General features: G+C 41.9%; 3 protein-coding genes and 1 long non-coding RNA gene across 6 annotated transcripts; all 4 read right to left on the reverse strand.

Annotated features, from left to right (window-relative positions):
- Positions 1 to 14,375: 14,375 nt before the first annotated feature.
- Positions 14,376 to 29,653, reverse strand: LOC129821762 (uncharacterized). The gene is made up of 4 exons (XR_008754404.1): positions 29,326 to 29,653; positions 28,843 to 28,888; positions 19,614 to 28,439; positions 14,376 to 19,421 (listed from the first exon to the last, which is right to left on the reverse strand). It is a non-coding gene; the product is annotated as an uncharacterized LOC129821762 (long non-coding RNA).
- Positions 29,654 to 31,464: 1,811 nt separating this feature from the next.
- On the reverse strand, positions 31,465 to 91,875 carry LOC129821763 (ATP-binding cassette sub-family G member 1-like). Its single transcript, XM_055879388.1, has 15 exons — positions 91,645 to 91,875; positions 88,938 to 89,181; positions 59,920 to 60,037; positions 59,362 to 59,494; positions 56,624 to 56,674; positions 55,892 to 56,037; positions 51,358 to 51,481; positions 50,790 to 50,904; positions 50,347 to 50,492; positions 50,064 to 50,165; positions 45,113 to 45,281; positions 44,831 to 44,931; positions 43,902 to 44,060; positions 43,190 to 43,308; positions 31,465 to 37,420 (listed from the first exon to the last, which is right to left on the reverse strand). The coding sequence occupies exons 1-15, from the start codon at positions 91,705 to 91,707 to the stop codon at positions 37,192 to 37,194; spliced, it is 2,019 nt and encodes a 672-aa protein (XP_055735363.1). The 5' UTR covers positions 91,708 to 91,875; the 3' UTR covers positions 31,465 to 37,191.
- A 21,049-nt stretch (positions 91,876 to 112,924) lies between these two features.
- LOC129821765 (signal peptidase complex subunit 2) lies at positions 112,925 to 120,086 on the reverse strand. 2 transcript variants are annotated; one of them, XM_055879392.1, is made up of 5 exons: positions 119,979 to 120,086; positions 115,138 to 115,221; positions 114,862 to 115,022; positions 114,368 to 114,502; positions 112,925 to 114,227 (listed from the first exon to the last, which is right to left on the reverse strand). In XM_055879392.1, the coding sequence occupies exons 1-5, from the start codon at positions 120,015 to 120,017 to the stop codon at positions 114,041 to 114,043; spliced, it is 606 nt and encodes a 201-aa protein (XP_055735367.1). In that variant the 5' UTR covers positions 120,018 to 120,086; the 3' UTR covers positions 112,925 to 114,040. The 2 variants fall into 2 exon arrangements, with proteins under 2 accessions (XP_055735367.1, XP_055735366.1); XM_055879391.1 differs by lacking the exon at positions 119,979 to 120,086 and adding an exon at positions 118,960 to 119,955.
- Positions 120,087 to 127,087: 7,001 nt separating this feature from the next.
- Positions 127,088 to 142,327, reverse strand: LOC129821764 (E3 ubiquitin-protein ligase RNF169-like). 2 transcript variants are annotated; one of them, XM_055879390.1, is made up of 6 exons: positions 141,907 to 142,327; positions 141,106 to 141,173; positions 140,710 to 140,796; positions 140,479 to 140,573; positions 140,161 to 140,263; positions 127,088 to 130,706 (listed from the first exon to the last, which is right to left on the reverse strand). In XM_055879390.1, exons 1-6 carry the CDS (start codon positions 142,286 to 142,288, stop codon positions 129,471 to 129,473), a joined length of 1,971 nt encoding a protein of 656 aa, XP_055735365.1. In that variant the 5' UTR covers positions 142,289 to 142,327; the 3' UTR covers positions 127,088 to 129,470. The 2 variants fall into 2 exon arrangements, with proteins under 2 accessions (XP_055735365.1, XP_055735364.1); XM_055879389.1 differs by having other exon boundaries at positions 141,100 to 141,173; positions 141,907 to 142,326.
- Positions 142,328 to 144,179: the final 1,852 nt, after the last annotated feature.

Raw genomic sequence — 144,179 nt, forward strand, 5'->3', positions numbered from 1 at the left:
AACACTGGATTTTCGTCATTAATAAACCCCATAAACACATCTTTATTGATTATGAAAAATATGAATAACGTTCCATCTATGAGACCAAAGGGGCGCTTTTGGTCATTGACTGCAGGAAGGGCTACTACATTCTGGAGGGAAAAAAGTGATTTAAAGCCTACATTTTTGTTTTTTATCAGTGCTAACTCTGTGCAGTGGATATTTTATATTGTCTAAATAGAGGAAATCCAAGACAGACCTTCACTATCTCAATGGTAATTATTCCAGTTGTTATTTATAGACACCACCATCCCCCCTCCCTTCAGCAGTCTTACTGGCCCTGTGCAAGCAAGATTATATTTTAATTATGGTCGATGGAAAATGGAGAATGTGCTCCTCTGTGGTTGGAATGACTATTGACTTGAATTAAAAAGTGTGGAGAAGAGAAAATGGAACTCTCGAAAAAATAGCAGTTTGTTGTTTTTCATTATTGACTCATTTCTCCTTCCAGACAAACTGAATCATGTTGATTTAGGTCGGAATAATGACTTTGACAGGGGCATACTTAGTTTCAGACTGCTTTTTTTAGATCTCACAATCTAATGAATCATAGAATTGTCCCTAGGAACTAAGACTGTGCAATTGGAAAGTGCTGTGTAATCTGAGTTTCAGTTTATTTATTGTTCTACTCCCCTTACAGGGGAAGTTCAGGAACCATCTAACAAGTTGTAACATCCATAACTTTCCCTTTAATGATAGATACACTCTGTTAAAGATAACAACTGGCACCTATTAACATCAACAAAACGCTAAAAGCAAAGGCCATTGACTGCTGACAGTTTTTCAAGACATACTTCTCTGCCTGGGTCCTTGAGTAGAGTAGGGGGAAAGGTCTGCCATGTGAAGTGCTGGTCTTTATTGTGGCAGCAGGTCAAAAGCTGAGAAGTCCTGAATGGACTATCAAGTCATGAAAAGACTATATACTATATACTCCTGAGAAATTGTGACTTAGACCACTTGAATTGTAGCTGTTCACTTACTCTTTTTCACGTACAGATCTTCTGTCTTTGCCAAGATATCCTAATGAAGATCCTAACAAGACATTTGTTGAGTTCCCTGAAGAATGGAGTGGTTGCTCAGCCACTATCACTCCTTGTGTTCTTATCTTGTGTCAGGCGATATGTGTAGTATATTTCATTTCCTTAACCTTAGTCTGGCACTGTTTCCGTAGCAGATGGGGATCTTTGAAACTCACTCCTCAACCTGAAAAACTAGCAAAATGGTGACACCTCGTTGCTCATTGACAAAAGGCACAACGAAAAACAAGAAACTGAGTAAGACGTGAGAAACCATGAGAAACCCATGCAAAATCATGAGAAACCCATGAGAAACAATGAAAAAACATGAGAAACCCCTTGCACAATTGAAGAAGGCCTTTTTATTAATAGCATGATGAGCAGAAACGCTTCTGGAGAGTGGTCAAGTGTGTTTGCGAGGCAGAGGTCCTGGGTTCGAGCCTTAGTATGAGCTGAATCAGGGGGAAGTGGTACTCTCTACGTAAGCAGCGTGATGCCTTTTACAGTTCCATGAACGTTGATAGCCAAGTTCCATCAACTCCGAAAAAATTTCACTGAATATTTTTTGGGGTAACTTGGCTCCATCATCAATAGAATTTGTTCATTTGGCCACAAGGTGATCTGTACCTTTGTCTCCTCCACGGACCAGACTCATCCTCTCTCTTCTGCCATTGTATATATCAATGATAAGACAATGATCTTGTGCAAAAAGCAAGTGTCATGTAGGTGAATGCAAAGATTTTGGTATTCCTCTCTGTTTGTTTGTAAAAGGTGCTGGAAGCGTCCTTTGACCTCTAAACCTAGACATCGGCAGACAAATGGTAGACACATTGGCCCGACACATTTCTCTTTACACTGCACCGCTCGGAGGTGGCTATGTGGAGTAGAAGCAAGCTATGGTGGCAAGCTAGGCAAGCTATGGTGGCATTAACACCTGATTCCAAAGTGAGATTTGAAACCAGATTTGCGTCTTTACACAACAAAAATGTGTATACGAGGGTATTCTCGTCAAAACACTTCGTCAGTGTAAAGAAGGACTAATGTTCCTGATTCAACTATTGGTTTTCCAAATTTAAGGTAATTCATTATTTTACTGAAGGCTGTTAGAACTGGGTTGGAATAAACTCCTGCAACACCATGTTGCTCACTATTGCCTGGTCTGGACAGTGTTACCCAGTCCAGCTCTACCCTGACTGGAATGAGCCACATCCACGCATGGCACCAGCCTCTGTCTCCAACCGGAACAGAGAAGAGGACAGACATACAGCATTCCCACAAGGGGATCTCTGACCAACTCATCACAACAACCATGACAACAGCTAGCGCTCCCAATTCAGTTTTCATGACAGGAAGAAAATGAACTGACTTGTCCCTCTGTGTATCTGCACCTCGGCTCTGCGTCTTCAATGGCAGCATTATAGATGCCTTCTACAAAGCGGTTACCTGAATCAACGTAGCGTTGGCTTACCTGTATACGGAGATGGGCACATTTAATATTAATTACAATAGAATTAGTGTATCTTCTTCTTGCGGGTGGGCAGGCATGTGATACACTGATATGACAGTAAGATGTCAGAGTCGACCTGTAAGTTGAATTATATAGTAGCAAATGCATACTTCCCCTGAGGGGGAACACAGTGAGTGTGTGCCTGTGTTGATGTGTAATACAGTAGGTGACAGAGGAACTTAGTTACTCTGTTACCTGCACAAATCTATAGGGCTGATGGACATTCCCACATCTGTCTCTACCCACCCCACCTGTCTCTCTCTCTTTCTCTCTGCCTGTCTCTCTTTCGCTGAGAGTATTGCGCTTGTTGGATTTTTGTGACGTCTTAAAAAAAAAAGAGAGTCAAGACACAGCCATGAGGACTATGACCAAGCTTACAGAAATCATGTCAAATTTGCAGTTTCATTTGTAAAATACCTGTGTTCACATATTAAGCTTAAACATCACGTGAAACCTTATTTTCACATGTATTAAGTGTGGAGTTAACATGTTAACAACATCATTTTATATGTGAGAAGACAACATGTTTTCACCTCGTGAAATACAGATGCACATGTGAAATTTGCGCTTTCGCATGTTAAATCGGATATGCCGTTTCACATGTGAACAATGTTCTCCTGTGAATATCTCAAGTTCGCATGGGGAATTGCAAGTTCCCATGTGAAAATCAACCACGTGAAAATCTAATTTGCAGTTTCACATGTAAGAAAACTCCACATGTGAATATCTCACTTTCACACGTGGAATTGCAAGTGCACATGTGGTGGTGAAATAGTGTAGTTCTCGTCACATGTGAAACGGTGTGATGTTGCAGTAGAAATGTTTCCACATATGGAATAGCAAATTCTGTAATGGCATTCTGTAAAAAATGTCCCTACCTGAGTATAACAATTCAAGTGAGTTTAAAAATGATGACTTCTTATTTCTGAGTCATCCATTCAGAGTGTGACTGCTGCATGCCTCTCTTCTTCAGACATAGGTCAGTGACTGTTGGAAGAAGTTCAGTGAAGAGAACAGAGTAGCTAGCGCTCTACGTCTCCTTATGTATCCTGTTTAACATGGAAAAATGTACACTGTCAAAGTTAATCAGTTCACTTTTTGTCATTTTAGTGCACAATTTGCTTTCATCTCATTGTCTGAACGCTTCCAAAATACACTGAAAACATGCAAAATACGTAATATGTACAGCTAAAAACAACAGAGATGTGGACTGAGTCACAGGACATGGACACACAAGTCACAAATTTGATGACTTGATAGAAAATAAAATAACTTGAGACTTGACTTGGCCCTGTAGACTCGAGACTCGGGTATTGAATTGGACTTGAGACGGATGACTTGAAATTGTCTGGTCAGGTTTTGTAACTCATTTTGTGGCACAGAATCTCAGTGGATTACTCTCCACTCAGCCAGAGACGGTACTGCACTTAGAAAAAAACAGATTGGCTAGTAAAACCCTCTGATTGGACCAGTAAACTGTCAATCAACATAGATTGGGTGAGCTATCGCAGTGAGGAAGTTTTGGGGGGTTGTGAGTGTGATACATATTTTAATAGGCTACATATAGCCTACCAATTGTATTTTATATTTACACCTTTGCTTATTCGATCAGGTCACAAATATAGGCCTATGGCATTGCACCAAATTCTTGTTTAAAAAACATCTAATCTCAACTTCAGAACCAAAAAGTTGCGTGTCTTGACTGTTGACCAATCACCAGTCATCATCAAAGGCAGGCGCACAAATCCAGATTAGTGACCAGAAGGGCAATTGTTGAATTTAGTAGCCTACCTATGTTAATATTATTCATATATAGTGCATTCAGAAAGTATTCAGACCCCTGGACTTTTCCCCTCATAAATCTACACACAATACCTCATAATGACAAAGCTAAAACAGGTTTTTATACATTTTTGCAAATTTATAAAAGAAAAAAAAATGAAATATCACATTTACATAAGTATTCAGACCCTTTACTCAGTACTTTGTTGAAGCACCTTTGTCAGCAATTACAGCTTTGAGTCTTCTTGGGTATGACGGTACAAGCTTGGCACACTTGTATTTGGAGAGTTTCCCCCATTCTTCTCTACAGGTTGGATGGGGAGCTCTGTCAGCTTGGATGGGGAGCGTTGCTGCACAGCTATTTTCAGGTCTCTCCAGAGATGTTCGATCAGGTTCAAGTCTGGGCTCTGGCTGGGCCACTCAAGGACTTTCAGAGACTTGTCCCAAAGCCACTCCTGTGTTGTCTTCACTGTGTGCTTAGGGTTGTTGTCCTGTTGGAAGGTGAACCCCAGTCTGAGGTCCTGAGCGCTCTGGAGCAGGTTTTCATCAAGGATTTCTCTGTACTTTGCGCAGTTCATCTTTGCTTCGATCCTGACTAGTCTCCCAGTCCCTGCCACTGAAAACATCACCACATCATGATGCTGCCACCACCATGCATCACCGTAGGGATGGTGCCAGGTTTCATCCAGACGTGAAGCTTGGCATTCAGGCCAAAGAGTTCAATCTTGGTTTCATCAGACCAGAGAATCTTGTTTCTCATGGTCTGAGAGTCTTTAGGTGGAATTTGTTGTTAAAATGTATTATTACCTGAAAAGGGTTGTCTGGTAGGCTCAATAAATAGACCAAGATTTATTTTTATTTTTACTTGATATAAGATCTGTCTTGAAAAATCTTGTTCTTAAAATGCACGACTTGGGCATGACTCGAGACTCGACCCGTTCTATTTGGGACTCGACTTGGACCTTGTGACTTGAGACTTGCTTGTGACTCTGAAAAACAACTATGCAATGTCAAAACAAGTTTTCTTTGAGGTTAAAGAAAGTGTCTTTATAAATTTATCTGATTTAGCCAACTGTTGCTTTGTACAAAATCAAGACGTCAAAATTGTAATGCTTTTTGTATAAAAAAAATCTCAAATTACAGCTCAATTTGAGCAAGTTGTGAATTTGCGATTAATCGTAATTTATCACTGCAAATCCTTTGATCCAAATCCTTTTTTTATCGTTTCACAGCTCTAGTTGACCTTAAAATGTGAAAAAGCACATGTGAAAGTGTAGCAGACATGAGTTGGTCATGGTTGCACATGGTCAAATAACCAACTTTTTGATTTATTTTATTTCACCTTTATTTAACCAGATAGGCCAGTTGAGAACAAGTTCTCATTTACAACTGCAACCTGGCCAAGATAAAGCACAGCATTGAGACAAAAACAACAACACAGAGTTACACATATACAAACGTGCAGTCAATAACACAATATAAAAATGTATGTACAGTGTGTGCAAATGTAGAAGAGTAGGGAGGTAAGGCAATAAATATGCCATAGAGGTGAAATAATTACAATTTAGCATAGATGTGAGTGATAGATGTGCAGATGATGATGTGCAAGTAGAGATACAGGGGTGCAAAAGAGCAAGAGCATAAATAACAATGTGGGGATGAGGTAGTTGGGTGTGATGTTTACAGATTGGCTGTGTACAGGTACAGTGATCGATAAGCTGCTCTGACAGCTGATGCTTAAAGTTAGAGAGGGAGATATAAGACTCCAGCTTCAGTGATTTTTGCAATTCGTTCCAGTCATTGGCAGCAGAGAACTGGAAGGAACGGCGGCCAAAGGAAGTGTTGGCTTTGGGGATGACCAGTGAAATATACCTGCTGGAGCACGGGCTACGGGTGGGTGTTGCTATGGTGACCAGTGGGCTGAGATTAGGTGGGGCTTTACCTAGCAAAGACTTATAGATGACCTGGAGCCAGTGGGTTTGGCGACAAATATGTAGTGAGGGCCAGCCAACAGCATACAGGTCGCAATGGTGGGTAGTATATGGGGCTTTGGAGACCAAAAGGATGGCACTGTGATAGACAACATCCAGTTTGCTGAGTAGAGTGTTGGAGGCTATTTTGTTACTGACATCGCCGAAGTCAAGGATCGATAGGATAGTCAGTTTTACGAGGGTAAGTTTGGCAGCATGAGTGAAGGAGGCTTTGTTGCGAAATAGGAAGCCGATTCTAGATTTAATTTTGGATTGGAGATGCTTAATGTGAGTCTGGAAGGGGAGTTTACAGTCTAACCAGACACCTAGGTATTTGTAGTTGTCCACATATTCTAAGTCACAACCGTCCAGAGTAGTGATGCTAGTCCGGCGGCCGGGTGCGAGCAGCAATTGGTTTAAGAGCATGCATTTAGTTTTTCTAGCATTTAAAAGCAGTTGGAGGCCATGGAAGGAGTGCTGTATGGCATTGAAGCTCGTTTGGAGGTTTGTTAACACAGTGTGCAAAGAAGGGCCAGATGTATACAGAATGGTGTCGTCTGTGTAGAGGTGGATCAGAGTCACCAGCAGCAAGAGCAACATCATTGATATATACAGAGAAAAGAGTCGGCCCGAGAATCGAACCCTGTGGCACCCCCATAGAGACTGCCAGAGGTCCGGACAACAGGCCCTCTGATTTGACACTCTGAACTCTATCTGAGAAGTAGTTGGTGAACCAGGCGAGGCAGTCATTTAAGAAACCAAGGCTATTGAGTCTGCCGATAAGAATGCGGTGATTGACAGAGTCGAAAGCCTTGGCCAGGTCTATGAAGATGGCTGCACAGTACTGTATTTTATTGATGGCAGTAATGATATTGTTTAGGACCTTGAGCGTGGCTGAGATGAACTCATGACCAGCTCGGAAACCAGATTGCATAGTGGAGAAGGTACGGTGGGATTCGAAATGGTCAGTGATCTGTTTGTTAACTTGGCTTTCAAAGATTTTAGAAAGGCAGGGCAGGATGGATATAGGTCTATGACAGTTTGGGTCTAGAGTGTCTCCATCTTTGAAGAGGGGGATGACCGCGGCAGCTTTCCAATCTTTGGGGATTGGACATTATGAAAGAGAGGTTGAACAGGCTAGTAATAGGGGTTGAAACAATTTCGGCAGATAATTTTAGAAACAGGGTCCAGATTGTCTAGCCCAGCTGATTTGTAGGGATCCAGATTTTGCCGCTCTTTCAGAACATCAGCTGTCTGGATTTGGGTGAAGGAGAAGCGGTGAGGGGGACTGTTGGCATGAGCTGTTGGCCGGGGTAGGGGTAGCCAGGTGGAAAGCATGGCCATCCGTAGAAAAATGCTTATTGAAATGATCGATTATCATAGATTTGTTGGTAGTGACAGAGTTTCCTAGCCTCAGTGCAGTGGTTAGCTGGGAGAAGGTGCTCTTATTCTCCATGGACTTTACAGTGTCCCAAAACTTTTTGGAATTAGTGCTACTGGATGCAAATCTCTGTTTGAAAAAGTTAGCCCTAGCGTTCCTAAAAGTTGCATATCGCGGGGGCTAGTCGATGCTAATGCAGAACGCCACGGGATGTTTTTGTGCTGATCAAGGGCAGTCAAGTCTGAGGTGAACCAAAGGCTATATCTGTTCTTAGTTCTACATTTTTTGAATGGGGCATGCTTATTTAAGATGGCGAGGAAAGCACTTTTAAAGAGCAACCAGGCATCCTCTACTGATGGGATGAGGTCAATATCCTTCCAGGATAACATGGGCCAGGTTGATTAGAAAGGTCTGCTCGCTGAAGTGTTTTAGGGAGCGTTTGACAGTGATGAGGGGTGGTCGTTTGACCGCGGACCCATCACTGATAATGGAATTTATATGTTTAAATTAATGATTAGAATATTCCACCCTGAAACCATATAATTGTATGAAATTGATTAGAATCATAAAATTATATTCTGATGATGTGTGTAGTTTTAGTCAGAATTATTTAAAACAATGTATCTGCATAGTGGAAAAACCCAGACTGTCTGAGCAAGGCGTAGCTCAGGATTTGAACTTGTGTGGAGTGGGGAGGGGGGGGGGGGGGGGGGGCGAAGAAAGATACCAAGAACAGTTAGACTGTGTTTGAACCTACCTGGCAGGAACTGAGAGAACTTAGGAGGACAGGGAGGATTTCTCAAGGTTTCCCTAATCTCAGGGGAATGGAACTGCTGGCTTGGTAGTGATAAACAGTGGATACAACTCACCTACCGTTCGTGTGTATGTATGTGCGTAGGATATCTACTGTTTGTGTGGAAGTACAGTATATCACAAAAGTGAGTACACCCCTCACATTTAAAAAAAATATTTTAGTATATCTTTTCATGTGACAACACTGAAGAAACTTTGCTACAATGTAAAGTAGTGAGTGTACAGCTTGTATAACAGTGTAAATTTGCTGTCCCCTCAAAATAACTCAACACACAGCCATTAATGTCTAAACCGCTGGCAACAAAAGTGAGTACACCCCTAAGTGAAAATGTCCAAATTGGGCCCAATTAGCCATTTTCGCTCCCTGGTATCATGTGACTAGTAAGTGTTACAAAGTCTCAGGTGTGAATGGGGAGCAGGTGTGTTAAATTTGGTGTTATCACTCTCACTGACTGGTCACTGGAAGTTCAACATGGCACCTCATGGCAAAGAACTCTCTGAGGATCTGAAAAAAAAGAAATGTTGCTCTACATAAAGATGGCCTGGGCTATCAGTAGAACACGCCTGACTCTCCTCCACCAGTCATATAAGGAGAATGGTCTAATGACTCCCATCAAAAAGAGAGCTGGCACAAGCAAGTACAGGTTACACCTGAAGCATGAGGACTTGCAGCAAGTTTTACCAGGACGCCACCCAGGACACAAACACTTTGGTGGAAAGCTGCTGCCATCCCATGTGATAAAAGCATCTTCAAGAAATCAATGACAACACATGTTTTTTAATTGAATCCAACATTTAATTAATATATATATATATTTTTTAATTTAACCTTTATTTAACCAGGTAAAACCCATTGAGGTTAAAAACCTATTTTGCGTGGGTGACCTGGCAAGAAGGCAAAACAGGGAAATACCAGCGTGTCCATAAAACATTACAGAAAAATACAGAATACACACAAAAGACAAAGTGTCACAAGTTAAAGATACAATTGAAGATTAGAAACAACTGTAGTTATCACAAACAGTGTTGTCGATCAGAGTCTTAAAAACAGGCAAAGACACTAACTCCCCTAACATTAAAATTTTCTGAAGCATGTTCCAGGATGGGGCATTATGTGAAAAAGGATTATATATATTATTTATTTTTTCTCCCTCACATGCACCACTAATCATAGCATGGATTTTGGCTGTTGGTTTTATCACCTAGCCATCATCACTTAATCAGTTCAACTCATTGGCACTACTTTTGTTGATCTCACATTATTTCTGTATTTTCCAGAGGCTCCACCACAGTCTAGACCTTCACTTCCTGATCACAGGCCACACCAAGTTTGCCCCCAACTAGTGCTTCGGCCTCATCAATCAGCTCTTCAGAAAGACCAGAGTGAACACTTTGTCTGAGATTGCTAGTGTTGTGAAGGACAGCACTGTGACGGGTCAACATTCCACAGCTGGTTGGACTGGAGGATGGTACGGTGCTGGTGGAAAGATATGGCTGGCAACAGCATCTGACTCCATACTTCAGGCCGCTACCACAGATCAAGCAGTACCAGCACTACAAGTCATTTTGTTCACCCGACCTAGAATACCACACAATTAAATGCCGATGGTATTACCTCCCAAGAGAATTCTCTTCGGTTATAGTCACAGCTGTGTATATTCCCCCTCAAGCCGATACCACGAAGGCCCTCAAGGAACTACACTGGACTTTATGCAGACCGGTGCGCCTTGGTGAAGGGTGCGTATTATTGCAATAATGAAGCTAGTCAATGCACACTCGGAAGTGTGTTGCCGAGAGCTCCACGAGCAGAATTAAGCTACAGCATTTTATATTTAAGACACATCCTCCTGAAAACGTGACAAAGAACAGATGTCTGGAATGGGTCAAAAGGTTAGGATTGTTATGAAATTAATGAATAATTCACAGCAGACAGTATCTGCTGTGAAGACTGTTCTCAATGTATGGAAACCAGGGTTTAGCCCCCAAAATGAGGTTCTTCTTAACAGCTGTTCACAACAGATCTCATCCCTGGTACCTTACACCCAACGACACCAATTCAGTCTATGAAATGCAGACTCAGTCAGACCGAAGAAATCTCCCTCACATGCACCACTAATCATAGAATGGAATGTGGCTGTTAGTTTTATCACCTAGCCATCATCCCTTAATCAATTGCCAGCCCAAGCAGAGGCTCAACTAGTCCCACAGACACAGATGAGAGAGTACTCACCAAACTTTAGTTGATGCATAAATAGTATTATAACATAATCTTGTAATTTCTCTACCATGACTTGAAAAAACTTTAAAAGTTCATGAAATGTTCTGGATGGATTGACCTTCATGTCTTAAAGTAATGACGGACTGTCGTTTATCTTTGCTTATTTGAGCTGTTCTTGCCATAATATGGACCTGATCTTTTACCAAATAGGGATATATTCTGAATACAACCCCCACCTTGTCACAACACAACTGATTGGCTCAAATGCATTAAGAAGGAAAGAAATTCCACAAATTAACAAGACACACCTGTTAATTGAAATGCATTCCAGGTGACTTCCTCATTTTTTTATTTAAAAAAAGAACCTTTTATTTAACTTTGCAAGTCAGTTAAGAACAAATTCTTACTTTACATTGACAGCTTACCCCGGCTAAACCCTAACGACGCTGTGTGTCGCCCTATTGGACTCCCAGTCACGGCCGTTTACGATACAGTGTGGAATCTAACCAGGGTGTGATAAAAGAGTTTATTAGGTTTAAATATAAATGATTAAATAATTCTACCCGGAAACTTAACCATTAGGGATTAGAGGTTATGTAGCATGGATAAGGAGTAATTAAAAGTATTAAACATAAGTCCAACTAGGTTAGACTGGGAGAGAGAGAAATGTGTGTATGCTTAAGAAAACACCTAGAAACAATTAAACTATGGTTGAACCGACCCGGCTATAACTCTGGGAAGATAAGGTAGGACAGGGAACACCCCTCCAGGTTTCCATTATCTGGGGGGGGGGACTGGAACTGTCAGCTGGGTAGTGAGAAACTGTGGTGAGAATTGTAGAGAAGAAGATAGCTCTCCTAATGTTCGTGTGTATGTATGTGCGTAGGATATCTACTGTTTGTGTGGAAGTATGTGCGCAGCTATAAAATGGATGTCTTTGTATTCTTGACTTTTGAGTGCTCTCGTGAATAAACATTTGACTACTGTAGGCTGGGCCTCTGTCTGTTTTCATTTCAACCAGTATCTTACAAATTCTGGGTTGCAGACTGAGTAGTTAATTGATGTTCAGTTTATGAACATTGAGAACATACTTCTCTTAACAGGGTGTGTAGTGATGCCTCTAGCACTGAGACGCAGTGCCTTAGACCACTGCGCCTGTCACGTTCCTGACCGGTTTTCTGTTATTTTGTATGTGTTTGACGGTCAGGGCGTGAGTTTGGGTGGGTAGTCTATGTTATGTGTTTCTATGTTTGTTTAAGGGTGACCTGATATGGCTCTCAATTAGAGGCAGGTGGTTTTCATTTCCTCTGATTGAGAGCCATATTAAGGTAGGTGTTTTCACACTGTTTGTTTGTGGGTGGTTCTGTAACGGCTTTCCTCCTCCTCTTCATCCGAAGAGGAGGAGCAGGGATTTGACCAAAACGCAGCGTTGTGAAATGACATGATTTATTTAAACAAGACGAAAAAACAAACTACACTTGAATAATTAACAAAACAAATAAACGATGTAGACAGACCTGGACACGAACTTACATATAACACGAAGAACGCATGAACAGGAAACAGACTACATACAAACCGAGAACGAACGATACCGAAACAGTCCCGTGGCGTAACATACAGACACTGACACAGGAGACAACCACCCACAAACAAACAGTGTGAAAACACCTACCTTAATATGGCTCTCAGAGGAAATGAAAATCACCTGCCTCTAATTGAGAGCCATATCTGGTCACCCTTAAACAAACATAGAAACACATAACATAGACTACCGACCCAAACTCACGCCCTGACCGTCAAACACATACAAAATAACAGAAAACCGGTCAGGAACGTGACATTATTGTCCTGTTGGAACGCACATATTCGCCCCCAGTCTAAGGTCGTTTGCACTCTGAAGCGGGTTCTCAACAAGGATTTGTCTGTATTTGGCTCCATTCATTGTTCTCTCTATCCTTAAGTCTCACTTTTTTTTTCACTGAAAAGTATCCCCATAGCATGAAGCTGCTTCACGGTAGGGATGGTATTAGACGGGTGATAGGCTGTGCCTGGTTTTCTTCAGATATGCTTTGTATTCAGGCCAAAAGCAAAGCATGTCTTGTGATCTGTCTTTCATGTGCCTTTTTGCAAACTTCAGGCTTGCTGTCTGGTGCCTTTTTCTCAGGTATGGCTTCCGTCTGGCCACTCTCCAATAATGTCCAGATTGATGAAGTGCTGTAGAGACTGCTGTCCTTATGGCAGGTTCTCCCATCTCAACCAAGGAACTCTGTAGTTCTGTCAGAGTGGTCATTGGGTTCTTGGTCACCTCCCTGACCAAGGGCCTTCTTGCCCGGTTGCTCAGTTTGGTCGGATGGCCAGCTCTAGGCAGAGTGGGTAGTTCCATATTTTTTTCAATTTTCCAATGATGGAGACCACTGTGCTCTTGGAAACTTTCAACACTCTAGAAATAGTTTTTTACCCTTCCCCAGATATATGCCTCATCACAATTATATCTCGAAGATCTACGGACAGTTTCTTGGACTTCATGGTATAGTTTCTGCTCTGACATGCACTGTCAACTATGGAACTTTATATAGACAGGTACGTTTCTTTCTAAAGCATGTCCAAACAATTGAATTGGCCACAAGTGGACTCAAGGATTATCAAAGGAAATTGGATACACCTGAGCTCAATTTGGAGTGTCATAGCAAAGGTGTCTAAACACTTATGTAAATTAAATATTTCTTTATTTCTTTTTCAATACATTTGCAAATATTTCTAAAACCATGTTTTCACTTTGTCGTTATGCGGTATCGTGTGTAGATGGGTGAGAAAAATAATCTATTTAATCTATTTTGAATTCAGGCTGTAACACAACCAAATGTGGAATAAGTCAAGGGATATGAATCTTTACTGATGGCACTGTAGATAAAGAGATAGGGGAGGTGGTGATGTGATTTATTTTCTACAGGGGTTGAGTAACGTACATATCCAAAAGCATTTTGATGTCCATTACTTTTGAGGGAGTGTTTTTCTTATGTTTTCCAAGTTCATGATGTATTACTAAAGCATGGAGTTGCAGCTCCATAAATCACTTTGCATTCCCCACTGAGACGCGACTCAAAACATACCTTTGAAAAGTTACTCAACAAATCTCCAAGGTACTGCTTTACACACAGAGACTTCCATGTGACGCCTTGGAATAGAAAAATACATGATTTCCCCCCCAAAAATAGAAAAAATGAGTCTGCGTCATCTCCGTGCTGATATCACCGGAAAATAATTTGGTTTCTCCAGGGAGACAGGCTACAGCTCGTTAGCTAGCTTTTTTGTTTGTAGTGATATCCAACTCAGCAGCGTCTGTTGAGTGAGTAAAACATCACTGCATAATCAGGCCAAGCCATGCTGCTGAAATTGGTACTTTTTTCTTTTTTACACATCACTGCCACATTACCTGTAATTACATGCAACACTGAGAAGCACTACAGTAGCCTAAAATCCCTCCTCCCAAAAAACGAATTCTGCCAAGCATACACACAGCTCTATAATACCTAAACATGCACAGGGAGGAGAAATTACCCTGAAGGGATGAATTAAATAAATTAACATATATATTACACAGTGACTCAATAAACGGGACAGAAAAGGAAAGTCTGTGGAGGCAAAGGAAATACATCTTAGTTTAATTTCCGTTTCTGTGAGCAACGCTCCGGTGTCGCCAACAGATGCCCTCCATTTAACAAGACAACGGGCAATATTTCTCCAAAAGCAACACGACTGCCAGATGTACGTTCATGGTCTGGGTAATGACAGCACCGCTGCTGGTTCCTCCTTGACATACTTTTGCCACCCTGTCTAATGAAAAGCTGTGCGACGGTGGGCCGGAGCGACAGATTGCGAGCTGACAGACTGAGTTTATAAACTAGTGGGTAACACAGATGATTTATGAAACATCAATTCTGGAACATGACAAACATGTGCCTGGGGTACCGGAGCAACAATTACATTGCACCTTATTACTTCTATTGCGCTTTACGGAATGCGCTTATCTTCTAGGAGGGTAAAAAGGATCATAGGCGCAACAGTTTACATACATATTTACATCTGTGTCATAACAAATAGTCTATTTCCTATTGTATAGGAAGATCTGTGAAAATGTCACACTTAACTAGAGGTGGGCAATCTTACCTGGAGAGGGCCAGTGTGAGTGAAAGCTTTTGTCGTAACACATCTAATTTTACGCCTAATCAATCGTTTTCAGAAAATGTATCAAATGAAAGCCGGCATCTCTTTTCGGGTAGAAATGCCTACCCCTGTAAGTGTATTTACAACTCAGGAAAGCAAAGTGCTTCCTTCAAGACTGTTACCTTGCTATTAGAGAAGATACAAATCATTTTACTGCAATATGTGACATCATCAGAATGTTATAGCCTTACTGGAGGGCACAGACTTTAATTCAACACCTATTTCACATGAGTTCAACAGAATTTAGTTGAAATGATATGGAAACAACATTGATTCAACCAGTGTGTGCCCAGTGTGTTTAGCCTCTGAGGCATTTCAGCTTGTTGGTACCTTATCAAGACAGAGGCTTGTCTTTTAAGTATAGTTTGGAAAAAGTCCACCACATAGGCATCCCAAGCTTTCATAGGTTCTGTTACATTAAGGAAATCAGTCTCTATCAAGTTTTGAAATGGAAAACGAACACAAAGTTTGGCCCACAAACCTCTTCGTGTAATGTATCTAAGAGCGTACAGCTAAAAATCTGGGTTTTCATACACCTGGTATGGATGTTTCATTAGGACTGTTTCTCAAATGGCCGCTTTATGTTTACACATGTTTTGAAGCTATTTTCCAACTGTGTGCCTTCTGTAGCCAAAATGTTGGAATATCCTCAGACGAAAGAATGTGTTGGTGTTGAACTCAAACATATTCATAACAGACAATACATTTCATCCCATTATGTACGTGTTGTGGGGCGCAGAGCAGAAGAAGAATGTCCATCTCATAAGAGCTGGACTAATAAAGTACTATTTATTCGATCTTAAAAATCACTTATTTATGTATACTGTATCTATGGCTTGTCTCCATTCACGCATCAGTCAGGTAAGATTAAAGATAGTATCTGCCTCTTCCAAGAGAGCCGTTGGTCGTTTAAAGGTCTCCTTCGTCTCCAGAGGACGAGGCAGGAGTGTAGAGCTGTGAAGGCAGCATTAGATATGCTCCATGCTATCTCCTTATTAATTGAAGCTAACCAGAGTTCACATCAGTAGGAGGATACACCCTGTTATACAGGAGACAACATGTCTGCAGCCTCACTTAAGTGGCCTTAGAGCTTCGCTGAGGTCAAGAGCCCTGGGGAGTAGAGAACAGAACACGTAAATACATGGAAACAACATTCTTTCTCTGTACCAACACCGATACAGGAATTTACCGCACTTGTGACGAGGACTTCTTATAGAACAACAGGGGACAAGGTCCATGTCATGATATCACAAGCTAATGACAAGTGGACAAAAATAAACATGTTCTGAAGAACCATTTATTATAACCATTGGTCCAGACTAAACTAAACTGGACCGAACAGAATAGAGCTTTGGTATTGTTCATAGGATAATGGTACTTTTTTTGCTTCCCAGTACCTAACCTGGGATTTCTCAAATCAGCACCCACACCTCAACCTTCACATATTCATTGGAGCAAAAGGGCTGGAGGAGAGGTGTAGAGGGAGATTGAGAGGGTTAAGGGGAGTGTGAGTGAAAAGATTAACGAAGACACTGTGGAGGCTCTCCGTGAACTGCTGGAGAAGATCCACACTATTTCTAGTATTTCAAACCTTTTCTGTCAACTGAATTAGTCGTCTTGGTGGATTTCTTCACTTAGATTGGTTTACCCCGGCCTCAGACCATTTCAAGAATATTTGTCTTGACTTTAACCTGACTCAACTGATTTCAAAACCCACATGGGTTAACGTTCAAAAAAAATCCAGCAAACTGCTCACTTATTGACCTATTTCTGACAAACAGCTCCCACAAGGACTTGTCCAGTGGTGTCTTTTCTAATGATCTCATTGATCACTGTCCTATTACATGTATTAGGGATTCCAAACAGATGAATCAACATTTTATCTCTGCAGGCCTTTTATTTGCAAGAAGTGAGTTAGTGAATCTGTAATTGATGGGGGAAAAAAATCCACTGGGGTTGACTTGCGTGATCCTTTCTTGCTGCACCTTTATTTTCTTGTAATTGTGGAATTATTGACACATTTTTAACCAGACATTTATCTCGGGTGCTAGCCCTAGGATATGGAAGCCTGCCCATGTGCTCCCTCTCCACAAATGTGGTGACCCCTCTGATATGAATAATTATCGTCCGTTCTCTAAACTGTCTTGCCTAGCGAACATCTTTGACTCTTTAAACAACACTCAGCTTAGATCTTGTCAGCTTCAAAGTGTCTATCAGTCTGGTTTCAGGCCAGGTCAAAGCACCAAATCTGCTGCTTCTTTGGTGTTAAATGACATTGTAAATTGCATTGAAAAAAAGGCAGCATTATAGACCTGTCGAAGGCTTTTGACACCTTTGAGCATTCATTATTCATGTGTATACTGTCTGAAATTGGCCGGGGTCAGGCAGCCTGCATTTGGTTTGAACACTACTTGAAAGACCGGACACAATATGTTTCTTCTGATGGCGTTAAGGTTCAAGGTTCAATATCAAGGTTTCCTTGATATTACTAAAGGTGTCCTCCAAGAGTAAATCTTGGGCCCTGTACTTTTTACTATCTATATAAACAATATTGCTTTGTCTATAAGAAATTCTAACAGCCAATTGTATGTGGACGATACTTGTGTATTTTGTTGCCACTTCCGTTGACCAGGCACTTTTTTTGCTTTACAGAAAGCCTTTGTTGAACTTAAATTGCTACTTACTGGCCCAACAGGCTAACCGCTAGGCTACCTGCCACCCTATTACAGATACTAGGAGCTCATGAGCATCACTTTCCTGCTGATAAATGGGCATTTAAAGTACACTGAACAAAAATATAAAACGCAACATTTAATGTTTCATGAGCTGAAACAAAAAATCCCAGAAGTGTTCCACATGTATATGGGGCGGCAGGTGGCCTAGTGGTTAGAGCGTTGGACTTGTAACTGAAAGGTTGCAAGATCGAATCCCTGAGCTGACAATGTAAAAATCTGTTGTTCTGCCCCTGAATAAGGCAGTTAACCCACTGTTCCTAGGCCATCATTGAAAATAAAAATTTGTTCTTAACTGTATTGCCTAGATAAATAAAGCTCCCCAAAAAATATGCACAAAAAGCTTATTTCTCAAATGTTGTGCACAAATTTGTTGACATCCTTGTTAGTGAGCATTTCTCATTTGCCAAGATAATCCATCCACCTGACAGATGTGCTATATCAAGAAGCTGATTAAACAGCTTAATCATTACACAGGTGCACCTTGTGCTGGGGGCAATAAATACCACAGATGTCTCAAGTTGAGGGAGTGGCAAATTGGCATGCTGACTGCAGGAATGTCAACTATAGCTGTTGCCAGACAATTCAATGATAATTTCTCTCCATAAGCTGCCTCCAATGTTGTTTTACAGAAGGAACTTCAATCTTTTATCTTGCCCATTCAACCTCCGAATTGCACATATACACAAACCATTTCTCAATTGTCTCAAGGCTTAAACATCCTTCTTAACCTCACCTTCATCTACACTGATTGATGCAGATTTAACAGGTGACATCAATAAGGAATCATAGCTTTCACCTGGATTCACCTGGTCAGTCTGTCAAACAGTTGAAGTCAGAAGTTTACATACACCTTAGCCAAATACATTTAAACTCAGTTTTTCACAATTCATGACATTTAATCCGAGTAACAATTCCCTGTTTTAGGTCAGTTAGGATCACCACTTTATTTTAAGACTGTGAAATGTCAGAATAATAGTAGAGAGAATGATTTATTTATTTCATCACATTCCCAGTGGGTCAGAAGTTTACAGTGGGCTCCAAAATTACTGGCACCTCTGACTGGCAATGCACAAACAATGCTTAAACAAATATAAACAATATAATTATATAGATAAACTCAAAATACCAACATGTGAGAAATACTGTACTTTATTAATGTTTCAATGGAAACAACCAAAATAATATATTGATTTAATTAAAAATCAATGTCCTCCAAATCAAGGTTTCACAATTAATGGCACCCTTGAAGATTATTGTAAATAACATCTACCAAAATTAAACCACAAATTAAATTCCACTTATTTAAGTGTATCTAAGTCTTAAGGAACTATAGTGAGCCATTACATCACTTCCTGTTTCACTAGGGTATAAAAATGAGGTAACACACATGCAATATCCCTTTGTCATCCAACACCATGAAGAAAACAAAAGAACTAGCAGTTCAAAAGAGACAGATGGTCATAGACCTTCATAAATCTGGTAATGGCTACAAGAAGGTCCACAAACGATTGAATATACCACTGAGCACTGTCAGGGCAATTATTAGAAAATTCAAAAGATATGGAACAGTTGAAAACCTCAAGGGTAGAGGACGCAAATTAATTTTGCCCCCCAGGATAGGGAGGAGGATGGTGAGAGAAGCAACAAAATCCCAAAGAATCACTGTGAAAGAATTGCAGGCCTTGGTGGTGTCTTGGGGACACCAAGTTTCAAAAAGCACCATCAGACGCCACCTCATACATTTACATTTACATTTTAGTCATTTAGCAGACGCTCTTATCCAGAGCGACTTACAGTAGAGTGCATACATTTTTATTACATTTTTTTTTACATTTCATTTTACATACTGAGACAAGGATATCCCTACCGGCCAAACCCTCCCTAACCCGGACGACGCTATGCCAATTGTGTGTCGCCCCACGGACCTCCACATCCACAGGCTCTTTTGAAGGGTTGCCAGAAGAAAGCCCTTTCTGACCCCAAGACACAGACGCAGGCGCTTGGAGTTTGCCAAACGTCATTTAAATTATGACTGGAAGAAGGTGCTCTGGTCAGATGAGACCAAAATTGAACGTTTTGGTCAGATACAGCATCAGCATGTTTGGCGTCGAAACTGAGATGCATACAAGGAGAGGCACCTCATACCCACGGTGAAATATGGAGTGGGGTCAGTGATGTCTGGGGCTGTTTTAATTCCAGAGGTCCAGGGGCACTGGTTAAGATTGATGGCATAATGAATTCTACCAAGTATCAGGCAATTTTGGCTGACAATCTGGTTGCCTCTGCCAGAAGGCTGGGACTTGGCCGTAGGTGGACTTTCCAACAAGACAATGCCCCGAAACATACCTCAAGATCCACACAGAAATTGTTCTGTGACAACAAAATCAATGTTCTGCCATGGCCATCTCAGTCGCCGGACCTCAATCCAATCGAAAACCTGTGGGCTGAGTGGAAGAGGGCTGTTGATAAGCGCGAACCCAAGAATGTGAAGGATCTTGAAAGGATCTGCATAGAGGAATGGTCCAAAATCCCTACAAAAGTATTCCTTAAAACCTCTCTGGGATAGGTGGGACGATTGCATCCTACTTGGCCAAAAGCCAGGGAAAATGCGGAGCGCCAAATTCAAATAAAATGATATAAAAATCAAACTTTCATTAAATCACACATGTAAGATACCAAATTAAAGCTACACTCGTTGTGAATCCAGCCAACATGTCAGATTTCAAAAAGGCTTTTTGGCGAAAGCATAAGATGCTATTATCTGATGATAGCACAACAGTAAACAAAGAGAGCGTAGCATATTTCAACCCTGCAGGCGCAACACAAAACGCAGAAGTAAAATATAAATCATGCCTTACCTTTGACGAGCTTCTTTTGTTGGCACTCCAATATGTCCCATAAACATTACAAATGGTCCTTCTGTTCAATTAATTCTGTCCGTATATATCCAAAATGTCCATTTATTTGGAGCGTTTGATCCAGAAAAAAACTGCTTCCAATTTGCGCAACGTCACTACAAAATATATCAAAAGTTACGTGTAAACTTTGCCAAAACATTTCAAACTACTTTTGCAATACAACTTTAGGTATTTTTAACTTCTTATGGCTGCAAGGGGCAGTATTGAGTAGCCAGATAAAAGATGCCCATTTCAAACGGCCTCGTCCTCAATTCTTGCTCGTACAATATGCATATTATTATTACTATTGGATAGAAAACACTCTCTAGTTTCTAAAACCGTTTGAATTATTTCTCTGGGTGAAACAGAACTCCTTCTGCAGCACATTTCCTGACCAGGAAGTGGAATGTCTGAAATCGATGCTCTGTTCAACTTCCTGCCTATACATGGGCATAAAACGTAAGAGTCTACGTACACTTCATAGACCTTCCCCTGGTTGTCAAGAGGCTGTGAGAGAAGAAATTTTGTGTTCATCTTGTTCTGAATTGGAATACAAGCTCTTTGTATGACGTGTCCCTCATTTCCGTTACTCTTGGCAGCGCCAGTTGGACAGTGGGATTGCCTTCTGTTTAGCTGCCGTTATTGACGACTACTATCTCTGGTTCTGATTTTATTTGATACATGTGACCATATCATTGTAAAGTATGTTTTTTCAATATAGTTTAATCAGATTATTGAAAATTTTTCGGGAGTTTTGCCGTGTTCCGTTCTCTGACTTTGTTGACTTGGAGAGATCCGTGCCACTTGGCAAGTGCCCATGCTAAATGAAGAGGGAAATTTGCCGTTCCAGATCCAAACAACGACTGTTCTGGACAAAGGACACCTTGTCCAACATTCTGACGGAAGATCACCAAAAGTAAGAAACATTTTATGATGCTATTTCTAATATCTGTCGTGCATGTGAACTGGTCGTCGGCGCCCAAGTGTTTCTGGCTATTGTGGCTACGCTAATATAACGCTACATTTTGTTTTCGCTGTAAAACATTTAATAAATCGGAAATATTGTCTGAAATCACAAGATGCCTGTCTTTCAATTGCTGTACACTATGTATTTTTCAGAAATGTTTTATGATGAGTAATTAGGTATTTAACGTTGGTGTCTGTAAATATTATGGCTGCTTTCGGTGCAATTTCTGATTGTAGCTGAAATGTAAACTATGATTTATACCTGAAATATGCAAATTTTTCGAACAAAACATATGCTATACAATAAATATGTTATCAGACTGTCATCTGATGAAGTTGTTTCTTGGTTAGTGGCTATTTATATCTTTATTTGGTCGAATTTGTGATAGCTACTGATGGAGTAATAAACTGTTATAGTAAAAAAAGTGGTGTCTTTTGCTAACGTGGTTAGCTAATAGATTTACATATTTTGTCTTCCCTGTAAAACATTTTAAAAATCGGACATGTTGGCTGGATTCACAAGATGTGTACCTTTCATATGCTGTATTGGACTTGTTAATGTGTGAAAGTTAAATATTTAAAAAAATATCTTTTGAATTTCGCGCCCTGCACTTTGAGCTGGCTGTTGTCATAAATGTACCGACGTCGGGCTTGCACGCCAAACAGGTTAAACGTTAATAATCGATCAAATTGAAGACGGGTCTATCTGTTTTCAATACAGGAGGACAACAAACTAACGCTACTTTTCTAGTCTTGCGCAACTCTCAAACAGTACACATAACGTTACACTAATTCAAGATGGCCGTACTTCTTCATTGCACAAAGGAATAACCTCAACCAATTTCCAAAGACTGGTGACATCCAGTGGAAGCGGTAGGAACTGCAAACAAGTCCCTTAGAAATCTAGTATCCCAATGAAAGCTCATTGAACAGACAGTGACCTCAAAGAAAAAAGATCTGAATGGTTAGTCCTCGTGGTTTTGCCTGCTACATATGTTCTGTTATACTCACAGGCATGATTCAAACAGTTTTACAAACTTCAGAGTGTTTTCTATCCAAATCTACAAATAATATGCATATCTTATATTCTGGGGATGAGTAGAAGGAAGTTGAAATTGGGCATGCTATTTATCCAAAAGTGAAAATGCTGCCCCCTATCCTAGAGAAGTTATCCTTGTCAAACATTACAGGAATAGACTCCATGCTGTTAGCCATGCCAGAGGTGGTTGCACTAAGTACTAAATGAGGAGTGCCAATAATTATGAAACCTTGATTTTGGTTACATTTATTTTGTATTAAATAATTGAATGATTTTGGTTGGTTCCATTGAAACATGAATAAAGTACAGTATTTCTCACATGTTGGTATTTTGAGTTTCTCTATAATTATATTGTTTATATATTTTTAAGTATTGTTTGTGCATTGCCAGTCAGGGGTGCCAGTAATTTTGGAGCCCACTGTACATACACTCAATTAGATTTTGGTAGCATTGCCTTTAAATTGTTTTACTTGGGTCAAACGTTTTGGGTAGTCATCCATAAGATTCCCACAATAGGTTGGGTGAATTTTGGCCCATTCCTCCTGACAGAGCTGGTGCAACTGAGTCAGGTTAGTTGGCCTCCTTGCACACACACGCTTTTTCAGTTCTGCCCACAAATTTTCTATAGGATTGAGGTCAGGGCTTTGTGGCCACTCCAAAACCTAGACTTTGTGGTCCTTAAGCCATTTTGCCACAACTTTGGAAGTATGCTTGGGGTCATGTCCATTTGGAAGACCCATTTGCGACCACGCTTTAACTTCCTGACTAATGTCTTGAGATGTTGCTTCAATATATCCATATAATTTTCCTGCCCATCTATTTTGTGAAGTGCACCAGTCCCTCCTGCAGCGAAGCACACCCACAACATGATGCTGCCACCCCCGTGCTTCACGGTTGGGATGGTGTTCTTCAGCTTGCAAGCATCCCCCTTTTTCCTCCTTTCGCACCAAAGCACGTTCATCTCTAGGAGACAGAACGCGTCTCCTTCCTGAGCGGTATGATGGCTGTGTGGTCCCATGGTGTTTATACTTGTGTACTATTGTTTGTACAGATGAACGTGGTACCTTCAGGCGTTTGGAAATTGCCCCCAAGGATGAACCAGACTTGTGGAGGTCTACAATTTTTTTTCTGAGGTCTTGGCTGATTTCTTTTGTTTTTCCCATGATGTCAGGCAAAGAGACACTGAGTTTGAAGGTGGCCTTGAAATACATCCACAGGTACACCTCCGATTGACTCAAATGATGTCAATTAGCTTATCAGAAGGTTCTAAAGCCATGACATCATTTTCTGGAATTTTCCAAGCTGTTTAAAGGCACAGTCAACTTAGTGTATGTAAACTTCTGACCCACTGGAATTGTGATACAGTGAATTATAAGTGAAATAATCTGTCTGTAAACAATTGTTGGAAAAATAGCTTGTGTCATGCACAAAGTAGACTAGTTTTTAACCAAATTGCCAAAACTATAGTTTGTTAACAAGAAGTTTGTGGAGTGGTTGAAAAACTAGTTTTAATGACTCCAACCTAAGTGTAAGCAAACCTCCGACTTCAACTGCAAATAATGGCAAAATGTGTAGGATGAGACCGAGTCAGCATCTCTCACATGGATCGGTAAACCTTTCCAGAAAAATCTGCTCTATAGGAGAAAGCCCTGCCTCCAGCTGTTTACTTAGAAATTCTAGGAACAACAAGGAGGCCCGCATCTTGTGACCGTAGAGTACGTGTAGGTAAATACGGCAGGACCAAATCAGAGTGATAAGTAGAAGCAAGTTCATGCAATGCTTTGTAGGTTAACAATAAAACCTTGATTTCAGCCCTAGCCTTAAAGGGTGACTGCGCTTCTTGATTGGTCATCGTTTTTCCATCAATGCTCATTAAGTAATGCTAGTGGCCATGACTGGCAAATGAGAGTTGTCTTGGAGTTGTGGTTTGATGTGGGTGTCTTTGCACTTCAATCATTACAAAAAATATGCCGTTTTGAAACTGTAGTAAAAGTGCAATAACTGCAGTTTTTTTTGGATGCAGTATTTGCAGCATACTGCACTCTAAAAAGAAAAGGTTCCTGGAGTAGCCTTTAGAGGTTCTTCAAATTGAAACAGAACCCCTATAAATTCTTAGGAACCGTTTGAATAACCTTTTGAGGTAAACATTTTAACTACCTATTATTTATAATAACAATAACACAATATTTTAGTTGTCAGTGTTTATTATGATTTCAGTGGCAAAACAGAATAAAAAAATCTAGAGCTCCAAGTCCAATGGGTATATCCTCTGGCATGTTGATGCTAATGTGTTGATGTACTCCGTATCCGTAGCCAGAATGATTTTGCAGTGCACCGTGATCAAAAAGGCTTCCTTTTATATTCAGCGGTGTAGGGAGGGTGAAGTCTGTGAAACCAAAATATTTTAATTATACAGGTATTTAACAAAAAACATGCACACGACTGTAACGGTGCTCTAGCTCTTCCTCCTCCTCGGACGAGGAGAGAGGGATCGGAAGACCAATGTGCAGCGAGGTATGAAGACATAATATTTATTAAAGTAAAGACGAAAAAACACGAAAACACTTTAACAAACTACAAAACAACAAACGACGTAGACGCACCTGAACATAAGAACTTACATATAACGAAGAACGCATGAAACAGGAACAGACTACATAAACCGAAAAAACCAAACAAACCGAAAACAGTCCCGTGTGGCGCAACATACATAGACACAGACACAGGAGACAACCACCCACAACAAATAGTGTGAAAACACCTACCTTAATATGACTCTCAATTAGAGGAAACGCCAAACACCTGCCTCTAATTGAGAGCCATACCAGGCAACCCTTAAACAAACATAGAAACAGAAAACATAGACTGCCCACCCAAACTCACGTCCTGACCAACTAACACATACAAAACTAACAGAAACAGGTCAGGAACGTGACAACGACAGTATTCCTACCTTTGTTTTTATGGTAAACGTGAATGAAAAAAACTGTTTTGATAATGGTTTTCATACACATACCTTGTTCATAATGTAGAGGCCTATGGGATTATCTTTGAAGAGGTACGGGAGGAGGATGGTACATGTGATCTGCATAGCATACCTTTGTATGCCTCCTCGTCAGTATACCTGCAGACACGGTCCCGTGTAGCTCAGTTGGTAGAGCATGGCGCTTGCAACGCCAGGGTTGTGGGTTCGATTCCCACGGGGGGCCAGTACAAAAAAGTATGAATGTATGTACTTGTAAGTCGCTCTGGATAAGAGCGTCTGCTAAATGACTTAAATGTAATGTAAATGACACAGACACAAAAGTGAGCAGTTCAGTCATCTGCACCCAATACAAGTAGCCTTTAACATATTCTTATAGCATACATATTCTTACCTCTTTGTTGATTCAAATCTATCAGAAATCAAGGTAAGACCCAGATGCAGACACGTCGAATAGACAATGGTTTAATATTCCAACAGGGCCAGGCAATAGACAGGTCAAGGCAGGCAGGGGTCATTAAACCAGAGGTGGGGCCAAGGGAATGGACGGCAGGCAGGGTCAGGGGCAGGCAGAGTGAGCAGACAGGCGGGCTCAGAGTCAGGACAGGCAAGGGTCAAAACTAGGAGGGCGCGAAAAAGGAAAGACTGGAAAAAGCAGGAGCTGAGAACAAAAACGCTTGTTCACAAACAAGACAAAAACAGAGAACACAGGTATAAATACACAGGGGATAATGGATGGGGAAGATGGGCAACATCTGGAGGGGGATAGAGACAATCACAAAGACAGGTGAAACAGATCAGGGTGTGACAGAGATTGAATGGTGTCCATTTTCTCTTTTAGAAAGATTTGCACAAATATGAAAAGATAGATGTATCATCATAAAACAATATCAATTTAGATCATATAAGGGCAAAACCTTACCTTAAATTGAGGAGATCTTTACATTGTTCAGTTAAGTGCCTGTGTAACAATTGCTTAAAATTAATAAGATGGGTCTAGAAGCATCTTATATGGTGACCTAAAGAGTGCCTAGGACAGGCAAGCCCCATACTATTGTGGAGGACTTAACTCATCCTGCTGCCGCGGATGTGGCTGAGACAATGCTGGGGGAAAAGGCCAAAACAAACTATACAGACAATGCCATCCAACAACACTGCATCAGTGACATGGCAGATGTTTTGAAACAATTACTGCTTCGCATACAAGCCAGTGAATTCTATGCGTTACAGCTGGATGAGTCAACAGACGTGGCGGGCCTGGCACAGCACCTGGTATATGTCCATTACGTTTATGGTGGGTTAATTATTAAGGAAGACATCCTCTTCTGGAAACCACTGGAAACCAGGACAACATGAGAGGATATTTTTAAAGTACTGGACAGCTTGTGACATCAAATGGACTTTGGTGGTCCAGATGTGTTGGTATCTGTACTGATGGTACAAAAGCCATGACAGGGAGACATAGTGGAGTGGCAACGTGTGGGCATCCACCGAGAGGCTCTTGCTTTCAAAGGAATGCCTGACAGCTTTAAAGACGTTTTGGACACTACAGTGAAAGTTGTTAACTTTGTTAAAGCAAGGCCCATGAACTCTCGGGTATTTTCTGCATGGTGCAATGATATGGTCAGCGACCATACAGAAGTGCACTGGTTATCAAGGGGCAAAGTATAAACATGTTTTTTTGAATTGAGAGAGAAGCTTAAAGTTTTCTTTACTGACCATCATTTTCACTTGTCTGACCGCTTGCATGATGACGAGTTTCTCACACGACTGGCCTATCTGGGTGATGCTTTTTCTCGCCTGAATGATCTGAATCTAGGATTACAGGGACTCTCCACAACTATATTCAATGATGCGGGACACAATTGAGGCTATGATTAAGAAGTTGGAGCTCTTTTCTGACAACACACAGGTCTTTCCATCATTGTATGATTTTTTTGTGTGCAAATGAACTCAAGCTTACGGACAATGTCAAATGTGATATAGCGAAGCACCTGAGTGAGCTGGGTGCGCAATTACGCAGGTACTTTCCCGAGACGGATGACACAAACAACTGGATGCGTTATCCCTTTCATGCCCTGCCTCCAGTCCACTTACCGATATCTGAACAAGAGAGCCTCATCGAAATTGCAACAAGCGGTTCTGTGAAAATTTTATTTAATCAGAAGCCACTGCCAGATTTCTGGATAGGGCTGCGCTGAGTTTCTTGCCTTGGCAAATCGCGTTGTTATGACACTGATGCCCTTTGCAACCACGTACCTATGTGAGAGTGGATTCTCGGCCCTCACTAGCATGAAAACTGAATACAGGCACAGACTGTGTGTGGAAAATGATTTAAGACAGAGACTCTCTCCAATACAACCCAACATTGCAGAGTTATGTGCAGCCATTCAAGCACACCCTTGTCATTAACCCGTGGTGAGTTATTCACAATTTTTGATGAACAAATAAGGTTTTATATGTAAGATGGCTAAATAAAGAGCAAAATTATTGATTATTATTATATTATTATTTGTGCCCTGGTCCTATAAGAGCACTTTGTCACTTCCCACGAGGCGCGTTGTGACACAAATTCACACTCATTCTTATGTTTAATAAGTGTATCGTATAGTGTGTGTGTGGCAGGCTTACAATGATGGCAAAAAAGCAACATTTGAGAGTGTACTGACGCTGGTGCTAGAGGGGGTATGCAGCTGGAGGTTGAATGTTTGAAGGGGTACGGGACTATAAAAAGTTTGGGAACCACTGATATAGTGCATCAAGTATACTATTATGGGTGTACCTTACTTCTCTGTTCTCTAGAGAGATCGCAGGTAGTTGGTCAGACTGCTCTGGAGGTCCTTGGAACATTCGGTGTCTGTAGCACCTGGAGAGAGACGAATAGAGGTAGCGAGTGTGCTAGAAAGAGAGAGAGCCCTCACCCCTGACCTGCCACTGGCCCAGAGCCTCCTGCCTACACCCTCTAATCACAGTCTCTCTGACAGAGAGTTACTAAGGAGTAGACCGGTGGTACATAGGGGTTATGAGTGGAGTATTAGCTCTTCATATAGTATCATGCAATGTAAAGGAAAACAATAATATCATGACTTAGTGACACAGAGCGCTCCATGTTCCTGTCGGAAGCAGGCCTCAACCTGGATGCAGAGAAATGTCTAGCCTTGTAGCATGGTTGCGTCTATCTCCACCAGGCTCCAAGAAATAAGATGACAAACCTGCAGAGGTTAACCAAATTAAAAGGTGCCTGTATTTATAACAAAATAAAATAGTACCTGTATTTAGGATTCTTGTATCAGTTTGCCTACTTCACATTCATGTCTGTGAATGACAAAAAGTGTTGATTAAAAGTTTGCATGCCATTTTGTGATATCGGCTACAACAAATTACATGGCATGAATGTGAATTTATAGCTAAGCTATTATTTATATTATTGCACCACGTCTTATCTCACTAACAACTGCTAAAGCGAACAGCACATTACACTATTTGGCTAATCCATATTTGGCTAGCTTTACATATGTGATTTATTCCATCATGACAACAAAATGATTAGCTAGCTGATGTGCTCTAACTGACTTAGCTAGTTAACATGCATTGCTTCTGACACACATCACGATCCTACTTGCTTTAAATCTGACAGATTCTGTGTAAAACAGAATCTGTCTGTAAAATGCAGCCAGCTAGCTCGCCAACTCAACTTCATCAGATGTAGCCAAGCTAGCTAGTGTGACACTCACTCAGTAACGTTAGCTTACCATGCTTTTCTGGCCAACTCGACATTCTTCTCACCAATCCCGGTCGACTCCTTCTTTAAGGTTCAAAACTATACAGCTGTAGTCCGGTGCCTTATTGTAATGTTCTATTTTATATTTTTGTGTTTTTGTGATGCGTGTGCCGCACAGCAGCATGTAATCTATTTTATCTCCAATTTCCAATGTTGAATAAAAAAGGGACATATATGATATTGATACGTTATTGTTTGGGAGGTGCTAATGTGAAACACTTGAACACTTATGTCGCACTGAACGCACCATCGGCACATGCAATCGAGCAACGCACTGCTGCATTGATCAACCACTTTTGTGTTAGACACCACCTACATACGTTTGCTTGACACGCCCTCGTTTATCATATTGGAGGAAGAATACAGAAATAAATAAATGAAGAAAAGATTATTATAAAATGAAATAAAGTTATTTGTGTGCATTTTTTTATGTACATATTTACATGTGCATTTATTTATTCATGTATCTATCTATTTATGTGCGCATTTATTTATGTTTTTATTTCTAATTACGGCAGGTTTTGTACTCCATATATCTTGGACCCCAAGAGAGATTTTAATCTCACTCTTGGATATAGTAACTTGAAATTAAATGTACACTACACTTCATATTCTGACTAGGAGGGTTCCATGTAATAAAATGCTGCATGTATGGTTGACAGTTTCTACATTGACAAAAATAACGAGGAATTAATACAACAGGCTAAGGAGCTCTGATAAGGGAGCATGGGCACACATAGTCCAACTGTACTTCACCTGGAAGAGCAACTATAAGAGCATACAGAAATCATAGTTTACATGCCTTTTGGTTTACATGATATCCTACACGGACCCCAAACCGGCAACGTTGGTTGTGATAGCATTGCAAAATAATTTAACCAGTATATATTAATAAGTCAATTTAACCACACTGCTCGCGAGCATCTGCGTTGCTGAGCGGATGCTTAATGCTTTGGTTTAAATTGCAAACTCCACGAAGCCAAACTACATAGAAAAATGGTTGCGTCTGGTGGCCAGTTTGGGGTCCGTATTGTGGGCAAACTGATTAGTTTGATAATTCTGCCATCTGGTGATATGTTGTGGTACATGCATGGACGTCCTACACATCACTGAGCGATCCTTGAGTTTGATGATTGTACAAAGTGGGACCAAGTGCAGATCCTATCCTAATTTGATCACTCTTTTGTCGCCGAAAGAATATTCCTGTGCTGCAGGAAATTCAAATGAGCCTCGTGATTTACATAAATTCACTGAAAACCCAGAGTTCTCCTTCCCTCTCTCTCTCTCTCTCTCTCTTGCTCAAACTCTAAAGCACCAGACAGAAAACATTTCCTTCCACTGTAAGTCCTACTACTGCAACATTAAAATGTTAAAAATGTATCTGAAATGCAGCTATACACATCAACAACCTTTGTTTTCTATTCCCTGCCATATAGACTTTATCATGTGTACTATTATCTATACAGGGCTACTTTGAAACCATATAACCACCTATCAAAAGATCCCAAACAAAATGTACTCAATCTACAAGCAATCATATGTTTGAAATGTACTTTTCTGTTATAGTTCTCTTAGCCTATCCAAATTAAGCCAAATAAGGAAGTGCCCTGTTCAGACAGTGGTTGGATTATATTTACTGATGAATAACAAAGATCCCATGGGGCATAAAAAACTGAGATATTGTTCAGAAATGTAAAAATACTGTCTTTGGATTGTTTACCCTTTGAAATACTACTAATGAGCGAGGTAGGTAGACATCATCTTCCTGTTGGAGAAACCGCCTGCTCACATCAATGAGAATTTGAAGTGCTGAGAGAAAGATAAGTGCAAGCATGCTTAAAGGGTGCTGGGGAAAGAAATGTCATGAATTGAAATGGTTGGCATTCAATGAACTTCAAAATAGTAAAACCATGAGGATGGTTACTTTATCATTGTTTAGATGTCATCAACAGAGAAATGTGTGCCCATCAGGTTGAGTTTGTCCTGGATGTTTTTTGTCTGGCATGTTAATCTGTCATGTTTGTGTTTGAGTGTGTGAAACCTATAACCCACCCCTAGTACCCAATAAAATTATGTGGGGATAAAAATAGACTAATCAAGACAGGCCATGTGAAAAATATTGCAACTTTATTAATTTCATTCATCTACAATGTCAGTACGTAACAGTTTTCACGTTGCAGAAAATATGAGCTATAAACTGAGTATCTCAACACTTGAAAATAAAACATTATTCAAATACAGCTTTAGTTTGATGCAAGAATTGGCCGACAAAACATTATGGAGTGGGGTGTAGATTATTTTGGTAGATAAAAGGGTCTGCAGTTTACCATGAGGTAATCTACACTGAGTATACAAAACATTAAGGACACCTGCTCTTTCCATGACATAGCTTGTAGATTATTTTGGTAGATAAAAGGGTCTGCAGTTTACCATGAGGTAATCTACACTGAGTATACAAAACATTAAGGACACCTGCTCTTTCCATGACATAGCTTGTAGATTATTTTGGTAGATAAAAGGGTCTGCAGTTTACCATGAGGTAATCTACACTGAGTATACAAAACATTAAGGACACCTGCTCTTTCAATGACATAGCTTTCACCTTGTCAGTCTATGATCCCTTATTGATGTCACTTGTTCAATCCACTTCAATCAATGTAGATGATAGGGGAGGAGACAGGTTAAAGAAGGAGCTTTAAGCTTTGATACATTTGAGACTTGGATTGTGTATATGTGTAACGGATGTGAAATGGCTAGCTAGTTAGCGGTGGTGCGCGCTAATAGCGTTTCAATCGGTTACATCACTCCCTTTGAGACCTTGAAGTAGTGGTTCCCCTTGCTCTGCAAGAGCCGTGGCTTTTGTGGAGCGAAGGGTAACGATGCTTCGTGGGTGATTGTTGTTGATGTGTGCAGAGGGTCCCTGGTTCGAGCCCGGGTATGGGCGAGGGACGGACGTAAAGTTATACTGTTACATATGTGCCATTCAGAGGGTGAATGGGCAAGACAAAATACTTAAGTGCCTTTGAACTGGTTATGGTAGAAGGTGCCAGGCACACTGGTTTGTGTCAAGAACTGTAACGCTACTGTTTTTAACGCTGAACAATTTCCTGAGTGTGTCAAGAATGCTCCACCACCCAAAGGACATCCAGACAACTTGATAATTGTGGGAAGCATTAGAGTCAACATGGGTCAGCCTCCCTGTGGAACGCTTTCGACACCTTGTAGAGTCCATGGCCCGACAAATCGAGGCTGTTCTGAGGAAGAAAGGGAGGAGGTGTAACTCAATATTAGGTAGGTGTTCTTAATGTTTTGTATAATCAGTGTATTGTGTAGATATAAATAGGATTCAAAAGGAGGAAAAGCTAAACAATCGGGGGGAAAAAACAATGTACAAAAAAATAATTTGGTAATGCCCCACATTCTTGATAAAAAAAAGCTGTTCCAATGAGTTCAGAACTTCAGAGTGAGGTTTGTCTAAACATGACACACTTTTAAAGCCTCCTCATCCCCAGCAAGCAGAATTAACATATTTAATAATACTATCCTTTGTACTGAAAACATGTTCATAACACTGCCAATAAAACATAGCTTTGAAATAATGTAAAATGCAACATTTCCTCTGCAGTGTTTTATTAGTTTCAACCTCTGTGTGTGAAATATTGCAACACAAAATAAAGTAATGACAAAAACATACCAATCTACAAGAGCATATTATCCTGTTTTACAAAGGTTTTGCATTGATATTTGCAGTATCACATTATGTAAAGTGTGTAAAATTGTTTTAAAGTTTTAAAAAATTCATCATACTTTCTAGACCAACACTTTTCAGAAAATGTACATGATTCTTGATTTGAAGTAATTATGGAATTGAATAATGGCTTGATAATCAATATTGAAGTGCAATTGAATCAACATCCTTAGTACCAATGTGCAGCTGGTTCCATATGCTTTAATGCATATGGATGGTGTGTTGTAACCATGACTATGTCCAGCGGAGTGTTTGTCTGTCAGGGTTGAGGTCAATTCGAATTGAAGTCGGTCAATTCGAATATAAGTCGGTCAATTTGAATATAAGTCGGTCAATTCGAATATAAGTCGGTCAATTTGAATATAAGTCGGTTAATTCGGGAAGTTAACTCAAATTACAATTCAATAATAAATTGACCCCAACCCTGTTGTCTGTAGAACCTTGGTGATGAGAATATAATCTTAGGTTGTCAAAGGCAGTATGAAATAGTCTGATATTTAAATAAAAAAAATATAAAAGTATATTTTTCAGGCCATATAAGTAAACCACTAAAGAGATTAAGCAGTTTAATTTGTTTCATGCAGTTCTGCTGTCATGTTATGCAACCTGTACATCGTTTAAATGCCTATTTCACAACTTAAAGGGATAGTTCACCCCAACGACATATTGTAATTAATGACATGAATGCTAAAAAGTTAGCATTTGGAGACAGTGGTCAAATAAACAAAACCAAAGCATGGATTGCTGTCTTAACTTGTCCCCAGACTACTTACAGGGTTAGAAAACCAATGTCATTTAGTAATTTGGTTGAACTATCCCTTTAATGCATTCACTTTGCTATTCATTCCAATATTCTTGAGGTTTACACATGTGGCCAGTGCATGTTCCTCTCACTATGGTAAACAAATGAAAGCCATGTATATTGACAAGATGCCATGAGGTCATATAATTTCCTTTTCACATGGAGCAAACCTATCAAAAGAGAATAAGCTCTATTTTCGGCTAGAGCTACGCGGCACAAGTGCCAAACGCACAAATTCAGCATGTGAAAACTGTTGCTTTGGCGTTTTCCACCCCATGTGCCAGGTTCAGCAACGCATCAGTCTAATATCAGCTCGCTTGCGCTGTGTTAATATTTTAGGCGTGCCCTTGAAAACAAGCGCAAACGTGACAATTTCGTGCAACGCATATCGGGAGACTTAAGACCAATGAAAAGCCAGTCTTTGCGGTAACGCGGTTGGTAATGGCAAGGATTTTGTGAGCGGAAGCGCAACCTATCCAGCTGTGACCCTTATACTCATGGAAGAAGAGGGGATATGTTTTCTCATTTGGTTTCATTTGATTAAAAACGGTGCATAATCCTCCCTTCCTCTCAATGAAGGCAGTTGTTTTGTCCTGCCCAATGCGTTCGCCAAGTAGCCAAGCCTAACAATAAAGGGTTTGGCTAGTGAGACCGCTTTGAAATAAATCTTAACAAAGCTTAATTAAAAATGAAAGTTTGGGAGCAGAAAAACAGTGTGGACATCCCCTTTATATCTATGTGTGTGTATTGTGTAGGCCTAAGTTATTTTAGCCAGCTCCCGTTTTGGACGTGCGTAAAAACCCCTCCACGCAGGCTACATGTGTCCATGTGCCCATCATGAAAGGAGAGATGAGATAATGCTGGTGGCCCTTTAGAACTTATTTTCCTGTAACAATTGCTTGTTTTCCGTTTCATATGATTACAAACCAAGCCATCCTATAGTCTACCCTTAAAGGGAAACACCACATTTTTTTCCAACTTCATATTCATCATCACCCCCAACATCAACATGTGGAAATGGTGAGTTTCTATGTTTTGTTGTAAAAAAAGATAGCGGAAGATAAGTGTTTCCAATGACATCAACGGTGTGCATAATGTGATTTCGACCAATTGTGAGTAAACATTGCCTACTAATTGGTTGATGATGTCATTGGAAACACTTGTTTACTGCAAAACATAGAAACAAGCCATTTTCACATACGTTGATGTTGTGGTGGTGCTAGAGATGATGAATGTGAAAAATGTTCCTTTAACCTAGGCCTATGTACTGTCGCTGTAACGAAGGCTGCTTCCTGTCCGTTTTTTAATGATATCATGCTTCTGACCCCAAGCTATTTAGAACTATAGTTGTTGGGGGGAAAACGGATTGTTTTTTTAATTAAATGAAACGTCAAAACAAGCAAACGTTTTAAAATGTTTCACCGGCATGGCTTTACGATGAGCACGTTCATCACACATGCAATGTAATGTAGGAGCCGTCTGCTATTTCTGGAGACTTGTGAATGCGATCTGTAAAATGGTTCCGTTATGTTTATAAAAAAAATATTTGGGAGCAGTAGAACGGTGAGTGGACATTCTCTTTATGTTGGATCTTTGTCCAGCTTCTATGCTGTAATATTATATGCCCACAGGGAGTAATTATGGTGCCTAACTGTATTTAGACATAGCCTACTTAAAACAACTTTTTCTTTTGATTAGAATTTGATTAGAATGATTCACTCTTTTTAGGCCTCATCAATAGTGAATTATATCTTGCTTATTGACAACGTTTGGCATGTCCATGGCTCAGCCATAATGACATTTACAGTAGGCCTAGCCCCTATGTCAGTGTGAATGCTATGTTTAATCTTATATTTCCATATTGACGCAATGTGGACTGCCAACATGTTAAATATATTTAGCAAAGATGCGTAGGCCGATATTTAGTTATTTTGTTTCTGTAGGCTATTTACCAAACTAGGCTATAGCGGACTAACATTCAAATTGGCGTTGATGACAACGCAAAACATAAAAGACTGTAAAGCAACCACATATTTAGCCGTGGAGCATGTTCTGATTGGCCAGTCAGGTGTCAAAATCCATCCCTTTCGTGCCACGGCCAGCTACTGTACCCATAATTCCTGCAGTGAAAATGTTTCGTTATGATTTTATTTTGTGACAGAGGATTAACTAGTGAAATTCTCTTCACTCTCAATTTTCTTTTACGTGACTGACTGTGTGACTATCCTCCATGCCATTCAAAGCTGTGTTGGTAATGATTGAGATAATGTAATGCTTAACTTGGCGTTCGCGTTACATGCTCAGATCTCAGGTTAGGATTCTGGCGTGTAATGTTAAACCTGCCGCAGTCCCATCCGAATTAAAATCCCCCATATCTTCCTGCAACTACTCAAGCCCTACAATCACAACCACAGACCTCTGACCAGGGGTGCTAACGTGGTACTTGATTTCTCTCAAAAACTCAGAAGCACGCCCACGCAACTCATAGAATGTGCTTCATTTGATTAATTAGTTTGTTCAAGCACAGATGTTACTCACTTGCGCCTGAGAGGCTGGGTTGTCGAGCGCTACATGACAAGTTTGCTTCCAGGATACTCACCCCAGATAAACTATATACCGGTACTGTACAGTCTCTCACATGCTCAGAATGTATATGATTGCTTTATCCCATATTAGCAACAAGCAATATTGTACATTTCCCTTTATTTACTGAGGGTCCTGGATTAGAGCCCCATTTGACTGGCTGGCAGTCCTATATAATAAACACACTTTGGAGGAAACCAGCTCCTGTTTAAGTGTGGCCTTGTCTTCTCATTGTCCTTCCACCAAGCTATTTCATTTAATTGGTTTCACACAGTGGTCATACAAACCAGTCTGGAAACTATAGACTAGACAAGAGCCTATCAACAACAAATTCCTACATTACTTAGTTGGTTCTCTTGGACAAAGAAATACTGCACAAGGAGATTACATCTAGATTCCTACTGTGCCAGGAGCCTTGCCTTCAAAAAGCCAATGGTTTTGGTTTTTAAACAAGAATGGTCTTGTAATATTGGGAATCAGCCACGGCCTGAGGCACTGAGCTCCTCTCTGCCATCTTTGTCTAAGCAAAGTAGATTCATACAGCATGCACACTCCCACACAACTGGTGTCTATATTCTGTAGTCTTTGGCCAAGAGTTTGGTGTGCATGGTGTGTTTCTGGCCACAGCCTGGAGGTCTCCAGAAGCTGTATTCCAGCATGCAAGCGATCTGGGCCTTCTTCCTCCTACCCCCCCACTCTCCAGTCTACCTCTCTGCACTGATCTTATAGCGCAGCACAAAGTATGCGAGGAAGCGGAGGCTCACAAAGAACATGCCGAGCACTATGAAGTCAAGGTACAGTTTGGCATCTTCCACGTCAAGCTCTTTCAAGATGGCCTCCGACTTCTGGAAGTGGCATGTTTCACCCTTGTCGCAGTGGAGGTCCTCCCTGTCCAGGCCATAGATGGAGAGGATGACACCTTCAAAGCCATACCTACAAAATAATAGGAACTGCTTTATGGTGCTGCTAAAGAGGATGAACAGTAGTGGGGTAAGTTGAGCCATTTTTTACATTCAGCATCCCTACGTCAATGGAAATACACTGAACAAAAATATAAATGCAACATTTAAAGTGTTGGTTTCGTGAGCTGAAATAAAAGATCCCAGAAATGTTCCATATGCACAAAAAGCTTATTTCTGTAAAATGTTGTGCACAAATGTATTAAGATAATCCATCAACCCTGAATGGTGTGGCATATCAAGAAGCTGATTTAAACAGCATGCTCATTACACAGGTGCACTTTGTGCCGGGGAAATTAAAAGGCCACTAAAATGTGCAGTTTTGTCATACAACAATGCCACAAATGTCTCAAGTTTTGAGGGAGAGTGCAATTGGCATGCTGTCTGTGTGAATGTCTACCAGAGCTGTTGCCAGAGAATTTAAAATTAATTTCTCTACCATAAGCTGCCTCCAATTTAATTTTTGAGAATTTGACAGTATGTCCAACTGGCCTCACAACAGCAGAACATGTGTATGGCGTTGTGTGGGCCTAGCGGTTTGCTGATGTCAACGTTGTGAACAGAGTGCCCCATGGTAGCAGTGGGGTTATGGTAGTGTTTTGGCAGACATAAGCTACGGACAACAAACACAATGGCAATTTGAATGCACAGAAATACCGTGATGTGATTCTGAGGCCCATTGTGAGGCCCATTTTTTTTTAAATGTATCTGTGACCAACAGTCGTGTGAAATCCATAGATTAGGACCTAATGAATACATTTTAATTGACTGATTTCCTCATATGAACTGTAACTCAGTAAAATCTTTGAAATTGTTGCATGTTGCGTTTGTTTTTTGTTCAGTATATATAACTCTTTCTAAGAAAGATCTACATTTATTTCAGGATGTTGTGTATCCCTAGAAATGATCAGAATTCATGTAAACATAACAGTTTTGAAAACATAGCTTGTCCAAAAAAGGTGGTCACTTGGCACAACTTACCCCTGGTATGGGGTAAGTTAAGCATAGGGTGGGCCTCCCGAGTGTCGCAGCGGTCTAAGGCACTGCATCGCATGCAAGCTACCATCGAATTGAGGCATGAGGCAGTGCACAATTGGCCCAGTGCCGTCCGCGTTAGGGGAGGGTTTGGCCGGCTGGGATGTCCTTGTCCCATTGCGCTCTAGCGACTCCTTGTGGCAGCCGGGCGCATGCAAGCTGATTTGGGTCGCCAGCTGTACGGTGTTTCCTCTGACACATTGGGGCGGCTGGCTTTCGGGTTAAGCGAGCAGTATGTCAAGAAGCAGTGACTGTTGGCGGGGTCGTGTTTCGGAGGACGCATGGCTCTCGACCTTGCCTCTCCCGAGTCCGTATGGGAGTTGCAGCGATGGGACAAGAATATAACTACCAATTTGGATATCACAAAATTGGGGAGAAAAGGGGGTAAAACGTTTTTAAATTGTGCATAGGGTCAGGGTAAGTTGAGCCGCCTTGTGGTAAGTGGTCGAGGGTGCTGTTAGGTCAAAGTTGAATTCATGGAATGGGGGTGTGGTATACTGTATATCTTAAATGTATGCCTACATTGATATACAGTAGATCTCTCTGTTCCCTTGCATTTCTTGACCAGTTGTCTGAGAAAGGGATGTTGCTTCTATGAGCCAATTTGTAGGCAAGTTGTCTGAGGCTACTAAGCCCATGAAACTGGTTCACGAGATTCTTGATATGTTTAGCAAGCTGTCACGTTCCTGACCTATTTATGTTAGTTGTTATGTGTGTTAGTTGGTCAGGACGTGAGGTTGGGTGGGCATTCTATGTTTTCTGTTTCTGTGTTGGTTTTGGGTTACCTGGTATGGCTCTTAATTAGAGGCAGGTGTTTGGCGTTCCTCTAATTAAGAGTCATATTTAGGTAGGCGTTGTCACAGTGTTCGTTGTGGGTGATTGTCTCCTGTGTTAGTATGTATGTTCGTGCCTCACGGGACTGTAGCGTTTGTTTGTTTCGTTTCGTTTCGATGTCGTCTGTTTCCTGTACGTGAGTTTATGTTTAGTTATGTAAGTTTATGTTCAGGTTTCGTCAACGTCGTTTTCTTATTTTGTAAGTTTGTTAAAGTGTTTGTTTTCGTGTTGCCATCATCATCGTTGTTATAAATAAAAAGATGGCTTATTTCCCGCAAGCTGCGTTTTGGTCTGAAGATCCTTCTCTCCTCACCTCATCCGAGGATGAGGAGAGCACCAGCCGTTACAGAATCACCCACCACGCTAAGACCAAGCGGCAAGGGAAAAATAAACGGAGTAAGGGACAGGAGAAAAACAAGGATTTCTGGACATGGGAGCAGATAATGAATGGAGAAGGTCCCTGGGCTAAGGCAGGAGAAAATCGCCGTTCTCAGGAAGAGAGGGAGGCAGCTAAAGCCCAGGAGCGGTGGTTTGAGGAGGCAGCAAGGAGACGTGGCTGGAAGCCCGAAAAGCCATGGGAGCAGCTGGAGGCACTGGGGAGTGCAGAGGCTACCGGAGAGAGGAACCGGAGCTATGAGGGAACGCGTCTGGCACGGAAGCCCGAAAAGCCCGTAAGTAATTCCCAAAAATTTCTTGGGGGGGGGGCTAGGAGGTAGTGGGCCAAGGGCAGGTAGGAGACCTGCGCCCACTTCCCAGGCTTACCGTGGAGAGCGGGAGTACGGGCAGGCGCCGTGTTACGCAGTAGAGCGCACGGTGTCTCCTGTACGAGTGCATAGCCCAGTGCGGGTTATTCCACCTCCCCGCACTGGTAGGGCTAGATTGGGTATTGAGCCAGGTGTCATGAGGCCGGCTCAACGCGTCTGGTCTCCAGTGCGTCTCCTCGGGCCGGCATACATGGCACCGGCCTTACGCATGGTTTCCCCGGTTCGCCTACATAGGCCGGTGCGGGTTATTCCACCTCCCCGCACTGGTCGGGCGACCGGGAGCATTCAACCAGGTAAGGTTGGGCGGGTTCAATGCTCAAGAGTGCCAGTACGCCTCCACGGTCCGGTATTTCCGGCACCACCTCCCCGCCCCAGCCTAGTACCTACAGTGTCTACACTACGCACTAGGCTACCAGTGCGTATCCTGAGCCCTGTTCCTCCTCCACGCACTCTCCCTGTAGTGCGTGTATCTAGCCCGGTGCCTCCAGTTCCGGCCCCACGCACTAAGCTACCAGTGCGTCTCCAGAGCCCTGTACAAACTGTATCTTCTCCCCCTACTAATCCTGATGTGCTTGTCCTCAGCCCGGCGTCACCAGTGCCGGTACCACGCATCGGTTATAGAGTGGGCTTTGAGAATAGTGTGCCCTGTTCCTGCTCCCCGCACTAGTAGGAAGGTGCTTATCATTAGCACGGTGCCTCCAGTTCCGGCACCACGCACCAGGTCTACAGTGCACCATATCCGGCCAGAGCCATCCGTCTCCCCAGCGCCATCTGAGCCATCCGTCTCCCCAGCGCCATCTGAGCCATCCGTCTCCCCAGCGCCATCTGAGCCATCCGTCTCCCCAGCGCCATCTGAGCCATCCGTCTCCCCAGCGCCGTCTGAGCCATCCGTCTGCCAGGAGCCTGCAAAGCCGCCCGTCTGCCATGAGCCTGCAAAGCCGCCCGTCTGCCATGAGCCTACAGAGCCGTCAGCCAGACAGGAGCCGCTAGAGCCGTCAGCTAGACAGGAGCCGCTAGAGCCGTCAGCCAGACAGGATCTGCCAGAGCCGTCAGCCAGACAGGATCTGCCAGAGCCGCCAACCAGACAGGATCTGCCAGAGCCGCCAACCAGACAGGATCTGCCAGAGCCGCCAACCAGACAGGATCTGCCAGAGCCGCCAACCAGACAGGAGCAGCCAGAGCCGTCAGAGCGCCATGAGCAGCCAGAGCCGTCAGCCTGCCATGAGCGTCGAGAGCCGTCAGCCTGCCATGAGCGTCGAGAGCCGTCAGCCTGCCATGAGCGTCGAGAGCCGTCAGCCTGCCATGAGCGTCGAGAGCCGTCAGCCTGCCATGAGCGTCGAGAGCCGTCAGCCTGCCATGAGCGTCGAGAGCCGTCAGCCTGCCATGAGCGTCGAGAGCCGTCAGCCAGCCATGAGCGTCGAGATTCGTCAGTCAGCCATGAGCTGCCCTTCAGCCTGAAAAGGCTAGATACCCAGAACTGCCCATCAGTCCAGAGCTGTCTCTCTGTCCGGAGCTGCCTTTCAGTCCGGAGTTGCCCCTCTATCCTGATCTCCCTCTCTATCTTGATCTACCTCTATATTCTTATCTATCCCTCTGTCTTGATTTATCTCTCTGTCCCGGTGTTGTCCTTATTAGGTATGTTATTAAGAGGATTTTGTGGGGGAAAAAAGAGGGTGGACATTCTTGGAGGGAGGAAGCTAGGATGGATTATGGTGGGGTGGGAACCGCGCCCGGAGCCTGAGCCACCACCGTGGTTAGATGCCCACCCAGACCCTCCCCTAGACTTTGTGCTGGTGCGTCCGGAGTTCGCACCTTGTGGGGGGGGTAATGTCACGTTCCTGACCTATTTATGTTAGTTGTTATGTGTGTTAGTTGGTCAGGACGTGAGGTTGGGTGGGCATTCTATGTTTTCTGTTTCTGTGTTGGTTTTGGGTTACCTGGTATGGCTCTTAATTAGAGGCAGGTGTTTGGCGTTCCTCTAATTAAGAGTCATATTTAGGTAGGCGTTGTCACAGTGTTCGTTGTGGGTGATTGTCTCCTGTGTTAGTATGTATGTTCGTGCCTCACGGGACTGTAGCGTTTGTTTGTTTCGTTTCGTTTCGATGTCGTCTGTTTCCTGTACGTGAGTTTAAGTTTAGTTATGTAAGTTTATGTTCAGGTTTCGTCAACGTCGTTTTCTTATTTTGTAAGTTTGTTAAAGTGTTTGTTTTCGTGTTGCCATCATCATCGTTGTTATAAATAAAAAGATGGCTTATTTCCCGCAAGCTGCGTTTTGGTCTGAAGATCCTTCTCTCCTCACCTCATCCGAGGATGAGGAGAGCACCAGCCGTTACACAAGCTCAGACTCCATGTCATCCAATAAGACCTTGTGTGCCTCTGCTCCTCTATCATAGCCTCTCTTTCACACAGATGCATGTCTGTTTTTTTTCAATGTACCTCTTCAGTGTCATTAAGTCTATTTTCTTTTTCATCCCTTGCTGCTGCTCGAATGGACTTCACTTTCCTCACTTCCTTGGCTGCTCTGTCAAGAACCTCAATGGGGACTAGACCCCGGCTTGTTTTACATTTGTATACACCGTGCATGATGATGTCTGCTCTGTAACAATAAAAATGCACTCTTGAATTCATATGCATGACACATTGCAAAAATACTATGCATATTATGTGTTAAACTGACATTTTGACTATATTAGCCCACACAGTTACAAGGATGCACTTTCTTGCTAGGTTGAGGACCTCATATTGTAGCTTATAGAGACCTCAACTGATGTATAAAACTATGTACTTTGGTTTAGATACAAGCATCATGAAATCTATATCACAAATAAATTTGACTTTGTGAAAATCTGTTTTTTGGACATAAATTGCTTATCACTTTCTCCATATGGTTTCTTCTGTCACAGACTTCATGAAATGATTACCACTTCTTAAATATTTGTTTACATGATTCATTTTGTGTATGGTTTCCTAGAAACAAGGGGTGGCTCAATTAACCCTTTGGCTCAACATACCCCACTTTCCCCTACTGTTCAAGTGCTGAAGACATGCCATTTTCTTAATATTAGGGGCAGGTCACATGCTCAGGAAAAAATATCTGAAAAACGATTTACCTGACATATGAAATGTATGACATCCACTGAAGATACCACGGAATTGTGTCGAAACTGACGAAGAAGCCAGAGAAAAGCAGTACGGGTATGGCAGTCACCGGACCTACAAACGTGGCAACCTGAGATATGGACAAGTGCAACATCAGAGGCAGGACGTGACTCACTGTAGCCATGTTACATGTACATACTGCGGTTTATAGTGTCTGCTTAGAATAAAATTGGGTACCACTCTGTGAAACATATAATTAGATTAATATACTGCAGGTGGGTACCGTGTAAATACAATGTGGTTGGTGTGATTGTGCCAGGAAATACATTTAAAAATATATGTATAAATATTTCTTTCATTTTAAAAAGTTGTATCTACAGATACAAGTTATGAATGTAGATGGGGGACAGAAGAGAGGAATACAGCAGAGAGAGTGAAAGGTGGAACAGGGGATTGAAACACTGCCTCTAGGGGCATACGTGGTACGGGGCGGCACTACCCTTGGACCAGCCCCAAGCACAATTTTTTTATTTTTTTATGAGCAAATGATATCAATACTCAGCCGTAATTAGCTAATAATATCACTACTCAGTCGTAATTAGCTAATAATATCAATACTCAGCCAGAATGGTCACAATAGTGTTTATTTGCAAATCTTAAGCTGCAAACAATAGGTGTAGCAGTTATTATTGCTTGTTAGTATTGAGTGAATGGAGGACGTACCTGCAGCGAGGTGGATGCCGCTCCTATCAGCAGGCCCAGAGACTGAGCCACAAGAGAGGTGAGGACTCCCAGGGCCAAGAAAAGTATGAAGCGCACAGCGTCAGGCGGCTGGGACGTCATCCAGTAGACGATGCTGCAGTAGGCGACTGGGAACACTATCTGTGAAGCAAAATAAGACAAATCCTTGATTGTCCATTTGTGGACACGTACATCTGTCAGCTTTTCTTGCATGCACACGCACATACGTTTCCACACAAGCCCACATTGACAGATTGTAAGGATAGTGTCAGTGCAGCACCTCAGGGTCGTGTCGGTAGTTAAGGGCCTTGCTGAAGGGCACAACAGCAGGAGAAGCTGTTGTTATCTAAGATTGTGATACGGCCACCTCACGTTCCACATGTTCAGCCAACAATATCTCACCATGGAAAACACATTGAGTATCATTAAAACATCAAACTAAAACACTTTTCTTCATGTGGAGAATGAAGGCCAAGCTATTTGTGCGTTGAAATAATCATTTTGAATTGTTGAAAAAGCCAAATTAGATGCAATACAATACAACGTCAATAAAATAAACATGCAGTAAACCTTTGTCACTTTTAATTTAGAGCTCAGGGCGATGTCTGGTGACGCGTAAAGCCTCCTTATGTAATGTTATTGTGGGATTTGTCCAAATCTGACGGACAGAATTGCTTTGATGCTAAAGCCACTTTGATGCTAAAGCCACTTTGAGCTCCCATAACAGGTTTCTTCAGTTACAATCGATACCTTTGACCTTTGCTCTTTTCAGTGACTGATAGAATCATAATGTTTTTGTTGTTTTTTTCTCTTGTTTTTTACGTTTTGATGAAATACCAACTTAGACCTTTTTTGGGACATTAAACTACTAGAAAGGACCCTCCGGAGTTCTTTGTGACATTTGTAATTACCTGGAAGGGGAGGTCCGCCATAGTCTTGGCCAGATAGTAAGCCTTCAGACTGTACCAGTAGTTCAAGTGCTCTCTTAGGAACACTCCCATCTCCAAAGGGACTGCATTAGAGACGGAGGACACAGCGTCATAGTAATCTCATTTAGGTAATCAGAGCCAAGGTAAATCTCAGCACAGTCTACTCCTAACATACTGTATGCAATGGCTTACGACTGTTGTAAATTCATGCACTAAATCAATGCACGCAGATGCCTGTCAGTAAGAAGAGCAGAGAATACTCACAGGTCAGAACAGTAGGCATTAGAGCAGCAAACATGAGGAAGAGCATGGAGAAGAAGAGGAAGCCAGAGTTGCTGAGCACTTTCTTGGCGTCGTTGCCGATGCCCAGGTAGAGCAGGCCAATCAGAATCCCAATTCCAATGTGAGAGGAGATTCTTAGGTGAGTCAGCACCTATAGGACCAGAACAGGAGAAGAAGAGAGAACATTTTTTTGTTTATATATTTTCCTATCCATTGTGCTTCTGCATCTGCATTGCTTGCTCTTTGGGGTTTTATGCTGGGTATATGTAAAGCACATTGTGACAACTGCTGATGTAAAAATACATTTGGCTTTATAAAATACATTTGATTGAGAGGAAGAGGGAAAATGGAATGGTTATGCAAAGTATTGTATGAATAGATCTATTTTTTGATGATAGATGTATTTTTTGATTTTTTGATGAATAGATCTATGTTATGACATTCTCATACCAATTTTTTGAACTTAGTTTTTTCCTTTTTCCTCTTATCCTTTTCATATGCTTTTGAATCGTATTAACTTCTTATGGCTGGGGGCAGTATTGAGTAGCTTGGATGAATAAGGTGCCCAGAGTAAACTGCCTGCTACTCAGGCCCAGAAGCTAAGATATGCATATTATTCGTTTGGATAGAAAACACTCTGAAGTTTCTAAAACTGTTAGAATGATGTCTGTGAGTATAACAGAACTCATATGGCAGGCAAACACCTGAGAAAACATCCAACCAGGAAGTGTGAAATCTGAGGTTTGTAGGTTTGCCTATACAATATACAGTGTCTATGGGGTCATATTGCACTTCATAAGGCTTCCTTCCTAGATATCAACAGTCTTTAGAACCTTGTTTGATACTTCTACTGTGAAGGAGGGGGGAATGAGAGCTGTTTGAGTCAGGGGTCTGGCAGAGTGCCAGTTAGAGGTTTTCGTTTCTAAAGACAAAGGAATTCTCCGGTTGAAACATTATTGAAGATTTATGTTAAAAACATCTTAAAGATTGATTCTATACATTGTTTGACATGTTTCTACGTACTGTAATGGAATTTTTTGACTTTTCGTCTGGCCTGCGCGTCATGAATTTGGATTTTTGAACTAAACGAGCAAACAAAAAGGAGGTATTTGGACATAAATGAGGGACTTTATCGAACAAAACAAACATTTATTGTGAAACTGGGATTCCTGGGAGTGCATTCTGATGAAGATCATCAAAGGTAAGTGAATATTTATAATGCTATTTCTGACTTCTGTTGACTCCACAACATGGTGGGTACCTGTATGGCTTGTTTTTGTGTCTGAGCGCCGTACTCAGATTATTGCATGGTGTGCTTTTTCCGTAAAATGTTTTTGAAATCTGACACAGCGGTTGCATTAAGAAGTTTATCTAAAGTTCCATGTGTAATACTTGTATCTTTTACCAATGTTTATTATGATTATTTCTGTAAATTGATGTGGTTCTCTGCAAAACCACCGGATGCTTTGGAGGCAAAACATTACTGAACATAACGCGCCAATGTAAACTAAGATTTTTGGATATAAATACGAACTTTATCGAACAAAACATACATGTATTGTGTAACATTGTCACGTTCCTGACCTATTTCTGTTAGTTTGTTGTATGTGTTAGTTGGTCAGGACGTGAGTTTGGGTGGGCATTCTATGTTTTCTGTTTCTATGTTGGTTTATGGGTTGCCTGGTATGGCTCTTAATTAGAGGCAGGTGTTTGGCGTTCCTCTAATTAAGAGTCATATTTAGGTAGGTGTTTTCACAGTGTTAGTTGTGGGTGGTTGTCTCCTGTGTCAGTGTTTGTCGCACCATACGGGACTGTTTCGGTTTGTTTGTTCATCGTCATTTTATGTGTAGGCTATTTTCCCTGTTCGTGCGTTATTCGTGTTATGTGAGTCCGTCGTCCAGGTCTGTCTACACCGTTTGTTGTTTTGTTAGTTTATTAGTCAAGTTCGTGTTTTTTCCGTATTGTTTAATAAATCATGTCTTCAAACTCCGCTGCATTTTGGTTCCATCACTACTCCTCCTTTTCGGTTGAAGAGGAGGAGGACAACCGTTACAGAACCACCCACCAATCCAGAACCAAGCGGCGTGAAGTCGAGCAGTGGCCTGCTACACAGGAATCATGGACTTGGGAGGATGTATTGGAGGGTAAAGGACACTGGGCTCACATTGGGGAATATCGCCGCGCTCGTGAGGAGATGGAGGCAGCGAGAGCCCAAGAGCGGTGGTATGAGGAGGCAGCAAGGAGACGTGGCTGGAAGTCCGAGAGGAGACCACAAAAATTTCTTGGGGGAGGCTAAGAGGTAGTGGGCCGAGGGCAGGTAGGAGACCTGCGCCCACTTCCCAGGCTTACCGTGGAGAGCGGGAGTACGGGCAGGCGCCGTGTTACGCAGTAGAGCGCACGGTGTCTCCTGTACGAGTGCATAGCCCAGTGCGGATTATTCCACCTCCCCGCACTGGTAGGGCTAGATTGGGCATTGAGCCAGGTGTCATGAGGCCGGCTCAACGCGTCTGGTCTCCAGTGCGTCTCCTCGGGCCGGCTTACATGGCACCAGCCTTACGCATGGTGTCCCCAGTTCGCCTACATAGCCCGGTGCGGGTTATTCTACCTCCCCGTACTGGTCGGGCGACGGGGAGCGTTCAGCCAGGTAAGGTTGGGCAGGCTCGGTGCTCAAGGGAGCCAATACGCCTGCACGGTCCGGTATTTCCGGCACTACCTCCCCGCCCCAGCCCAGTACCACCAGTGCCTACACTACGCACCAGGCTTCCAGTGCGTTTTCAGAGCCCTGTTCCTCCTCCACGCACTCTCCCTATGGTGCGTGTCTCCAGCCCAGTGCCTCCAGTTCCGGCACCGCGCACTAAGCCACCTGTGCGTCTCCTAAGTCCTGTGCACACTGTTGTTTCTCTCCGCACTCGTCCTGAGGTGCGTGCCCTCAGTCCGGTACCACGCACCAGGCATATAGTGCGCTTCGAGAGGTCAGTGTGCCCTGTCCCTGCTCCCCCCACTAGGCTTGAAGTGCGTGTCCTCAGTCAGGTGCCTCCAGTTCCGGCACCACGCACCAAGCCTACAGTGCGTCTCAGCCGGCCAGAGTCTGCCGTCTGCCCAACGGCGCATGAACTGCCTGTCTGCCATGAGCCTGCAAAGCTGCCCGTCTGCCATGAGCCTACAGAGCCTTCCGCCAGACAGGAGCAGCCAGAGCCTTCCGCCAGACAGGAGCAGTCTGAGCCATCCATCTCCGCAGCGCCATCTGAGCCATCCGTCTCCCCAGCGCCGTCTGAGCCATCCGTCTCCCCAGCGCCGTCTGAGCCATCCATCTCCCCAGCGCCGTCTGAGCCATCCGTCTCCCCAGCGCCGTCTGAGCCATCCGTCTGTCCCGAGCCATTAGAGCCGCCCGTCTGTCCCGAGCCGTCAGAGCTGATAGTCAGTCAGGAGCCGCTAGAGCCAGTCGTCAGTCAGGATCTGCCAGAGCCGCCAACCAGACAGGATCTGCCAGAGCCGCCAACCAGACAGGATCTGCCAGAGCCGCCAACCAGACAGGATCTGCCAGAGCCGTCAGCCAGCCATGAGCGTCCAGAGCCGTCAGCCAGCCATGAGCGTCCAGAGCCGTCAGCCAGTTATGAGCTGTCCCTCAGCCCGGAGCGGCTATTTATTCAGAACTGCCCCTCAGTCCAGAGCTGTCTCTCTGTCCGGAGCTGCCTTTCAGTCCGGAGTTGCCCCTCTATCCTGAGCTACCTCTCTATCCTGAGTTACCTCACTAGCCTGAGCTATCCCTCTGTCCTGAGCTATCCCTCTGTCCTGAGCTATCCCTCTGTCCCGGTGCTGCCCCTGGTGTCGATGTTACCAAAAGGATTTAGTGGGGGTAAGATGAGGGTGGTCATTCATAGGGGGAAATGGAAGCTGGGATTGACTATGGTGGGGTGGGGACCTCGCCCGGAACCTGAGCCACCACCATGGTCAGATGCCCACCCAGACCCTCCCCTAGACTTTGTGCTGGTGCGCCCGGAGTTCGCACCTTATGGGGGGGGCTATGTCACGTTCCTGACCTATTTCTGTTAGTTTGTTGTATGTGTTAGTTGGTCAGGACGTGAGTTTGGGTGGGCATTCTATGTTTTCTGTTTCTATGTTGGTTTATGGGTTGCCTGGTATGGCTCTTAATTAGAGGCAGGTGTTTGGCGTTCCTCTAATTAAGAGTCATATTTAGGTAGGTGTTTTCACAGTGTTCGTTGTGGGTGGTTGTCTCCTGTGTCAGTGTTTGTCGCACCATACGGGACTGTTTCGGTTTGTTTGTTCATCGTCATTTTATGTGTAGGCTATTTTCCCTGTTCGTGCGTTATTCGTGTTATGTGAGTCCGTCGTCCAGGTCTGTCTACACCGTTTGTTGTTTTGTTAGTTTATTAGTCAAGTTCGTGTTTTTTCCGTATTGTTTAATAAATCATGTCTTCAAACTCCGCTGCATTTTGGTTCCATCACTACTCCTCCTTTTCGGTTGAAGAGGAGGAGGACAACCGTTACAAACATGAAGTCCTATGAGTGTCATCTGATGAAGATCATCAAAGGTTAGTGATACATTTTATCTCTATTTCTGCTTTTTGTGACTCCTCTCTTTGGCTAGAAAAATGGCTGTGTTTTTCTGTGACTAGGTACTGACCTAACATAATCATGTGGTGTTCTTTCGTCGTAAAGCCTTTTTGAAATCGGACACTGGTGGGATTAACAACAAGTTTATCTTTAAAATGGTGTAAAATACTTGTATGTTTGAAGAATTTTAATTATGAGATTTCTGTTGTTTGAATTTGGCTCCCTGCACTTTCACTGGCTGTTGTCAAGTCGTCTCAGCCATAAGATGTTTTTTGGGTTCATTACATAACATTTGGCTATTTTAAAAAGGCAGCTGTTGCAGTATAAAAACGAAACAGTAGGTGGCAGTCTGTCTTACCGTATCTCTAAGAATGCTTTGAAACGTCCTTTTGAACAGGATGCAGAACTGAGTCAGACAACTGGCCGAGAAACTGTGGCAGCCCTCACTGGAAGATGAGTCCTGAAAGGATTGGAGAGCGACATAGAGAGAGAAGAAAACAGAGACTGAACAACCTAAGACTTCTCAACATAAATTTCCTGAAACATTGAAATGAAATGCTTTGACTCTGAAAATAAAACTTCGGTGAGATTCTTAATTTCAAACCATTGAGAGCTGTAGTAATACACTAATCCCCGATTACCTCATCAGAAGATTTGTGCCACAAGAAGGGGTTGAGGGGTCCATTGTTCATGTCTGTCTTGTAGACCTGCTCACATTTCCTCTCCTGCACGGCCTTCACCAGACGAGCCGTCTGATCTCCGTACTCCCCAGACGCCACCTCCATCACTGGGATCAAATGGAGAGAGAGGTATGCATGTCACAGAAAGCCCAGTGATTATTGCACGAGGAACCATCTGTAAAAAAGCTATTTTGAGAAAATGTATTTTCAGTTGAAATAATAGAAAGAATAGTTTCTAGAACGCTTTATACCAAAGTATACTAAAATAACTTCCTGGGACAGTCATTCTAAGAAAATAAGGCAGATTCCTGAATACACTGATATGCATGTGTAAATAAGATTATTATAACAATGATGACGACACATGTGACTTGTTCCTCATTAAACTGGTAAGAGTTTCTCACCAAAGTCTGCAGGGTTGTGGTACGTTGGGCAGTTGAGCCCCAGCTCTCTGAGATAGGGGACCAGGTTAGGTACATTCCCTCTGTAGATACACTGGCCCTGACTAAGGACATACAGCTAGGGAGGGAAACACAGGGGCACGAAGCAATCAGGATACAGTACATTCATTTAGCAGACCATTCATTTAGTTATCAAAATAGCATTGGAATCATTGACATAAGGGGCAAAGCAACAAGACGACCCTGTAGTTCTTCTCTTTTAGTTTAGTCACACTAGGTACTGTATATACCAAGCACACATCGTTTGTTTTTACTTTGTTAAACAACTACATTAGCCTGTTGATTTGTTGGGGACCGTGCATAAGTATTGTGCCACATGTCTAGCTAGCGACGTATCTCATTTCCAACTGTGATCCTTTGGTATAATTGTGCCTTTCATAGAATCGCATGCATTAGGCTAGCCTGAGTCCCAGATCTGTTTATGTTGCCACGCCAATGACGTCGGAGTTGGTAAGACAACTCAAACAGATCTGGGACTCTAACAGAACAGAAGGCCAGGTTGGAGGCTGACCTTGTTGAAGAGCTCAAAGAGCTTGGCGCTGGGCTGGTGGATGGTGCAGATGACGGTGCGGCCACCATGGGCCAGGGCCTTCAGCAGAGACAACACCTGGAAGCAGGAGGAACTGTCCAGGCCACTGCAAAACAGGGTATTGCGGCCAGGGTTCGCATATAGGGGACAATGTCAAAGTAAAGAATAGATTTGCTTTTGCACACCTAAAGTAACATCTTAGATCATCAATACGGAGAAGAAGCAAACTAGTGAAGTGAACTGGTAGAAGGACTCCAGCACATTGCATAAACTTGCACTATACGACAAAGCAACAAACACTAACGTTAGCTACTGAAGTTAGCATGATGTGTTTTTTCTGCACACATGTTCTTGTATCTGATCTAATGGCCTGTCACTGGACACTGATATGATGTCAGTGATTTTGACCAGGTGGGAAGACTCTTTGGATTGAGTGTGCAGCACAGTGCAGTTAAGCAGTCAGAGGTGACTGAGAGACAGGATCGGGCATCAGGAGTAAATCCCCTTAACCCTTAAGATAAGACGCTCTCAAAAACTATGACATCATTCCAGTTTCAGACCAGGGTCAATTCAAAGTGAAGTCAGTCAATTCAGGAAGGAATTTGATTTTTTTTTAAATAAATAGTTTCTCCTTTTTGATTTATTGAGAAGTCATTGAAAATAAAATATTTTCTCAAACATTTAATTGGAATTTCAGTTTATTACATGACTTGGCTGACAATTCAAATTGACCCAAATCCTGTTCCAGACACGTCTCTATCTCTAATAACAGTGGACAGTGGAGCCTAAAAACGACCTTAAATAACAAGAGCACTTGAGAACGTTTACGGTAAGGTTAGCAAATGTGGTAGCTCTACAGTACTCCGCTGTTCATCGATCGTATTCGTCAGGGACTTTCCATCTGCCCTATCTCAGTCCCATATGTTGTCCGATTGACTTTAGAAGATAACATTTCAGACGCTTGGAATATTTACAGTGCCTATAGAAAATCTACAACCGCCTTGGATTTCTTTACATGTGTTACAAAGTGGGATTCAAATGGATTCAACCCCCTAGAGTCGATTAAAATCCATGACTTTAAGATAGAATTATCAGGTTTTTTTGCATTCGATGTGTCCCAATCCACCGTAATGTCGCACTTGCGGTTAAAGGTGACAGAGCTAGAGCAGTGTTTGTCAGAGCATGAGACATCCCGGAAATCGGTCTTCTCACAAAATCTTATGTATTATGACGCCTCTGTGGAAAGGTGAGACTCTCACGAACACGCACATGATGGTTGTTGCTCTAGGACGTTGAAAAAATGTATTGGAAGTACAATGCATTCGGAAAGTATTCAGACCCCTTGACTTTTTCCACATTTTGTTACATTACAGCCTCATTCTAAAACGGATTAAATAGAAAATTGAAATACCTTATTTACATAAGTATTCAGACCCTTTGTTATGAGACTCGAAATTGAGCTCAGGTGCATCCTGTTTCCATTGATCATCCTTGAGATGTTTCTACAACTTGATTCAATTGATTGGGCATGATTTGGAAAGGCACACACCTGTCTATATAAGATCCCACAGTTGACAGTGCATGTCAGAGTGAAAACCAAGCCATGAGGTTGAAGTAATTGTCCATAGAGTTCCGAGACAGGATTGTGTCGAAGCACAGATCTGGGGAAGGGTACCAAATCAATTCTGCAGCATTGTAGGTCCCCAAGAACACAGTGGCCTCCATCATACCTCAAGGGGCCTTAAAATTCCAAATCAAATAGCGAAAGTATCCTTGGTATGACCTTCTTAAAACAATTCCATATAGCTTAGTAGAACCCTTCCCCCATCCCCCGGCTTAGACGAGGCTTAGATTGTATGGGTGAATTGTCTTCTTTTTTTTTTTCAACGATCTACACAAAATACTCTGTAATGTCAAAGTGGATGAGATGTATACATTTTTTAAGATTTATTAAAAATAAAACTAATATACCTTGATTAGATTCAGCCCCCTGAGTCAATACATGATTCTTCTTGGGTAAGTCTCATAAGAGCTTTTACACACCTGTATTGTGCAATATTTGCCCATTATTCTTTTCAAAATTCTTCAAGCTTTGTCAAGGTGTTGGGGATCATGGCTAGACAGCAATTTTCAAGTCTTGCCATAGATTTGTAAGCATATTTAAGTAAAAACTGTAACTTGGCCGCTCAGGAACATTCATCATCTTCCTGGTAAGCAACTCCAGTGTAGATGTTGCTTTGTGTTGTAGGTTATTGTCCTGCTGAAAGGTGAAATCCTCTCTCAGTGTCTGGTTTAAAGCAGACTGAAGCAGGTTTTCCTCTAGGATTTTGCCTGTGCTTAGCTCCATCCAGGTTATTTTCCTCCTGAGAAACTCCCCCAGTCTTTGCCAATGTCAAGCATACCCATACCATGTTGCAGCCACCACCATGCTTGAAAATAAAGAGGCAGCTACTCAGTGATGTGTTGTGTTGCCCCCAAACATAAGGCTTTGCATTTAGGCCAAAAAATGTATTCCTGGGGAAATATTACTTTAGTGCCTTTTTGCGTACAAATGCATGTCCTGGAATATTTTTATTCTGTATATTTGTATTCTTCTTTTCACTCTGTCATTTATGTCCTTATTGTGGAGTACTATGTTTTTTTTGTTTTTTTTGAGAAATAAGATTTTTGTGCATATTTTAATTTCTTTACCTTTATTTCACTAGGCAAGTCAGTTAAGAACACATTCCTATTTACAATGATGGCCTAGGAATAGTGGGTTATAAGTGCCTTGTCAGGGGCAGAACAACAGATTTTTACCTTGTCAGCTCGGGGATTCGAGCTAGCAACGTTTCGGTTACTGGCCCAACACTCTAACCACTAGACTACCTGCCGATCCATCCTCAGTTTTCTCCCATCACAGCCATTGAACTCTGTAGCTGTTTTAAAATCACCAATGGCCTCATGGTGACATCCCTAAGCAGTTTCCTTCCTGTCCTGCAGCTCAGTTCAGAAGGATAACTGCATCTATGATGTGTCTGGGTGGTTTAACACCAACCACAACATAATTATTAACTTGACCATGCATAAAAATACAGTATATTCAATGTCTGATTTGTTATTGTTACCCATCTACCAATCACTGCCCTTCTTTATGAGGCTTTCGAAAAGCTCCCTGGTCTTTGTAGATGAATCTGTGCTTGAAATGCAATACTTGACTGAGGGACCTCAAATCAAATCAAAATGTATTGGTCACATACACATGGTTAGCAGATGTTAATGCGAGTGTAGTGAAATGCTTGTGCTTCTAGTTCCGACCATGCAGTAATATCTGTCACGACTTCTGCCGAAGTCGGCTCCTCTCCTTGTTCGGGCAGCGTTCGGCGGTCGACGTCACTGGCTTTCTACCCATCGCCGCTCCATTTTTCATGTATCCATTTGTTTTGTCTTGTTCCCTGCACACCTGTTTTTCATTCCCCAATCAATCTACGTGTATTTATTCCTCTGTTCCCCATCATGTCTTTGTGAAAGATTGTTTGTGTGTTACGTGTTGTACGCACTAGGCTATGCGTTTATTATTTTCCGGGTGTTTTCACAAAGCTTGTTTGTATTGCTATACATTCATGTTGTGCGCACATTTGTGCGCGCTATACACTTTGCATTGTTGGCTGGAGGAGGTTTTTGACGCAGCTGCGTTCATCTGTATATCTCTCCTGACGTAATAAAGTGTGCGCCTGTTCACAAGTCTCTGCTCTCCTGCACCTGACTTCACCACCAGTACGCACAAGCCTGACAATATCTAACAATTTCACAACAACTACCTTATACACACAAGTGTAAAGGAATGAATAAGAATATGAGAACGCGAAGCGAGGCGGCCATCTCTGTCGGCGCCGGACCTTACAGATGTATGGGGGACAGACGAAGGGGTAGTCAGAATAATTTTTTACTTCTAAACTAATTTAGGCAATTTTTTTGTTATTGAATTTTTAACAATTTAAAAAAGTGTAGAATTTTCTTTTTACTTTGACATTATGGAGTATTTTGTGTAGAGCAATGACAAAATGTTGTGGGTGAGCTTCAGGAGTAGGCTAATCCCTACAGATGGTACAAATGTCAACCAAAGGGAGACAAATAGCTGCTTTTTGGTCATTAAGGACTTTGGGACTCATTTGTGTCCCCTGGTGAGACTCTAGTCTTTCCTAACCAGAAGCCAACTGGGAGAGATTATATTCAATTGCATCCTCTGTTCCAAAAGAGGACAGGTTAACCTTGGAACTTTTCTTTCAGATTACTTTCGGGGGGAAATACAAACAAGACTGAAAAAAACACACAAAATGGAACAACTAACACCTGCGCTCAAAAACAACGTCATATTGCCTAGTACACCTCATGAAAGAATAGCATTGCCTCTAAGATATGGACTGTAAAGTGCGCTTAGACAGTGGCACGTTACAATCCATAGTCATGTCAGGACTTTCCTTGCCATGGACACACATGCATGTGTTCTATACGATCTGCAATGGGAGCTTCTGACCTGGTGGGTTCGTCAAAAAACATGACGGGGGGGTTGTTGACAAGCTCCAGGGCGATGGCCAGCCTTTTCCTCTGCCCCCCTGATAGATGTGACGTTCGGGTTTTCGCACACTCAAGCAGGCCCAGGGCCGTCAGGATCTCCCTCACCTAAAAACAACACAGGAGGATTACAAACACCTATAACCACGTCCCTCCCTCTCGGGAACGTGACGTATAAGTCTACATTAATCACAGATCTAGGGTCAATGCTAACTAAAGTTAGCGCAGTGACTGGAAGTCTATGGGTAACTACTAGCATGCTAGCAGATACCCATAGACTGCTAGTCATTGTGCTAACGCTAGTTAGCATTGGCTAGTGAGACTACCTCTAACTTCCTTCATACTGGACACAGAGACATAGTATCCACTAGTTCATCTACATCTGGGGAAGCAGATAAAGGGCTTCATTGGCAAATTCCCGAAGTATCCTTCTAAGCATAATGGGGAGGAAATCATATCTGACCCTGCATCAGTGGTTAGTAACAACATCTACACACATACTCCTTCCCAGCCACCCTCATCATATCACTTTACATCCATTCCAGCCTGTTTAAAGCCAGTACTGACTGCACTAGTGGCAACACTCCAGTGCTGAAATAGTAACTAGTCCTAATTTCCAGTTCGAGGGTCAGGGAACATGTAGGAGATTAAGGTGAGGGAAGATTCTGAAGCCGTTCCAATGCAACTCTCTCACCATGTCTCTCTTGCCCTCATCCTTTTCCTGGAGCTTCAGATTAGCAGACACCTAGCAGAGAGAGAGTAAGATTTAGTTCACACTCCGGCCGCGTCCCAAAGAAGAGAAACGACACCTACGTGCATAGAATCTTTCATGTCTCAGAAGCAACCATGTAGAGAGAAAAATATGTATCTTACCAATGTGAAGAAAGCCCCAGTTTAGAAGGGCACCATGTCACAGATAAATGCATTATGTAGAACATACATCATGTGGAATATTGAATTCTGACTGCTCTAATACATTGTATTTGCTGCTTTATAAACATTTCACCGGTTTATCTACACTCCAGACTTGACTGCCCTTGACCAGCACAAAAGCATTCTGTGGCGTACTGCACTAGCTTCGAATAGTCCCTGCGATATGCAACTTTTCAGGGAAGTCAGGAACCAACACACAGTCAGTTAGGAAAGCAAAGCCTAGCTTTTTCAAACAGAAATTTGCATCCTGCAGCACTAATTCCAAAATGTTTTGGGACACTGTAAAGTCCATGAGACTAGGAAACACTATCACCACTGATAAATCCACGATAATTGAGAATTTCAATAAGCATTTCTCTACGGCTGGCCATGTTTTCCGCCTGGCTACACCAACCCCGGCCAACAGCTCTGCACCCCCCACAGCAACTGGACCAAGCCCCCCCCCCCCCCCCCCCCCCCCCCCGCCGCCGCATCTCCTTCCCCCAAATCCAGACAGCTGATGTTCTGAAAGAGCTGCAAAATCTGGATCCCTACAAATCAGCTGGGCTAGACAATCTAGACCCTCTCTTCCTAAAATTATCCGCCACCATTGTTGCAACCCCTATTACTAGTCTGTTCAACATCTCTTTCCTATCGTCTGAGATTCCCAAAGATTGGAAAGCGGCCGCGGTCATCCCCCTCTTCAAAAGGGGGAGACAGTCTAGACCCAAACTGTCACAGACCTATATCCATCCTGTCCTGCCTTTCTAAATTCTTCAAAAGCCAAATGAAGAAACAAATCACCAACCATTGCAATCTGGTTTCCAAGCTGGTCACGGGTGCACCTCAGGCACACTCAAGGTCCTAAACGATATCATAACCGCCATTGATAAAAGACAGTACTGTGCAGCCGTCTTCATCGACCTGGCAAAGGCTTTCGACTCTGTCAATCCCCGTATTCTCATCGGCAGACTCAACAGCCTTGGTTTCTCTAATGACTGACTCGCCTGGTTCACTAACTACTTCTCAGATAGAGTTCAGTGTGTCAAATCGGAGGGCCTGTTGTCCGGACCTCTGGCAGTCTCTATGGGGGTGCCACAGGGTTCAATTCTCGGGCCGACTCTTTTCTCTGTATAAATCAATGATGTCGCTCTTGCTGCGGGTGATTCTTTGATCCACCTCTATGCAAACGACACCATTCTGTATACATCTGGCCCTTCTTTGGAAACTGTGTTAACAAACTTCCAAACGAGCTTTAACGCCATTACAACACTCCTTCCGTGGCCTCCAACTGTTCTTAAATGCTAAACGAAATGCATGCGCTGCCCGCACCCGCCCGCCCGACTAGCATCACTACTCTGGACGGTTCTGACTTAGAATATGTGGACAACTATAAACACCTAGGTGTCTGGCTAGACTGTAAACTCTCCTTCCAGACCTACATTAAGCATCTCCAATCCAAAGTTAAATCTAGAATCGGCTTCCTATTTTGCAAACAAAGCATCCTTCACTCATGCTGCCAAACATACCCTCGTAAAACTGACTATCCTACCGATCCTCGACTTTGGCGACGTCATTTACAAAATAGCCTCCAACACTCTACTCAGCAAATTGAATGCAGTCTATCACAGTGCCATCCATTTTGTCACCAAAGCCCCATATACTACTACCCACTGTGACCTGTATGCTCTCGTTGGCTGGTCCCCGATACATTTTCGTCGCCAAACCCACTGGCTCCAGGTCATCTATAAGTCTTTTCTTGGTAAAGCTCCGGCTTATCTCAGCTCACTGGTCACCATAGCAATAACCACCCGTAGCCTGCGCTCCAGCAGGTATATTTCACTGGTCATCCCCAAAGCCAACACTTCCTTTGACCGCCTTTCCTTCCAGTTCTCTGCTGCCAATGACTGGAACGAATTGCAAAAATCACTGAAGTTGGAGACTTATATCTCCCTCACTAAATTTAAGCGTCAGATGTCAGAGCAGCTTACCGATCGCTGCAGTTGTACACAGCCCATCTGTAAATAGCCCATCCAACCAACTACCTACCTCATCCCCATATGTTTTTCTGCTCTTTTGCACACCAGTATTTCTACTTGCACATATATCACTCCAGTGTTAATCTGCTAAATTGTAATTACTTCGCCACTATTGGTCTATTTATTGCCTTACCTCCTTACTTCATTTGCACACACTGTACACAGATTTTTCTATTGTGTTATTGACTGTACGTTTGTTTATCCCACGTGTAACTCTGTGTTGTTTCTGTCGCACTGCTTTGCTTTATCTTGGCCAGGTAGCAGTTGTAAATGAGAACTTGTTCTCAACTTGCCTACCTGGTTAAATAAAGGTGAAATATATCATTTTTAATTAACCTATTGTCTACTTCCAGAAGCATTCCTTTCCATTGTGTATGCACTGCAGTGTGTTTGATCTATTGACCTGCACTCTGGCCGGGTCTCCTTTGTAAAAGAGGTCTTCTTGATAAGTAAAGGTTAAATATATAATTATTTTAATTACCATCATGGCTTCCTGTACTGTGAGGTGAGGCAGAAGCATGTCGTCCTGCATGATGTAGCACGAGACCTTCCTGAAAGAGCGCAGGTCACGAGGCTGCCCATTGATCAAGATCTCCCCCTTCATCCCTGTCTCTCTACAGAGTGCAAAGCCATACCTGGGTTACGCATTTGATCCATATGATACAATTGATTTATTTCTGTGTTTAAAAGAGAAATGAACAGACATTCATGTAAACATGAACAACACATATTTCTAAAGTTTAAAACATGAAAACACACACATACAATACACATGGAATATATACAAAAATACATACAGTAATCATTCTCAAAAATGTATTTCATGACTTGGGTCATTGTTAAATGATTGAGAATTAACTTGGCGCTTGGCGTCACCCTGCGAGAGTCACAGCAAGGTAACAGCAAGCTGCAGCAAGGCTTTTTGTAATGACAACTTTTTAATGCCCAGAACTGTAGGTGTGGCGTGATTCTTGTTAGTAGAAGTCTATCAGTGTCTTTGTACACCTCTTGGTTGTTAAGTGTCGGGCCTGTGGCTCACCTGTAGCCGGCCAGAATATTCATCAGGGTGGATTTCCCAGCTCCTGAGGGACCCATGATGGCCACCAGGCCGCCGCTGGTGAATTTCCCAGAGATCCCTTTCAGCAGGGTCTTGTAACCTAAGAGCCGGGTACAAAAGAAAGCAGAACCATATAAAATCCTCCATCAGCCTCACAATGGCACTTCAGGCTTTAAGCGTCACACAGTATCTGCTTAAACCTGCTTAAATGTCCAAACCATGCATTCTCTCCTCCTCGGATAAAACCCTCTTTGTGTTTCGCGTTAAAAGGGGGTATTTGGATTTTATTGTGTTTTCTGAGTGAATGCACCCATCTGGTTGGGTGTCGATTTACATTTTATATCTCCTCATGCTCACCTTTCAGATCCCAGAACAAGCTTGGATTAGCCGCGTTCCCACCCAAACATGCCCATGGTGTGATTCAAATCAACACACACTGTTTGTTGGTGTGCTCACTGTGAAGCACTTTGAGCTGCATTCGTAAAATACGTTTTATAAATAAAGTTATTGTTCTACATTTTTAGAGTGAATTCACATTTTAAAATGAGCCGTTTATCTATTCTGTTTGAACAGCACATTCGTGTAAACGCTGAAACACACTGTTGTTCTAGCCCAGAACTAGCACACCCGATTCATGACCTTGATGATTTGGATCCGGTGTGTTAGAGCTGGGCTAGAACAGAAATGTGCAACCCAGGGTCCCAAGGTCTCAGTACTAGAGTGTCTCACTGTCTCACTCTTAATCTATCGTATGTGACAACACTGTAAATCAAATGGAAATGAAATAATTGCCTAGCCATAAGCATGCAGAAAGCCAGTGGAATGGCCTACAGTAACCTGCTATTTATCTAATGGACACAGCCATCTGAACGCTAATCCAGTTGATTGCAGTGGCTGCCAGTTTAATTGGATTTTCTGGTATAATCCTTCAGAGCGATACACAAATACCTCCAACCTTTTCTGTCCTCTTTTAATGGAACGTAGTTCCCTGCTGGGAGAGGATGCACTTTAGTAACCTCTCCCTTGTGAGGACACAGTGTGTAAGCCATGCAGTGGTTGCACAGACAGTAATTGGCTGGTTCAGGAAGGGCATGTTCACAACTTGTTCATTTCATGGCTTAATTCCCATACGGGTATGTTTTTTTTGGGGGGGGGGGGTGAAGCATTGAGTGATGATATAAATGCACTAGGATGTGGATCGGGAAGAAGGAAAAAAATGGCTAAACAAAAAACAAATCTTTGAGCTTGCAGTATGTTATACTGTATGTCTAGTTGGTGTTGAATCCCACTATAAATGGTAGCTACATCCTTCAACAGACAAGGGAAAAGTTATGCAAACCTTGTGACACTATACTCATGTGATGAGTAACCTTTTGTCTGAGACTAAAGCTAATGCCTAGTCTTTAGCTCAGCAGGCTAACATTGAGTGAGTCGTGACAATTGTCAGCATGTTACAGCAAGAAAACTGAACAAACGTGAGAAACAAATTCAAGTTCCAACAAATCATCATGTATTTACTAAATCAATTCCGTTCAATTATTTGAGTCCAAAGCATGACAACATGGAACGTCATAGTTGTCGGTGTCCATGTGCATGGTATTGGACAGAAATGGTCAAAAATGCTTATGTAAGCCCCTCAGAATCAAACGAACCTGGTAAAAATAAGGCAGGTAACCAAATTCGGCAAAGACTTGTATTACACCCAATCAGCACATGTAAACAATAGGATTAATCACAGTTCATTGGATTGGGTGCATTCACTGAAAAACAAATGTTCTTGCCCTTTGGCAAAATAATGACAAAGTAGGCTACACAGAAAAGTCAAAATCACACACTGCATAAAATCAGAGCTTTGGAAGAGGATAACAAGTATTTATTATCCATTTAATACGAGTTGAACAATTTGGGTCAATGGATTTTAGGGTGGGAATGAGTTGGCAGCTAAATACGTGGATTGCATTTACCTTAAAACATACTCCCTTTATGTTCAGATAAGTAAATGATCATACAAATGCAATAAAGTTGCATTAACTGCTTTCCAACTGACCTGTATGGACTGACCTGTATGGTCCAAAAATATATTTCAGATGTGTGTGGGGGAAATGAAAGATGGTCTAAAAAGAGGTGAAACGGTTCATATTTTTAATGCATTTAATGCATCCATCTGTATCAATGAGCAGCTGCAAGAAGAGAGGGGAGATCGTGAGTGAGCAAGAGAGGTGAGCGAGACGGAGGGAGGGAGGATAGAGAGAGCTGTGAAGGGGCTTAAAAGAGAAACCATGTGGTGGGCATAGTGACACCTGCTGTGGCTGTACTACCTGTGTTTGTGTTTGGGATGCTGAAGGATGACAGAGGAGGGCCTCCCCTCCCCTTCTCTTCCTGCGAAAGACACTAATGCCTGGGCGGAGATGTAGAGCAGCCACGGAGGATGAGCACCCGAGTGTCTCCCTTCGCTGCTCAACTTACAAGGCACAAACACCCAGTGTTCACTCTGTGATTGTCGAAATTGGACTAGCCCGAGACTTAATGCCAAAAGAGTCATTCCACTAACTTAGAGCCATGATATTTCAAGAGCAAGAAATGGTCAGCCAGGAGTTGATTAAAAAAGTCTATTAAACTTTTGAATTTCTTTTAATTGACCGTACAGCAATTGCTAAGTTAGGCCTACTCAATAAAAAACAATCTACAGTTCCTTTTTAGTTTTTTTGCTTTTCCACAGCACTCCGAAGTGGTCTTTACCTTCGATAATGTAGAAAATGTTGTTTGTTACCAAAGGTATGTGTTACTCATAACAAAACATTAAATGCATTCATGGAGTAGCAGATCAAGATAGTTAGGACAAAAGTCAAATGGACGGTAGGATGTAGAAGTGGGTCAAAAAGTGTTCCGAAACAATTTGGCAAATTAATCAAACCGATTCTAGTTTAGAGTGGATGTTCCTGTGTAGTGGGGTAATATTTATTATATGCATATTATATGTCCTTCATATGCGACCCGTAATAAGACTATGCAATAAAAATGAATTGTCAATGAAGATAATTGAGCAATATTACAGCAAGGCTATTGTTGCATTAAAGTAATAGAAAATCAAGAAAGGTCTGAGAATGGAATTTGAAATTCAAGTGTATTTAATTACTTTGTCAAATCAATTAAATCACATATGAGGCATAAAGCTTAAGTTGCAAGGCAATACTGACATTAACGAGGCATTTAATATCTAGGCGTGATCAGACAGGGAGAGAGAGAGCGAAATCATAGGCCATGTCCCAAGAGTCCCTGGTGGGGAGACAGAAAGTAAGAGAGAGTGTATCTCACCACACTCGGTCAGGAACAAAGAAAGAGAAAGAGTGAATCTAAGACACTTCTATAAGCATCTGACTTGTTTGGATTCCAAAAAAAAAAATGTATCATATTACTCCAGTGCTAGCCTCTCTACACTAGCTTCTTGTTAAGGCAAGGGCTGATTTCAAAGTTTTACTGCTAACCTACAAAGCATTACATGGGCTTGCTCCTACCTATCTTTCCGATTTGGTCCTGCCGTACATACCTACACGTATGCTACGGTCACAAGACGCAGGCCTCCTAACTGACCCTAGAATTTCTAAGCAAACAGCTGGAGACAGGGCTTTCTCCTATAGAGCTACATTTTTATGGAATGGTCTGTCTACCCATGTGAGAGACGCAGACTCGGTCTCAACCTTTAAGTCTTTATTGAAGACTCATCTCTTCAGTAGATCCTATGCTTGAGTGTAGTCTGGCCCAGGAGGGTGAAGGTGAACGGAAAGGCACTGGAGCAACGAACCGCCATTGCTGTCTCTGCCTGGCCGGTTACCCTCTCTCCACTGGGATTCTCTGCCGCTAACCCTATTACAGGGGCTGAGTCACTGGCTTACTGGTGCTCTTCCATGCCGTCCCTAAGGAGGGTGGGTTGAGTCACGGACGTGATCTTCCTGTCTGGGTTGGAGCCCCCCCCTTGGGTTGCGCCGTGGCGAAGATCTTTGTGGCCTATACTCGGCCTTGTCTCAGGATGGTAAGTTGGTGGTTGAAGATATCCCTCTAGTGGTGTGGGGGCTGTGCTTTGGCAAAGTGGGTGGGGTTATATCTTGCCTGTTTGGCCATCGAGGGTATCGTCGGACAGTGTCTCCCGACCCCTCTTGTCTCAGCCTCCAGTATTTATGCTGCAGTAGTTTGTGTCGGGGGGCTAGGGTCAGTCTGTTATATCTGGAGTATTTCTCCTGACTTATCCGGTGTCCTGTGTGAATGTAAGTATGCTCTCTCTAATTCTGTCTTTCTCTCTTTATTTATTTCTCTCTCTCGGAGGACCTGAACCCTAGGACCATGCCTCAGGACTACCTGGCCTGATGACTCCCTGCTGTCCCCAGTCCACCTGGCCGTGCTGCTGCTCCAGTTTCAACTGTTCTGCCTGCGGCTATGGAACCCTGACCTGTTCACCGGGCGTGCTACCTGTCCCAGACCTGCTGTTTTCAACTCTCTAGAGACAGCAGGAGCGGTAGAGATACTCTGAATGATCGGCTATGAAAAGCCAACTGACATTTACTCCTGAGGTGCTGACCTGTTGCACCCTCTACAACCACTGTGATTATTATTATTTGACCCTTCTGGTCATCTATGAACATTTGAACATCTTGGCCATGTTCTGTTATAATCTCCACCCGGCACAGCCAGAAGAGGACTGGCCACCCCTCATAGCCTAGTTCCTCTCTAGGTTTCTTCCTAGGTTCTGTCCTTTCTAGGGAGTTTTTCCTAGCCACCGTGCTTCTACACCAGAATTGCTTGCTGTTTGGAGTTTTGAGCTGGGTTTCTGTACAGCACTTTGTGACATCAGCTGATGTAAGAAGGGCTTTATAAATACATGTGATTGATTGATTGAAAATCTGAGTTGTTGACCAATCGTATTACAGTAAAGTTAACCGCCAATCAGATATCAGACCTACAGGATGTTATCACAATAGAACCTCTGCTACCCAAAGGTGTGAGACAATGGAAGTTGGAGAGATAATGCAGCATGCCTAAGACAACACAAAGGAAATCTCTGCATACAGTGTTAATAGTGACTTCAGGGGCTGGACCAATCTACAGCTGCAAATGCAGGCCCACAGTACATGTTGGTGCTGAGTGAGTTATTTTGATGCCAGACCAGTCATGGTTCTCTCCATCTTTTACATTAATCTGATCCGTTCCATGTTTCGTCTGATGAAGGATTATACCTTCGGGTGTATTCATTAGTGCACACTGTAGCAAAAGGTTTTTAAATCCGTGTGGTTCCTAATGAATAAACGCTTCAAAAACGGCACTGCCGTTTTCCATCAATAGATGCGTGTTTCTTTTTCTGTTCTGCCAATTCTACCCAATTGAAAATATAAATGAAAACATTCCACGATTAAATATGATATATTTCAGGATTTAAAATAGAAATGCCACTATAGTGGCATGCATTTTCTCCAATGCATTGCCTGACAGCAACAAAGCAGCTCCAATACAGCAAAAAAGTAAACAGAGTTTTCCCATATATCATCCGGCCAGACTGTTACATACTGTCAGTTAGACTCCAGCTGTGGCTGTTGAAATAGTATTTTTGCATGTGTTTTGGTTTTATGTAGCCCTCTAGTAGACCACCTCAGCTATATCTAGCACACGCCTCAGCTATGTGAAACAGCGTCTGATACCTCTCGTACAGGCTCCCACCCAAGAACATGCCTATCGCAGGGTAACAGTCTGTCAAAACTATAGACTGTAATTAAGTGTTTTAGATCTGCTGCAAAGCACCACTGCTCCAAGCCAAACATAAATGAATAATGCATTTAAAGCCGCACTCCTTCATTTTAGTATACTCTTAAAAGAGCGAGCCACAAAAAAATACAAAAAATAAAAATGCATTTTCACCAGATATTGCTTAATTTCTAATATACAGTGCCTTCGGAAAGTATTCAGACCCCTCGACTTTTCCCACATTTTGTTACGTTACAGCCTTATTCTAAAATGGGTTAAAAAAATAAAATACTCAGCAATCTAAACAAAATACCCCATAATGACAAAGCAAAAACAGGTTCAGACATTTTTGCAAATGCATTGAAAATAAAAAACAGAAATAGCTCATCTACATAAGTATTCAGACCCTTTGCTATGAGACTCGAAATTGAGCTCAGATGCATCCTGTTTCCATTGATCATCCTTGAGATGATTCTACAACTTTATAGGAGTCCACTTGTGCTAAATTCAATTGATTGGACATGATTTGGAAAGGCACACACCTGTCTATATAAGGTCCCACAGTTGACAGTGCATGTCAAAGCAAAAACCAAGCCATGAGGTCAAAGGAATTGTCCGTAGAGCTCCGAGACAGGATTGTGTCAAGGCACAGATCTGGGGAAGGGTACCAAAACATTTCTGCAGCATTGAAGGTCCCCTAGAACACAGTGGCCTCCATCATTCTTAAATGGAAGAACTTTGGAACCTCCAAGACTCTTTCTAGTGCTGGCCGCTCGGCCAAACTGAGCAATCGGGGGAGAGGGCCTTGGTCAGGGAGGTGACCAAGAACCCGAAGGTCACTCTGACAGAGCTCCTCTTTGGAGATGAGAAAACCTTCCAGAAGCCCAACACTCTCTGTAGCACTCCACCAATCAGGCCTTTATGGTAGAGTGGCCAGACGGAAGCCACTAATCAGTAAAAAGGACATGACAGCCTGCTTGGAGTTTGCCAAAAGGCACCTAAAGGACTCTCAGACCATGACAAACTAGATTCTCTAGTCTGATGAAACCAAGATGGAACTGTTTGGCCTAAATGCCAAACGTCATGTCGGAAGGAAACTTGGCATCATGCCTACAGTGAAGCATGGTGGTGGCAGCATCATGCTGTGGAGATGTTTTTTAGCAACAGGGACTGGGAGACTTGTCAGGATCGAGGGAATGATGAATGGAGAAAAGTACAGAGAGATCCTTGATGAAAACCTGCTCCGAAGAGCTCAGGACCTCAGACTGGAGCGAAGGTTCACCTTCCAACAGGACAATGACCCAAAGTATTTAGCCAAGACAGAGCAGGAGTGGCTTTGGGACAAATCTCTGAATGCCCTTCAGTGGCCCAGCCAGAGCCCGGACTTGAACCCAATGGGGTCCGAATACTTATGTACATGTGATTTCAGCTTTTATTCTTTATAAATTTGCAAAAAATCTAAAAAACAGTTTTTGCTTTGTCATTATAGGGTATTGTGTGTAGGTTGATGGGGGGGGGGGGGGGGGGGGTATTTAAACCATTTTAGGCCGTAACATAACATAATGTGGAAAAGGTCAAGGGGTCTGAATACTTTCCGGATGCACCGTTGGATCATGACCCCCTGTCCTATTCATTATGATCTGAAAGGCAAAACTGATTCTAGATCGGTAGGCTACTCCTACTCTGAGAGACTTTGAGAATATGGGCCATCAAGGGGAGACTGCTGCACTGCTTAACAGGACATCATTGTTAGGGTGGTGTGTCTACTCAACTGGGTCTCCAGTCATGGATGATAGAATACACTGGAAGAAGAGCAGCTCAGTACAGCAGCCAAAAACCTTCTTCAGAAAATCTACAAAATCAATGCTAGTTAGAAAAGACAAGTGCGAGTTTAGAGACACCATCTCTCTTTCTCTCACTGCCTGAGTGCTATAAGAAGGTATTCATTTTACATTCATCTTTAAGGTTGCTGCCCGTATCATCGCCAAGCCTATCTCCAACATTTTTAACCTCTCTCTCCTTTCCAGGGAGGTTCCCATTGCTTGGAAGGCAGCCAAGCGGTCCGTCCATTATTTGCTTGGAAGGCGGTCCGTCCATTATTTAAAGGGGGAGATCAAGCTGATCCTAAATGTTATAGGCCAATTTCTATTTGGCCCTGTTTATCTAAAGTGTTGGAAAAATGTGTCAATAATCAACTGACTGGCTTTCTTGATATAGTATTCTCTCGAGTATGCAATCTGGTTTCCGCTCAGGTTATGTATGTGTCACTGCAACCTTAAGGGTCCTCAATGATGTCACCATTGCCCTTGATTCTAAGCAATATTGTGCTGCTATTTTTATTGACTTGGCCAAAGCTTTTGATACGGTAGACCATTCCATTCTTGTGGGCCAGCTAAGGAGTATTGGTGTCTCTGAGGGGTCTTTGGCCTGGTTTGATAACTACCTCTCTCAAAGATTTCAGTGTATAAAGTCAGAAAATCTGCTGTCTCAGCCACTGACTGTCACCAAGGGAGTACCCCAAGGCTCGATCCTAGGCCCCAAGCTCTTCTCAATTTACATCAACAACATAGCTCAGGCAGTAGGGAACAATAAAGCTTTCTTAGTGTCCAACAAGCTTTCTCTACCCTTAACCTTGTTCTGAACACCTCCAAAACAAAGGTTGTTTGGTAAGAAGAATGCCCCTCCTCCCACAGGTGTTATTACTACCTCTGGGGGTTTAGAGCTTGAGGTAGTCACCTCATACAAGTACTTGGGAGTATGGCTAGATGGTGCACTGTCATTCTCTCAGCACGTCAAAGCTGCAGGCTAAAGTTAAATCTAGACTTGGTTTCTTCTATCGTAATCGCTCCTCTTTCACCCCAGCTGCCAAACTAACCCTGATTCAGATGACCATCCTACCCATGCTAGATTATGGAGACATAATTTGTAGATCGGCAGGTAAGGGTGCTCTCGAGCAGCTAGATGTTCTTTACCATTCGATCATCAGATTTGCCACCAATGCTCCTTATAGGACACATCACTACACTCTATACGTCGCAAGACCCACTGGTTGATGCTTATTTATAAAACCCTCTTGGGCCTCACTCCCCCCTATCTGAGATGTCTACTGCAGCCCTCATCCTCCACATACAACACCCATTCTGCCAGTCACATTCTGTTAAAGGTCCCCAAAGCACACACATCCCTGGGTCGCTCCTCTTTTCAGTTCGCTGCAGCTCGCGACTGGAATGAGCCACAACAAACACTCAAACTGGACAGTTTTATCTCAATCTCTTCATTCAAAGACTCAATCATGGACACTCTTACTGACAGTGGTGGCTGCTTTGTGTGATGTATTGTTGTCTCTACATTCTTGCCCTTTGTGCTGTTGTCTGTGCCCAATAGTGTTTGTACCATGTTTTGTGCTGCTACTGTACAGTACCATGTTGTGTTGCTACCATGTTGTTGTTTTGTTGTGTTGCTGCCTTGCTATGTTGTTGTCTTAGGTCTCTTTTTATGTAGTGTTGTCTCTCTTGTCGTGATGTGTGCTTTGTCCTATATTTATATTGTTATTTATTATTTATTTTTAATCGCAGGCCCCCGTGCCCGCAGGAGTCCTTTTGCCTTTAGGTAGGCCGTCATTGTAAATAAGAATGTGTTCTTAACTGACTTGCCTAGTTAAATAAATGTTAAATAAAATAAAATAAATACATCTAAATGTAGATCTGTCCACCTTGCTAAAGTCGCCAGGATATCACAGGGATCCTCAGTGGCACAAATCTGAGAGTATTCCAACCCCCAGGGTCCCCAGCGCAGGTGCCCGTGCTCTGACAGACATATTGTAGATGCTGACATCCCTTCGTGATAGTGACTGAGTTGTACTACCCTGTTATAAATCTTTCCCATGATCCTGACGGATCTTGAAAGATCGTCCTGAAAGATCGAGATTATAACCAGGGCAGAGCTGCTTTTCTTTTCAACCAAAGCTGACATTAAAAGAGTATGTGACTCAGTCGTGTGAAGTCTATTAAAAACCCCTTACACAAACATTTCTAAAAAAGCTATATAGAGCCATGCCAACAAACAAAAGCTTACAGTGGCCTAATCCATTGAATATTAGTCCTCTGATGCGCTTTAAAAACAGGGGAGCAAAACATTTAGTCATGCTCGCACGCGCGCGCACGCACATGCACGCAAGCAAGCACACACACTTTCGTCACCACCAATACTATTTGGTGTAAACGGCAAAGTAACAGAATGTCCGTATGTCTGGAGGGTTCAGCCTAGGTGAAATGCATCAGGTCTTTAAAGCGCTAACTGACACGTCATCTAATGGATTTCCAGGGTGATAGCCATGCCTCGTCATCCTCTCAGTCAGACAGATGGTCAGTCAGAAAAGACACGGTCAGGTCACATCAATGCACTAAACTGTAGGTCTGAGTCTAGTTAAAGGGATATTTAAATGTCATTGTTTTGTAGTAAAAAAAGATAGAGCAAGATTTGTTTTTCCAATGGCATCATCTGGTGTGAATCATGTGATTTTAACCAATTGTGAGTAGTCATTGCCTACTAATTGGTTAAAATCACATGATTCACATACTGTACATTGTTGTTGTTGGAGTAGTGCTGGAGATCATGAATATTAAGGTTGAAAATGTGTGTAATGTGTCGTGGAAAATCATCTCAGAAATATAACGCTTTATCAGAACTTGTAAATTCAATGATGCTCTTTATTACAATTGTACAGCCATCTGGAATGTCCGCGGAACCCCCACCGCGGAACCCCCCCCTCAGAAGTCCAGTCCTTTATATTTATACCCACATAGTATTGTCCGTCCCCTATGACGTCATTCCCCACCATCTGCCTTCAATCAGTTTATAATGGTGGCCGGACCCTCCCTTTACCACTAAATCAATGCACTCTTTGTGCCCCCCCCCCCTCTCTAGGGCATCCAATTGCTTATAGGCGTCTATGTGTCTGGTCAGTTTCACTCAAATGGAATCAGCAGACTATGTGTTTCTTGTTCATTAGTGTCCAGCCATCTCAGGCATATTTCTCTGGTATGTATGCTTTTCTAGTGGAATGAGTAGACTATATTTCTAGTGGGTCTAAGTGCCCTAAACACATATTTCTCTGACATGTGTATCTCTTTAAAGAATCAGCAGACTGTGTGTCTAGTGTCCAATTTCTTTAAGCGCCTATCTGTCTGACAGCATAATGGAGAATCTACAAGGGTCAGAGGGTCAGAACGTCCCCCAGTAGTTTTCCATTACCACGGTCTCATGATCTATGTTACCATGTGGTTTGTTACTTTAATGTTCAGCTATCTTTAATATTTATATGTTATCCATGTATTTTATGTTACTACTACATCATCTGCTAATCTTTGGTTTCCTGTATTTACCAGAATGGCAAACACACTCACATCTGCCTTCTTATACTATTTACCTATCTATTGTTTAATAGTGTGATATCTACCTACATATGTCACTTACTCCTACATAATCCCTCCTCTTGAGGGTAAATAACCTCAAAAACCATATTAAAAATGACATATAGAGAGTAGATATCAATACCAACAATTGACTAAAACATTATCAAAATAAAGCTTACAAATCACTTGTACCAAACATCTCCAATACATAAACACAGACAGGAAGAAAAGATCCAATTGAAACATAATATTCTTACAAAACCCAACTAGACCAAACATCTCCAATTAATAACATAAAATAGGAATGAAAGATCTAGTTAAAATAAAAAATACTAATAATCAACCATTATATTTTGATGAAGCAATGAGCATGTAGTATGAATCCCTGCCTAAGGTTACAAAGAACACAAAGCATTAGGCAAAATAGATATGCTAAAACCCCTTTACATAAGACCACAGTCCTCATCCTTACATATAAGACAATCTCTTCTTTGACACTTTGACAGAAAAAAGGTTCTAGGTGATGATAATGACCATCCTCATGAATTTTTGTACACCACTTGAAATTGTGACACAAATTACACTTTTTGTGGACATGTATGAGTAAACATTAATCTGAACTGGGTAATTTAACATATACATGGAAACCATCCTTACGAAAATCGTGACACGCATGACCACCCCCCCAATCACTTCATAGAGACAGTTAGGTTTACCAAAGGGGCAGTCAAGAGGTCCTCCAACTGCATTGCAAGGCTTTCCATACTTATTGGTATAATTGCCTGGGCTTCCCGGTACAGGATCAATCACCACAGGAGGGTCATCTCTCCTTACAGACATCTATTTAACTGTTGTCTAAACCACAATTGACTTTACCAGGGGTATAACACAACAAAATGCAATACCCAAAGCCAACAACCCTCCTCCCAACATGATGGTCATCCTAGCAAACATGAATCCCCACTTTAAGTTCTTATTTGGTATTATCCACAGAAATATAGATTCAAATCCTGATTTAACCTCATCTCTGGCCTTGAAATCCCTAGGTAGACCTCTAAGCAGTCCAATTGCATTAAGGTATACCTCAGGATCCTTATCATAAACCCTTTTAACTCTAGGTTTAACATAGTCATCATGGAGTGATTCAATAATAGTAACCTATTTAATTGCTCTAACTAAGGCACAAGGACCAATCCATCCATCAGACAATACATTCAACAGTTAGTTTTTCCCACACATCCAGAAACTATCAGCAATACCTCTGTCTTGAATTTTCAACATAGTAAGAGATGGCGTAACCTGAGTTATGTAACTACACAACCCTTTTCTATTCATAATCAACCCTTTATCATTACTTTTACGAACTCCCACGTTCTCTAATACCAAAATAGTATCACATTGTACAGTGGTGTTTCCTACATCAATTCCTTCAGTGTGGTGTCTGTAACAACATTCATATTTTCCTTTAACCACGGTACCTCTATCTAATTAAGGTACATTTAATTCAGTTCTAATGTTATAGGCAGCACAATCATTGTCTCCCAGCATGGTCTCATTCAACATAATTTTTCCCCTAGTCCTTAACCAGAACAATCCTACATTTTATGTCACACAAGGGAAAGAATACTTTCTATTGGTACAATAGTCATTTTTCCCAACTTACACAGTTTTTACATGATGCTGGTTCAGAGACTATTAAAAGATCAGACAAAGGTGATTTTCTTCACAAAATACAATTGTCCATTCTGTGTCTGTTTGCCATATACTTAGCCCATTCGTATCACTCCTTCTTCACTACTTCTTCTCATGTGGTGTCCTTGAGTGGTTCTGATTCTGATATATCTAATTCTGTTGCTTTTTCAATGTTCTTATCTTGAGGTAGATCATTAGAGTTTATCAGAAAGTTTCAAATATCAGTAAAAACTCTCCTGACTGATGTCTCAGGTTGCTTTGTGGCACGGTGGTCTGCTTGGTAAGGGCAGTCGATGTCATCTAGTGATAGCTACTGTGGTCGTCACAGCAGCCGCCACCCTTGTTGTTGTCACAGGTTCTTCCTGTTCATGTGCAGGGGTAGAATCAACCTTAATGACAGTGATGCTACTCCCTTCGGTCACTGTTGTTCTTGTTATTTCAACTATTAATTCTTCACCTTCAACTGGTTCAATCTGATTCATGATGAGCACCCTCTCGTCTTTTTCTTTGATTAATGTCAGGTCACATCCTTTCGGATCCCAAATGACTTGTCCCTTTGTTTGGTGATATGTCCATCCACAGAGTGCAATCTCCGATAAGGGTTTGATCCTTATGATTGAGATAGACTTCAGTTCTCCTACTTCTGTTATAAATTGAGGTGGAACATAGATTCTAACCTTGTCAGTCTTTTTGGATTGTTTGGCTGATTCCATTCTTCTCTTCCTGCTCCCACCATACATCTTGATTGTGCATTAGTCTGTTGTTTCTATTCTAGCATTCACTGTTACTTCTGTTATGTCAATGTCATTATTCTTTTGTTGTTCTAACATCAATTGTCTGTAAAGGAGGCCATTCAACAGTTTAAAAGTCAATTGTAGGGTAATCCCCATTTTCTTCAGCTTGCGGGACTTTTCCTCCTCTTTCTTCACCTGAGGCTCCCTCCTCAGGCCGGACTTAACTTCCATCTGGAAGAGTTTCAATTTTAGGGAAGAAACGTTCTTATTCTGTTCCTTGTGAGGCCTCTCCTCCTCTTCTGGGTGCATTAGTCGGTGCACGTGTCATATTTTGGCTTTCACTTGATTTGCTGTTTTCTTGGCTCCTCCCTGGCGTCTCAATCGTTTCCGCTGCTCCTGCTCCCTCCAGGCTCCCTCCTGGTGAATCAGCATCCTCTGTGTCCTCATCTCTATGTGGTTGTATCCTTCTCTCTGTTGGGACTCATGTGCAGTGGTTCAGATGGTACCACGTCTGGCTTCTTTTCACTTGGACGGCCGTTCTTGTTGCTTTGGCCACCTCATAGGGTCCATCTCTCCTCGGTTGATCCCACTTCCTCCGGATCCCTCCAACGTGGACTAGATCTCCTGGTATCACTGGGAGAGGTCCTTCTGGTCCCCTTGGATCATCAGACGCAGAATCTCTCATCCTGGTTCAGGTTTCTGCCTACTTTCTGTGAAGCATTCATACTTAGAGACTTATGGCCTCTGTTCTATGATTGCACCATACATCCTCTTACTTCCATCACTCATCACACAACAAACAGACATTCCAGCTGAAGCTGGCGAACCCCTCTCCTTCTGGTTTCCTAAACATAAGACTTGGAAAACAACAGACAAAACATAACAGCATTGACAATGTTATGTGTTATGCATAAATATATTCATGCAAACTGAAATCTGAGACCATGACAATTCCCACTCTCTCTTTACCTGACTCTATGCCTCCAGGATACTTTTCTGCTGGACTCCACAAAAATAAAAGCCCTAAAAAGCTTCCTCATGCTTCCACCCAGTCTTCCCCTTTCGGCCCCAGGTTCTGAGAGGTGTTCCCAAATCATGTCATTTTTACTTAGTTTCCCATCTACTCCATTTCAACTGATAATCATGTGCATAACCTACAATTAACATTCTCTCTTCTTGAATTAATTCAACACTGTATATGCTTTCATATCAATCCCTTTAACATGTTTGTTTAGAGTATAATATCCTATCATCCATTCTCTTTCCCATGATGTATTATAAATAAAACAAGTAGCCTCCAAACTCAACCCAGTATGTCTATAGTGGAATCTAATCTCTCTCTCTTTCTCTCTCTGATTCCACATCCTCTGTCATGGTGTTTTCAAGCTCACCCATTATTCAGCTGGACCTTATTTCTCGTGAGACTTATGCACCCACCAAAGAGAGACAAGAAGAACTTTACCACTGCAGTGTTGTAAGAAGTATACCACCAGCCTGGTGTATCTTGATGTACACTCAGTCTCCAGAATGCAGCCCAAGCCCTTCCATTTCTGGCTGTTTTTTCCTGAGGACATACACACTTACACATGGGTTATTTCCTGACAACATTAGCAAGATCACTAAATCTTAATTTTTAATAACAGCCCTATGTAACCATTCTGCCTCAAATACCTGGCCTCCTGCCACAGAAATATTCATAATGATAGTTAAATGATGGTCCCTACGGCAACTGCTGTAAAATAACATGTACTCAGTCAAGTGTCTTCCAGTTGGAAGAATATCCAATCCTCACAAAACTAAGTCATAAGTTTCTTAAACTTTTGCTCTAGTGTTCAAAATGCCACCACTTATTCTTTTTACCATATCTTTAGATATGTGAATTGTTCTATTTACTTTAGAATTTTCCCTATATTTTACACAGTCAGCTGTCTTTCCTTTTCTGTGAATTATCTCTATTATTATACATAGTTTCTACAAATAACACCCCTTCACTACCATTACCTTCATTTATGAGTCCCCTAACCCATAGCAGCCATTGTTTAATACATCCTTAAGTCAATTTATATATCATTTATATCAATCAGTCCCTCCTCAGGAACATATACACAACCTTATGTTCCTCAAAACAAAAATAAATTGACCAAACGAGAAAAAGAGAAAAAAAAAAAATAATAATAATAATTTTTTTATAATAATTACACATTTGCAATAAATTTCCACTATTCGTAATGTAATTAAACCTGGAGAAAAACGTCCATCTGTTTCATTCTATGCCCCTGTTATTATTGGTCTCTTTCTTCTTCATTCTTGGGTATCATCGCACAACATACTATCTTTTTATTCAATTAAACATTAGATTTTATCATTCCAATTCCAATGACATTATAAAACAAAAAATAAAAAACCTTTAATCTAATATTCTGTAAGTTGTCAACCTCCTTGTCTCAGGATTAGTTTCCAGAGCTTCCCTAAGCCTATTAACGTTAAACAGTTCTATATCCAAAGAACTAAACAGTTATATTTTTTATTTTATACATTTTCCAACCCAATATTCAGGATAACAGTCCTTAGTGTTTACTTTAACTCAAATTTGACCTTATCTATTCAATACACAACATCCCTTTAATAATGAACATTTATACTAAACACTTTAAATACCAGTATTACCTATTTTCCAATAGCCCTTTTGTCTCAGTTTCTCTCATGAATGGCCTGACAATAAAAAATCAGTACCCCAATAACTTTAAGTCATTATTCTCCCAACAAATATAATGTCATTTCAGCATGTCTTTTTTAGATACAGTTCACAGGTCATCAGACACAGTTGTCCCTCACTGTTCAGTCGGTTAGGGTGGGTTTGATCTCCACACCCACTTGTGGTAATATTCTCTCCCATGCCTTACAGCATTCTGACGTCACCTTCTTATGATAACTCCCTTATTTCACCAGTGTTCTCTCAGATGAATTACAGATGATGTTTTTATCAACAAAAACCCTCACAAACCCACACTCCAATAAACCCGTTGGAATAACTTTCAACACTTTTTATATGCATAATGAACAAAACACATTTGTGTATTTCCCCAAAGACCATAACCCCAAGGAACTGATAGTTTTACCTATGAACCCATGTTATATCAAAAATAAAAATTAAAATAAACCTATTCGAATAACTTATTCAATTTAAGGGTACAACTCTTCATAATTTTCCCAGAGACATAATAGATTTTCAAAGTAATTATACAGTTTGAATAGAGTCTGGTGTCTTAAACATTTTATAAGTAAATCCCACCTGTTCCAACAATTTCTAGTAAAAGGTGATCAGTCTTTCACAGGAAATTCCTAGGATTCAGGGCATTTTGACACCATTAATATGTTTCCACTCCCCCTTTCTTTAGGAGCAACTTAAATACATTTTTCAAAAACATGTTCATCCTTTTGCATACCCAATTTGAAACTGAATTGGAAAAAACCCTTCCAATATATCTACTAATGCATATTCATTCCCAGTACATGGTGTACTCACTAGTGAACCATAAGCTAATAATAGCAAACGAACTGGACTCACTCATCCAGAACTCCATGTTTTAGCCTTATCCAGATATTTTTATTTTTAAAGCGGCTGACTTTAATTACTGTGGAAAGCAGTTAATTAGTCTCCAATGACATTGTTGACCAGAGAAGATTGAAAACCCTTTTTTTTCCCTTATTCTTTCTGGAAAAGAAAGTGTACATATCGTTAATATTCACAATGTTACCTTTTAGTCAGCAAACCAATAATTTTACTTATCCATAGATTTTATTCTAAAGCGTCTTTAACAGTTCCAGAGAATTGTGGTATATAATGTCTAACAATTAATATTCCATCGTTACTTTACTAGATGTCAAGTCAAACGTGATCTAATACTTCTTCTTGACCACATATAAACTGCAATCTCTATGAAACACTCATTGTTCCCTCAGAGACTACACACCGCCAAGTAAAAATTCCATTCTCACTAACCTCAAACCGATTAGTTGTTTGTTATTTTGACAAGGATATATACTCTTGTATAGCGACATTTCCTTCTACCGCACTAAGTTCTAATGTCACATTACACTAATTTTTCTCATACCCGATATACCTATATCCAGAACAGAGAGCTATTTTCTTATTGGTTCTTAGATCTTGTCAATAGTTCTGCCAATCACCCGCACGTCTGCGAGGATTAGAGGAACCACACACACACCCCCATCGCAATGTATTTTCTGATGATAGAATGTTGACATCAGAACGCCTGCAAATCGAGCTTCACATTTTGGTCCCATGTGACTGTTTAATTCCCTTGTCCTATTTATCCTGTTCATCAGGTAATAGTGTCCTTCTCTCCCTATTCTATGGAAACAGTCATTTTGTTGTCATGCCACTAATTATTTATTTATTTTTTCTAAATACTCCCATGTATTATACACCTTTTATTTACTATTTTTCCAAGGTAGAGCGAATCCCCTTTCCAATTAAAAATGCATTTGTCCCATCACTTAATTTCTCTTCTCAAACCAAGCTCTATATAGTACAGACATTATTTCTGAATACTACAGATGACTTAATGTCTTATTCTAATACAATACTTCAAATATCACTGTGTTTTTCCCATTACAGATATTATTATTTATTCATTTTATAATTCTAATCAATTTTATGATTACATTTACATTACATTTAAGTCATTTAGCAAATGCTCTTATCCAGAGCGACTTACAAATTGGAAAGTTCATACATATTCATCCTGGTCCCCCATGGGAATTTAACCCTCAACCCTGGTGTTGCAAGCACCATGCTCTACCAACTGAGTCACACCAGTCCACTGCCCGCTCCTTTACGATCTCTATCTAACGTCTTACGTTTACCTTTATTAATTTATTTTGTCTATACTTTCTTACCTCTTATCTATATTCTTATTATTTCATTGTCTTTTATCCCATTTTACTGTTTAATTCCCGATTCACGGTTTTAGTGAAACAAACCTCTCATATTTTGGTCTCTGTCCTTCAGGCTATTTTTAGACCGCAGTCTCTGTGGGTACAGAGTGATCGACGGCCTGTTTTTTCCTCTTCCTTTGTTACACCGTTCGTGAATCCTTAATCTGTCCTGAATTTCACTATTTATCACTATTTATCTTAACTAACCTAGATTCGTTTTTAACTTTATAGTACAATTTCAATTTATCGACGATTCTACTTTCTGTCTTGTTACACACTATTTGGTTTAATCCTCTTTTATTATCTTTATGGTTATTTATTTTAACACCTTTTTTAGTATTCTACTATGGTCGCTTATTACTTTATCACATCAGTGTTTTTATCCTTGATTATAACTTATTTTACTTCGATGTTCCTTAATTTCATTCCATCTGCCTAATAGCAGTTAACTGCACTCTCCTTCTCAAATTACACTCAGTTAACTATCAGAGAGGCTTGCGCATGCCTCTTCCTACCACAGACACACACACACAACCCAACCTGTCCTTTCTTTCTTCCTAATGTTCTATCTCTACACAGATCTACTCATTTCTTACAACATTATCATTCATCCTTTTGTTTTTACCTCAAAACAACTCAGTTCTTTCTTTATTGACTTAATCCCTTTGTTCAACATAAGCCTAGGCTAATAGGATTTCTACGATATGACGAGAGACTACTGTCTAATCGGATCAGCTTGTCTTCATATCCTACCCAACCCCCAATACTGATATTTTCTTCTTTTATTTGATTAGTATTGTGGCGTGACCTACTGAATTAAAAAACCCTGTTAGCTAGACAGAGCGGTTTTTTATTCGCAGGATTTCTTTTGCATTTGAACGCCGCACAATCGGGCAAATGTCCTAAATATTCATCCGTACAGTCCTCCTTTCAGAGCGTTAACCATGAAATATTTATTTAACTACTGATTTATGTTTCGACCGTATTAACTACTTTTGCAGTTGAACGCCGCACAATCGGGCAAACGTTTTTCCTACAACCTAATATTTATAAGCTACTTTTGCAGTTGAACGCCGCACAATCGGGCTAACGTTTTCCTACAACCTAATATTTATAAGCTACTTTTGCAGTTGAACGCCGCACAATCGGGCTAACGTTTTCCTACAACCTAATATTTATAAGCTACTTTTGCAGTTGAACGCCGCACAATCGGGCTAACGTTTTTCCTGCCTTCTAAATATTCATCCGTACAGTCCCCCGTTCTGAGGCGGTATCCATGAAGTATTTATTTACTAAATATCCACCCAATCAGACCTCTTTAAAAATGTTCCTTTTTTAACGAGCGGTATCGTGGCTTTCTAACTACTTATTCATGCAGTTCTCTGTTATCTTTAGAGCCGTTATTCATAAGTAACCTGTCCAAGCATTCCTTCTACTAATTTTATTGAAGAAGTATCACAGGATTTTCTACCTACATTATCTGTTTTTACCGTATGGGCTGTCCCACATTATAGCCAGCCATCTCAGCCAGATGGCACAAACAAGCACATCATTTAAGCTACACATTCGAACGGTCTAATCAGAACGAGCGCATGCTCCACTAAACACCCAACACAAGCAAAGTTCACATCGCCTATTCACTCATTCTCTATACATGCACATGCATTTATATTTAATACAATTCCCCAAATTACACATACATGCAAATTCATTGAATTTAAAAGTTCTTTTGTATTTACTGGTTTCATTTTAGGAAATTTGAAAGAGAGACTTACGTGGCGCTCCTCTCGCTGAGACAGTATCTCTGAAGCAATCTTACACAAACATTTCAACCATTGTAAGAACTTGCTTACCGTCTAGTTGGGCGGCCACCCTTGTTTGTTAGATTGTCCAAAGAACCCATCATCAGCCAAGAACGTCCCAGTCCCTATCAGCTCCTGGCAAGCTCGCCAAAATATGTCGTGGAAAATCATCTCAGAAATATAACGCTTTATCAGAACTTGTAAATTCAATGATGCTCTTTATTACAATTGTACAGCCATCTGGAATGTCCGCGGAACCCCCACCGCGGAACCCCCCCCTCAGAAGTCCAGTCCTTTATATTTATACCCACATAGTATTGTCCGTCCCCTATGACGTCATTCCCCACCATCTGCCTTCAATCAGTTTATAATGGTGGCCGGACCCTCCCTTTACCACTAAATCAATGCACTCTTTGTGCCCCCCCCCCCTCTCTAGGGCATCCAATTGCTTATAGGCGTCTATGTGTCTGGTCAGTTTCACTCAAATGGAATCAGCAGACTATGTGTTTCTTGTTCATTAGTGTCCAGCCATCTCAGGCATATTTCTCTGGTATGTATGCTTTTCTAGTGGAATGAGTAGACTATATTTCTAGTGGGTCTAAGTGCCCTAAACACATATTTCTCTGACATGTGTATCTCTTTAAAGAATCAGCAGACTGTGTGTCTAGTGTCCAATTTCTTTAAGCGCCTATCTGTCTGACAGCATAATGGAGAATCTACAAGGGTCAGAGGGTCAGAACGTCCCCCAGTAGTTTTCCATTACCACGGTCTCATGATCTATGTTACCATGTGGTTTGTTACTTTAATGTTCAGCTATCTTTAATATTTATATGTTATCCATGTATTTTATGTTACTACTACATCATCTGCTAATCTTTGGTTTCCTGTATTTACCAGAATGGCAAACACACTCACATCTGCCTTCTTATACTATTTACCTATCTATTGTTTAATAGTGTGATATCTACCTACATATGTCACTTACTCCTACAAATGTCCCTTTAAGCCATCATCACAACTAGCTATGCGTTGTAAATGTGTGTTGTAAATGTGTGTTCTATAAATGTGTGTTCTATAAATGTGTGTTCTACAGTAAATAAAGTGGCGTAATGAATTGAAATGTGGTTGAGGTCAATTTGTCATCTAAAATTAACGTTATAGGCTTATTATTATTAGTGAATTTTATGACGCAACCAGCTCCATCGGTCAATTAAGAATTTAAGCTTAAGACATATGTGTTAATGCAAAAAAAACACTAGTCATTGCTCTTTTAAGAGATGAAAGGCAGCTCAAGAGGCATCCTTTTTAGTTTGTATCTTTGTGAGTGCAAAGCCCATGGCATCCTGTTGTGTTATCATCAGCCCCACCCCCACTGCATCTGGGTTACTGCAGTTTGCTGACCGATAGTAACAGGCTGAGATCAGCTCAGACTCTCTTAGTTGCGGCTGCAGACGACTTGCTACAGAGTTTTTCCTCAGTTTCCTTTATCGTATGTATTACCAAGATTTGCAGGACAGCTCGACGGCCCGGTTTCCATTTCAGTCAACCAGGAACAATACAGGCTGTAACGCTGCCCAGACCTGGCAGGGACAACGACGTCCGGTCAAGTCCACAAGGTCCATTCAATGTAGATGACCTACATTTCCTCCATGCTCATTGTTGATGTGTTAAAAAATAAAAAATAAATGAATACATGTGCGTCACTGCATCTAACTGTAGGCAGCCTTTTAATGATTAGATGACATGTTTGTATTCTCTGCACTTCTATATCTTAATGTTGTCTGTACGGTTCTCTGATCTAGTCTACGCTTCGAGAAGGAGACAGACGGACAGACGGACAGAAGGCGCAGGTCTGCATGCCAATGAACATCCAGATGGGAGAGTGCTAATGAAGACAACAGTGCTTTGCTGTGATGGGAGGAGGGCCCCTCCAGTGAAGACATGCCAGAGTAACTCGCCAGCTGTGCAGTTCCGTCAACTCAGATTCACAGCATCACTACCACCAGCACCCAATCCCAAACGTAAAGCAACCTCGCTAGCAACTCTCTCGCTCTGGTCTTGTGGGAGAGCAATCACTTACCCAGAGGGAGTAATGATGCGCCTATTCAAAAGGCTAACAAGTAATATCTTACTTTGTTTACAGTCATTTGTATGATGGCACATCTTTGAAGCAATAGCCTTCCATCCCTCTCAACGTCAAATCAGACTTTTATAATGGTTGGTGATTCTTAAAATACTCAGTGGGATCGGAGTGTTGTCAGGCAGCTGATTTCTCTGAAAGGTGATTTGAGATCCCTAACTGGAGCATACAGTATGTGATATCTGAACACTAGTACAAACTTCACTGAACCGCAAAATAAGATCCATGCTAAATCAACCCTAACTAGCAGCTACTTCTGCCTACAAATATGCAAATCTGCATTTATTTATGATAATCCACCAGACAAAGCAATCATTATGTCTAATTTAATAAACATTTTTGCCAGCCAAATTTGAAGAGCAAGTGGTATGTAGAATTTCACTAGGCTGCAGTTTTCTGTAGTACACTACGTACAGAGGGGGACACCTAGTCAGTTGTCCAACTGAATGTACTGTATTCAACTGAAATGTGTCTTCTGCATTTAACCCAACCCATGACACCGTGGGTTAACTACATTGGAGAATGACAGATTTTTACCTTGTCAGCTCGGGGATTCGATCCAGCAACCTTTCGGTTACTGGCCCAACGCTCTAAGCACTAGGCTACCTGCCTCCCCAAATGTAAGTACATAATTGTTACAATTTACCTACTATTGATTGACTTAATATTCAAAAACGTTCTACTTTTAAACTCGGACAAAACAGAGATGCTTGTTCTAGGTCCCAAGAAACAAAGAGATCTTCTGTTAAATCTGACAATTCATCTTGATGGTTGTAAAGTCGTCTCAAATAAAACTGTGAAGGACCTCGGCGTTACTCTTGACCCTGATCTCTCTTTTGACGAACATATCAAGACTGTTTCAAGGACAGCTTTTTTCCATCTACGTAACATTGCAAAAATCTGAAATTTTCTGTCCAAAAATGATGCAGAAAAATTAATCCATGCATTTGTTACTTCTAGGTTAGACTACTGCAATGCTCTACTTTCCGGCTACCCGGATAAAGCACTAAATAAACTTCAGTTAGTGCTAAATACGGCTGCTAGAATCCTGACTAGAACCAAGAAATTTGATCATATTACTCCAGTGCTAGCTTCCCTACACTGGCTTCCTGTTAAGGCAAGGGCTGATTTCAAGGTTTTACTGTTAACCTATAAAGCGTTACATGGGCTTGCTCCTACCTATCTTTCCGAGTTGGTCCTGCCGTACATACCAATACGTACGCTACGGTCACAAGACGCAGGCCTCCTAATTGTCCCTAGAATTTCTAAGCAAACAGCGGGAGGCAAGGCTTTCTCCTATAGATCTCCATTTTTATGGAACAGTCTGCCTACCCATGTGAGAGACACAGACTCGGTCTCAACCTTTAAGTCTTTACTGAAGACTTATCTCTTCAGTAGGTCATATGATTGAGTGTAGTCTGGCCCAGGAGTGTGAAGGTGAACGGAAAGGCTCTGGAGCAACGAACCGCCCTTGCTGTCTCTGCCTGGCCGGTTCCCCTCTCTCCACTGGGATTCTCTGCCTCTAACCCTGTTACAGGGGCTGAGTCACTGGCTTACTGGTGCTCTTTCATGCCGTCCCTGGGAGGGGTGCGTCACTTGAGTGGGTTGAGTTACTGACGTGATCTTCCTGTCTGGGTTGGCGCCCCCCCTTGGTTTGTGCTGTGGTGGAGATCTTTGTTGGCTATACTCGGCCTTGTCTCAGGATTATAAGTTGGTGGTTGAAGATATCCCTCCAGTGGTGCGGGGGCTGTGCTTTGGCAAAGTGGGTGGGGTTATATCCTTCCTATTTGGCCCTGTCCGGGGGTATCTTCGGATGGGGCCACAGTGTCTCCTGACCGCTCCTGTCTCAGCCTCCAGTATTTATGCTGCAGTAGTTTGTGTCGGGGGGCTGGGGTCAGTTGGTTATACCTGGAGTACTTCTCCTGTCTTATCCAGTGTCCTGTGTGAATTTAAGTATGCTTTCTCTAATTCTCTCGTTCTCTCTTTCTTTCTCTCTCTGAGAACCTGAGCCCTAGGACCATACGTCAGGACTACCGGGCATGACGACTCCCTGCTGCCCCCAGTCCGCCTGGCCTTGCTGCTATTCCAGTTTCAACGGTTCTGCCTGCGGTTATGGAACCGCCACCTGTCCCAGACCTGTTGTTTTTCAACTCTTAATGATCGGCTATGAAAAGCCAACTGAATATTATTCATGATTATTATTTGACCATGCTTGTCATTTATGAACATTTTTGAACATCTTGGCATAGTTCTGTTATAATCTCCACCCGGCACAGCCAGAAGAGGACTGGCCACCCCTCATAGCCTGGTTCCTCTCTAGGTTTCTTCCTAGGTTTTGGCCTTTCTAGGGAGTTTTTCCTAGCCACCGTGCTTCTACACCTGCATTCTAGCTGTTTGGGGTTTTAGGCTGGGTCTCTGTACAGCACTTCGAGACATTAGCTGATGTACGAAGGGCTATATAAAATAAACTTGATTGATTGATTGATTGAAATAAACTGGTGCAGGGAATGTAGGGAAACTGAAATCCATTTGACCAAATTTTTACCAGCATGTCAACTTTGAAACTAGAAGTGACAAACTCTTGAACACCTTTACTCCACACACAGAAACGCATTCAAGGCTCTCCCTCGCCCTCCCTTTGGCAAATCTGACCATAACATTATCCTCCTTCTTCCTGCTTACAAAAACTCAAACAGGAAGTACCAGTGATCCATATTGAGCGCAAGTGGTCAGATGAAGCGGCTGCTAAGCTACAGGACTGTGTCGCTAGCACAGACTGGAATTTATTCTGGGAATCATCCGATAACATTACAACATCAGTCACAAGCTTTAATTAATAAGTGCATTGATGTCATCATCCCCAAAGTGACCGTACGTACATAACCCAAACAGAAGCCATGGATTACAAGCAACATCCGCACTGAGCTAAAAGCTAGAGCTGCCACTTTCAAGGAGCAGGACACTAATACGGACGCTTATAAAAGAAAATACTGCCACAATCTCGGACGAGCCATCAAATAGGCAAGACATCAATACAGGACTAAGATCGAATCATACTACGCTGGCTCTGATGTTCGTCGAATGTGGCGGGGTTTGCAAACTATCACGGATTACAAAGGGAAACCCGGCTGCGAGCTGCCCATTGACGCCAGCCTACCTGACATGCTAAATTCCTTCTATGCTCGCTTTGAGACAAGCAACACTGAACCATGCATGAGAGCACCAGCTGTTCCAGACAACTCTGTGATCTCGCTCTCCGTGGCCGATGTGAGTAAGACCTTAAACAGGTTAACATTCACAAGGCCGTGGGGCCAGATGGATTACCAGGATGCGTACTCAGAGCATGTGCTGTTCAGCCGGCAAGTGTCTTCACTGACATGTTCAACCTCTCCCTAACCCAGTCTAATGTTTCAAGCAGACCACCATAGTCCCTGTGCCCACGAATGCCAAGGTAACCTGTCTAAATGACTATCACCCCGTAGCACTCACATCTATGGCCATGAAATGCTTTAAAAGGCTGGTCATGGCTCAAATCAACCCCATCATGCCAGACACCTTGGACCCACTCCAATTCACATACCGCCCCAACAGGTCCACAGACAACGCAATCTCTATTGCACTCCACACTGCCCTCTCCCACCTGGATAAGAGGAACACCTACGTGGGAAAATTGTTCATTGACTACAGCTCAGCTTTCAATACCATGTCATGGATCATGGGACTGAACACCTCCCTCTGCAGCTTGATCCTGGATTTCCTGACGGGCCACCCCAAGGTGGTGAGTGTAGGCAACAACACATCCAGCACGCTAACCCTCAACATGGCGGCCCCTCAGGGACGTGTTCTTGGTCCCCTCCTGTACTCTCTGTTCACCCACGACTGTGTGGCCATGCAAGACGGTGGTTAGCCTGATCACCGACAATGATGAGACAGCCTACAGGGAGGTGGTCGGTGACCTAGCAGTGTGGTGCCAGGACAACAACCTTTCCCTCAACGTCAGCAAGACAAATGAGCTGATTGTGGACCACAGGAAAATGAGGACCAGGCACGCATGGACAGGGCTGTATTGGATTGGGTCGAGAGATTCAAGTTCCTTGGTGTACACATCACTAAGGATATGGTCCACACACAACAACACAGTTGTGAAGATACAACACCTCTTCCCCCTCAGGAGGCTGAAAAGATTTGGCATGGGCCCTCAAAAAGCTCTACAGCTGCACCATTGAGAGCATCTTGACTGGCTGCATCACCGCTTGGTATGACAACTGCTTGGCATCCGACTGCAAGGCGCTACAGAGGGTAGTGTGTCCGGCCCAGTAAATCACTGGGGCAGAGCTCGCTGCCATCCAGGACCTCTATACCAGGTGGTGTCAGAGGAAGGCCCAAAAAAGTCAGACTCCAGCCACCCAAGTCATAGACTGTTCTCTCTGCTGCCACATGGCAAGCGGTACCGATACACTAAGTCTGGAAACAACAGAACCCTGAACAGCTTCTACACCCCGACGCTATAAGACTGCTAAATAGTTCAAGTGGCAACATGTAACTTTTTGGGCGACCTGACAAAATTCACATAGAAATGTGAGTTATAGATCTATCATTCTACTTGATAGCAAGTCTAAGAAGCAGTATATCTGTTCTATGTGCGCTATTTCTATGCTTCCCGTTCTTAAATTGTTGTTTTTTGCGTCTTTTACTTTCGGTTTTGTACACCAGTTCCAAACAGCTGAAACAACAATATTTTTGGTAATGGGAAATATTTTTCACAGCGGTTTAGATGGTACAATGATTCTCTGCACTATACAGGCTTATTTTGTCACATAAACTGAAATTAGGAGAACTATTAGAGTTTTAACAACCAGGAAATGGCGGAGTGATTTCTGCATAGTGCAACTTTAACCAAATTGCTACTCAAACTATCTGTATTAACCACCCTTTGCACTCTTTTGACTCATAACATACACTGCTGCTACAACTGCTTATTATCTATCATTTTGCCAAGTCATTTTACCCCTACCTACATTTGAAGTCGGAAGTTTACATACACTTAGTCATTAAAACTCGTTCTTCAACCACTCCACAAACTTCTTGTTAACAAACTATAGTTTTGGCAAGTCGGTTAGGACATCTACTTTGTGCATGACACAAGTCATTTTTCCAACAATTGTTTACAGACAGATTATTTCACTTATAATTCACTGTATCACAATTCCAGTGGGTCAGAAGTTTACATACACTAAGTTGACTGTGCCTTTAAACAGCTTGGAAAATTCCAGAAAATGATGTCATGGCTTTAGCAGCTTCTGATAAATGATGTCAATTAGCCTGAGTCAATTGGAGGTGTACCTGTGGATGTATTTCAAGGCCTACCTTTAAACTCAGTGCCTCTTTGCTTGACATCATGGGAAGATCAAAAGAAATCAGCCAAGACCTCAGAAAGAAAATTGTAAACTTCCACAAGTCTGGTTCATCCTTGGGAGCAATTTCCAAATGCCTGAAGGTACCACATTCATCTGTACAAAAAACAGTACGCAAGTATAAACACCATGGGACCATGCAGCTGTCATACGGCTCAGCAAGGAGACGCGTTCTGTTTCCTAGAGATGAACGTACTTTGGTGCAAAAAGTGCAACTTAATCCCAGAACAACAGCAAAGGACCTTGTGAAGATGCTGGAGGAAACAGGTACACAAGTATCTATATCCACAGTAAAACGAGTCCTATATCGACATAACCTGAAAGGCCTCTCAGCAAGGAAGAAGCCACTGTTCCAAAACTGCCATAAAAATGCCAGACTACGATTTGCAACTGGACATGGGGACAAAGATCGTACTTTTTGGAGAAATGTCCTCTGGTCTGATGAAACAAAAATAGAACTGTTAGGCCAGAATAACCATCATTATGTTTGGAGGAAAAAGGGGGAGGCTTGCAAGCCGAAGAACACCATCCCAACCGTGAAGCACGGGGGTAGCAGAATCATGTTGTGGAGGTGCTTTGCTGCAGGAGGGACTGGTGCATTTCACAAAATAGATGGCATCATGAGGCAGGAAAATGATGTGGATATACTGAAGCAACATCTCAAGACATCAGTCAGGAAGTTAAAGTTTGGTCGCAAATGGGTCTTCCAAATGGACAATGACCCCAAGCATACTTCCACAGTTGTGGCAAAATGGCTTAATGGACAACAAAGTCAAGGTATTGGAGTGGCCATCACAAAGCCCTGACCTCAATCCCATAGATCATGTGTGCGCAGAACTGAAAAAGTGTGTGCGAGCAAGGAGGCCAACTAACCTGACTCAGTTGCACCAGCTCTGTCAGGAGGAATGGGACAAATTTCACCCAACTTATTGTGGGAAACTGTATTTATACCTCGTATTACTTTCTATCTATTTGTCTCTCTGCATTGTTGGGAAGGGCCCATAAGCATTTTACTGTTAGTCTACACCTGTTGTTTACAAAGCATGTGACAAATAAAATATGATTTGATTTGAATAAATAAGATTCCTGAGAAAAGCCTATAATGCACCCACCTTTCTTTCTCCACCATGGTCCCTCTGGAACTGAGTAGCTGACATCTTTGAATTCAATGTTTACTGCTGGTCGACGTGGCAGGTAGGAAAAACGTTGGGCTTCAGTTAGACTGTTCTCCACCTTCTTGAGATGCCCATTTAATAATGGAGTATGTTGACTGCTCACATGATTGGATACCACTTCATCAAGAGATACACATACAGTCCTGGGGTCCAGCATCAGATCGGGAGGCCCATTGGTGTTCTGGTGGTGATGGAGAGAGAGGTACAACAGGTGGTTTGGGGTATAAAATGCTTGAATTATCAAAAAAAATGCCAACAGAGTGGGGTAGGTTACACCATTAAAACTGGGAATTGAAAAACGACAGCCTCGCCACTTGTTTTGAAAAAGTTGAGAGATGAGACTAAGAAAATGTAACCCCTCTCAAATTCATAGGCAATGCTTGTGATGCAAGGAATGTCCGTCCATGACATCCAAATGATATGTTTGGAACATGATGCTACACATTGTTCATTTCCGATCTTGATATTCTTAAACAATGGAGTAAAAAAACATATATTTTGACTTATAATAGACCCAGACAGTTGTGCTGAGCCTGAGAGGCATTTCTAAGTTATATTCTTCAAGAATCAAGGTCAATAATTTTAATTTGACCACTGAAAATATCCCAGATTGTAGACAACAATCAAACTTGAATACAATAAAGATATCTTATAACACAATTCCTTGATTTGAGATGTACATATGCATGTACACTTCTGATCATTTCCCTTTCAGAATACGATTTAGGCAAAGTGCATGTTGGCATAGGCTACTGTAGGCTGCTGCAGAGTCGCCTAATCTGTTTCTATCTATAGGCAGAGTGCCGAGGTTACTATCGGACAAAGTACGATAGTACTCAGAGGTTACTCTGAGCACAAAGAAAAACAACAGCCATGCAATAATACTGATGAACTAAATGGTATGTGTTAATTACATATACACATTTGAGTAATAAAAAATGGATTATTGAAGAAAGACGGCAGTCATTCGAATCTATGGTTCATTCACAAAAAATTGCTGGGTTGTTTGGTTGACCCAACTGCCGGGTTGCAGGCGTTGGGTCACATAGTTGGATTGTTTTCATTAAAAAGAGCACAGTTAGGTTGTTGATGCTGGGTTATTGGTGCTGGGTTATTCAAATATGTACTATACGTAGTTTAGTAGGGGTTTTTGGTATTCCATGAGGCTTACAGAAGTGTATGAGTTCCCTGAAAGCCTATACAAATCACACTGTTGGGATAGATACCACTTTATTATAATATGTAATAAATAATCCTAATATTCTAAAAAAGAATTTGTAAAATGATAAACATTTTAAGAAAACATTTTATTTGCAGTATGTAAACTTAACATGGTGAACAGGAATGACATTTACTCTCACAGGTTGCCATTAATAAGTTATATCTGAAAGCCACACCTCCTGAAAATAACCTATGGATTACATTAAAAAATACCCAGATGCTAGGTCAACCCAGCATGAAAGTAAAAGATACCCAACTGGCTGGGTAAAAATAACCCAGCATGTGTTTTATCCAATATTTATGACCCAAATCGGGTTGTTTTTAACCCAGCATTTATGGCCATCGGGTTAAACAAAACTGACAAAATGAAAAACTTGCAGATTGATATAGTCATCTTGTCTAATAATTAGCAAATATTGTTATCGCTATTGTAACTATCATGATTTGAAAATGCAAAACATCTATTGAAGTATTTCCCACATAGTATTAATACAATCATAATCAGTGGTGGAAAAAGTACCCAATTGTCATACTTGAGTAAAAGTAAATAAGAAATGACTCAAGAAATAAAGTGAAAGTCACCCAGTAACATACTACTTAAGTAAAAGTCTAAAAGTATTTGGTTTTAAATATACTTAAGTATCAAAACTAAATGTAATTGCAAAAATGTACTTAAGTATCAAATGTAAAAGTATAAATCATTTCAAATTCCTTATATTAAGCAAACCAGATGGCACAATTGTTCGTGTTTTTTATTTATTTACGGATAGCCAGGGTTACACTCCAACACTCAGACATCATTTAGAAAACAAAGCATTGTGTTAAGTGAGTCACCAGATCAGAGGCTGGTAGAGATGACCAGGGACGTTCTCTAGATAAGTGCGTGAAATGGTTCATTTCTGTCCTGCTAAGCATTCAAAATGTAACGAGTACTTTTGGGCGTCAGTGAAAATGTATGGAGTAGAAGTACATCACTTTCTTTAGGGATGTAGTAAAAGTAAAAGTTGTCAAAAATCGAAATAGTAAAGTACAGATACGACAAAAACTACTGAAGTAGCACTTTAAAGTATTTTTACACAAGTACTTTACACCACTGATCATAATGCATTTAAATAATTTGGAGAGGGGATATTACAGTTCATATTCTCATCTAGGCTGCCTATTATGATGAACAGTTTTGGACATTATGATGAACAAGAAGAACTGATAGCAAAATGCTGATCAAACATGTTAATTTAAAGAAATGCACAACTTGCCAGGCCGTCATTGTAAACTAGCATTTTTTCTTCATCAACTTGCCTGGTTAAATAAAGGTTAAATAAAAGTATAAAAAATATGTCATTAAAGAAAATACCATCAATATTATCACAATACATTGACACAATCACATTTTCATTTATAATGAATAAGAGTGTTTTCTTACCATTAGGATGGAGTTAGTGACAGTGACGTTATTCACAGAAAATGCTGCCATAAGACATGCCATTCCCCCTCCAAAAATGGATCCAATAAATGGACAAAAATATTCCACCTAAAAACCTGCACAAATCTGTTGCATCGCCGCTTGGTATGCGCTGAGCACCTAAAAAAGGTGTTCACTCTTCCTAGTTATGTTCTCTCCCGCGTGTCTTGCCTGCCCTGTGCCCAGGACGAAATCAGTAGACTATTGTTTACAAGCGCACAACCGTGTTTACAATGTGACGTCACACACCGGACCGGCGGCAACTGGTGGTTATCGCCTCTCTCCGGGTTAATGTTTGTGGAATTGCACAATACGCATGTCATCTACAGCTTGCCGGTCACGGTGTAGGCCTACAATACAAAACGTATTATAGGCTACTAAACTCAATTCCGTTATTTTATACCGAGGCGGAGTTGAGAACTGATAGCAACAACATTGAGTCACCATAAGTCGATACTTGCAAACATTTACATTCTGAAAACGCTTACCTGTACCTATGTTTGTCCTGTACAACTGCGGTCCTTCCGCGGGGTGCTGAAATTCTAACTTTTAATAAAAACTTGTATCGAATACAACCACCGACTTTTCCCTCATTTGTGTTTCTCAACTATGTCAAGGCTGCTATGTCTCAGGTGAAGCAACACAACATAGAAAAAAGTCGGTGGATGTATTACATAAAAGTTTTTATTAAAAGTATGAATTTTAGCACCCAGTAGAAGGACGGCAGTTGTAGGGTACTAGGGGGTAACTAGTCCCTCCTAAGAACAGTGTCTAATTGCTGACACAAAAAAAGCTACATTTGGAGAAAAACATTTGTATGTGGATGAAGGTCATGCTTAGGCGATAAACTATAAAGGGAAATAAATGGCCACAGTTTTCACTTTTTTTGTTATTCCATGAAATTTTGTTTCTAGAACCGGGGGTGCCAGTTACCCCGGAAGAAGATTATGGCATAGGGTTTCACACAAGTGTGTTAAAATCCATTTAATCAGTTTTCTTTAAAAATTATTTAGTAAGTAATACTTAAAAGCTGTCTTATTTGAATTATTTAAATAAAATATTGGGAAATGGTGTTGCATATGTCACCATTAATATCCACACTATGGGTAGATTTGATGTAAAGCACCTGTAGAAACGGCCCATGGAGTTGGTGGAAGAATCCTTTAATTCATGGCCACTTGCTCAGCTGGGCCAGGAGCGCTTTAATTAGGTCAGGTGGAAATGTCCGACAGATCTCAACTCATTAAAAGGAGGAAATCGCCATTGCCCGATCTCGCTGCTTTCTCTTCCTTAATAACTCTACTCCAGAAGTCCTGTGTGTCCATGACGAAGTCCACCGAATCTGTTACTTTTTTATCTGAACTATCTGTTGCGATTAGGAGAGCGGGCCATCAGTTATTGTTTATAGTTATTACCGCGGAGCGCGGCTTGGAGTGCACACTTCAAACCTATTGTGTAATGTAAATGGTCAATGATCACGGCCCTACAGATCATCACAGGCCAATTATGCCATCGACATATGGTTAATATGTAATGAAATTACATGTACATATGAAGACAAACTTGAAAGGTTGAAATATGAAACGTAATTGTTTGCTGAACTGATCAATTCTGATATCAAACTGATGGGGGTTATAGATTGAATAAGCGATCACTGATTTAATCATTTGTATTATTCTTCTCATGATTATGATGAATAGTGACGAGCATAAATGACTCAAGGAGGATTCCTATCGACTTCTTATTGAACTGAATTGCTGAATTACCTAATTATGTTAATAATGAATGGATTGTTGTGGTTTGATCTTTGTGATAATGAATTTGATGGAATACATGTTATTCTGTTTTCTTTGTTGTGCAACAAAGACTACGCAGTGAATATACCACTTTATGGTGAAAGGAATTCCTGCCTCAGTCTCATCCATTCCTCTGTCACCTGACCCGTGACCACCTGTTCACCTTCACTGTCAGTCATCCTACCTGTCCAGCTAGCTACATAGATTCCACTAATCGTTCAGTACCTCTGTTAAGCTCACCTGAACATTCATTTTCTTTGTTCTTTCTTGTTTGTTCCTTTTCCATACAATCCCTTATTTACAATTGCACAAAATATTATTTGACTAAATCAAATCCAAATCGAATTGTAGTGGTCACATACACATATTTAGCAGATGTTATTGCGGGTGTAGCGAAATGCGTGTTTTCCTAGCTCCAACAGTGCAGTAATATTTAACAATACACACAAATCTAAAAGTAAAATAAAATAATAAAGAAATATATAAATATTAGGACGCGCAAAGTCGAAGTGGCATTGACTAAAATACAGTAAAATATAATACAGTATATACATATGAAATGAGAAAAGCAGTATTTAAACATTATTAAAGTGACTAGTGTTCCATTATTAAAGCGACCAGTGATCCGACGTCTATGTGTATAGGGCAGCAGCCTCTAAGTTGCAGGGTTGAGTAACCGGATGTTAGCCAATTTTAAATCCCAGCAAAATTTTAAGTCCCAGCAGTCTTTCAAATTACATTCAGGAGTAAAAGATTTTCAATAGTTGTATTTGATTTATAAAAAAAAAAAACATATTCATTGGAATATAATATTGGAATGGAATATAACTAATAACATTGGAATATAACATTTAATAACAATAACTAAATAATTAACTCAATGTAACATTGATGTGGCAACTCTCTTATGCTCTGCTATTGCACAACTCTAATTTGTACATAGGTCACAGATAAATCTATCCCCAGTAAAATTGGAGCACAACTCATGAACCCACCTCATGCATTGCTCACACCTAATCCAGTCACCACCTGTGACTGAAAACAGGGGGAGAGATGCCAATTGAAAAGCTCTCTCTTAAAAACCTAGCTATATATCTATATGACATCAAATTCTGTGTTAAATAGCTAAAAGGCTATAAAGTCACATTAACTGTAAAGCAAACAAAAAATCTATTTAATGGTGCTCTGTTGGATGTTCAAAGTTTCAGATATGTTTTTACAACCTAACCTTGATCTATACTTCTCCACAACTGTGTCCCTGACCTGTTTAGAGAGCTCCTAGGTCTTCATGGTGTGGCTTGCTTGGTGGTGCCCCTTGCTTGGTGATGTTGCAGACTCTGGGGCCTTTCAGAACAGGTGTATATATACTGAGATCATGTGACAGATCATGTGACACTTAGGTGGACTTTATTTAACCAATGATGTGACTTCTGAAGGTAATTGGTTGCACCAGATCTTATTTAGGGGCTTCATAGCAAAGGGGTGAATACATATGCACGCACTTTTCCGTTTTTTTTTGTAGAATTCTTCTAAACAAGTAATTGTTTTTATTTCACTTCACCAATTCGGACTATTTTGTGTATGTCCATTACATGAAATCCAAATAAGAATCAATTTAATAACAGGTTGTAGTGCAACAAAATAGGAAAAACACCAGGGTGACTAATACTTTTGCAAGGCACTCTACATCTTCATTGGAATATATCAACATTTTTTCAAAACTTAAAAAAATTGATAAACGTACCATAAAATATTTTTCCTAAAGTTGTAATGAGATAGCATTGGCAGCAAGAGAAAGTATTGGGGAAATAATTTGGTGACATCTGGTATTCTTAATGTGAATTACGGGGGGCAGTTACCCCAGGGGGCTAGTTACCCCCTAGTACCCTACAGGACATACATAGTTAGGCTACAGGTAAGCGTTTTCAGAATTGCCATTTTTACAAGTAGGTCTACACACTGGGCGCACACTGGTTGAATAAACGTTGTTACCACGTCATTTGAATGAAATTACTTTGAACCAAAGTGGTACAAACTGCCCAGTGGGGTAGGCCAATCAACAGATGACCACTCAATGTTGTTGCTATGAAATCCCACAACCAATTATCAATAGGCCTACTAAACTCTGTCTCAAAAGAACAGAGGTGAACATTCCCCAGCTACTGAGGAAAATGTGATAACTGCATAAGAAGGGGAAGCAAAATTGTTCTAAAAACATATAAATTATAGTTTTGATGATATTCCCATGAAATATCACATAGGAAAGGATAATCCTAAGATTATAGGCAACATTCATCTTGTGTTCTCTTGTGATAGGCTATAGAATATATTTTTCATGGACAAAAATGTTTTGTTATTATGGGGAACAAGGCTCCCAGGTCAGTCAACAGGTTTAGAATTGAGGACAGTAATCTTAACACTCCCTCTTGTGGATAGTTGTGCAAACAACCATCGCATCAGTCATGTTTGCCTAGTGTTCATGAATATTTATACCAGGGACTGCAACTATACTAAACAAAAATCTAAACACAACATGCAACAATTTAAACTAGTTACAGTTCAGCTAGATGTTCTTTACCATTCGGCCATCAGATTTGCCACCAATGCTCCTTATAGGACACATCACTGCACTCTATACTCATCTCTAAACTGGTCATCTCTGTATACCCGGTCGCAAGACCCACTGGTTGATGCTTATTTATAAAACCCTCTTGGGCCTCACTCCCCCCTATCTGAGATGTCTACTGCAGCCCTCATCCTCCACATACAACACCCGTGCTGCCAGTCACATTCTGTTAAAGGTCCCCATCCCTGGGTTGCTCCTCTTTTCAGTTCGCAGTAGCTAGCGACTGGAACGAGCTGCAACAAACACTCAAACTGGACAGTTTTATCTCAATCTCTTCATTCAAGACTCAATCATGGACACTCTTACTGACAGTTGTGGCTGCTTTGTGTGATGTATTGTTGTCTCTACCTTTTTGCCCTTTTGTGCTGTTGTCTGTGTCCAATAATATTTGTACCATGTTTTGTGCTGCTACCATGTTGTGTTGCTGCCATGCTGTGTTGTGATGTGTTGCTGCCTTGCTATGTTGTTGTCTTATGTCTCTCTTTATGTAGTGTTGTCTCTCTTGTTGTGATATGTGTTTTGTCCTATATTTATATTGTATTTATTTTAAATCCCATGCACCCGTCCCCGCAAGAGGTCATTGTAAATAAGAATTTGTTCTTAACTGACTTGCCTAGGTAAATAAAGGTTCAATAAAAATGTATAATAAATTTAAGGAAAACAGTAAATTGAAATAGGCCTTAATCTTTGCATTTCCCATGACTGGGCAGGGGCACAGCCGGATATCAGGATATCAGAACAGAAATTACTCACCTCGAACTGGACAAATATTTTTTTCTTTAATGAGTCCAACACAAAGGATATACTGCTTCTCCAAGACCAGGCCCAAATCCCCGTCATTCACGTGAAGAAAAGACGGAAAAACGGGGCGGAGATCGAGGTGCCTTGTGAGAATTGGTCGGCAGGTGGGTAACCTGTCTCTGCCATCCGTTCTATTGGCCAACGTGCAATCACTGGAGAATAAACTGGATGATCTCCATTCGAGACTATCCCACCAACGGGACATTAAAAACTGTAATATCTTATGTTTCACGAGTCGTGGCTGAACTACAACACGAATAACATACAGTTGCCTGCGTTTTCCATGCATCGGCAGGACGGAAGAGCTACGTCTGGTAAGACGAGGGGTGGTGTTGTGTGTGTCTATTTGTCAATAACAGCTGTCTAATATTAAGGAAGTCTAGAGGTATTGCTCGCCTGAGGTAGAGTACCTCATGATAAGCTGTAGACCACACTATCAACCAAGAGCATTCATCTATATTTTTGTAGCCGTTTATTTACCACCACAAACCGACGCTGGCACTAAGACCGCCTCAACGAGCTGTATAAGGCCATAAGCAAGCAAGAAAATGCTCATCCACTAGTGACCGGGGACTTTAATGCATGCAAACTTAAATCGGTTTTACCTAATTTCTACCAGCATGTAACAAGTGCAACAACAGGGGAACAAAACTCTATACCACCTTTACTCCACACACAGAGATGCATACAAGGCTCTCCCTCACCCTCCATTTGGCAAATCTGACCATAATTCCAACCTCTTGATTCCTGCTTACAAGCAAAAACTAAAGCATGAAGTACCAGTGACTCGCTCAGTACGGAAGTGGTCAGATGACGCGAATGCTACACTACAGGACCGTTTGCTAGCACAAACGGAAATATGTTCCGGAATTCATCCAATGGCACTGGGGAGTATAACACCTCAGTCACCAGCTTCAACAATAAGTTCATCGACGATGTTGTCCCCACAGTGACCGTACGTACATATCCCAACCAGAAACCATGGATTACATGCAACATCCGCACTGAGCTAAAGACTAGAGCTGCCGCTTTCAAGGAGCGAGACACTAATCCCGACACTTATAAGACATCCCGCTATGCCCTCAGACGAACCATCAAACAGGCAAAGCGTAAACACAGGACTAAGATTGAATCCTACTACACCGGCTCTGATGCTTGTCGGATAAGGCTTGCAAACTATTGCAGACTACAAAGGGAAACCCAGCCGCGAGATGCCCAGTGACGCAAGCCTACCAGACGAGCTAAATGCCTTTTATGCTCAATTTGAGGCAAGCAACACTGAAGTATGAATGAGAGCACCAGCTGTTCCGGACGACTGTGTGATCACACTCTCTGTAGCTAATGTGAGCAAGACCTTTAAACTGGTCCACATTCACAAGGCTGAGTGCCAGACAGATTACAAGGACTTGTACTCAGTGCATGCGCAGAGAAACTGCAAGTTTTTTTACTGACATGTTCAACCTCTCCCTGATCGAGTCTTTAATACCTGCATGTTTCAAGCAGACCACCATAGTCCCTGTGCCCAAGAAAGCGAAGGTAACCTGCCTAAATGACTACCGCCCTGTAGCACTCAAGTTGGCAGCCATGAAGTGCTTTGAAAGGCTGGTCGTGGCTCACATCAACACCATCCTCCCGGAAACCCTAGACCCATTCCAATTTGCATACCACCCCAAAAGATCCACAGATGACGCAACCGCAATCGCACTCCACACTGCCCTTTACAACCTGGACAAAAATAACACCTATGTGAGAATGCGGTTCATTGACTACAGCTCAGCGATCAACACCATAGTGCCCAAAAAGCTCATCAATAAGCTTAGGACCCTGGGACTAAACAACCCCCTCTGCAACTGGATCCTGGACTTCCTGATGGGCAGCCCCCAGGTGGTAAGGGTAGGAAACAACACATCTGTCACACTGTTCCTCATCACGGGGAACCTCAGGGGTGCGTGCTTAGCCCCCTCCTGTACTCCTTGTTCACCCATGACCGCGTGGCCAAGCACGACTCCAACACCATCATTAAGTTTGCTGATGACACAATAGTGGTAGGCGTAATCACCAACAACGATGAGACAGCCTATAGGGAGGAGGTCAGAGACCTGGCTGTGTGGTGCCAGGACAACAACCTCTCCCTCAACGTGAGCAAGACAAAGGAGGTGATCGTGGACATCAGGAAAAGGAGGGCCGAACACGCCCCCATTCACATCGAAGGGCCGCAGTGCAGCCGGTCAAAACTTTCAAGTCCCTTGGTGTCCATATCACCAATGAACTATCATGGTCTAAACGCACCAAGACAGTCGTGAAGAGACTGAAAAGATTTGTCACTGGTCCCCAGATCCTCAAAAAGTTCTACAGCTGCACCATTGATAGCATCTTGACCAGTTGCATCACCGCCTGGGCATGGCAACTGCTCAGCATCCGACCATTAGGGTAGTGCGTACATCACTGGGGCTAAGCTTCCTGCCATCCAGGACCTACAGTACCAGTCAAAAGTTGACACACCTACTCATTCAAGGGTTTTTTCTTTGTTTTTACTTTTTTTTAAACCATCACAAGGTTTGGACCTCATGGGCCTTTGTGTGGGGATCTTCCAGAGATGTTATTGTGGGCTGTGTTTGAAAGCTTTACTAGCCATAAAATCCTTGCACAGTGCATTGGAGGACAGGAACCGATGTTCCTCCCTCGGAATGCCTCCTCCAATGAGCTTTGAGAGGAATTGAGAAAACAAGGATGGAGGAAGCAAGGATTTGACCGCTAGTAATGTTTTCAGACACAGCTGTGATGTCAGAGACAAAACCCATGCAAACAGATTTGTGAGGGTTTACTCCATTGTAGTAGTGTCACGCTGTGCTGACTGAATAGCAGAGATATGGAGAGAGAACCCAGACAATGCAGCAGGCAGCTATACTTACAAATGGCAATCCACGAATGCCTTTAACCTCTCCCATACCAGAATGCATTGTGTTTTTCATTCAGGCCATGTAGATCAGGAGCAAATTATGTTCACCAGACCTTGCTTTCAAATACCATTAAAAATATTTCATACTTTGAGTGTTTGCTTTAACCTGCACTTTTGGGAGATCTCCATTGGGTCTATTGCAACAGACAAGCTTAATGAAGCACATTTAAAGTACAGTTCCAGTCAAAAGTTTGGACACACCTACTCATTATAGGATGTATCTTCATTTTTACTATTTTCTACATTGTAGAATAATAGTGAAGACATCAAAACTATGAAATAACACATAGGGAATCATGTAGTTACCAAAAAAGTGTTAAACAAACCAAAATATATTTTCTATTTGAGATTCTTGAAAGGAGCCACCCTTTGCCTTGATGACAGCTTTGCACACTCTTGGCATTCTCTCAACCAGCTTCATGAGGTAGTCACCTGGAATGCATTTCAAAACAGGTGTGCCTTGTTAAAAGTTCATTTGTGGAATTTCTTTCCTTAATGTGTTTGAGCCAATCACTTGTTGTGACAAGATAGGGGTGGTATACAGAAGATAGCCCTATTTGGTAAAAGACCAAGTCAATATTATGGCAAGAACAGCTCAAATAAGAAAAGAGAAGCAACAGTCTATCATTACTTTAAGACATGAAGGTCAGTCAATCTGGAAAATTTCAAGAATTTTCTTCAAGTGCAGTCGCAAAAACCATCAAGCGCTATGAGAAACTAGCTCTCATGAGGACCACCACGGATAAGGAAGACCCAGAGTTACCTCTGCTGCAGAGGATAAGTTCATTAGAGTTACCAGCCTCAGAAATCACCAATTACCTGGACCTCAGATTGCACCTCACAGAGTTCAAGTAACAGACATCTCAACATCTACATCCGTGTTGGTGAGCATTTCGTCCAACCAGCCTCAAAACTGCAGACCACGTGTAGCCATGCAAGCCCAGGACTTCCACATCTGGCTTCTTCACCTGTCAGGATCATCTGAGACCAGCCACCCGGACAGCTGATAAAACCGAGGAGTATTTCTGTCTGTAATAAAGCCCTTTTGGGGGAAAAACTCATTCTGATTGGCAGGGCCTGGCTCCCCAGTGGGTGGGCCTATGCCCTTCCAGGCCCACCCATGGCTGTGCCCCAGCCCAGTCGTGAAATCCATAGATTAGGGACTAATTTATTTATTTCAATTGACTGGTTTCCTATGAACTGTAACTCAGTAAAATGGTTGAAATTGTTGCATGTTGCGTTCATATTTGTGTTCCGTATAGAAACACCGGATTATCAGTGTAAAATAATTATATTCTTTTATTAATAACATTCCACCCATGAGGCCACTAGGTCATTTGACTGCAGGAAATGGCTACTAGATGCCCTTGACACTATTTGCCCCAGCTCCACTGCTCAGAGTACATGCAACAGTGGAAGGGTTAGGCCAGGTCAGGTGCTTCACCCCCCCTCCCCCCAGATGTCAGTGGGCCCGGCTCTCTCTCTCGCTGAGTGTTATTGGTGATTATTGTTGATTCCGTAAACTCCCACAACTCCTCCCCCTTGGGGGGTGAAATTCTGTATATAACAGCCTCAACAGAGGCAGGCACAGTGCCTGAGGAGTCAGGGGTTTATTGAAGAAACGAAATGAGGAGACTGGGATTGGTCATGCTAGTTCTGCTGCTGCTGACAGCAGTGCACGGTATTGTACACTTCAAGGTTAACAGAGTGGCATTACTCACAAGACAAGAACTCAACATGTTGGTCATGAAGGGGTACTTTCATTCCTTCATCCCAGTCAAGTTTTGTTCTATTTTTCTTACAGCTGATGACACAAAGGTTCAGGGCTGGACCTGTGGCTACAGAGGGGCTTGCCGCAAGTACTGCTATGCCCAGGAGTACATGGTTGGTTACCATGGCTGCCCACGCAGATTAAGGTACTATAGTGTGTGTCATGATGCAGACCTATATCAAGCATATTTCTAAAATACTTTCAAAAACTTGGTGTGTTTGATTTAGGAGTTTGCACCTTTGGGACTACTCCATTGGTTCCATTGTACCAGTTGAGCCAAATCAAGCACACCTCAAGTATTTCATAAATATTTTTAACCAAGGTCTGGAATAATGCCATCAAATGGATAAAGCATCATATTAAAGGATTGAAAATTCATGTATAACATGTGACTCGAACCACTCATTATTCCTATGCAGATGCTGTGCTTTGCGTTTCTAACCTGACATGGTACATGACTGCAAGGAGATCAACATAGACAATCTGGAGCCAAATTCTGTGACCTTTTTTTAAAATCAGAATGCATTTGGGAACTACGAATATTAACCTATACTTTAACTGCTATGAGGATCCCGTTTCATATCAAAATAGTGCATTAGTGCTTCCTAACAAGGGACTAGTCTCTGTTGAGGCAAGCACGCATTCAGTATGAACATGTAATGCATCTCTGCTTAGTATTGGCTTTAATTGGATTAGAGAAGTCAAAGCAGCTCTGGTTTTATGGTTGTCACGCCATGCCCGGCATTGTGAAGTTTCAGGACAATGACAATTCACTTACCCAAATTCTGTCTGTTAGCACAATGCATACGATTAAAATAATTTTCAAGTTGCTGTTCATAGATATTACTGGTGTGAAGAAAATGTTTGAAGCTTTTTCCTTGTGAACTCTTATATCTGTGACAATACATCTGATTAATTGTATTCCATTCATTATCTAACTGTATTAGTTCAAATACAATAAAATACTTTTTACTGTTCATACAGTTTGTTTCATAGTGTGATTGTAATATCATTTCATTGTAACAGAACTTCAGGTTGTTGTGGCGTGGAAATACAAATACATGATGCAGCTGCTGAGTAAGAATTGTCATAAGGACAACTGAAAACACTGATATATAAAGCTCTCAATGCTTTTCAACTTGGTAGTGTAACAGTACAGTAGCACAGGAGTAGCTTTCCTCATGTATATATAAACACAGAATATATTGGTTTTTCTATCTTCAGTGCAAAAAATATGCAGCTGTGGGTTATGCTGAGGATAAGACAACTATTCCTGCACTTGCAGCAAAGCCAGGAAGTTATGAATCAGAAAAAAGAGGGTCTGGTCAGACTTGGGTTCAAATTTAAATTTAAATTATTTCACATACAGTACCCTTCAAAAGTTTGGACACACCTACTCATTCATGGGTTTGTCTTTATTTAGACTATTTTCTACATTGTAGAATAATAGTGAAGACATCAAAACTATGAAATAACACATGGAATCATGTAGTAACCCAAAAAGTGTTAAACAAATCAAAATATATTTTAGATTTTAGATTCTTCAAAGTAGCCACCCTTTGCCTTGATGACAGTTTTGCACACTTGGCATTCTCTCAACCAGCTTCATGAGAAATGCTTTTCCAACAGTTTTGAAGGAGTTCCCACATATGCTGAGAACTTGTTGGCTGCTTTTACTTCACTCTGCGCTCCAACTCATCCCAAACCATCTCAAGTGGGTTGAGGTTGGGTGATTGTGGAGGCCAGGTAATCTGATGCAGCACTCCATCACGCTCCATGGTCAAATAATCTTACACATCCTGAAGGTATGTTTTGGGTCATTGTTCTGTTGAAAAACAAATGGTAGTCCCACTTAGCACAAACCAGATGGGAGGTCGTATTGATGCAAAATGCTGTGGAAGCCATGCTGGTTAAGTGTGTCTTGAATTCTAAATATATCAGTGACAGTGTCACCAGCAAAGCACCCCCACATCATCACACCTCCTCCTCCATGCTTCACGGTGGGATCACACATAAGGAGATCATCCGTTCACATACTCTGCGTCTCACAAAGACATGGCGGTTGGAACCAAAAATCTAAAATTTGGACTCATCAGACCAAAGGACAGATTTCCATCGGTCTAATGTCCATTGATCGTGTTTCTTGGCGCAAGCAAGACTTCTTCTTATTGGTGTCTTTCAGTAGTGGTTTCTTTGCAGCAATTCGATAATGAAGGCCTGATTCCTGCAGTCTCCTATGAACAGTTGATGTTGAGATGTGCCTGTTACTTGAACTCTGGGAAGCATTTACAACAGACTGTTGTTTCTCTTTGCTTATTTGAGCTGTTCTTGCCATAATATGGACTTGGTCGTTTACCAAATAGGGCTATCTTCTGTATACCACCCCTACCTTGTCACAACACAAGTGATTGGCTCAAATGCATTAAGAGGGAAAGAAATTCCACAAATGAACTTTTAACAAGGCACACCTGTTAATTGAAATGCATTCCAGGTGACTACCTCATGAAGCTGGTTGAGAGAATGCCAAGAGTGTGCAAAGCTGTCATCAAGGCAAAGGGTGGCTACTTTGAAGAATCTAAAATCTAAAATATTTGTTTGATTTGTTTAGCATTTTTTTGTTTACTACATGATTCCATATGTGTTATTTCATAGTTATGATGTCTTCAATATTATTCTACAATGTAGAAAATAGTAAAAATGAAGAAAAACCCTTGAATGAGTAGGCGTGTCCAAACTTTTGAATGGTACTGTACTTTAGATGTGCTTCATTAAACTTGTCTGTTGCAATGGACCCAATGGAGATCTCCCAAAAGTGCAGGTTAAAGCAAACACTCAAAGTATTTGAAATATTTTTAATGGTATTTGAACCCAGGTCTGGTGAACATAATTTGCTCCTGTTCTACATGGCCTGATGAAAAACACAATGCATTCTGGTATGGGAGAGGTTAAAGGCATTCGTGGATTGCCATTTGTAAGTATAGCTGCCTGCTGCATTTTCTGGGTTCTCTCTCCATACCTCTGCTATTCAGTCAGCACAGCGTGACACTACTACAATGGAGTAAACCCTCACAAATCTGTTTGCATGGGTTTTGTCTCTGACATCACAGCTGTGTCTGAAAACATTACTGGCGGTCAAATCCTTGCTTCCTCCGTCCTTGTTTTCTCAATTCTTCTCAAAGCTCATTGGAGGAGGTGTTCCGAGGGAGGAACATCGGTTCCTGTCCTCCAATGCACTGTGAGAGGAATTGAGGAGATGAGTATGGAGGAAGCAAGGATTTGACAGCTAGTAAAGCTTTCAAACACAGCCCACAATCACATCTCTGGAAGATCCCCACACAGAGGCCCATGAGGTCCAAACCCTGTGATGGTTTTTATTGGGTGTGGAGAGAGGCATGACCCTACAGAATTCTTAATACTGTACCAATTTAGATAGATAATAGATAACGTGGCTGAGAACTGTTGTAACGGGGATTATTATCGTAGCAATACACCTTGGAGTGAAGACAATCTGTTTTAGCTAAGTTTTCATGTCTTAGGGTGTAGTTTGTAAAGGTTGAAGTGTGTATGTTAGGATGGCAACGTTATAATAATTAAGGATGAAGGGTGAATTCATGCCAGGAATAATAAATGTGACGTTTTTGATTTCCTCCCTTCTGTAATAAACAGCCAATGAGGTATTTTTCCTTTAATCATGTGTTTAATCTGATACTGTTATAGCTCCGGCTAAACTGTTTATGTATGTAAGCACTTCAGAGTTTTATCAAGCTAATAAGTCACTTGTAAGACAAGAAAGTTGTAAGAGTGTGCTTAACTGTATTTTCATTTACTTTATAGTTCTCACGGAAGGTGATAATTCTGACTAAAACTACAGAATAAAGCTGGCAGTTAAAAACAAGGAACGGTTGTGCTCGTGGTTACTGGAGGGAGCTACACGAGATTAGCATTGTTTTCAATTGATGCTGCTTCCTGGTATTTCTTTAATGTGATTTATCTGAATTGTCTTTGGGACAAACGGTTTGTTTTGTTGTAGTTTGTTTTTCCAGAATTGGAAGAGAACAGCAGAACCCACAACATTAATTTGGGATCTTGTCATTCCCTAGGAGCAATGGAAAGGCTTGTTTGAAACGTACCTGCTAGCTATAGGACTGGATACAATGTTGTAGCAGACTTCCTGTCCTGCCCCATCAACACACAAAGCTCATCTACTCAGATGGTGACAGATGGTGAAGAGGAGTTGGTGCATCTTGTCTACTCTCCTCTACAGAACACTGTGTCCCTGCACGAACTCGAGGACACGTTGACTGCAGAACCATCATTTGGCACACTCATTGAGTACTTCAGGAAAGGATGGCCTTCCCATGTCCCATCAGAACTGGAGTCATTCTCACATGTGAAAAACAAACTGAGCTGGGGCGATGGCTGCATTGCACGCGGTCAGTGATCCCTTTGGCCATCAGGAGTCGTGTAATGGCGATGGCGCACAAAGGTCATCTTCGGCATCATCAAACTGAAAGAGGTATCGTGACATGGTGTGGTGGCCTGGCATAGAGCGTGACCTTGAAGAGCTCGTCAGGTCCTGCACGTCATGCCTCGTCAGTGGGAAGACTGGCTCACCTGCTCCTCCCCCTCTACATCCCCTGGACTGGCCATTTGGGCCTTGAGTGCACCGACAGCTCGACATCTGTGGGGAGCTACACAACGTTCCACACTATCAAAGGTTCATCGTTGTGCTGTATGATATTCACTCTAAATGGCCCAAAGTCATTTCAATGGGAGTAGGCACATCGGAGACCATAGTCAACTTTCTGGATCAGGTCTTCGCTCGCTGGGGCCTGCCTCTGCCATTAACATGGACAATGGACCCCAGTTCCTGTCAAACCACTTCACCTCTTACCTCGCAGCCAAAGGTGTTACCCACATCCGTACTGCTTTCTATCACCCGCTGGCTAACGGTGGAGGGTAGGAATGACTGTGCGCACACATGGCCGAAGGTTGCTCTCTGGGGACTGCACTCTCCCAGCACTTTCTCCACTACCGCGCAGTTTGTCACTCCGCTACAGGAGTCTCCCCCGCCTCACTCATGTTGGGGCATGAGGTTGTGCTGCCCTTCACCAAGGGCACTGCTTCGCCCACCAAGGGCACTGCTACCTCGCCCACCAGCTGGGTCTTCAGTGCGGAAGCACAGAGCACAGCCATCAATCGTCGATGTGTCTGACTGGGTCAATCGTCGATGTGTCTGACCTCATTGGGCCAACAAACTGGTTCTCTCCAAGTCAGGTCAGTGTTCAACCGGTTCTAGTGCCACTTCATCTGGCAGATGGATCTCGTTGGCACGCCAGCTGTCTACACAGGTTTTCTGCTCCCGTGAACAGACCGAACGTGGCCAAGTCAGGCAGGACTTTTCTGTTGCTATGCCACCTGCCCAGCCTCCTGAACAACAGTCAGCTCTGGCAGCCAGAGGGGCTCATGCACACCTGTCAGGGCTCATGCACACCCTGGGCGTTTTCTGGACTGTGATACTATTTTTCATACATAGACTTTGGGGGGGGGGGGGGGGGGGGGGGGTTATGTTCGTTATTTAGCTCCTATGAGTTTGTTGTGTGGGTCTTTTGACCATATTGTGCTCCTGAAGGGCCACCGTACTTATGCGAGCTCAAGAAAGTGGACGTAACCGGACGTAAGCAAAGAGAAACAACAGTCCATCGCTACTTTAAGACATGAAGGTCAGTCAATAATAATCAGTCAAAAAAATTTCAGGAACTTTGAAAGTTTCTTCAAGTGGAGTCGCAAAAACCATCAAGCGCTGTGATGAAAATGGCTCTCATGAGGACTGCCACAGGAAAGGAAAAGCCAGAGTTACCTCTGCTGCAGAGGATAAGTTCATTAGTTACCAGTATAAGATTGAAGCCCAAATAAATGCTTCACAAAGTTCAAGAAACAGACACATCTCAACATCAACTTTTCAGAGGAGACTGCGTGAATCAGGCCTTCATGGTCAAATTGCGGCAAAGAAACCACTACTAAAGGACACTAGTAAGAAGAAGAGACTTGCTTGGGCCAAGAAAAACAAGCAATATACATTAGACCGGTGGAAATCTGTCCTTTGGCCTGATGAGTCCAAATTTGAGATTTTTGGTTCCAACCGCTGTGTCTTTGTGAGACGCAGAGTATGTGAACGGATGATCTCCGCATGTGTGGTTCCCACTGTGAAACATGAAGGAGGAGGTGTGATGGTGCTTTTCTGGTGACACTGTAAGTGATTTATTTAGAATTCAAGACACACTTAACCAGCATGGCTACCACAGCATTCTGCAGCAATACACCATCCAATCTGGTTTGCGTTTAATGGGACTATCATTTGTTTTTCAACAGGACAATGAACCAACACACCTCCAGGCTGTGTAATGGCTATTTGGCCAAGAAGGAGAGTGATGGAGTGCTGCATCAGATGACCTGGGTTCCACAATCACCTGACCTCAACCCACTTGAGATGGTTTGGGATGAGTTGGACCGCAGAGTGAAGGAAAAGCAGCCAACAAGTGCTCAGCATATGTGGGAACTCCTTCAAAACTGTTGGAAAAGCATTCCTCATGAAGCTGGTTGAGAGAATGCCAAGAGTGTGCAAAGCTGTCATCAAGGCAAAGGATGACTACTTTGAATTACCTAAAATATTTTTTGATTTGTTTAAAACTTCTTAGGCCTGGGCGTCCCGACAGTGGGACGGACACCTGTCGACAACTTCCGGTGAAATTGGAGGGTGCGCAATTAAAATAAATAATCATAAAAATGATGGACATTAAACATTTAGGTATATACAAGTGTCTTATATTGGTTAAAATCTTAAAGTCTTGTTCATCTAACTGCATTGTCCGATTTCCAATAGGCTTTACAGTGAAAGCATGTCATGCTATTGTTTGAGGACAATGCCCCACATCAAAATATTTTTCAACCAGCATAGGCTTCATAAAATCACAAATAGCGATTAAATAGTAACTTACTTTTTGAAAATCTTCCTCTGATTTGCAATCCAAAGGGTCCCAGCTACAACATGCATGGTTGTTTTGTTAGACAAAATTCTTCTTTATATCCCAAAAAGTCAGTTTAGTTGGCGCCATCGATTTGAGTAATCCACTCGTTCAACGTGCAGAGAAAGGAATCCAAAAAGCTTCCGCTAAACTTTGTTAAAACAGGTCAAAATACATTTCTATTTAATCCTCAGGTACCCTAAAATGTAATTAAACTATGATATATCATACAGAAAGAAGTATGTTCAATAGGAAAGCAAACTTGTGCGAGTCCTTTTCATCACGCGCACTAAGACTGATTTCCAACTCTGACTCCCAGTACTAAAACTCAAAATTCTTCCTCGTTTGGGAAGAAACAAGCCTGAAACCTTGAACAAAGATTGTTGACATCTAGTGGAAGCCATAGGAATTGCAATCTGGGAGCTGGATTTGGATATGACCCTATACGTTCCATTTGAAGAGCATGGGCTCTCAAAAAAGCAACAATTCCGGTTAGTTTGTCTTTGGATTTTTTCCTACCATATCTATTGTGTTATAGTCTCATACATTATTTTAACATTTCTACAAACTTCAAAGTGTTTTCTATCCAATGGTACCGATTATATGCATATCCAGGCTTCTGGGCCTGAGTAACTGGCAGTTTAGTTTGGGCACGTCAGTCAGACAGGAAGTGGAGAAAAATAGACCCTAGCCTGAAAGACTTTTTGGGCTACTACATGATTCCATATGTGTTATTTCATAGTGTTGATGCCTTCCCTATTATTGTACAATGTAGAAAATACTTTAAAAAAAGAAAAACCCTTCAACGAGTAGGTGTGTCCAAACTTTTGACTGGTACTGTATCTATTTTATTTTTAGGAATTCAGTCGGGAGAATGAGAGCACGATTCATAAAATACACCAGGTGTAATTTCAAAATGTGGTTGTGCATCAGCAGTTTTTTTCTTGTTATGTAAATCATGGGCCTTGACCTCTAGGGTGCCCAAATTGATTTTGTCATTCTCACTCAGATATCATATTAACATGGCATAAGTCATTGCAAAATGTGTAGAATTTTAGGATTTTAGCTTTAAATGCCATCCCCAGAGGGCAATGCCGCCCCTATTTCAATATAATTCCTGTCCTATAGTGGAAATGCTCATTTAGGTTCCACTTCCAAAGAATGACGCAGGCTGCTAATACCTATTCGGAAATTGGGGTTGGGAACGTTGTGGCGATTTCTACGGGGAGTGGAGAAACAACAATAAGTAGAGTACTGACAGATGTCGTTGTAGCTATCAAGCATGCTAACCTTATCTACATAGCTAGCTAATGTTATCTGTTGTTGCTACAACGTATTCAAAAGATTAGCCAGCTGGCTAGGCTATGACTGGTTCTGGAGCTGGATTTGCCATAAGCATTTATGGAAAACTTCGCCACGGATTGATAGGGGGAAAACCAGCATCTTTGACTTTGCCATCTATTGTTATCTCAAGTTTTGGCATGTTCCATAAATTGCGGCCGCGAATCCACCATAGAAATAGAAAGAATAAGATGAAGCTCCGGTTATATGAATAGCCTACTGTAACTATTGAATGGTTTGGACTAGAGACATATTTTTCTACATTGTAATGGACACGGTGCAACATTTAATAGGCTGCTGGAAGGCTATGTGGCTGTGCTACAGCAAAAGCGTCCCCAAATATTTGACCAATACATTTTTTTATTTATTCTAAAATAATTTCTCTTTCATCTCTCTGTGTTTTTCATAATTTTCCTTGAATTAGCAAGTGGCTGAATCTCACCGGAGAAATCATCAGAGCGAGGGAAACAGCGCCCCTCTGTCTCAGTATCTGTAGCTCATAAGTTCAATATGTAGCCTAGATGTAGTCTAGTAGGCTCACGTTAACTATACTGAAAAAATATATGTTAACGCCACATGCAACATTTACAAAGATTTTATAAGGAAATCATTCAATTGAAAAAAAATCATTAGGCACTAATCTATGGATCTCACATCTATTACAGACATAAATACTCCTCAGCAGCCCCTCTGACGATCCCAAAGGTGAAGAAGCCAGATGTGGAGGTCCTGGCTGGCGTGTTTACACGTGGTCTGCGGTTGTGAGGCCTGTTGGACAGACTGACAAATTCTCTAAAATGACATGAAGTTTTCTGGAAACAGCTCTGGTGGACATTCCTGCAATCAGCATGCCATTTGCACGCTCCCTCAAAACTTGAGACATTTGTGGCATTGTGTTGCGTGACAAAACTGCACATTTTAGAGTGGCCTTTTATTGTCCCCAGCACAAGATCCACCTGTGTAATGATCATGCTGTTTAATCAGCTTCTTGATATGCCACACCTGTCAGGTGGATGGATTATCTTGACAAAGAATACAATTCTCACTAACAGGGATGTAATCAAATTTGTGCCCAAAATTTTGGAGAAATAATTTTTTTGTGCATATGGAACATTTCTGGGATCTTTTATTTCAGCTCATGAAACACTGGACCAGCACTTTACATGTTGCGTTTATATTTTGGTTCAGTGTAGCTAGCAAACTTAGCTGGTCCATTGTTGCCCAAGCTAGGATGTTTTTTTGTAGCTAGCAAGCATTTTAGCTAGGTAGATTATGACAACACAAACTAAAAGCGTACTGTATGGCAGAGCAATTGACCATTTTGCCAACATGAAAAAGATGAGGATGGCATTGGCATTCAACTAGTCGTAGGTTGAGTCAACTTTTTTAAAACTTGTGCACACACACAAAGACAGAAATAAGTACCACGGCACATGATATTTAGCTACATTGATTGGACTAAATTGTATTTGGTTATTGGTATCTTTGTTTGTTTTGTATTTGTATTTTGTATTTATTATGGGTCTACATTAGCTGCTGCCAAAGCAGCAGTGTGTGTGTTATCGTGTGTGTGTGCCAATGTTTGTGTTGCTTCGCAGTCCCCGCTGTTCCATAAGGTGGTTTTTAAAATCTGTTTTTAAAAATCTGATATGGGAAGAAAGCTTAAATTCTTGTTAATCTAACTGCACTGTCCAATTTACAGTAGCTATTACAGTGAAAGAATGCCATGCTATTGTTTGAGGAGAGTGCACAATTATGAACTTGAAAATGTATTAATAAACCAATTAGGCACATTTGGGCAGTCTTGATACAACATTTTGAACAGATATGCAATGGTTCATTGGATCAGTCTAAAACGTTGCACATACACTGCTGCCATCTAGTGGCCAAAATAGAAATTGCACTGGGACTGGAATAATTCATTATGGCATTTTTCTTGCATTTCTAAGATGATGGTACAAAAAATATATGTTTACCAGATCTAATGTGTTACATTCTCCTACATTTCCACAAATTTCAAAGTGTTTCCTTTCAAATGGTATCAAGAATATGCATATCCTTGCTTCAGGTCCTGAGCTACAGGCAGTTAGTTTGGGTATGTCATTTTAGGCGAAAATTGGAGAGAGAAAAAATGATCCTTCAGAGGAAGAAACATTGACATTGTAATTTATTATCATGTTTAGTTCATTTATAGGGACTTAGCACAACAAAGTGGAATTATCACCACAATTAGATATACTTGCAATCATTTAGTTCGCTTTTTTGAGAATATTCTTACTTATTCATCAAGTGATGAATAATGCTTCAACTGTTGGCACTAACAACACATAACATTGTGACAGCTTGCCCCATACCCGCTACGGGGCAAGTTGTCACAACTGATCAGTGTTTATCAGTAATAACTTAATTTTGCAATAAGTTATGAGAAAAGTAAAAGTGCCCATTTTTTGGTAAGACCTTGATGTATTCATCAATATTTAGATTGGTCTTAATAGATATACCAATGCTGAGAAATCTCCACTTAAGTGAAAAGTGGGACAACAGGTCCCGGTCTCTCCTAAATTAGGCCTCAGGTGAAATTGTCAAAAGCACAAGAGATACTGTTGCATGTGAGTCGATCATATAGAAATATCAAAACATTCTTTCAAAAACTCCAAAGCAATTGCCTGTCTGTGCCTTTTTCTATATCGAGACACCTGCTGGTAACTCTTAACTGTTTAGGACAGCTCATGAGGTCTCCTATATATCTGTCGATAAGGTGGGACTCGATTTATGAGGCTTCATGCATACACATAAGAGTAGGGGTAAAATATCTCTATTCCCAGCACTTAGGACCGCTTTTCTACTCTGAGACACTGTGTGGATACAGGCCCAAATCAGCACTTCTATTCATTGAGACAAAGCCCAAATAAGTAGACAATGTACAAATGCTTTCAAACTTTATTTTAAACTTATATGAAGAACAGGCACGTACAATAAGGTTGCTAAAGCCAAAAATCTACGGACAAAAACGGCAATGTCTCTGTACCACTCACTTTTAAAGTCATACGACAGAGAAATAAACTGCATCCAGGAAACCTTACCAATATAAGTAAGTAAAAAAAAAATAATAATTTGCTTGTGTATTCAATATTCTGTGAGACTGGAAATTGAAAACCAATGGTCATGCACTCCTAAGTGAGGAGAACTGATCAATACTATTTCATTTCCAAATCGTTGACCTAACATGTACATCAAAACAACTACCCCAGTTCAATATCTGGAGGGGGAAAAAAAACTTTTTTTCGAAGTAACATACGTTGTTGTTGTAATATCGCAGAAGGACGTTTCACCAAAACGGATTCCAGCTTTAAAGACATACTTCCAACAAGCCATGTACTGAAGAGAGGAATGGTGATGACACTAGTAAATGTGTGGATACAGTCCCTTTTCAGATCGTTTATTTTGCCCTTTAAAGCCTTATGGTAACTACATACTGTAGTAACAAAATCCATAAACAGAAAAATACAGGTAGAATTGCAAAACTTTTAAAATACACTAGTTACACTTAATAAGGCTTTCAGGACAAAACAATATTTACGTATTTTACATAATTTACAACAAAATGATCTGGTCATTCACTGCGCACATTATGTAAGGCAGCATAAAATGTGAAGAGAAGTTAAAAAATATATATATATAAAAAAAAAAGGACCTATCTCTTCATTTTTAGAACAACCATTCGATGGTGAAGATAAAAACTTGAGTGGTGCAAGAAATATTTGATTAATCTTCGTTTTGAGTTGTCTTAGGGGTTCTTAAAAGCAATGTCTAGATGAGACTTGTATCAAGGTAAACATAGGAAGAAAAACAATAATTATGCGCAACAGTCAATTTATTGGACAAATTAAACAATGGACAACAAATGCTGGCGTGCAGACTTTTATAACAACCAATAACTCATTCAAATGCACCCAGGACCGTACAATACCAGTGTGCTCTACTGCGGTTTCTGCCAGTGTGGTGCAGCATTGTAAAGAAGGCTATGTCTGATCATTATTATTTTGTCTTCTTTTCAGTGGCCAAGGTATCATGGAGTTTTGACACGCACTTTTCAAACTGGTCCATGACCAGCGTTCCGTTCCCGTCAAAGAAAGCCCCCACAGACTTCGTGATCTCTTGCACCCGCGTGTGTTTGGACTTCCCATCTGTGAAGGACACTCTTAGTGTGTACTGGTCATCAAACCTGCAGAGAGTAGAAGTCACAATTTGCTCGGCAGGACTTTTCAAAGTCAAGATAAATTAAAAACATTACCAGGCATTACTCAGAAAATGTGGTAGTTCCAAAACAACTGCACAAAAGGTAAACCATGAAAAAAAAACTACCTTTTCAGACTAGATGAAAGCTGCCAAGTGTGGTCGGGGTCCATGCCAGCCGGGTCCTTCTGGACACAAACAAGGAAGATGTTCTTTTCTTGGTAGGAGGTGTATAAGGTTAGAATTCCCATCATTATGAAATACGTAAGGATCAGTTAGGGAAAACTTGGATATATAAATTCCAGAATCCAATAATGAACATTTTTGGAAGGACAATTAAGTTACTAAGCCGTGAGAATGTCAATTTGGGCAATAAAAGACTTTGGGTGAGTAATAATAGCCTATCAAAAACATGTAATCAGCATCAGTCAGTTAATCTAAATATAGAAATACAACTGTAGAGGACTTTAAAGCAATATCCACAGTTGGAATTGTTTTTATAAAAGCAATAAGGCACGTTAGGTTGTAGTACTACATTACCTCAAACTGTAGGCAATCATGCCATCTTCATACATGTCTGTGACAAAGCAGTAATTTCATTATTTTTCCATTAAAAAGGATATGATATGACACAGATTGCCAGGACTGGCTTGGACTCAGGGAATGGATAAAGGAAGTCCCAAATTAAAGCTACGATGGCGAAGAGGCAGGAGATTGTGCAAATAAGGAGACGTCCATCTACGAGATTGAAGTTCTCTGCATAACCATACTTCTCCAAGAGGACCTGATGAATGTTGGAGAAATATGATCAAAACATATGTAAAATATCAAAACCATACACTTTTTTAACATAAGAGAATGTTGAAACATTTTCCCCCCTCAATGTACTGTATGCAAACCTTCTTCGCTGCATCATCAAGAGAATTCTTGACAGCTGCACCATCCCATTTGTCAATCTTCACAGGTTTCTCATCAATCCTCCACTGAAAGCAAATGACAATGGTCAATAGAATGAGCAACACAGTTCTTGACAGTGTTTCCTCCTGTACCAAACTCCTATTGCAGATTACAATTAAGCCTTGTTCACACTGCAGGCCTTTAATGCTCAAATCCATTTTGGACTACTGACTGTCCAAACAGCAAGTTTACAAGTGACCATATCGGATGTGTGTGTGTGTTCAGACAGCAGTCATCTGCTGACAAGGCTATGCTAGTTGTCATAGTAACGAGGGGGGGTGTGCAGTTGTGTAGGCTGATTTGTGGTGGTGCTCGTGCTTTCTATCACCCAGAAGTTATGTAGCAAGCTAAGGTGACAATGCCTGCCATGGATGTTTCCTAGTTGCTTCGAATGTTCAAAATCATAAGGTAAGAACACTTAAAGCCACAAAGGATATAAGATGATCCAACTTTCAAAACTTCCTAGCACATTCACTAATTTGTTTGTAAACAATTAACAAGCTAGTTAGCTACCACACGTTCCTGAAAAACTGTCAACAGAGTGGCTAGAAAGCAACAAGATATGCCAATAACAGTCTAAAAAACACTTGAGCAAAGAATGTGATGCATGTATGTATGTTTTGGCAAAATGGCTCAAGGACAACAAAGTCAAGGTATTGGGGGGCCATCACAAAGCCCTGACCTCAATCTTATAGAAAATTTGTGGGCAGAACTGAAAAAGTGTGTGCGAGCAAGGAGGCCTACAAACCTGACTCAGTTACACCAGCTCTGTCAGGAGGAATGGGCCAAAATTCACCCAACTTATTGTGGGAAGCTTGTGGAAGGCTACCCGAAACGTTTGACACAAGTTAAACTATTTAAAGCCAATGCTACCAAATACTAATTGAGTGTATGTAAACTTCTGACACACCCTGAATGTGATGAAAGAAATAAAAGCTGAAATAAATCATTCTCTCTACTATTATTCTGACATTTCACATTCTTAAAATAATGTGGTGATTGATTCTAACTGACCTAAGACAGGGAATTCTTACTGGGATTCAACGTTCAGGAATTGTGAAAAACTGGGTTTAAATGTAAACTTCTGACTTCAACTGTATCTACACACACACTACCGCTCTAAAGTTTGAGGTTACTTAGAAATGTCCTTGTTTTTGAAAGAAAGGCGCATTTTGTCCATTAAAATAACATCAATTTGATCATAAATATAGTGTAGACAATGTTGTAAATGACTAATGTAGCTGTAAACGGCTGATTTTTTATGGAATATCTACATAGGCGTACAGAGGCCCATTATCAGCAACCATCACTCCTCTGTTCCAATGGCACATTGTGTTAGCTATTTTAATGGACAAAACATTTGCTTTTCTTTCAAAAACAAGAACATTTCTAAGTCACCCCAAACTTTTGAACGGTAGTATGTGTGTGTACACACACACACACACACACACACACACACACAATCTATACATCAGTGGTGGAAAAAGATCCAAAATGTCATACTTGAGTAAAAGTATATATATCTTAATAGAAAGTTACTCAAGTAAAAGTAAGTCACCCAGTAAGATACTAGTTGAGTAAGTCTAAAAAGTATTTGATTCCAAATATACTTAAGTACCAAAAGTATGTGTAATTGCTAAAATATACTTAAGTATTAAAAGTAAAAGTATAAATTAGTGATGCACCGATATTACTTTTTTGTCCGATACCGATATCCAATATTTTCCTTAACAAAAAACCTATACCGATAACCGATATTTAACATTTTAGCGGCCTTTTAAGCATTCTAGTACAGTTAAACAATTAACACACACATGGACGCAGTGGTCTAAGGCACTACAGTCCCTGGTTCGAATCCAAGCTGTATCACATCTGGCCATGATTGGGAGTCCCATATGGCGGCGCACAATTGGCCCAGTGTCGTCCGGGCCGTCATCGTAAATAAGAATTTGTTCTTAACTGACTTGCCTAGTTAAATAAAGGTTACACACACACCACACTGACCAAAAAGTTATTTTGTTGGCATTTACTTATGTCACCATTATCAGTAAAACATAATCAAAACCTATTTCCTTCACTTACTTGCTGTGCAGTTTCGTTGTTCAATCGTTTCATTCTCAACCAGGATTTCTATGGACGCCGTTTGGGTCTTTGCGTGTCAAAAAAGATACACGTCAAATAACACTATTTGTTGTGTCAAATAACACAACAATCTGTTTCAGTAGCTATAGTTAGCTAGCTAACAATATAGCTAGGTGGCATCATCTAAAATAACCCTAATTTATAAGACAGTTCATACCTGATTAATGGTGGTCGAACCCATCTATGTAAAGCTAGCCACAATAAGGATTAGCCACAAAAGTGGACTTTGCGGTTAGCCTTCATGGCATAATTCTACTATTTGTATTCATTTGCATCATTGTCAATGACACTTATTTTGAAGGCAAAACGCAAATTCCACTATTGTGCCTAATCGTTATTGTGGCTAGCTTCACAACACAACCCGGTCGAGCCTCACTAGCCAGATGAAGCTAGCTGGCTGCTTATAACATTAGCTTTGGGCAACAAGGTTAAGAAGTTGGCTAGGTATTTATTTTCATGAACTGAAGTTACATTTCAATAGGCGAACAACAAGTGGCAACCTAGCTAATACTTACAAGGATTCCTAAATCATTGCTAACAATAATGAAAATGACTGCAGTTTCTACTGGTCATTGTTTTCAGGCTGGTTGTATTGGTGCTAGCTAGGTACCAAGCTAAAGCTAGCTGCGCCAGAAGTTGCGATCAAACAAAATATTCTTTATTACCAACTCTGTATTGTAAACACATCATTTGTGGCCGGTGTTTGTTTGCAGACTTTTTTGTACAGCTTTGACAGGGCTACTGTATCTTTTTTGACATGCAAAGACCCAAACGGCATTCCATAGTATGCATGTCGTGAAGCTACAGCAATGCAATTACTGTGTAACTCCGGTAGGGCAACATCTGAAAAATAGCGCACTTGGTAGTGTGTACCGGTGCTCGACCAGTCGGCAAAAGCCAACATCACCCACGGCAGAGAACGGTTGAATGTCAAGGGCAATGAATTCCATTATCTTGGCTTTAATGGATTTCGCCTTTTACTTGTCTTGCTAAAATGTTCTTACTCTTTCAAATGACTGCTCGACCGGGCTAGGTTAGGAATGCTCTGTTGCACGTGTAGCGCAAAATTTTACATGCCGTTATTACGTCATGTACCTACGAAATATAGGTATGCACGGTAGCTTTGACATCGGTTTTTAACATCGGTGTTAAACTAGACATCAGGCCAATACCGATGTTGGCATTTTTAGCTAATATCGACGGATTCCGATATGTTCACCGATATGTCATGCATCCCTAGTATAAATCATTTCAAATTCCTTATTTTAAGCAAAGCAGAAGTCACCATTTTCTTGTTTTTAAAATGTATGCATAGCCATGGGCACACATAAACCCTCAGACATCATTTACAAAATATGCATTTGTCTTTAGTGAGTCCGTCAGATCAGAGGCAGAAGGGATGACCATGTCTTGATAAGTGCGTGAATTGGAACATTTTCCTGTCCTGCTAAGCATTGAAAATGTAACGAGTACTTTTGGGTGTCAGGTAAATAAATGTATGTAGTAAAAAGTACATTATTTTCTTTAGGAATGTAGTGAAAGTAAAAGTTGTCAAAAATATTAATAGAAAAGTACAGATACCCCCAAAAAACGACTTAAGTAGTACTTTAAAGTATTTTTACTTGTCTGTCGGACTGCCAGATGGTGAAGTGTGATTCATCACTCCAGAGATTCTTGCCACTCCAGCCGTCTTTTGACATTGCGCATGGTGATCTTAGGCTTGTGTGCGACTGCTCAGCCATGGAAACTAATTTCATGAAGCTCCCGATAAACAGTTCTTGTGCTGACATTGCTTCCAGAGGCAGTTTGGAACTCGGTAGTGACTGTTGCAACCGAAGACAGACGGTTTTCACGCGCTACAGAACCCGGCAGTCCATTTCTTTGAGCTTGTGTGTGCAGCCTACCACTTTACAGCTGAGCCGTTGTTGCTCCTAGACGTTTCCAGTTCACAATAACAGCACTTACAGTTGTTCGGGAACAACTCTAGCAGTGCCAAAATTTTATGAACTGACTTGTTGGAAAAGTGGTATCCTATGACGGTGCCACGTTGAAAGTCACTGAGTTCTTCAGTAAGGCCATTTTCTGCCTATTTTTGTCTATGGAGATTGCATGGTTGTGTGCTCGAATTTATACACCTGTCAGTAACGGGTGTGGCTAAAATAGCCGAATCCACTAATTTGAAGGGATGTCTACATACTTTTGGATATATAACGTTAGTGTATCTAGCGCGTAGTGCTAACATCGGACTAGCCAACATCAACCAGGAAGAATATTAGCTAGCATGCTAGGCTAGCCATAACTTAGCCAAGTTAGCTAGCTGGTCAAACAGCTTCCCTCACTTCAAAGAAGATCTGCGTTCCTCTTGAAATTACAATATATAAATAACGTTACCACTAAAGGCCACGTTATTTGCATAGCCAATTCCTTTATTTCCTTCTAGCCTTATAAAACCACAGTAGCTTGCTAAAAACTACTGTTAACGTTAGCTTAAGCTCAAAATGAACGGTCTGTCTGATAGACATGCTTGCCGTGGAGTAATACAATATCGGCTAGGCGGCCAACTATTGAAAAAGACCCAAGCACGGCAGGTTTAATTACCGATCCCTGTGCCTTATAAATGACGGTGTAAAATAATTCTTACTTTCTCAAGTAGACCATTTTTCCCATTTCTGGCTGCCATCTTTCCTTCCTGTACATTTGCTGTGTGTGACCTGGGACAATGTGATTGGCTAAAATCGTAATTTTAGCAGCCAACCAAATTAACTAGGAACGATGTACGTATACAGAAGTCGTCTGGACGCTTTCATTATTTTTTTTATTAACAAATAGCACCAAACAAAAGAGGAATAGTCATATGCAAACAAGCATACATACAAACTATTTACATTGCCAGGAATCCTAAACAAACAAATCATATTCATTAATAATACAACAAGTTTGAATTGCCTTTTTGTTTTTCATTTTAGTTCAAGTAGTGCCATATTGTTTAAATTCATTTATAAAGTGAAAAAAGTTAGGTTTTGAATTAGACCATTTGCATTTGTGAATATGAAATGTACCTAATATTAATAGCAGTTGACGGATGCTTAAAACAAACGGTTAAAACAAAGAATGACGATTCAATGGGATAATTCGATTATGCTGAACCGCAGGGAACCTGAACATGGCCCGCGCTGCTCGGTCATGTTGTCAACAAGGCAGCATGGTGCGTCAACCAGAAACATACAATATCTTTTTCCATAAAATATATGTCAATTTTTTAAAATAAAAAGCAATCACTTTTGCATGTGAAAAGACAGAATCCAAGTCATAACTCCACGTGCTTAATTACGTCACTTTTGTTTGAGCCTACTTCGACGTGGGCTTTGATACGGGGCGCCTGGCTCGCGCCCGGGAGGTAGTCCGGTTGCCAAACAAATATAGTCACTGTCAACCAATGCAAAACTCGCATACCCAGGCCCCCAGGCCAGACTAATCGAGTCCCCTTATTTTAGCTCGCACTGCCTATAGGTCGTCGACTAACAGGGCAAGCGGCAAAGTCATAAACCCCGCCCGTTTCTACAATTGATCTTCTTAATATCTGATTTGAAACCTAACCACACTGATAAACTTATGCCTAACCCTAACCTTAAATTAAGACCAAAAAGCTAATTTTAGTTTTCATGATGTAATCGAGGGGGGACTATGGATCTTTCTCTGTCCTAGTAAGTAGGTATGTATGTATGTATGTATGTATGTATGTATGTATGTATGTATGTATGTATGTATCACAGGAGGTTGGTGGCAACTTAATTGGGGAGAACGGGCTTGTGGTAATGCCTGGAGCAGATGAGTGGAATGGTTGGCCCAAGGGGGGGCGATATAGTAATCAACTGAAATTCTAAACTTTGAGCAAGCATATCTCCTGTACTGTTTGAGCTACAGTCATATATGTTTTTACATATATGCATCTCCTTATGAGCAACACGTTTCACATAAGGACATAGAAGCTCAGCCCATTACATACAGCGAGGGGGGAAATTATTGTTATATACGCTGCATAATTTGTGGGGGACGTCATGTTTACTGTTGCCATGTGACTTTGGCGCTTGCCCATCTAATGGGAACCAGTACCGAGTGGGCTGAGTTTGCACTGGTTTAAAAGTGATTGCATTTGTTTTGTAACCAGGCTGCCTCCCGGCCATGAACCATATACCATAAATAAAGTTAAATGTTATTGGTCACATACACATGGTTAGCAGATGTTAATGCGAGTGTAGCGAAATGCTTGTGCTTCTAGTCCCGACAGTGCAGTAATATCTAACAAGTAATCTAACAATTCCAGTACAACTACCTAATACACATAAATCTAAAGGGATGGAATAAGAATATGTACATATGAATATATGGATGAGCGATGACCGAGAGGCATAAGCAAGATGCAATAGATGGTATAAGATACAGAATATACATATGAGATGAGTAATGTAACATATGTAAACATTACTAAAGTGGAATTATTTAAAGTGACTAGTGATCAATTTATTAAAGTGGCCAATGATTTGAGTCTGTATGTAGGCAGCAGCCTCTCTGTATTAGTGACGGCTGTTTAACAGTCTGATGGCCTTGAGATAGAAGCTGTTTTTCAGTCTCTCGGTCCCAGCTTTGATGCACCTGTACTGACCTCGCCTTCTGAATGGTAGTGGGGTGAACAGGCAGCGGCTCGGGTGGTTGTTGTCCTTGATAATCTTTTTGGCCTTCCTGTGACATCGGGTGCTGTAGGTGTCCTAGAGGGCATGTAGTTTGCCCCCAGTGATGTGTTGTGCAGACCGCACCACCCTCTGGAGTACCAGGCAGTGATACAGTCTGACAGAATGCTCTCAATTGTGCATCTGTGAGGGTTTTAGGTGACAAGCCAAACTTCTTCAGTCTCCTGAGGTTGAAGAGGTGCTGTTGCGCCTTCTTCACAACACTGTCTGTGTGGGTGGACCATTTCAGTTTGTCTGTGACGTGTACGCCGAGGAACTTAAACTTTCCACCTTCTCCACTGCTGTCCCGTCGATGTGGATAGGGGGATGCTCCCTCTGCTGTTTCCTGAAGGCCACAATCATCTCCTTTGTTGACGTTGAGTGAGAGGTTGTTTTCCTGACACCACACTCCGAGTGCCCTCCTCCCTGTAGGCTGTCTCGTCGTTTTTGGGAATCAAGCCCACTACTGTTGTGTTGTCTGCAAATTTGATGATTGAGTTGGAGGCGTGCTTGGCCACGCAGTCATGGGTGAACAGGGAGTACAGGAGGGGGCTGAGCACACACGCTTGTGGGGCCCCAGTGTTGAGGATCAGCGATGTGAAGATGTTGTTTCCTACCTTCACCACCTGGGGGCAGCCCGTCAGAAAGTCCAGGACCCAATTGCACAAGGCGGTGTTGAGACCCAGGGCCTCAAGCTTAATGATGAGATTGGAGGGTGCTATGGTCTTGAATGCTGAGCTGTAGTCAATGAACAGCAGTCTTACATAGCTATTCCTCCTGTCCAGATGGGATAGAGCAGTGTGCAGTGTGATGGCGATTGCATCGTCTGTGGACCTGTTGGGGCAGTATGCAAGCTGAATTGGGTCTAGAGTGGCAGGTAAGGTGGAGGTGATATGATCCTTGACAAGTCTCTCAAAGCACTTCATGATGACAGAAGTGAGTGCTACGGGGCGATAGTCATTTAGTTCAGTTATCTTTGCCTTCTTGGGGACAGGAACATTGGTGTTCATCTTGAAGCATGTGGGGACAGCAGACTGGGATAGGGATTGGTTGAATATGTCTGTAAACACACCAGCCGGCTGGTCTGCGCATGCTCTGAGGACGCGACTAGGGATGCCGTCTGGGCCTGCATCCCTGCAAGGGTTAACACGTTTAAATGTCTTACTCACGTCGGCCACGGATAAGGAGAGGGGGGCCCACAGTCCTTGGTAGCGGGCCGCATCGGTGGCACTGTATTATCCTCAAAGCGGGCAAAGAAAGTATTTAGTTTGTCTGGAAGCAAGACGTCGGTGTCTGACGTGGCTGGTTGTCTTTTTGTAGTCCGTAATTGCCACTCCCTATACCGATATTTCACTTGTTTGATTGCCTTGCAGAAGGAATAACTACGCTGTTTATATTTTGCCATATTCCCTGTAATCTTTCCATGGTTAAATGTGGTGGTTTGCGCTTTCAGTTTCTGGTTAGGGTAGGTTTTAATAGTCACAGTGGGTACAACATCTCCAATGCACTTCCTTATAAACTCATTCACAGAGTCAGCTGAATTCTCTTGGGAGATAACATGATCGGCATTTGGTTGTAAGGAATTGTAGGTCAGGTGAACAGAAGGACTTGACTTCCTGTATGTTGTTATGATTACACCATGAGTCGTTAATCATGAAGCATACACCCCCGCCCTTCTTCTTCCCAGAGAGATGTTTATTTCTGTCGGCGCAAAGCATGAAGAAACCCGGTGGCTGTACCGACTCCGACAACATATCCCGAGACAGCCATGTTTCCGTGAAACAGAGAATGTTACAATCTCTGATGTCTCTCCGGAAGGCAACCCTTGCCCTAATTTCATCCACCTTGTTGTCTAGAGCTGGACATTGGCGAGTAATGTACTCGGAAGCAGCGGGTGGTGTGCACGTCTTCAAAGTCTGACCAGGAGGACTCTGTATACCTCTTCTGCGGCGACGTTGTTTTGGGCTCTGGGATTAGATTCAATGTCCTGGGTGGTGGTCCGAACAAAGGATCCACTTTGGGAAAGTCGCATTTATGGTCGTAATGTTGGTAAGTTGACGTCGATTTTATATCCAATAGTTCTTCCCAGCTGTATGTAATAACACTTAAGATTTTCTGGGATAACAATGTAAGAAATAATACATGAAAAACGAAATACTGCATAGTTTCCTAAGGACTCGAAGCGAGGTGACCATCTCTATCGGCACGATCTTTGTTCTAAAGCCCTGTGCGCCCACGTTCATTCTAATTGTGCATGCATATTGCAACCTGCGGCCGCACGACTTTTGCCTGGGTGGGCGCAGTGTTGCCAGATGGGGTTTGGTGGGGGGAAAAATGGCTTTGTGCAAGTTGAGATGTTTGAGCTTCATTTAGCTGCTTAGGTAGATTTCTGAGAAGTTCATACTATAGAATTATAAAAATATATAGTCCCTCTCAGTCACAGTTTCACCAACATTTCACTCTCGATCTCCCGCACTCCACTTTGGGCTTCTCTCTAGGTCTGCTCATTTTCCACGCCGGGAGACTCCTAAGGACTTTTACTCAACTAAACGTACTCCCTAATCATTTTGTGACTTCATTACATACTCTAAATAAAATATATTGGGCCCTCAAATATAAAAATATCATCCAGCTTTGGAGGGATGTAAAGTGGGACACCTTCGACTTATCCAAACCTCTGAGCATCTCTGCAGTTTGCGATGGAGTAAAGGTCAACTGCCCCTTAGAACCAACTTATCTGGTTTTAAACAGCCTATATGGCATCCATATGAGTCAGAAACATACATTCTAGTGTCAAAACTGACTACAAAATGTAAATAGGATAATTGTGGTCATCAAGTCAGTCTAGTCCAAAACAGTTTTGTGAGTTCGTCACAACTTACTAGAGGGTTGGGTATGGATTACTTACATGCCCACTTTTGCCAATGATGCCCAATTGCCCATCCATGGTCCCACATCACCTCTCCAAGTTGGGACAAACAATTAACTCTGAAAATAGTTATCTGGTCCCGACTCAGTGTGTGCACTTCCTGGGCTTGGCATTGGACAATCAAATCATGCGAGCAACACGCTCTCCAGAAAGAGTGGAGTCATTGACAAATTGTCTTTCAACATTCGAACTGAGAAAACAGGTGTCAGCGATAGAGAGTCAGAGGCTCCTAAGCCTCCTAGCTTCCTGCAGTCCATGCTGTACCGTTGGGCTTGCTCCACATGCGGTCAATACAGCACTGGTACAACAGACACAATCTGTGTCCCAGAAGGGACAAACACAAAAAGCTGACAATTTCAATTAGTTGCTGGAGAGCAATACAATAGTAGCACCTAACACTACAAACTCCCAGTGGAGTTCTAGGCGAAGTTTACAACCGGGTGACTTTGACCACAGTCGCCTCCCTACAAAGATGGGAAGCAGTCTTGAACCAGTCAGGGGTCCATGGTGTATAGTACATCACGATGGACAACAGCTCACATCAACGTACTGGAGCTCACGGCGGTTCACCTTGCACTCCGGTACTTCCTCCCAGTACTTCCGGCACTTTCTTCCAGTACTGAGATGACAGACACATCAAGCGCCAGGGTGGACTGAGGTCAATGGCAATGCACCAGGTAGGAAGGGATCTACTGCTTTGGGCAAACAAACACCTTACATCCTTTATTACACAGAGATGGAGAAGAGGGTGGGGAAAATAGAGAGATAGGGAAAAAAGGGACATTTATCGTACGTTTGGAAACTACGCTCACAGTAACCACATACCTTACACACGAGCCACCGCGAGGTTGGATAAGAAACGGAATGTATTTACGTGTAGATGTCTTTGTTCGTCCTCTCTCTGTTGAAACCAATTGATCCTTCTATGAGGAATGGTTCGATGGGTATAAAGCTCTGGTTGTCCACCAGAGGTCACAATGTCCTTCTTCGTAGTTGTCTGGGTCTTGTAATGGAGTGTTCAAATAGAACAGCTCTTCACATGCACCAATGGTTATGAGATGGGATTTACTTCCTTCCCACCTTATGTCTTTAGTCAAAGATCTAGGACCACTTTTACATGCCCAGCTGCAGACTGGCAATGTTAAGGTCTAGTCTTTCTCTTCTTCACCTCGTGTGAAGATTCAAAGTTCTTACCATTTTCAGTCGTGTTTTCTGGTCTTAGAGTTTCAACCATTTGTAACGTTTAGCTCACACTTCACATCTGCTGGTTTGGTATGTTAATTCTTAGCGAGTTCTTTTAAGCACTCTGGTCGAAAAGGGCAGTTCCATCACACTAACACGCTCTTCTGACCTAATTCGGGGCGTGGCTTAGTTAATGTGCAAAGGACATGAAATCCACCATAAAAAAGCCAGACTACGGTTTGCAACTGCACATGGGGACAAAGATTGTACTTTTTTTTAGAAATGTCCTCTGGTCTGATGAAACAAAAATAGAACTGTTAGGCTATAATGACCATCATTATGTTTGGAGGAAAAAGGGGGATGCTTGCAAGCCGAAGAACAACAGTGAAGAACGGGGGTGGCAGCATCATGTTGTGGGGGTCCTTTGCTGCAGGAGGGACTGGGGTACTTCACAAAATAGATGGCATCATGAGACAGGAAAATGATGTGGATATATTGAAGCAACATATCAAGACATCAGTCAGGAAGTTAAAGCTTGATCGCAAATGGGTATTCCAAATGGACAATGACCCCAAGCATACTTCCAAAGTTGTGGCAAAATGGCTTAAGGACAACAAAGTCAAGGTATTGGAGTGGCCATCACAAAGCCCTGACCTCAATCCTATAGAAAATTTGTGGGCAGAACTGAAAAGGTGTGTGCGAGCAAGGAGGCCTACAAACCTGACTCAGTTACACCAGCTCTGTCAGGAGGAATGGGCCAATATTCACCCAACTTATTGTGGGAAGATTGTGGAAGGCTAAACGAAATGTTTGACCCAAGTTAAACAATTTAAAAGGCAATGCTACCAAATACAAGTGTGTATGTAAACTTCTGACCCACTGGGAATGTGATGAAAGAAATAAAAGCTGAAATAAATCACTCTACTTTTATTCCGACATTTCACATTCTTAAAACAAAGTGGTGATCCTAACTGACCTAAGACGTTTACTAGGATTAAATGTCAGGAATTGTGAAAAACTGAGTTTAACAGTATTTGTCTAAGGTGTATGTAAACTTCCCGACTTCAACTGTAGCTACACAAGGAAATTAGTTTGAGGAAGAAAAATAGAAGCTTAAAGATTGTAAGATTTATGCAATTTTGCTAAAAACTCAAGTTCAAATGAATTGTTTGAAGCGATAATAACTGATGTTTATTTAATGCATTTTTTTTGTTTAATGTATGACCTGCAATGAGTTGAAATATAATTGCAAACCAATGATTTTAATATTATGTGAGGGAGATTTACAAGTCTTTTCTGTCATTGTGTTGAGTGGTCAAATCAATGTCTTTGAAAGCCATTCAGCATTCAAACATCTCAATACCAGAAACAAACAGATACAGAATAACATAAATGCCAACTTCTTTACATACTTAAAGTGAAAGATAAAACAAGACAAGCGCTTGAATGAAAATGAAAAAAGTAATTCACCTCTAATTTGCATTTGAATGTGTTACTGTGTTTCACAGTTCCTTCAGAATTTGGATGGACATGATCAGAACAAGTTGTTTCCTTCAAAGTACAGTTCTGTCAATGAATCATGTAGGCTATACAAGTGGTACATTCTGATTACTATAAAGAATCAATAACCTAATCTTTAAAATCAGGAAAGTAAACAAAAAACTGTAGATGTATGAGATAGTCGACAGAAAATCAGCCATTTGGCACTAACCCATTTCTCCCCTCCAATACTAAAATATGCATCTGAGTATTTATACTGTATCTACAAAGTATACAAGTATTTGTGTACATAAATATGTGCAAAATAATATTGCAAAATCTTATTCTTTAAAAATGTTAAGTAGTAATGGACATTAAAGCTCATATTTTTGGCATATGCCATTGGAAAAATATACATTTTTAGGAAAACAAGAAATGAAATAGAATATGAAAGACATTTATCAAATAAAATAATAGCCCTTTGAATAAGCGTCTCAAACAATATACTAACTACAACTCAAAGATGAGAAAAATAACAATGCTGATTAAATATATTAATGTGGAATCTCCAATAGAAATATTGCATGAAACAATTATCCTAATTAATACCATACTATAGCAGTCAACCCATGATTAATATACATCAAAACTATAAAGCTTTGGCAGTGCTAAAACTTTATAAAGCAGTGCCATACACATGCATAGAGACATTTTGGTTTGTGGTAGTGAAAAAGAGGGCCTAAATCATTGAGAAAAGCAACAATGCAACAGTGAGTGTAGAGGTATAAGTGTGGGCATAAGATTGACAGAAAATACATTCTGGAATTGAATTTGATCAGAAAATCACCATCCAAAAAGCATGTTAATATTGTGCCCCTTTCCAATATTACTGTAATAGTTTACAGCAAAGAGTTTACACATATTGCATATATTTAACATGGCAACACTGATCCTTTAAATCAACAATATGACGTGACCAGAAGCTACGTTGTAACCGAAGATTTTAGAGTATGAGTGGCTGAACACCTCAACACCCACACGTTTCAGGCTGCCTGCATTGTTGGTGTTCTGTGCAGATTTTCAGATCGTTAAATCTTATTGATGAGGTTTAATTATAACCATTTACTCTGGCAAAACCTGTCTAACATTGACAGGACCCAATCAATATGACTTGTGGATCATGAAATAATCAATAGGATGGCAGTGCAGCTCTCGGATCCCCTTTAACTATTCAAATGTGCACAACACTAACACTGGATCAGCTTCTGAGGTCTGAGTTCAATTTGATGATAGGAATTACTGGTGATTTGCCCCATGGGAAACAGAATACGACCCGGGTGTTACTCCACCGGGTTAATGGGAATCTGAATGGAGGGTCTGACAAAGTACTAGTGATATATCTTGTGTCCTTGGCTGAGCTCGAATCAGAATCATACATGAGCCTGAACACAGATTTTGAAGTGTCTGCACCGAATCTCAACACAACCTCACACTGTGAATCATTTTTGCTTTTTCTCACAGTGCATTAATAACTGCACAATGATTTAGTGGATATAACAATTTTATGAGTAACTGCAAACGAGAAGAAAATAAATAACGATAGTACCTAAAGTTTCAGCAGAACCATGTTCGTAGAAACTACATCTAATAGGAATACAACAAAATGAAGATGAACAATTTATGACATAGAAACTAAACCCTAGCTAGCCTGTTTAAAAGCAATGAATTTGGAACCTGGGCAACAAAAGCAGTATAGTTCTTGTATGCAAGAAGTTGTCTGATTGAATTATCTTTTAAAAAGCACAAGAATAACCATTTAATAATAGCAATTAAAGTGCTCATTCTTTTTGGAAATTCTTCCTGATCTGCGTGGATTGCATTTGATTCTGTTTTCACTGGACATGCAAGACCGGAGAAAGTACTTGTCAGGACTGGTCTTTTGCTTGTGTTCTTGTTGCTGTTCTCTGTCAAACTGTCTTTGAAGATTCAACGCTAGCTCTCTGTCCTCTCTCTCTTGCTGTACCTGTTGAATGTACAGTTCAGCCTGCGCACACTCTATATTGAAACCATCTTGGCTCTGGGATCTTGGCCTCTTGAGTCCAGACTCTGTCTCTTCCAGGTGTTTGGTCTTCTGGCTCCTCTTCTTGCCCCTCCTTGAGGTAGGTTGGTTCTGGGCACAGTTTCTATTATCAAACTCTTTTCTCTGATCCTGTGAGTCCTTTGATTTAAGTTTGCAACTCCTAACACCGGCATTTATATCGTGTGGTACTAAGGTTGGATTTTGATGAATTGAAGTTGGTCCACAATGTGATTCAGGTACCACCACAGACTCAAAAGAAACCCCACATTCTCGAACAGTCTCCTCACTGGTTAAGGCTACAAATGGAGTATGAAACTTTGTGAATTGTTTTTGATGGAAGGCTGTCTCTCCAATGGCCTGATCAAATATCAGTCTTCGTTTATTATGTACACAAGTTTTTTCATTCTCTTGCCCAGAGGAATCAGTCTTGGCACACATAACCAAGTGTTCTTTTCCCTTATTTGCTGCTGGAGCGCAGCTACAGGGCTTGCCATCCTTCTCCTCTATGGGGCTTGGTTTGAAGACAAGGTCCTCGTTCATGGGGTTGGTCAAGGTGCCCTTCGAGGTCACTTTGACAGACTGACGGTCCACCTCTATCTGCTTCCATTTCTGGAGGATAGTAGGGCTCGCTTCATAGCTGGTGGGCCTCTCCAGGCTGCGGAATAAGTTCCGAGGGGTGGACTTCACAATTGTGGGTTCCATCACTCGCCCGTCGGGTAGTCGCTTTGGTGGGGTGCACGGCGAACACACTATTGGCTTGAAGTGATTCAGCTCCTCAGAAATACTGTCATTGCTCTCAGGGCTAATGGACCTCTCCTGTTTCGACTGGGGGACCATAAAAGGTGTTGATGACGCCATGATGACGCCTCGCCAGCTATGCCTCTTGTCTTGGACAATGATGGGTGCCGAAAGAGATCGGCTGTTCTCAGAGGACAGAAGGATTCCTGCATTGTAGCTGTGAGCAATACTTGCCTGTACAGAGACAACAAACCAACAAAAAAAAGGAAGATCAATGTTTTAAAGGTCATGAACAGTCAGAATCATATTTTTCTTGAAATTTGATATTTGGATGGAACCAGATGAAAGTATTATGACCAAAGCATGAAAAAGTACTGTTGCTTCTACATTGATCAAGTTTGATCTTAAAGTTACTGGTCCCCTCCCCCATCTCAAACACTTAGATTCAAGAGGGGGGATTATTAAAGGGATATGGTGACATCACTAATGTTCCCTTCAATTTTAGGTCTTGTGAGCGTAAACTTGAACGTTGTGAGAATTTTGTGCAGCTTCCGGCTTGCGTTTACAGTGAACACTAAGGCTGTACAACCTTACAGTTTTAGACAGTAGCCAAAAGGCTATTTGAGCATAATGTAGACCTACCAACAAAACCAATGGAGCAAATTCCATAACATTTTCACATGGAAATAGCTTTTATTTCTATGATATAGCCTACACAGTATGTGGTGTTCAATGCAGGCCTATATTGCATGAGACTTAAAAAAAACGTTTTTACATTATGAAAGGCTTGACATTAATTACTTTTACCTTAGTCTATAACACCACGGGCCAAATAGGTGACTGTAAATTGCAAGAAACCACTTTGTCTAATTCTCTGTATTATGTTGTAATGTAGACTACGCCACTGCCTATTGGCTTATTTGCATATTCAAGCCGGTCTCAAAATACAACACTGCCCATTTAATTAAGACATAAGCTTTTTACCAGACTCGCTTTTCAAAGACAGCTTGAAATGTAACCAACAGGTTTTATGCTCTTGTAGGAAGCAGTAACTCCCCATTGCTGACCTATACTAATCTATAACTGGGCTAATAACTCGCAAAAAATATCAACAAATGTTCACATGGATAACTTTGATCTGAAAACCCCATTAATTCATTTGCAGGTGATTTAAAGACCCCTCATGGGCTACACGGCTGAATTCTACTCCTTTGCACTCTGGCTATCACTACAACAAAATCACAGACTCAATCTTGTAAAGTTAGATTTGTTTTGGTTTGTTGCATTGAAAAGGGACTGATATAATGTTGATTCGATCGCAGAAAAACTTTAATCTATATTGTGCAAACTAATGGGGTGAACTCAGTTAAGTTCAATCTCTTGTGCCTCTGCGCGGCCTGGCATTTCTTCTGCCCATCAGTCCTGGAGGTGCGCGGCCTTGCAAAGGCACAGCTTAGAGGGAACATTGGACATTAACAGAACTCTCATTTTAATGCACCAATGGTAACATGATATTCTCTTACCTAATTTAAATTAGTACCGCCTTGTAACCAACAGCGGAGAAGGCGTGTTTGCAGAAAGCCGTGGTTTGTATACAATGCCGTCAGAAAGTATTCATACTCCTGGACTTATTACACATTTTGTTGTGTTACAGCCTGAATTCAAAATTGATTTAATAGATATATTTTCTCACCCATCTACACACAATACCGTAAAAAGGTGAAATTTTAGCAATTTTAATGAAGATGAAATACATGACCAAAAGTATGTGGACAGCTGCTCGTCAAACATCTCATTCCAAAGTCATGGGCATTAATATGGAGTTGGTCACCCCTTTGTTGCTTTAACAGCCTCCACTCTTCTGGGAAGGCTTTCCACTAGATGCTGGAACATTGCTGCGGGGACTTGCTTCCATTCAGCCACTAGAGCATTAGTGAGGTGGGGCACTGATGTTGGGCGATTAGGCCTGGCTCGCATTCAGCATTCCAATTCATCACGAAGGTGTTCGATGGGGTTGAGGTCAGGGCTCTGTGCAAGCCAGTCAAGATCTTCCACACAGATCTCAACAAACCATTTCTGTATGGACCTCGCTTCGTGCATGGGGAAATTGTCATGCTGAAACAGGAAAGGGCCTTCCCCAAACTGTTGCCACAAAGTTGGAAGCACAGAATCATCTAGAATGTCATTGTATTTTGTAATGTTAAGATTTCCCTTCACTGGAACTAAGGGGCCTAGCCCGAACCATGAAAAACAGCCCCAGACCATTATTCCTCCTCCACCAAACTTTACAGTTGGCACTATGCACTGGGGCAGGTAGCGTTCTCCTGGCATCCGCCAAACCCAGATTCGTCCGTCGGACTGCCAGAGGGTGATTCATCACTCCAGAGAATGCGTTTCCACTGCTACAGAGTCCAATGGCGGCAAGTTTTACACCACTCCAGCTGGCGCTTGGCAATGCACATGGTTATCTTAGGTTTGTGTGCGGCTGCTAGGCCATGGAAACCTGTTTCATGAAGCTCCCAATGAACAGTTTGCTGACGTTGCGTTCAGAGGCAGTTTGGAACTCAGTAGTGAGTGTTGCAACCGAGGAAAGTATTTCTACCCACTATGCGCTTCAGCACTCGGCGGTCCCGTTCTGTGAGCTTGTGTGGCCTACCACTTCACTGTTGTTGCTCCTAGACATTTACACTTCAAAATAACCGCACTAACAGTTGACTGGGGCAGCTCTAGCAGGGCAGAAATGTGACAAATTGACTTGTTGGAAAGATGGCATTCTATGCCATGTTGAAAATCACTGAGCTCTTCAGTAAGGCCATGCTGCTGCCAATGTTTGTCTATGGAGATCGCATGGCTGTGTGCTTGATTTGAAACACCTGTCAGCAATGGGTGTGGCTGAAATAGCTGAATCCACTAATTTGAAGGGGTGTCCATATACACTATACAGTTGAAGCTGGAAGTTTACATACACATTAGCCAAATACATTTAAACTCAGTTTTTCACAATTCCTCACATTTAATCCTAATAAAAATTCCCTGTCTTAGGTCAGTTAGGATCAGCACTTTATTTTAAGAATGTGAAATGTCAGAATAATAGTAGAGAGAATGATTTATTTCAGCTTGTATTTCTTTCATCACATTCCCAGTGGGTCAGAAGTTTCATACACTCAATTAGTATTTGGTAGCATTGCCTTTAAATAGCTTAACTTGGGTCAAACATTTCGTGTAGCCTTCCACAAGTTTCCCACAATAAGTTGGGTGAATTTTGGCCCTTGCCTCCTGACAAAGCTGGTGTAACTGAGTCAGGTTTATAGGCCTCCTTGCTCGCACACACCTTTTCAGTTCTGCCCACAAATTTTCTGTAGGATCGAGGTCAGGGCTTTGTGATGGCCACTCCAGTACCTTGACTTTGTTGTCCTTAATGGCACAAGCCATTTTGCCACAACTTTGGAAGTATGCTTGTTCATTTTTCATTTGGAAGACCCATTTGCGACCAAGCTTTAACTTCCTGACTGATGTCTTGAGATGTTGCTTCAATATATCTCCATAATTTTCCTACCTCATGATGCCATCTATTTTGGGAAGTGCACTAGTCCCTCCTGCAGCAAAGCACCCCCACAACATGATGCTGCCACCCCCATGGTTCACGGTTGAGATGGTGTTCTTCAGCTTGCAAGCATCCCCCTTTCTCCTCCAAACATAACGATGGTCATTATGGCCAAACAGTTCTATTTTTGTTTCATCAGACCAGAGGACATTTCTCCTAAAAGTACGATCTTTGTCCCCATGTGCAGTTGCAAACCGTAGTCTGCCTTTTTTATGGCGGTTTTGGAGCAGTGGCTTCTTCCTTGCTGAGCGGCCTTTCAGGTTATGTCGATATAGGACTCGTTTTACTGTGGATATAGATACTTTTGTACCTGTTTCCTCCAGCATCTTCACAAGGTCTTTTGCTGTTGTTCTGGGATTGATTTGGACTTCTCGCTCCAAAGTACGTTCATCTCTAGGAGACAGAACATGTCTCCTTCCTGAACGGTATGACGGCTGTGCGGTCCCATGGTGTTTATACTTGCGTACTATTGTTTGTACAGATGAACGTGGTACCCTCAGGCATTTGGAAATTACTCCCAAGGATGAACCAGACTTGTGGAGGTCTACAATTTGTTTTCTGAGGTCTTGGCTGATTTCTTTTGATTTTCCCATGATGTCAGGCACAGAGACACTGAGTTTTAAGGTAGGCCTTGAAATACATCCACAGGTAAACCTCAAATTGACTCAAATGATGTCAATTAGCATATCAGAAGCTTCTAAAGCCATGACATAATTTTCTGGAATTTTCCAAGCTGTTTAAAGGCACAGTCAACTTAGTGTATGTAATCTTCTGACCCACTGGAATTATGATACAGTGAGTATTAAGTGAAATAATCTGTCTGTAAACAATTGTTGAAAAAATGACTTGTGTCATGCACAAAGTAGATGTCCTAACCGACTTTGACAAAACTATAGTTTGTTAACAAGAAATTTGTGGAGTGGTTCAAAAACAAGTTTTAATGACTCCAACCTAAGTGTATGTAAACTTCCGACTTCAACTGTATATACAAAAGTATCTAATTTACAGTATTAATTTAAGTATTCATACCCCTGAGTAAATGCATGTTAGAATCACCGTCGGCAGCTATTATAGTTGTGAGTCTTTCTGGGTAAGTCTCTAAGAGCTCTGCTCACCTGGATTGTACAATATTTGCACATTATTATTTTTTAATTCTTCAAAATATGTCAAGTTGGTTGTTGATCATTGCTAGACAGCCATTTTCAAGTCTGGCCACAGATTTTCAAGCCGATTTAAGTCAAAAATGTAACTAATCCCATCAGGAACATTCAGTCATCTTGGTAAGCAACTCCAGTGTATATTTGGCCCTGTATTTTAGGTTATTGTCCTGATGAAAGGTTTTCCTCTAGGCTTTTGTCTGTGCTTAGCTCTATTTTGTTTCCTTTTCTCCTAAAAAAAAATGACCTATTCTTTGCCGATGACAAGCATACCGATAACATGATGCAGCTACCACCATGTTTAAAAATATGAAGAGTGGCACTAAGTGATGTGTTGTTTTTGCCCCAAACATAATACTTTGTATTCAGGACAAAAAGTTATTTTCTTTGTCGCATTTTTTCTTTACTTTAGTGCCTTATTGCAAACAGGATGTATGTTTTGGAATATTTTTATTCTGTACAGGTTTCCTTCTTATCACTCTGTCATCCATCCTCAGTTTTCTCCTATCACAGCCATTAAACTCTAATTGTTTTAAAGTCACAATTAGAGGAAATCCCTGAGCGGTTTCCTTCCTCTCCGGCAACTGAGTTAGGAAGGGCGCCTGTATCTTTGTAGTGCCTGCGTGTATAAATACACCATCCAAATTGTAATTAATAACTTCACCATGCTCAAAGGGATATTCAATGTCTGCTTTTATTTTTATACCCATCTACCAATAGGAGCCCTTCTTTGCGAGGCATTGGAAAACCTCCCTTGTCTTTGTGGTTGAATCTGTGTTTGAAATTCACTGCTCGACTGAGGGGCCAGTCACTGCTCGACTGTGGGGTACAGATATGAGGTAGCCATTCAAAACTGGACAGAGTCCATTGCAACTTATGTGACTTGTTAAGCAAATGTTTACTCCTGAACTTATTTAGGCTTGCCATAACAAAAGGGTTGAATACTTATTGACTCATTTTAAAGGAAAGAGATGGGAGAACCTTCCAGAAGGACAACCATCTCCACAGAGGAACTATAGCGCTCGGTCAGAGTGACCATTGGGTTCTTGGTCACCTCACTGACCAAGGCCCTTCTCCCCGGATTGCTCAGTTTGGCCAGACGGCCAGCTCTAGGAAGGGTCTTGGTGGTTCCAAATTTCTTCCATTTAAGAAAGATGGAGGCCACTGTAAAGGCAGTCAATGTTGTTCTCCTCCTCAAACGAGGAGGAGCATGGATAGGACCAAGATGCGGATTGAGGGAAATAAGCCATCTTTTAATGAACACACAGCAAACAAGACACTACAAACTACAAAACAACAAACGTGACTAACCTTCAACTGTCCTGTGAGGACACAGGAACAAACACCCCCAAAACACCAGTGAAACCCTGGCTGCCTTTGTATGACTCTCAATTAGAGACAAACAATACACACCTGTCTCTAATTGAGAATCATACCAGGCCGAACACAAAACCCCACATAGAAATACAAAACATAGACAAACCCACCCAACTCACGCCCTGACCAACTAAAATGAATACAAAACAAAGGAAAACAGGTCAGGAACGTGACAGAACCCCCCCCTTAAGGTGCGAACTCCGGGCGCACCAGCACAAAGTCTAGGGGAGGGTCTGGGTGGGCGTCTGTCCACGGTGGCGGCTCTGGCGGTGGACGAGGTCCCCACCCCACCATAATCAATCCCCGCTTCTTTATCCCCCTCCCAATGACCACCCTCCCACTAACCCCACCTAAATGAAGGGGCAGCACCGGGATAAGGGGCAGCACCGGGATAAGGGGCAGCACCGGGACAAGGAGCAGCACCGGGACAAGGGGCAGCACCGGGACAAGGGGCAGCACCGGGACAAGGGGCAGCACCGGGACAAGGGGCAGCACCGGGACAAGGGGCAGCACCGGGACAAGGGGCAGCACCGGGATAAGGGGCAGCACCGGGATAAGGACCAGCACCGGGATAAGGGGCGGCAGGTCCTGGCTGAGGGACTCCGGCAGGTCCTGGCTGAGGGACTCCGGCAGGTCCTGGCTGAGGGACTCCGGCAGGTCCGGGCTGAGTGGCAGCTCCGGACTGTAGGGCAGCTCCGGACTGCAGGGCAGCTCCGGACTGTACGGCAGCTCCGGACTGTAGGGCAGCTCCGGACTGTAGGGCAGCTCCGGACTGTCGGACGTCTCTGGCAGCTCCTGACTGGCGGGCGTCTCTGGCAGCTCCTGACTGGCGGGCGTCTCTGGCAGCTCCTGACTGGCGGGCGTCTCTGGCAGCTCCTGACTGGCGGGCGTCTCTGGCAGCTCCTGACTGGCGGGCGTCTCTGGCAGCTCCTGACTGACGGACGGCTCTAGCGGCTCCTGACTGACGGACGGCTCTACTGGCTCGGGACAGACGGGCGGCTCTAATGGCTCGTGGCAGACGGATGACTCAGATGGCGCTGGGCAGACAGATGGCTCAGACGGCGCTGGGCAGACAGATGGCTCAGACGGCGCTGGGCAGACAGATGGCTCAGACGGCGCTGGGCAGACAGATGGCTCAGACGGCGCTGGGCAGACAGATGGCTCAGACGGCGCTGGGCAGACAGATGGCTCAGACGGCGCTGGGCAGACAGATGGCTCAGACGGCGCTGGGCAGATGGGCCGTTCAGGCACCGCTGGGCAGACGGCAGACTCTGGCCGGCTGAGACGCACTATAGGCCTGGTGCGTGGTACCGGAACTGGAGGTACCGGGCTGAGGGCACGCACCTCAGGGCGAGTGCGGGGAGAAGGAACAGTGCGTCCAGGGCTCTGGAGACGCACAGGAGGCTTGGTGCGTGGTGCCGGAACTGGAGGCACTGGGCTGGAGACACGCACCATAGGGAGAGTACGTGGAAGAGGAACAGGACTCTGGAGATGCACTGGAAGCCTGGTGCGTGGTGTAGGCACTGGTGGTACTGAGCTGGGGTGGGAAGGTGGCGCCGGATATACCGGACCGTGAAGGAGGACACGTGCTCTTGAGCACCGAGCCTCCCCAACCTTACCAGGTTGAATGAACCCCGTAGCCCTGCCAGTGCGGCGAGGTGGAATAGCCCGCACTGGGCTATGCAGGCGAACCGGGGACACCACCTGTAAGGCTGGTGCCATGTACGCCGGCCCGAGGAGACGTACTGGAGGCCAGATACGTTGGGCCGGCTTCATGGCATTCGGCTCGATGCCCAACCTAGCCCTCCCAGTGCGGCAAGGTGGAATAGCCCGCACTGGGCTAAGCACGCGTACTGGGGACACCGTGCGCTTTACCGCATAACACGGTGTCTGACCAGTACGACGCCCTCTTACTCCACGGCAAGCCCGGGGAGTTGGCTCAGGTATCCAACCCGGCTTCGCCACACTCCCCTTTAGCCCCCCCCCCAAGAAATTTTTGGGTGAGACTCTCGGGTTTCCGTGCTAGCCGCGTACCTTCATACCTGCGCTCCTGGGCTGTGGCTGCCTTCTTCTCCTCCCGAGAGCGGCGATTCACACCAACCTTAGCCCAGGGTCCTTCTCCATTGAAAATTTGCTCCCAACTCCATTCCTCTTCTCTCCATTGCTTTAGTTCTTGTTCTCTCTCCTCAATCCGCTTGGTCCTGTTGTGGTGGGTGTTTCTGTAAAGGCAGTCAATGTTGTTCTCCTCCTCAAACGAGGAGGAGCATGGATAGGACCAAGATGCGGATTGAGGGAAATAAGCCATCTTTTAATGAACACACAGCAAACAAGACACTACAAACTACAAAACAACAAACGTGACTAACCTTCAACTGTCCTGTGAGGACACAGGAACAAACACCCCCAAAACACCAGTGAAACCCTGGCTGCCTTTGTATGACTCTCAATTAGAGACAAACAATACACACCTGTCTCTAATTGAGAATCATACCAGGCCGAACACAAAACCCCACATAGAAATACAAAACATAGACAAACCCACCCAACTCACGCCCTGACCAACTAAAATGAATACAAAACAAAGGAAAACAGGTCAGGAACGTGACAGCCACTGTGTTCTTGGGGACCTTCAATGCTGCAGAAATGTTTTGGTATCCTTCCCCAGATCTGTGCCTCGACACAATTCTGTCTCGGAGCTCTACGGACAATTCCTTTGGCCTCGTGGCTTGGTTTTTGCTCTGACATGCACTGTCAACTGTGGGACCTTATATAGACATGTGTGTGCCTTTCCAAATCATGTCCAATTAATTGATTTTTCCACAGATGGACTTCAATCAAGTTGTAGAAACATCTGAAGGATGATCAATGGAAACAGGAGGCACCTGAGCTCAATTTCGAGGCTCATAGCAAAGGGTCTGAATACTTATGTAAATAAGGTATTTCTGTTTTTATATTTTTACTAAATGTGCAAAAAAAATCTAAAAACCTGCTTTTGCTTTGTCATTATGGGCTATTGTGTGTAGATTGATGAGGAAATGTTTTTATATAATACATTTTAGAATAAGGCTGTAACGTAACAAAATGTGGAAAAAGTCAAGGGGTCTGAATACTTTCCAAATGCACTGTATGTCTCCCCTTTCATCTGTGTCTGGTGTTAGCTAGTTACTGGCTAGCTAGGTCTTTAGCAAGCATGAAACAGAACGGGGAGGGGGTCGTTCAAAACTATGATGCCGTTGTCATGTAAACACATCCGTTAGTGTGGCTGTGAACCGGATCAAGAGCGACATGCCAATTTCAATGTTGTTTGAGTTCCTTTGTGTAACACCACATTTGTTTGAGAAGATTTTACTACAATACTGCATCCAAGTTTCTTGACCTCGGTGTTTCAAAGAGCTATCAGTCAAGGGGAGCTTGTGAATATAAGCTCCCCGACCACTCAGCCTCTTTTCAAACGTCCTGGCTGTTAGCCACGAGAGAAAGATAATTCTACAATTTTGAGCATTTCTATCCACTTTACATGGGAATCATAATTAAAAGCACAGCATCATACCTTGTCCGGTCCAGGAAGATGAGTAGATACCCTCATTTTTCGCCTTCCCTCTTCTGGATCAGTACAGCTCTGGCTTCTCTGCACCACATTGGTATGTAGACCACTGAGGGAAAAGGGGACTGAGTAAATAACTGAATTAAAAACACAAAAAAACATTAAAGGTAACATCAATTGTTCTGTGGCTTTGAACATGTATGTGTGCAAAGAATCAATACTGCAGCATTAAGTTTTAAAAATTGCAACATGATTATTCATTACTGTTATATGAGGACATTATTACAGTTACAAGCAGCCCTAAATGTCAAATGTAACACAAACGCTGAGATCTTTGTTCTTCTAACAAACGCAGACACATTTCTGGTTCTCTTCCCAATGGGTTCTTCATTCTCCGAGTCTGACAGCAACCCATAGAACTGGAAGAGAGGGTTGTATATCTCAGCATCATGTTTACACTTATTCATCAGTGTGTTGGCATAGCATTCTGAGCAACAATCCATTCACAATCTATTCAACAATCTATTCACAAGAGGGTTACAAGATAAAACTTACAGGATCTTGAAAGTGCTTGAGAGTTCCACATCCCTCTCTGTGGTGGACTTTCCTCCTCCCCTCTTCTTTCTCTTCATTGATTGGTACCTGAAAAAAACAAATAAATTCTTACTGATAGTAACTCAACCCAAGGGATCATTCACATAACCCGTGATTGTTTAAAATCAATGTGTTGTGTGCCAATCTACAACAGTGGAATTTGTGATAGGAATAAAATGATGACATCAATATATTCTTTCTCTAATCCAAGTCTCAAACACACAGGTCTCTCCTTTTGAGGGGTTAATGGGTATTGTATAATGTTTAAAAAAAAATGCACTACGGAACACAAAACCTCTATTGTATTTAAATAATCAACAGTTGTTATAATAACCCATATTACAATGTTACCTTTACTTTTTGCTTTCCATACTCCAGTCGGATCTCTCCAGATTTGGATACCTGAGCAGGCGAGCGGAAAATGTCTGAGGAAAAAAAAAAAGGTAAATTATCAAAATCGCTCAAAAAGATTCTGAAAACAAGAGCTGGGTCAAAAAGGTTTGGGAACCACTGTATAGAACATGTATACACATATATATAACATATTACATTTAAAAACACCCCAGACAGTACAGATGGTGTCAATAGAGTAGCACCTCCCACAAAAAGCGCCACAAGTCTGGGCAAGTCACAGTGAAACTTTCTATGCCCAGACAAGTCCGGTATATCAAAACTGACTGGTCTGGTTCTTAAGCCTTGTACAAGTGCCTATTGGTTATATGGAATGGCCATCAAATGTGCGTATGGGAGAACGCACAGCACCGAGTGAAATAGAATTTGTTACAATGTAATAGAACCGTTCTAATTCCAAATAATATCGTTGTAACAACAAAGTAACACACTATGTGTAAATTTGAAGAAAAAAAAAAACACGAAACTGTATGTACTGCAGTTTTGTGTTGTGTAAAACTACTGTTTTGTGTTGCCAACATGGTATGACCGCACCACTGTCAGTTACAATGTTTGCCGCGAATAAAAACGATAAGCCTATATGTTTTCCTACTTTGTGTTCGTGGTCATAACCTATACTTGGAAACAAATTAAGAGGACTGAACAAAAGCCTTACGACATACACAAATGTATGTACCCTAACCCAATACAACCCCAAAGAGCCTAAAACTGAATTGTAATAACTGTTGTTATCAAAAAACCGCATACCTTCTCCACCAGTCTCACAGTCTCTCTGCTTCATTCTCATCTCGCATCGTTGTGGGTAACTCTGTCGAACCATTTCCCAGAGTTCGATGTTAACTAGGCTTTTCTCCCGGGACTGTTTACGGGCCCAGCTGGATACTCGCAGCCGGCAGAGGGGACAGCACAGACTGGTGAATTCAACTGTCCGCTTGAAACAGTGCAGACACACCGAGTGGCTACATGGCATAGTTACGGGCTCTAATAAAATTTCCGAACAAACCGGACACCTTGCCTCCTCCAAGGTCAGCAGCTGTGAATGTGTCCGAGTTTTCAGCATATCGGCGGGCCTGGCTTTGCATTTGTGCCCCAATCCACTGGTGGATCTGACGGACCCTGTCGCCGCCATTTTTATTGGTCTCTCCCTACCAAAGATGGTGGATAAATGAAGAGAGGTTACTCAGGCCGTTTACCATTGAAAGCAATGATCCCTTCTGGTCTGCTTAAGGGGGTGGTTCCATAGACACCAGTGCGATAGCAGCTGGTTCTGGTCTAATTAGTTCATTGAGCCATGCACAGACCTTTTGGGAGAATGTACTCGATCTAAAAAATAAAAAACAAAGGGCAACCCAATTAGCCCTACCGCGATCACGGACTTGTTGAGCAATTATTACAAGAAGAGGAGAAAGCAGCACAAACTGATGAGTAAAGTACTGGAATAAATGCTGCACTTATTAACAATGATCAACACAATTCCAGCCAAAATAGAAGCGTGTAAGAAATACTGTAGCCTATCATTACTATATCTAACCCAACATGTGTTGCCACTATCCTGTATTCAAACATTTAGACCAGCAACCCCCAAAAGCAAGTTGTAAAAAAACTTGTGACGCGCACAATCGCTGTCCAAATGTATAGCCTGTCATTACAGCCATAATCAGTGATGCATTTTGAAAACTTGGCTACAGAAATACAATGCGTTTTACACCTGCATTTGGAGCTGAAACTCATTAATGTTAGCAGACAATATAGAGTAGGGATATAGCATGTCCAGAGCAAGGGAAATCATTCTGCCTACTTGTTGCAGGATTGGATGGAAAGCATGTTTTGTCTGCACCATGCCATCACTTTCACTTTTATATAGTAAGTCGCTCTGGATAAGAGCGTCTGCTAAATGACTTAAATGTAAATGTAAATGTAGCCAGTAGCCAACCAAACTAGGTATATCTGAAATATAAAACAATATCTATCAAATCGTCAGGTAGCCTATTGTTCTGGTTATGAGTGAGTAGTAGATTTCTAAAATGTATTTTATATTTATGATAAAGTAGGGGTACTCTGTTTTTGCCAGGAAATTAAATAAATTATTTCTGGTCGCTAATCTGGATAATGATGATGAATGATCATTGGTCAACAATCAAGATGTGCGTTTTGGTTCTCAAGCATAGATGATAACTTAACGATGACTTGCTTGCAGTGGGTTCAGAACATTAAGGACGCAAAAATGTATAGCATTTGTTTTATACCACTACCGAGAAGGACATTTGCTTTTCACAGGTAGAGCCCTATCTATGCACGTGCCTGATTGACTGTAATTTAACTAGAAAAAATGAGGGAGCGGGTTGTCTCGCTTCCTCTTCAGTCTTTGTCCCATCTCTAGGTTTGAAAACAATCCCCGCCCAGTCACTCAATGCATCAACGGCAGCAGAGGCATACAAATTGGGTGTGCTTGATTTAGCTTGCCGGATGAGCGGAGTTCGCACCTTGGAATAGCCTACACGTGCCAAGCCCTAGTGCAGGGTTTCCCAAACTCACCCCAAGGGGTGCGCGTTTTGGTTTTTGGCCTAGCGCTACATAGCTGATTCAAATAACCAACTAATCATCAAGCTTCGATCATTTGAATTAGCTGTGTAGTGTTAGGACAGAAAAACAAAACATGCACCCCTTGGAGTTCCCAGGACCGAGCTTTGGAAATTCTGCTCTGGTACAAACTCCACCTACCGAGCAAGCCACAGGTAGGCTACTAAAAAAGCATATAGAGTACCACAGTGTGAGTCACAGTACACCGAAAACCTAGCGGTCAAACAAGGAAATGGTTCCAATCGTTTTTCCACCATTAATTTTTCCCATCGGGATTGTAGTAACACTTAAAATAAACACAATGTTTTGTGTAGGTTTATCCTGGTGTGACGTTTTGATACCATGTAAATCTCTAGAACAGGGGTCGGGAACCTATGGCTCCCGAGCCAGGTGTGGCTCTTTTGATGATTGCATCTGGCTCGCAGATAAAACAAAATATT

The sequence above is a fragment of the Salvelinus fontinalis genome, chromosome 24 (assembly GCF_029448725.1).
Source record: "Salvelinus fontinalis isolate EN_2023a chromosome 24, ASM2944872v1, whole genome shotgun sequence".
Classification (NCBI taxonomy): domain Eukaryota; kingdom Metazoa; phylum Chordata; class Actinopteri; order Salmoniformes; family Salmonidae; genus Salvelinus; species Salvelinus fontinalis.

Excerpts from the sequence above, each read along its gene's own strand:
- LOC129821763 (XM_055879388.1), bottom strand. The coding sequence starts at position 91,707 with ATGGCATGTCTTATGGCAGCATTTTCTGTGAATAACGTCACTGTCACT. Across the intron at positions 56,038-56,623 it reads ATGAGGGCAAGAGAGACATG|GTGAGGGAGATCCTGACGGC; the intron begins GTGAGAGAGTTG and ends TGTTGTTTTTAG. Across the intron at positions 45,282-50,063 it reads AAAGCATTCTTAGAGATACG|GTGCTGACTCACCTAAGAAT; the intron begins GTAAGACAGACT and ends CTGGTCCTATAG.
- LOC129821764 (XM_055879389.1), bottom strand. The coding sequence starts at position 142,288 with ATGGCGGCGACAGGGTCCGTCAGATCCACCAGTGGATTGGGGCACAAA. Across the intron at positions 140,797-141,099 it reads ATGGAAAGCAAAAAGTAAAG|GTACCAATCAATGAAGAGAA; the intron begins GTAACATTGTAA and ends TGTTTTTTTCAG. Across the intron at positions 130,707-140,160 it reads ATCTTCCTGGACCGGACAAG|GCAAGTATTGCTCACAGCTA; the intron begins GTATGATGCTGT and ends GTCTCTGTACAG.
- LOC129821765 (XM_055879391.1), bottom strand. The coding sequence starts at position 119,127 with ATGTCAGCACAAGAACTGTTTATCGGGAGCTTCATGAAATTAGTTTCC. Across the intron at positions 115,023-115,137 it reads TTGATGATGCAGCGAAGAAG|GTCCTCTTGGAGAAGTATGG; the intron begins GTTTGCATACAG and ends AACATTCATCAG. Across the intron at positions 114,503-114,861 it reads CTGGCAATCTGTGTCATATC|GTATTTCATAATGATGGGAA; the intron begins ATATCCTTTTTA and ends ACTGATCCTTAC.